The sequence below is a fragment of the Elgaria multicarinata genome, chromosome 4, assembly GCF_023053635.1.
Source record: "Elgaria multicarinata webbii isolate HBS135686 ecotype San Diego chromosome 4, rElgMul1.1.pri, whole genome shotgun sequence".
NCBI lineage: Eukaryota > Metazoa > Chordata > Lepidosauria > Squamata > Anguidae > Elgaria > Elgaria multicarinata.
The window spans coordinates 23,819,420-23,963,251 of record NC_086174.1 but is presented as its reverse complement, the minus strand read 5'-3'; the positions used below and the strand labels follow the sequence as shown (position 1 = coordinate 23,963,251).

At 45.1% G+C, this 143,832-nt stretch overlaps 4 protein-coding genes across 6 annotated transcripts; 2 read left to right on the top strand and 2 right to left on the bottom strand.

Annotated features, from left to right (window-relative positions):
* Positions 1–50,458: 50,458 nt before the first annotated feature.
* On the top strand, positions 50,459–86,224 carry RHOQ (ras homolog family member Q). Of its 2 annotated transcripts, none has more exons than XM_063123961.1 (5): positions 50,459–51,236; positions 52,579–52,637; positions 78,711–78,875; positions 81,905–82,000; positions 85,481–85,600. In XM_063123961.1, exons 1-5 carry the CDS (start codon positions 51,086–51,088, stop codon positions 85,511–85,513), a joined length of 504 nt encoding a protein of 167 aa, XP_062980031.1. In that variant the 5' UTR covers positions 50,459–51,085; the 3' UTR covers positions 85,514–85,600. The 2 variants fall into 2 exon arrangements, with proteins under 2 accessions (XP_062980031.1, XP_062980030.1); XM_063123960.1 differs by having other exon boundaries at positions 50,464–51,236; positions 85,477–86,224.
* On the bottom strand, positions 85,826–114,571 carry PIGF (phosphatidylinositol glycan anchor biosynthesis class F). 2 transcript variants are annotated; one of them, XM_063123958.1, is made up of 6 exons: positions 114,455–114,571; positions 111,944–112,194; positions 110,754–110,845; positions 108,043–108,159; positions 99,490–99,598; positions 85,826–86,183 (listed from the first exon to the last, which is right to left on the bottom strand). In XM_063123958.1, the coding sequence occupies exons 2-6, from the start codon at positions 112,169–112,171 to the stop codon at positions 86,070–86,072; spliced, it is 660 nt and encodes a 219-aa protein (XP_062980028.1). In that variant the 5' UTR covers positions 112,172–112,194; positions 114,455–114,571; the 3' UTR covers positions 85,826–86,069. The 2 variants fall into 2 exon arrangements, with proteins under 2 accessions (XP_062980028.1, XP_062980029.1); XM_063123959.1 differs by lacking the exon at positions 114,455–114,571 and adding an exon at positions 114,335–114,421.
* Positions 114,572–114,707: 136 nt separating this feature from the next.
* CRIPT (CXXC repeat containing interactor of PDZ3 domain) lies at positions 114,708–120,634 on the top strand. Its single transcript, XM_063123976.1, has 5 exons — positions 114,708–114,822; positions 117,305–117,370; positions 117,826–117,880; positions 119,089–119,192; positions 119,341–120,634. The coding sequence occupies exons 1-5, from the start codon at positions 114,807–114,809 to the stop codon at positions 119,403–119,405; spliced, it is 306 nt and encodes a 101-aa protein (XP_062980046.1). The 5' UTR covers positions 114,708–114,806; the 3' UTR covers positions 119,406–120,634.
* Positions 120,635–127,798: 7,164 nt separating this feature from the next.
* Positions 127,799–142,487, bottom strand: LOC134398291 (GTP cyclohydrolase 1-like). The gene is made up of 6 exons (XM_063125549.1): positions 142,143–142,487; positions 134,737–134,846; positions 132,389–132,444; positions 131,109–131,140; positions 129,086–129,170; positions 127,799–128,157 (listed from the first exon to the last, which is right to left on the bottom strand). Exons 1-6 carry the CDS (start codon positions 142,483–142,485, stop codon positions 128,031–128,033), a joined length of 753 nt encoding a protein of 250 aa, XP_062981619.1. The 5' UTR covers positions 142,486–142,487; the 3' UTR covers positions 127,799–128,030.
* Between the last annotated feature and the right edge of the window lie 1,345 nt (positions 142,488–143,832).

The window sequence follows — 143,832 nt, the reverse complement described above, 5'->3', positions numbered from 1 at the left end:
CTATGAGGTGCATAGTTCTCTTAATTATGGCTTGGATCTAGGGTTGACCCAAATCATTTTGCCGCCTAGAGCGAAGGGACAAGTTGGTGCCTCCTTCCATTCCATGTACAAAAAATGGACTTGAATGGAGGTGGATTCTTTCTTCAACAGTGGTAATGGGACAGCATCCTTCGCTACACCTGAAGGCATTAGGCTAGCTTCAGGAACACATGACAGGTCACATGGCTGACAGCTCTCTCCTCTACCATCTCGCTGCCACCTCCCAGCATCTGCTACCTTAGGCAACTGCCTCACTCTGCCCAATCGTAGGGCCAGCCCTGCTTGGATCCCACAACAGCAAATTCGCATAAGGAAAGTGACCTGTTTCCTCCTCTCCCCTGCAACAGTTGTAACTCACCAACCCTCTCCCAGGGATCAGGCTGCCCTCTTGCACAAGATGGGATGGGATATGGGGGGTGCTGGGGGAAGGGGGAATCATCCCAAACCAGGCTTGGATTCTAAGGTAAGGTGACGTAAGATAGCTTAGGTGCAATCCTATGCATGTTTAGACATAAAAAGTCCTACAATCTCCAGCATTCCCCAGGGGCTATCCAAGGTACTGAACCCTATCCCTAAAATGGGTTCAGCACCTTGGATGGCTCCTTTAGACTTCTGGCAGGTTCTGGCTGAAACCCAGAATGGAATCACAGCCCCACTGAAATCAGAGTCACCAACCCCTACTGTATTCTTCACCCCTGTCTTAAATTATCACATGTTAAAATTGTACTACTGGCCTGGAATTTAGGCAAATACAGCTTTCTACCACAGTGAGCAAAACTCAGGCTGCAATCCTACCCACAGTTACCTGGGAGTAAGTCCCATTGAACTTAACGAGAGGAATCTCTTAGTAGACACATGTAAGTTTCTGCTGTCAGGGTAAAACTAGACATAGCATAAACAGAATCTAAAACTGCAAGTCAGAACTATGCAAACTGAAACGGTAGCTTCCAGAGTACAGGTAAAACGTTTTGCTGTGGAAATGTAACATGGGAACAAATGACTGCTGTTTGCAGAGGAACCTGAGCTCATGTCTTTGTTCTGTGCACCTTTTTGTGATCTGCAGCGTATGAAACATGAGTATAATTTCACGCCGTTTCTCCCCCACCCACTTTCTCTCCCCACAGCCTACTCGAGGAGGCCATCACTTCCTCGTACCCCAGGACCAGTTTACTTTGTTCCTGTACTGTTTCATCTTCATACACGTCATCTACATAGCTAGGGAGTTGATGTTCTTTTTCATTAAGAAGCATGAGACGATTGCCATTGCTGCCATTCTCATATGTGCCTTTAAAATGTTCTGGAAGTAGAGTCTTTGGCAGGTGTAGCTCCCCTTGCACAACGGTGCTAGAATGGTTGAACCCAGCATCCGAGCACTTCCAAGGACTTTATTTAATGCAACCCTCCAATCTCCAGTATCCGCCACATAGAAATTGGGAGGCAGTCACCCAGAACTGTTCTGCCAATCTTTCCTCTCTGCCTCCCCAGGCACAATAACAACAAATTTGTGGAAGACAATAAAACACGCAAATTAAGCACATTTATGTACACTTAGTTGAGTTTGAATAAATTATTTCAATAAGGATTTTCCGACTGCTGAATTGGGTTAGCATCCCAGGGGCCTGACCCCCCACCCCTATACATTTTCCAAGGTAGCTCACTAACCTCATAAGACTCTCAAATGTGGTTGTCACCTTTTAAAAAATAAATAAAAAGTCTCTGTATCCTTTAATTGCTTGCAGTCTGGGTGTAATCCAGACCTAGTCAGAGTAAACAACATCCTGGAGATTCACAGGGGAGTGGTGGGCCTTCAATCCAGCTATGGCAGCCATTTGTGAATCGCCAAAAAATAAAAGCCTATTCAGTCCTGAGTAGGAAATGTGGAACTTAGAATTAGATCTCTTCTTTTAAAGCTATTAATTTCTAAGGATCTTTAGTAATGCTCTATTTAACATCAAGAAATGTATTAATGTCATTTTATGACCAACGTAGGTGCAGAAAAGGGCAACTAAAAGAGCATCTCCCTTATGAGGAAAGGTATGAAAAGGAGGACAGGGCTCCTATATCTTTAACGGTTGTATTGAAAAGGAAATTTCAGCAGGAGTCATTTGTTTATATGGGGAATCTGGGGAAATCTCCTCTTCATCACAGCAGTTAAAGCTGCAGGTGCCCTGCCCTCTTTTAAATCTAGTCACTCTAGTATAGCTCCTGCAGCTTTCACTGTGGTGATGAAGAGGAAATTTCCCCAGGTTCTCCATATATACAAATGACACTTGTTGAAATTTCCTTTTCCATACAACTGTTAAAGATACAGGAGCCCTGTCCTCCTTTTCATATGGTTACCCTAGGCTACAAGTGGAATTGCTTAGTTTGGGGTGGAGGGAAGGAGGCTAAGGGGAGATATGTTCAAGGTGTACAAAATTATGCATGGCGTGGAGAATGTGGATAGGGAGACATTTTTCTCCCTCTCTCAAAATACTAGAACCCGGGGTCATCCCATAAAGCTGATTGTAGGGAGATTCAGGACAGATAAAAAGAAATCTTTCTTTCTTAAATTTATATACCGCCCCATAGCCGAAGCTCTCTGGGCGGTTTACACAGTGCATAGTTACTATAGAATTCACTTTTCTGCCTAAGTTACAAGATAGTTTAGGTGGCCTTGGATAAGATGGAGCGGGGTGGGGTGGCGGGGGGCATTTGCTGAAAAGTACTTTTCTGCCTCAGACAAAACGCTTTGGGCCAGCCTTGCTGCGGCCTGAAGCTGCGCTGCAAATGTACTTTTTCGTCCCTGCTTCCTTTGATAACGCTTTAGAAACAAAAATAGCCATTGGCAGCAGACTGCGCCACGCGCCCCGGCTCTTGGCGAAGCGGAGTCTCTGCCGGCACAATGCCGCCCGGCCGGAGCCCCTTGTGGAGACGTGACACGTGCGGCGCTCGGGCCGGGGAGTCTCCTTCGGTACGTGCCGCCTCGGCCTTCCGCTTCCTTAGGCCGGGCTGGATCTACGTGAGTAGAGGCAGTCGCTCAGGCTGCGCCGCCGGCGAGGAGTTATTGACTGGCTTAATGGGTCCTGGCCACGAGGTGCGGGGACGCACACGCCGCCCAGACTCGGCTCCAGGACTTTTTCATAACCTCAAAATATTTCCGTCCGTCCCCCCCACACCCGCTAAACACGAAGGCTTCGCAAGGACACCCCCGTCCCCACCCCCTTGCTGCTAGAGAAGCAGCTCTCCAATGTAAACTAGCTTTCTCTTCCCCCCCCCTTTTTTTTAAAAGATTTTATTAGTTTTCCAAAACAAAATTAAACTAACAAATAGAAAGGAGAAAGAAAAATGAAAAGGTTGGATATAAATCTAATTATTGACGGAGGGTAGTAAACTTACCATATATGTATATTTTTTTCCCTTCACCTAAGCTAGCTTTCTTACCCCCACGCTCCCACACACACACACACACACACCAGCCTCCCTGCAAGCTAGGATGGCCACTTACCCGCGGTAGAAGTGAGGCAACGCATACACATGTAAAAATTTCACGTGCTTCTTTATGGCCTGTTTCAGACAACACGCTAAACCATGCTGCTTAACCACAAAATGCATAATACATTCCCTTAACCATTTTGTGGTTAAGCAGCATGGTTTAGTGTGTTGTCTGAACCAGACCTATATGTATAGATGCACATTTTTTAAAAAAGGTATTATTTAAATAGCAACGCAATACATTTCATGATGTAGGGGAAGACTGCTACAAATTAAATTCTTATTATTATGAACCTGTGGTTCAGAAAAAGGAACAACATGCTTGCCAGACTTGTGAGTCCCACGTAAGGTTGCCAACTGCTCAGCGGGGAAATAGCCTGGCCTGCTCCTGTTTTTTTAACACAGGCTTGATCTGCAAAAGGGGTGTTAACGATACAGATACAGCTCCCGCTGATAAAATGTTTATTGTACTATGAAAGCGGTATATAAAAGGCAGGAGACACACCAAGCAGGATATAGCACTATGAAAGCGGTAAATGGTATGTGCCCATGGGCCCCAACAGTTGTCAGTGGACGTCAATACTGCTATAAAGCAGTTGTGTGGCTCCTGCCTTTTATATACCACTTTCATAGTGCAATATCCTGCTTGGTGTAGATTAGGCCAAAGATGCACAAGGGGGATGTTACAGAGCGCAGGCAGCTGAGACAGCACAGAGAGTGGGGGAGGGTCTCGGATTTGTTGTTGTAAAACAGATTAACAGTTGAGAAGCCATTGGGGGGGGTGACTTGCCATTTGGCTACATCAGTATCTTCTATGGAGATCAGGGTGAAAGGTGTCTGGTTTTATTTTGGAAATTGATCCATGCAGTGAGAGGTGGCATAACTTAAGGTAGGCAACCTGGGGTAGTATTGAATGTTAGTCCCACATAGAGTAGACCCATTGATAGGATGAAATTTAAGGTAGTCATGACTAATGCAAGTCCTATTTATTCCAAGGGGTCTACTCTTCATAGGACTAAAACATTGGATACTATCCCTGGTGCTCTACAGATGTTTTAGCCTACAACCCCCATAAACTCCAATCAGTATGGCCAATGGTCAGGGATTATGGGAGTTGCAGTCTAAAACATCTGGAGGGTGCTAGGTTAGCTTCCTCTGGCTTGGAGTCTTTTAAGGTGAAGCCATCTTAGAACAGGGTGTTACAAAGCATGTATTATTGCTAAGAATCCATTGCTTTTCATGGGAGTGTAATTCATTATAATCTGTGTGTGTGCAAACTGTAAATGCAAAGTGATTCATTCCGTATATATTAAGTGCAAAAATGGGTTCTTGGAAGTAGGGGCTTGTCACAGTGGGTTAGTTAGTGGTAGTGAAAAGTTCATTACCGCATGGTGGGATAAACCTTCACAAGGCTTTTTCTTAAGCCTGGCTGCATTACGAAGAGGTCCTCCGGATGTTATGGGCAGGAGCTATGACTGTGTCTGAAGTTCCTGGTTAAGTCAAGCTGCATAGATTTATTTATTTATTACTTTTATATCCCACCTTTTTCCCCCTCCAAAGGAACTCAAGGCAGCATACATAATCCTCTTCTCCATTTTTATTCTCATAACAACAACCCTGTGAGGTAGCTTCAGCTGACAGTCTGTGACTGGCCCAAAGTCATCCAGTGAGCTTCCATAGCCAAGTGGAGACTAGAACCCAGACCTCCCAACTCCCAGTCCAACATTCTATGTACATTTAAAATAAGAAACTGGAGCTAATGTTAGGCAGAATGTTATAAATAGTAAGATTTTAGCTTAGTTGATCAGAGCAGTCCTGGGAGAAGCCCTAATAAACATTACTTAATCTCTGCCAACCATGCCTGCCAAATAGGTAAGTGTAAACTCTCAGTGATGCCTGTTTTTGGTTGAGAGGAATAAAAAAAACACTAAACTTTATTAAGAATATGCTAGTGTTTAAAAGTGTGTGGTAGTGAGCACTGATCATCTGCTATGGGCAGTAGACACATCTGTTTGGTAAGTGGGAATAAACCACAATGAGTATTTAACAGGAATGTTTGTAACAATGATGCAGCTGAGGACCACAACAGAAAAACAAGCACAGGTTAAGATAGATGTGATAACAGAAATCCGTGATTTTCCCAAATAGCTGGGTGGGGAGGGGTAGGGAACAGGAGAGTGATCTAGATTAGGACAGCAAGTGGTAAAAGGGGTAACCCTTACACTTACACGCGAACTACCACAGTGTTTCCCTTCCAGCTCTTATTTAAAGGAAAATGAATGGGCACACAGGCAACATAAACTGATTCTGAAGCAATTGAGAGGCTATTCATCACCAATTCCCTTGCTACAATAAGTAGGAAATAACAAAAGGGGCAGAGCCAGCAAACAGGAAACCTTTAATTAAAGGCACAGGAGCCTTAAAGGCTTAATAGTGCTGACTATTAAGTTTCTTCTGCAATTGCATTTTATTGCCATGCTACAAATCAGGTATAGGGTAGGGTGGGGGGAGAAGACATGGGAGGACAACACAGAACACAGGACTGCAATATCATCCAGATTCTCCATAATAACAATCGAAAGAGCAATTCCCAGGGCCAGCACCAGGTTTGGCAGGGCCTATGCACTCTCCCGGATGGGCCTCACAACAGTAGTGATTGGTAATGCTAGGAGCTATCCATTTGGAAGGACCCTAAATTAATTGAACTTAGTTTCCTATTGAAATCAATAGGACTTACGTCATGACTTAACTTAGCCTTCCCTGACCTGATGCTACATTGGGCGCCAGGTTGGGGAACACTGACTTAACTTGTAACATCGATTTCAATGAGACTTACATTCAGCTAACCTAAGGCTGCAATCCTGTGCCCAGTTACTTGGGAATAAGTTCCCATTGAATCCATCTGCACTTACTTCTGAGTTGACATATACAGAATTGCGCTGTTAGTCTGAATCCAACCTAATAAAGATTAATTTCGGTTTAGCTGTGTAGAGCTGCAGTACTGTGGTGTAACTGAGCAGTGAAGAGGTGACTTCCGTTATGAGGGAAATGGTTTGATACAAGCCTCTCTACACACTACAAGCTTCAATAGACTGAGATGCCATAGCTCTCATTCAGGAACCTTGTTAAAACTGTAGATCTGTCAGGCGGACACTAGGGGTCCCCAGTAGACAATTAGTGCAGTAGTCCCAAAACTACAATTCCCAGGGCTCTATAGTAATGGTTAAGAACATAAGGAGAGCCCTGCTGGACCAGACCAAGGGTCCATTTAGTCTAGCATTATGTTCACACAGTGGCCAAACAACTGTTAACCAGGGACCCACAAGCAGGACATGAGTGCAACAGCATCCTCCCACCCATGTTCCCCAGGGCCTGATGTACATAAGCATCCTGCCCCTAATACTGGAGGTAGCACATAGCCATCAGGAATAGTTGCCATTGAAAGCCTCCTCCTCCATGAATTTCTCCAGCTCCCTTTTAAAGCCATCCAAATTGTTGGCCATTAGTAAGTCCTGTGGAAGCGAATAGCATAGTTGAACTATGTGTTGTGTGACAAAGTACTTCCTTTTATCTGTCCTGTGTATCTCACCAATCCGCTTCATGGGATAACTCCGGAATGAGGGGTAGTGTTGTTGTTTTTCCTACAATAGATGAGGTTCTGCTTCACTTTTTCTTCCATGGGATAAAATGTTTCTTGAAGTGTATGCAGAGCTCCAGGTTTTAAGAAGGAAATTGACAATCTGGAAGGTGTCCAGAGGAAACTGGAGGAACATTTGAAAGAGATGGGTATGTTTAGTTGTGCGAAGAGAGGCTTAAGGGGAGATGTGATGGCAGTCTTTACATACCTGAAGGGCTGTCAGGTAGCTGTTTCTCTGTTACTTCAAAGTGCAGGACTAGAACCAGTGGGTGGAAATTACAGGGAAACAGATTTTGGCTAAACATTAGGAAGAACTCTATAAAATTAAGAGCAGTTCGACAGTCACATGGGCTGCCTCAGGAAGTGGTCGGCTTTTCTTTGCTGGAAATATTTTAAGCAGAGGCGGAACAGCTACTTACCAGGGATTTTGTAGTCGCATATTCCTCCATTCAGCAGGGGGTTCGACTAGATGACCTCCAAGGTCCCTTCCCATTCTAAAATTCTTTGTAAAGCATTTTAGGATTCCGTACAATGGGACTGTTCAGCAGTCATGGGATAACTGAATGTCCTTTTTCTTGGCTGCTGCCATTGTTCTAAATGATTTACAGTAGTAAAACTACTCTGCATGCCACAGCAGCCACACAGCTTTAAAACTAGGGATAAGGTTGCCACCTTTTTTTCTGGCAGGGTTCTTGTGCCTTTAACAGTTATATGAAATTCTACGGACATGGTTCCCCCTCCCCTAACTCAGCCTCCATCCCAGAAAATGGAAAGGTTTCACTGATTGTACTAATGCCTGTTCATGCAACTAAAACAGTCATAAGAATTTTCCCTTTTCCCCTCGAAGTGGCAGCCTGATCTGGTGTGGGCAGCTTTACTTTTAAATGCTTGCTAGAATGAAGGCCTTACATGTGTAACTCAATAGGTATGTCTTGAAAGGTGCTTATATACATCTTTCTAGGATTATAGAAGTGATATCTAACTAGTGTTTTCTGCCGATGGAACGAAGTCCATGAGTGGAAAGATTTCTACTCCCCCCTTCAGCTCCGTGCACCCCTAAAATCTGCTCCAGAGGGTTGGGAGATCCTCTGAAAAATAATTTGGGTGGCATGGGGGCGGGGCTGAAAAGAAAAGGAGAGGAAAAGAAAGTTCCCTTGCTGTCACCCAAAGTCAGAGAGCTTCGGCTATTGGGCAGTATAAAAATGTAATAAATAAATAAACAAAATTTCGAAAGAAACAGCTGTCTGCTTCAGTGAGATGATTCTCCTTGGAAAATCCTTGGTCCACTGTTGTTTTTATGTTAATCTTTTGCAAACTATGTTGCAGTTACGAGTGTTTTATAATACGGGACTCCAAATGATTTTAATATTCTCTTTTGGTGGTTTGCAAATCTTGCTCCTAATCTCCTTAGTTGTTAAGCAAATCCTTGCATCTTAAATTAAGCCTCTACATTTGGATGATACAGTTTGTTCTTGAGGCTACATCCAAAAAGTATTGCTTTCATATAATCCTCAGTTGCGTATCTCAGATTCACAGGATGATCTTATGGTCCGGTGATTGCTTTGGGACCTTTTGTAGGCTCAGAAGGATTTTCCAAACTGGAACGCTCAACTGTCAGAGGATGACAGGAATATGATGTATTTCCTGCCTGCTTAGATCCATCACACACATTACTGTGAAAGGCAGATCCCTGACTTTCCACTAGTCAACTGCTCATCTTTTGTAACATTTGAGGAGCAACTGTTAGGAGTGCATTTCCCATCTAGTCTTGCCAGCCACCTATTCCTTGATAAGAATTTTTAGTGCTTCATAAGAAATTGTTTCTTATAAGAAGTTGATATTTCAGATATGCAAATGTTCTTAACATTGGGAAATCTAGTGCGACTTACAGCAGTGTTGCTTTATACAGAGAAAATGTGGCAACACACCATTTAGTATTGCAGGCAGTAAACAAAGGCTCCTCTCGTGCAAACACTGAGTCATTACTGACTCTTGGAGGGACGCCAGCTTTCACTGACGTTTTCTTGGCAGGCCTTATAGCAGGGTGGTTTGCCGTTGCCTTCCCCGGCCGTTATTACCTTTCCCAAATGAAGGCTAGAGCCAGTTTAAAAGAAGTTCAGCTTACTCTGTTAGTGCTTTTATGCACATCATCAGAGAAGGCTATCTAACACTGTTTAACTACAAGTACCCCCTAACGCTGGGTGTGTGAGTAGTATAAGTGAACAAATGCATGAGATATGGTTACTTGATTCTTTCAGTGTTGCTCATTGCAGAGGCAGAAGAAGGAAGAGGAAAGTGAGGGAGCAGGAAATAGAAACTACAGGAAATACACGCTACATGACATTCTCTGTCACCCCCTAGTGTCTGGAAGTATGCGGAGTTGTCCCTATTTTCCAACACCTAAAACATGAAAGATAGGGTTGGCAAACTGCAACTCTAGGGCGGCATGCAACCCTTGGCCTAACTTCAAAAGCCCTCTGCAAGTGATCAGTCCAGAACTCAAGGTGGGGAAAAAGGCAGGGAGAGAATGAGAGAGAGCAGGGGATGGCAGAGAGAGGGAGGGAGGGAGGGAGGAAGTCAGAGGAAGAGAAACAGAGCAGAGTGTTAGAGAAAGGAGAAGTGCAGTAGTGAAACCAGGGCTCGCTAGGACACAACACTTTTTTATTTGCAGGAACACTGACGTCATCTGCCACCCCGCTCAGAATTCCCCCTTCCTTCTGAGCTTAGCCACAATCTTCACAGTAGTTGGGCTGGTAGGGTGGAATGAATTTTCCAGGAATAATATATTAATCTTCGTTGGAAAGTATTTTGTGGTAGCCTGGTCTTGAATGGGCAATGCAGACCCATTAGCTTTACAAAAGACCTGCTGCTCCCTAGAATTGGTTTGTTGACATGGAGCTGTCTGCCATTTTGACCAGTCCTTGGGGGGTGGGGCGTGACTATGGAGACTTGCATGATGAGTGGCTTCACTTCAAACTTTACTACTACCCCACCTGGTGGAGGGAGGGAGAGAAGGCAGTATCAGAAAAAGAGAAGGGGTGACCTCACTGACCGTGGGCCTGCAGCAGCCCCTGGCAGATTGACCCTGAAGGGGATGTGGACCTTGAGAGAAAGAAAGGGTTCCCCACCTCCATGGTAGAGACTTTCACCTTGCAATGGAAGCAGGAAATCCCTTTGTTGCTGTAATGTGTGAAACAGCCCCCTTGGGCTTCTCTACACGGATCTTTATGTTTCTTTAACAGTAGCAGCATCTAATGGCTGGACAACGGCTAGAGCGCAAATGGCGCAAGTCTTGAAGCGAAGAGGACCGAGCACGCTCTAGAGCGCATAATTGAACCTTCTGTGCAGCAGTGCAAGCAGCAAAGAAGGCCTACTTCGCTGCCTCCATCACGTGCTCAAGTAGCCGTCCAGTGGAGATCTTTCGAGTAGTCCAGGGGTTGTTAACACTCTCCACAGCGAATGGGGCCCTGGTTCCCTCAAGGACCCATTGTGACCTTTTTGCATCTCTTTTTGAGAACAAAATCGCTTGTCTCCGCAGCAAACTTGACACTGTTATTAGCGCAGTCCCGGTCGAGGAGTCTCATACCACCATCTGCCCAATTTTGTGGGATCGGTTTCAGCTGTTGCAGACTGATGTTGTTGACAAGGTACATGCAGCAATGCGACTGACCACATGCCCTCTAGTTCCTTGCCCCTCCTGACTAATGAAAGCTAGCTGAGGGGGTTTGACTGGGTGGGTCCAGGGTGTGGTGAATGCTTCTCTACAGGAAGGGGTGGTCCCTGCCGTCCTTAAAGAGGTGGTAGTATGACCACTCCTGAAGAAGCCCACTCTTGACCCAATGGTTTTAGATAACTATCACCCAGTTGCAAATACCCCTTTCTTGGGGAAGGTATTGGAGAAGGTCATGGCGGAACAACTGCAGGCGTTCTTGGAGGACACTGATTATCTAGACCCATTTCAATCTGGGTTTTGACCTGGTTACAAGACTGAATCAGCCTTGGTCACCCTGATGGATGACCTTTATTGAGAGACAGACCCTGTTAATTCTGCTCAATCTCTTGTCAGCTTTTGATACCATCAACCATGGTATCCTCGATCGAAACCATGGGATGAGTGTTGGAGGCACTATGTTACGCTGGTTCCAGTCCTACCTACAGGGTCGATTTCAGAGAGTAACACTGGGTGATCATTTCTTGGCCCCTTGGCAATTAAGCTATGGGGTACCACAGGGCACCATCTTGTCCCCAATGTTGTTTAACATCTATATGAAGCCTTTGTGGGCAGTCGTTTGGAGCAAAATGCCATCAGTATGGTGATAACACACATGGGGAGGCACTGGAAGTTGACAAAATCATGTAAAAGACCTGCAAATTACCATGAGTCACCAATCTGAATTGCAGGATAAATACTCCATGTGGAGAAGCCCTTACTCTACACCAGGGATGATTATCTTCTGACGGAATGGCCTATCCCTCCGAAAGTCCTCAGGGGCATTGATCTGGGATGAAAACTCCTGTCGTACAGAACAGTAACCAACAAAGAGAAATGTCTTGTTCGTATACTAGAATCAGCTGTGCGTTATACCACTATGAAGGAAAGGGCCTTTTCAGTGGTGGCACTCTAGAATGCCCTTCCTAAGGAGGCATGGCTGGCACCAACTTTACAATTTCTTGGTTTTTAGTCTGCCCAATAACAAATGTTCTCTGGGTGGAGATGCCAGGTTAAGGGCACAACCCTATGCACGTTTAGACAGGGGAGGGGGAAACCTCCTACAATTCCCAGCATTCCCCAGCCAACCATGGCTGGGGAATGATGGGAGTTGTAGGACTTCTTTGCTGACAAAACTTACATAGGATTGCACACTAAGACCCATTTTATTTACCCAACCATGTAAAAATCTGTATCTCCCCCCCACACACATGATTTTATTGCTGTCTGTTCTATGTTATCTCCACCTCTGTTCCATTGTATTGTAACCTGGGTGCGTTGTAAACCATCCTGGAATCTGTTACGAAGCAAGGGTGCTATAGAAACAATTTAAATACATAAATAGAAGATAAATAGGTCAGAGCTGTGTCAGGCTCTGCGATGAAAGCCAGGTGAGGATCAAACAGAAGAAATAATGCGGAACTGATTTTGGGGTGGGACAATGAGAGACAAGTGAGTTTTACACTGCAGCAAAAGGAAATGTTGGATCTTTCACCTTTTCTTCTTTAGCCTAGGGATGGGGGATCCAACCTGTGGCCTAAACACAGACAGACAGACAGACACAAACACACACACACACACACACACACAGAGGAGCATTCCCCATTTCTCCCTGCAAGCTTGTTTTGCTATACAATAGGGTATTAAAGGCATTTAACCTTTAAATGCCTTGCAAAGAATTGAGCTGTTGCTAAGATTTTGAGCTGTGCTCTTTGCAGGCAAGAGAGCTGCTGCTCATGACTTCATTCTTATGGAAGGAGGAGAGAATCGATGCAGATTTCTTAATACTACATCCATTCCCTTCGGCTCAGGCACTTTAATATGAAATTGCTCTTCTCCACCCCGATTTGATTGCAGTGTCCACTGTCCGCCCCAGAGCATCCCCAGGACTCTGAGATCCATGCAGCCACCCAGCTGGCAGCGGGAGGCTGCCCCCCCCCCCGCTATTTCGCGCTCCTTTACCCCTGGAGGCTTGCCAATGTCCAAACTTGGATATTTTCCAGTAGCACAGCGAGACACATTTATTTTGGCAGCTCTTAATAGCCGGAGTTAAGCAGGTCAGGGGCAATCCTAATTAGGACTGAGTCAAAACAGATCGTCCAGATTCAGTTTCATTTTTGCTGAGATAACAACACAGACGCATCACAGGTTTTTGGGCACACTTCTGAAAAATGTTTCTGTGAGTGGCACTAATTGGTTGAGCCAGAAGGGAGAAGGAAAAGGATATGGGCATGTTTTAAATCAGGGATGGGGAAATTATTATTATTATTATTATTATTATTATTATTATTATTATTATTATTATTATGCCCAAGGGCTGAATTTGCTCTGGGCAATCATGTAAGGAGCAGATAATATTTGACACTGGTTCAGCCTCATCTTGAGTACTGAGTCCAATTCTGGGCACCACACTTCAACAAGGATGCAGACAAGCTGGAGGGGGTTCAGAGGAGGGCAATGGCGATGATGATCAGATGTCTGGAAACAAACAAAGCCCTATGAGGAGAGACTGAAAGAACTGGGCATATTTAGCCTGGAGAAGAGAAGACTGAGGGGAGACATGATAGCACTGTAGATATTGAACAGCATTAGAGTTAGCAGTTGCCCCTTAAGCTTGCACAACTGATTGTTCAACCAAAAGGTTGCATAAGTAGAATGTGCAACCATTTGCATAACCCCGGTGGCACCAATGTAACTTTAGCTGGTTGCTGCTTGGTGTCATCGCTCAGAAGCTAGTTTCTGCTGGTGCAACATCATTTGGGCTAACGGAATGCTACAGTTGGATACTGCTCTAAGACTCCCATCCAGGCTGGCTGCATACACATTACTTATTTAATACATGTATGTATTAAATAACTTACCCTTCAAGAAGCTCAGGACAATAATCTCCATGCTCCCTGTTTTATCCTCACAACAACCCATGAGGTAGGTTGGAATTAGGGAGAGTGGCCAGCCTACAGTTACATAGGAAATTGCCTTATACTAGCTAAGCCACGGTTAGGGCTGCTAAGCCCTTTGCAGCAAGTGGTTAGTGAGCATGGTTAAACCGTGGTTATATATTTTTATAAACCGCCCAGAGAGCTTCAGCTATGGGGCAGTATATAAATTAAATAAATAAATAAATATAGCCACCATGGTTAGGAAAAATGCCATTCACACAACATGTTAAGCCATCATGGTTAGCCCCAAACACTTAACCATTATGGCTTAAGAGTGTTGTCTGAACAGGGCCACCAATTGGCAATGGCTCTCCAGGGTTTCAGGCATGGGTTCTTCAGGCAGGAGTTTTTTTCTGCCATAGTTAAGAAGACTAACCAGGTGACCTATGTGCCTGCTGAATCTGTGGGTGATGGGCAACCCCAGGTGCTCCTCCTCCTGATGGTTCTTCTGCTTTAAACAGCACCTGGATTGGACCTTCAAAAGAGGACTGTCCACTGTAAAGTAGGGCACTTGAGCACCCTAAATTGCAGGAGGTCCAGGTTCAATCCCTGCCATCACCATTTCAAAGGATCAGGAAGGAGATCATGGGAAGGAGCCCTGCTTGAAACCCTGGAGATCCACAGTTAGTTAGAGCAGGAGGGGGAACAGCGGAAGCCTTTGAAGTTGCCCATCACCCACAGTTAGCACCTGGACAACAGTCTCAGCAAGCACCGGTCAGTCTTCTTAAGTAGGCTGACCATGTGAAAAGGAGGACAGGGCTCCTGTATCTTTAACAGTTGTATTGAAAAGGGAATTTCTGCAGGTGTCATTTGTATACAGTATATGAAGAACTTGGTGAACTTTCCTCTTCATCACCACAGTTAAAGCTGCAGGTGCCCTGCCCTCTTTTAAATCTGGTCACTCTAATATAGCTCCTGCAGTTTTAACTGTTGTGATGAAGAGGGAATTTCACCAGGAGCCCTTCCACACGCCGTACTGAAGGCGCATGCATGTGCCCCAAGTACGACCCCAAAACGATAGTGTGTACTACAGCCAGAAGAGACGGAGGAGGAGGCGGCTGGGGAATCTGGGCGCGTCCTTGCCGCCGCCGCCTCCCCGCCGGCCTCCTGCTGCCGGGGTATGAGCGACCCTGGTCGGAGAGCTCGGCGGAGGAGCCGAGCTCTCCGACCCGGGTCGCTCTTACCCAGGCAGCAGGAGGCTGGCGGGGAGGCGGCAAGGACACGCCCGGATTCCCCAGCCGCCGCCTCCTCCGTCTCTTCTGGCTGTGTAGTACACACTATCGTTTTGGGGTCCTACTTGGGGCGCATGCATGCGCCTTCAGTACGGCGTGTGGAAGGGCCCCAGGTTTTCCATATATACAAATGACACCTGTTGAAATTCCCTTTTCTATGCAACTGTTAAAGATACAGGAGCCCTGCCCTCCTTTTCATACGGTCACCCTATCTTAAGTATGGCAGGGAAAACTCCTGCCTGAAACCACCCTGCCAGAAACCCCCTGCTGCTAGTCGAGATGGATAAATATTCTGACCCAGGGGTGGAATTCTAACTCAAGAAGGGCACAGATGATATAAAGCTCTTCCTTCGCTGTTAAATGACTTGTTTGGCTCTTTGTCCAAGCAAAACGATTGCCAATTCCGAAATTTAACCCCAATGCATTACATCAAATTGTGGCTCCTTGCAGGACATCATTCAGAGTTAAATACCCAGGCCAAGAAGTGAGCCAGCAAGCTTAAGACCCAAAACACTGGAGATATCCTGGGTCCTGCACAAATCTATTTAAGATGCCATCCTATGGCACACACATTCACATTTTAAAGGCAAAATCCTATGCATGTTGATAGAAAAAAAAAACCCTACAATTCCCAGCATGGCTGGCTGGGGCATGCTGGGAATTGTAGGCCTTTGTCCATCTCAACATCTTAATGTGTGTGTGTGAGAGTGAGTGAGAGAGAGAGAGAGATCTTTTGATTAAAATAAAAATGAAATTAAAATTTCTAACTATATTGATTTTATGTTAATGTAACATAAAATAATAACAACTAGGTGAGCTGGGCCCTTTCTGAATTCCACCCCTGCTGCTCTGACCTGGAATGAAGCACCTTTTGACATTAAAGAATTTGAGTTTTTTGCTGTTTTGGCTGCTTTGACTGGTGTTACTGCATTCTGTCTTTTATCACATATCGTTTTAAAATTATTTTATTGTAAGTGTCTTTCAGTATTTTATTGGAAACACTGGATATAAATATTTTTAAAATAAATGAATCAATACATTTTGGAATTCTGGATGGTTGGCAATTCTATACAAAACTGCAGTCATTTTGCCAGTTGTGATGGCTAGCAATTTTGGGTCTCTCATGTCTTTGGTTCCTAATTTATTTTTTGATTCCCTGACTTTTGACCATGACTTTAATTCACTGGTTTTCTTATTTGGGTTTGGATGAATTGAAGAGCGACCACTTTCTCTGCTCTTTCAAGGAGGGAAGACTACCATATTTACATTACATGAGTTACTATTCTCAGCTGTGCTAAAATTACAAGTGAAATCTACGAGGGAACAGTCCTATCAAGCCAAGAGTGAGATCTTTGGCTCTGATTAGGTTGATACTACTGCTGCTTAATTTAATTCGGAGCCCAACTCTGAAAAGTATAAAATGCAAAGCTCCTGACATACTGCCAACAATGTCGCCGGTTAATCCCCTCTAAGAATAACATCTTTCCAGCTGTGGAAATATGGTGTACGTGTGCAGAAAGGACCACATCATAAAACCCTGGCTTTATTTTATTAGTGTGAAGGAAGTCAAAACATACAGAATAAGCCTTCATTCCATGTATAAAGACTTTAGATGACAAAATCTAATGCTCTTCCTCACTCCTTAACTCCCCCCTTCCTTCAATCCTCTTTGTAGAACTATTACATACAACAACATATGACTCTTATAGGCAGCAGAGGGAGAAATTACAGTGAAGATCAAACAGATGGGATTCAGGATCTAAATTCGATTGTGGTGCCTTTCTGCTTTAAAAATAGGCAGGCCATTTCCCCCAAACTAGAAGACCCAAAGCAGCGTTTGAAACTACACATCTTCTATCGTAACACACGTTCCTCACTTCCGAACAGTGAGAAATTTCACGGGTTCCAGCGCTTACCCAGGGTTCAATTGGCGTAGAAGGCAGTCACCGGGGATTTATGGTGTTTCTGTGATATAAGGTTTATTTACAGGCTGAGTGTAAGATGAAGCTTCACAGTATGGACACTTCAACAGATTACTGATCCCCAGCATATTTCTACAGAGCTCATAGAGCTTTTCTACCTGAGTGATTTATTGCACGCTCATGATTGGCCACTTGCAGATGCTTGTGGGTCCTTTACACAACGCTGTCAACCTCCACGATGTCTCCCATGCTCCCCCCATCCCGCTTTCAAGAAGATCAAGATAATGTAGTAATTAAAATTATTGCAGAATATCCGCCCTATAAAGCCACTAGATGGAGCTGTTTCATTGAATATATAGAGCATTGCTGAGAGGGGAAGTTTTCAATTCCAAATCATGGGGTCGCCTTCTAAAGCAGCCCATCGTAAACCCGGAAAGTGTCTGGAAGAAGAAAGCCTGATAAGAGTGTGGATTGTTGTTTTTGTTTTAACGTAGAAACACCCATAGTGTTGTAGAATTTCCTGGAGAAAGTCAGCTCTCCACCTCCTTTCAGGCCCAGTTCCAGCATAGACATCCTGCTACATAAACAGACCTTACTGGTTCCCTCACCTCATCTTTGGGGGAACAAAGATGAGTCATCTACGCCCATCACTTATGCTTCCTTGAGCCACCATAGCTTGCAGCAAAACACATCACCAGAATGTTACCTGCTGTCGACTGTCCTTTGCACAACTGTCACTGACACTGATAACTCTCCTTACAGACCTCTTAGAGTCAAGAATTACAGGGTTGGAAAGGATCCTAAATCTCTTTGCAATCAGAGGTACTTGGCTGTAGGAACACCTGAAAGGTAATTCAGGTATTGTGGTTCCTTCACTCCATAAGTCAAATCACAGTGCAGTCCTATACATGTCTACTTAAAAGTCAGTCCCATTGAGTTCAATGGGGCTTACTTCCAGGTAAGTAGGATTGCAGCCTCAGAAACACAAAAATAGGAAAAGCAGCTGAACTCATTTTCTCACTAAGGACACAGCCACACATTCTATTTGAACCTTGTGTCTAGAATGCTCCATATTCGGGGCCACGGAATTAATACTAGTCTATAAACCAGGAGTTCCCAACTTTTTTGAGTCAGTGGGCACATTTAGAATTTTGAGAGAATGTCATGAGTATGATCACAAGATGGCTGCCATGGTGGGAGTTTGCCCACTCCTAAATGGCTGCCATGGTAGGGGATTGCCCATTCATAACATAGCTGCTGTGGTGGGCATGGCCAATCACAAAACACTCATTTCTAAGAAGATAAACAGATGAAACTAAGGGCTCCTCTAAAACAGTGATTTATTGAACACTTGTGATTGGCCACTCACGAATGTATGTGGGTGTTTTAAATGACATCATGAATGATCAGGACATCTCCCGCAGCATCTGTTGGAAATTCTGTCATGAAAAGAATTACTTTTAAAGTGGTAACATCTGGAAAAAAAAGGTGAGATCTTCTGCCACTAGATGGCAATGTCTCAATGGAACTAAGTGAAGGGGAAGTATTCAATTCAAACCATGTGGTCGCCCCTCACCGTCTGTGTAATTAAGCCCATAACAATCGTGCTAAAAAGCTGGAAGTACTGACGCCTCGGATAAGCAACGCAATTTCCCCTTAATGTAAAATCGCCCTAAAAGAAAGTTAACTTGCCAAACAATCTAAGTGTAAGGCATCTGAGCTCCAAAACACAAAACCACTCTTTTGAACCTGAATAAAGACGGCACGTGGGGTGGGCAGAATTTCACTCTGTAGCATGCCAGTCTCCTGGTAATAAATAAATAAATACTTTAAAAATCTTACGAAATTAATAATCAGGGAGCTTGGTGTGGGTGCCAAGGTGGTCTGTGGGTATCACATTGGAAACCACACTTATAGACTATTCTAGAAAGCATACTTTAGGGTAAAAAGGAGAAACCATACTTATGTATAAGTGCGCCAAAGTCCTCACCGTGTTCAGTGGCGTTTACTCCCAGGTACATTTACACTGCTTCAGGGGCATTGTGGGTCATTGAAATGGTGGTTGGCTTACATCAGCATGACTTGCTATTATAAGGTAAATCCATGGGCACGGGAATCAATGGTCTAGGGGAGCATTCCCTCAGAGGGCACTTTCCCTGGGGCATCCTGAGACCTGAGGGCCAGACCGGCATCATTTACTTCAACAGCAGTTTGCCAGTTCCCACTGGACAGGTTAATGCTGCAACTGCATTCAGAGTGACAAAATCACCACAAAGCAAGTCTTTTAAAAAGCAAGTGGACAACGGGGGGGACAGGGGGGGACTGGAATGCAATGGCTTGGCAGTGCCCGTTGTGCGTATATTCTCTGCTCTAACTCCATTAGAAGTGGATAATACCAGAGAAAATGAAAAGTGGGGAAGTGCTGAAACAGTGTTCGGAAACTGCAGCTGGTGCAGAAATGCAGCAGCAAAGGGTTCTAAATGGAACTGGCTCTTTTTCGCTAATGCAACTTTGCTGCTAAACCGGTTTCATTGGCTCCTGATGTGTTTTCCAAATCTAATCCAAAGTGCTTGTTATCACATTCAACCCCCTAAATGGCTTGGGGCTTTCTCCTGCACAATCCTAGCAAAAACTTACTCTCTGGCCAGGTTCGGATGACACGCTCGCTAATCATGGTCTATAAAAGTTGGTCTATAAAGGTTCAGAAAACGAGACTCCCTGAGAACCGACATGAGTGGAATCGTGAATATGAGCTCCATCACACCAGTGATTTATCGCACACTCGCCATTCCTGGTATGTGGATTTGCAGTGCAGTACTCACATGACATCATCCCTGACCTGCACTCATCTCCCCCCTTCCCCCCCTTTGTTGCATTTTATTTTGGTGCGGGGAAAGTCTGGATTATTTTCCCCTCTCATTTTTTCCTTTGTTGGGGGCATGTGCTAATGGAGTCTTGATGATGAAAGGGGAGGGCGGGGCGGTTCTCCTCCTTCAGCAGGTCATCGTAGGGACTTGTTACTTGGTTGAATGGACTTTTTAGTGCTCCCCCTCATTGCCCACAGAAACAAAGCCCAGCTGAACCTTTAATTGCTAGATAACAAAGCCAGAGGGAGAGTGGGGAAGTAGCCCATGCCCATCAGAGTACCACAACCAATGAACTGGATGAGGAAGGAGAAGGGGCGGGGTGGAGTGGAGTGGAAGAGCAAACAAGCAAAAGCCCACATGAATGGGACCGTCTGTGAGGGACCCTTTGCAGCGCTTATGAAACGGAGGTAAAACAAAAACAACATGGAGACAAACCAGAGGGGGGGAAATAGGTGTGATGGAGCCCTATAATTAATACAAGGTCACAATATGGAAAGGAGGACAGGGCTCCTGTATTTTTAACAGTTGCATTTGTTGTTTATTCATTCAGTCGTTTCCGACTCTTCGTGACTTCATGGACCAGCCCACGCCAGAGCTTTCTGTCGGCCGTTGCCACCCCCAGCTCCCCCAAGGTCAAGTCTGTCACCTCCAGAATATCATCCATCCATCTTGCCCTTGGTCGGCCCCTCTTCCTTTTGCCTTCCACTTTCCCTAGCATAGAAAAGGGGATTTCAGCAGGGGTCATCTGTATGCATGCAGCACCTGGTGAAATTCCCTCTTCATCACAACCGTTAAAACTGCAGGAGCCCTGCTTTCTTTTGTATCTGGTCAAGAGGGCAGGGCTCCTGCAGCTTTAACTGTTGTGGTGAAGAGGGAATTTCACCAAGTGCTGCATGCATACAAATGACACCTACTGAAATCCCCTTTTCTATGCAACTGTTAAAGATACAAGAGCCCTGTCCTCCTTTCCATATGGTCACTCTAATATATTTTCATGAGGCAATCACATGAAAAGTTTGATAGGAACTCTCCTGGATATCGCTCTCACCTCTACCCCCATGATCTAGAATTATTCTTATTATCATAGAATCATAGAATAGCTGAGTTTGAAGGGGACTACAAGGCCATCGAGTCCAACCCCCTGCTGGACTCTATATTGTATATTGTATACTCTATATTGTATATTGACTTTGTCAATATACAAAGGATCTAATGTAAGTTTGAAATGTAAAGATTTATTATTTTTTCTAACTGCCACTCGCCAGACAATTACACAGCAGTGGAAAAAACTGGACAATTTGAACTTAATGGCATGGTACCAAAATATACGGTCAGTGGCAATATCAGAAAAAAATAAATCATGATTTGCTTCTAATCCAAGGAAAACCAGAATCACTATCCTTTTATGCTATATGGTGGAGATTTATTCAACACAACACACGTCACAACTGGACTTACAACAATATATGCCCGCTTCAGCTTTGAACATTTGGACATTTTAATAACAAATGAAGATCACACAATATCGTTATTAATTAGTATATTTGTTTATTTAGTTATTTTTATATTATCTTTTCTTTTCTCCCCCTTTTTTCCCCTTTCCTTTTATTTTTTCTCCTTCTTGTATTGGTTTCCCCCCTAAAATTGTCTTGTTATTATTTTAATTCTTATATAACAGCTGTTTAGATATCAGTTGTTAGGGGACTGATCAATTTTTGGTTACAATAAAATTATTTTTTTAAAAAAAATCCTCTATCCCCAAATAATAGTCAGTATCTGTCTGTCTTTCTTTTATTTAATGCATGTAGGCAGTAGCCTTCAATAGGAGGGGGAAATGTGTTTGCTATTGATGAGCTTATCCCCACAATGGGCTGACTGAACCCTCTCTTTGCAGAACTGTGTTGGCAGTTCTCTGTGTACAATAACATTTACTGCTTGATTTATGACTGAAACCTTCTGCAAGTCCAGGCTGGAACATTTTCATTATATTTGTCTGTGCAGGCAGCAGTATTTAAGTACTGCTGCTGTTGTTTAATAGCTCCCCAAACTCCATCACTTCATGCCGTTTTGAGCAGGGCTGGGGAGAGAAGACCCTGGAATGACTGTGCGGGGAGGTGAAGTGTGTGTGTGTGTGTGTGTGTGTGTGTGTGTGTGTGTGTGTGTGTGTGGAGGAGTGTTAAGTTCCCCTCACATACATGTCCTTTTTGGTGTAAAAAATAGACACTTCCACCCCACATTCTGTATGTGAATGGCACAGTTATAACATCTATTTCTTTAAGAATTATACATTAGAGTAGGGAAGGGTGGAAGGTAGATCTCCAGATGTTTTGGTTTCCACCCCTGGACTAGAAGATATTTCTGCACCTGCTTATAGAGAACCAAAATGTGGACACCCACAGCTATGAGCAGGGAATGAATTAAAAGGAACGTAGACTAAATCCTCAATGCAGTTAGGGTAGCTGAAGGGGAAGATGGGCCTAGGTCATTCCTATCTCTAAGTCCCTGAACCACAATGGCCCCGCTTTTCATGTGTGTGCCCAAAACATATTCATATTGGCCGTGATCCAGCAATCCCTTGCATTGTGCAAAACTCTGCATATATACTGTTCCAGAGCAAACAAGTAAAGTGAACTGATAACCTCTGTATGAAAAAGGCGGCCCAGTATTAAAATAGAGTTGGGAGTTTGGGGAGAACAACATAAGGCAAAACACATGGCTATGTGCATCATATTCTTTCTTTGGGCTTCTTCAGATTAAAGGGAAATCATGTTTGCTTACCGGTGCTCTGCTTCCTGCTTCTCTTCCGCAATTGTATATAGCTGAATTACACGGGAGAAGAGGGGCGTCCACGGGTTCTGTAATTGAAAACTTCCACTTCTCATATACATGAATGGGTAGCACCCTCTAGTGGGTGTTTTGTAGTGCAACTTTGGCTGCACGCAGTAGGAAATCCCGAGATGTTTCAGAAAGATCAGGCTATCCAAGGGGCTTTTTTAAAATGGAACAACCAGGGGAAGGAGTGGGAGACATGCAGGTGGCGTCTCAAAATGATCCGTGAGCGGCAAGTCATGAGCGTGCTATAAATCGCTTGTTTAGAGAAGCAGTCGCTCGCTCTGATCTTTGGATTTTTGTCACTATCTTTATGTATATATTCTTCTACTATTAATATTTATGTAGATCTTTGGAAGAAGCTGTGTCTTGTAGCCGCTAACTAAGCAGAACCCTGTATTACATTTTCCCCACATTCATACATACTTATGTGAATTTATTCTGCTTAAAAGCTTGCTGATCACTCGGTCTCTCTCTCTCTCTCTCTCCCGCTCCCCCCTTTTTTAATCTCAAAAAATATATTGGCAGGTATTTTGCCATTTCAGCTTATCAGCTTCTTTAAAAAGGATTAAAATCTTCACATGATAAAATGACAGCGTTGGATGGGGGCAGGGGAGACCCTTTATTATCAGTAATGCCTGAGAGACCCATCCAAAACTCCTGCTCCTCCTGAGAAAACAACCCAGCACAAGTGTACAATAAGAGTGCTCTGTGTTAGACAGTTTCGCATAGGGCCAGCCCTACCGTTAGACAGCTTGTGTCAATACATTTGGAGGAACAGCTAAAGGGAAGTAAATTGTCAATCGTTTAGGTTTGCTATTAGGCTTTTGACGCCCTGTGGGGGAGAATGCCGCTTTGGGGTAGGCTCTCCAGATGTTTGCGAAAGCTGGACAGTGAAAAAAGTGGATAGGAGGAAGATCAACTCATTTGAAATGGCGGTGTTGGAGGACAGTTTTGCGAAAAAGACAAATATGTGGGTTTTAGAACAAATTAAGCCAGAACTCTCACTAGAAGTCAAAATGATGAAACTGAGACTATCATACTTTGGACATATAATGAGAAGAAGTGACTCATTAGAAAAGATAAAAATGCTAGAAGGTAGAAGGAAAAGAGGAAGATGAAACAAGAGATGGATTGACTCCTTAAAGGAAGATGGGGGGGGGGGGCGTCTTGATGGCAGCAGGCCTGCGCCGCAAGGCCCAAATTGGCACCTCTTCCCAGCATCTTCACGGGAAGGAGTGCCAATGCGGAGCTGCTGCTGTTGCCGCCACCAGACCAAACACCGAGGAGGGGGGAGGAATGGGGCAGTCAGCTCTCCTCCCTCTGACCTCCCTCTGGCTGCCCTGTTCCTCCCCCTCCCTCCCCGGTCCTCGGCCTGGCAGCGGCGGCGGCCTCCCAGCTGCCCCATTCCTCTCCTCCCACTCCCAGTTTTTATTTATTTATTTATAGTGCAGCCCAACTTAGAGCTCCTGGTCAGCTCCCTTCCCTGTCCAGCCCAGCCGATGCTGACCAATCAGGGGGCGCCATTGGCTCCGCAACCAAAAAAGTTGGGGTAAATGCCTGACTTTTTTTCAGCGGAGTTTCTGGGGTTTGCCCCCCCCCCCCGGATGGCTTTGCAATGGCAGCTGCATCATGTAGATGACCTGCCACCACTCCGAATCCACCCCGGGGCAAACCCTTCATCAAGACAAGCCCATGGACATGAAGTTACAAGATCTGAAGAGGGTGATTTACAACAGATGCAACTGGAGGCCGCTGATTCATAGGGGCACCATAAGTTGACGTTGACTTGAAGGCACATAACTAACTACTACAACTCCCATCAGCCCCCACAGTTGGCTATAATGGTTAAGACTGATGGACGTTGTAGGTCAAAACATCTGGAGGGCTGCCTCTGCACTAAAATGTCTTTGTCCCTAAATTAATGTGAGCCTCTTCTCTCACTGCCATTGTCATCAACTGCTATTGCTCCTCATCCTCTTTCTACTTGCTTGCTTGACAGGCAGAGCGCCAGTGAGCCAATAGGCCATGGCATCTATTGCAGACAAGCTGGAGCGTGTTCAGAGGAGGGCAACCAGGGTGATCAGGGGTCTAGAAACAAAGCCTTATGAAGAGAGACTGAAAGAACTGGGCATGTTTAGCCTGGAGAAGAGAAGATTGAGGGGAGACATGATAGCACTCTTCAAATACTTAAAAGGTTGTCCCACAGAGGAGGGCCAGGATCTCTTCTCGATCCTCCCAGAGTGCAGGACACGGAATAACAGGCTCAAGTTAAAGGAAGCCAGATTCCGGCTGGACATCAGGAAAAACTTCCTGACTGGTAGAGCAGTGCGACGGTGGAATCAGTTACCTAGGGAGATTGTGGGCTCTCCCACACTAGAGGCATTCAAGAGGCAGCTGGACAACCATCTGTCAGGGATGCTTTAGGGTGGATTCCTGCATTGAGCTGGGGGTTGGACTAGATGGTCTTGTAGACCCCTTCCAACTCTGCTATTCTATGATTCTATGATTCCTCCTCTTCAGCACCGCTGTCATCTGGGCCAGAGCGAGAGTCAGGTGAACAACCAGGTTGCAGTGGTGAAAAAGTGGGAGAACTCTGGGGGGCTCTTGCCAGTGGGCCCCTGCTGGGGGGGGCTCTCGGCAGCTGCCCAGCCACGCTGACCCTTGACACTAGCTCTGCTCCTGCTTAGGAGAGGACCAGCTTAGCGGAGGCTGTTGAGCCTTCTTCTTGTTCTTATTACAACTTTCAAGTTTGGAGGAGGCAGCTGAACAAGCAGCAACTGACAAGCCACAATACCTATGCAATTCAGAACAGAGACCTTCATAGAATCATAGAATCGTAGAGTTGGAAGGGTCCTATAAGGCCATCAAGTCCAACCCCCTGCTCAGTGCAAGAATCCACCTTAAAGCATCCCTGACAGATGGCTGTCCAGCTGCCTCTTGAAGGCCTCTGGTGTGGGAGAGCCCACCACCTCCCTAGGTCATTGGTTCCATAGTTGTACTGCTCGAACAGTCAGGAAGTTCTTCCTGATGTCCAGCCAGAATTGGGCTTCCTGTAACTTGATCCTGTTATTCCATGTCCTGCACTCTGGGATGATCAAGAAGAGATCCTGGCCCTCCTCTGTGTGACAACCTTTCAAGTACTTGAAGAGTGCTATCAGGTCTCCCCTCAATCTTCTCTTCTCCAGGCTAAACATGCCCAGCTCTTTCAGTCTCTCTTCATAGAGCTTTGTTTGCAAAAGTAAGTCTTGCTGAGTTAAATGGAGCTTTACCCTTAAGCAAGTATGCATAGGACCACAGCCTAAATTATCCATTAATGCATATTATGCCACTGCAGATCATCATAATACACCATCAGATTCAACCGAGAGGAGACAATCCTTGAGAGGTCCTATGATGAGAAGATCAGCTAGCTACTTGAAGGTCACCTTGTTGTAATTTCAAGATTCCTGCACTGAGCAGAGGGCTGGACTGGATGACCTCCATGGTTCCTCCCCACTCTAAAACTCTATAATTCCACTATTGTGGTCTGCCCCTTCAAAGTGCAGCCTGCAATGGGTAACAAAAACAAGCCAGGTTCTACTTTTTGGAGACCCTCTTTTTCTTGTGAATTTAGCTTCCAGGGAATAATAAACCCTGGAAGATATTCTGGATGATTATCCTCAGATAGTGAGCCTTTTCGAGTGGCCAGGGAGCTATTTTCAGCTGCTGCCAATGAGGAAATTGCCTTTATGGTCTGGTAATAAAATGGGCTACAATCTGGAGATCTTGGCATCTCTCGGTTCATACAAGGGAAGTTTTTTTTTTGGCTTACAGCATCTGTGTTTATAAGCATTTCATACACTATATTAAAATATAGCTATTACCATATTTCTTCGATTCTAAGACACTTCCCCCCCCCCATATAAACATCTCTAAAAATGGGGTGCGTCTTAGAATTGTGGGTGCGTTTATTATTTCTTAGAATCAAAGCTTTTTTTCTGTTGGTGGTACTGAAATTAGTGTGCGTCTTACAATCAATGGCGTCTTACAATCGAAGAAATACGATATATGTTTCTATCTAATGACTAAACAAAACCTGCCTGTTTAAGACCATAGTTAGGGCTACGTCATATTGGCTCGAGCTTCATAAAGCCAGGAAATTGGAAGCTAAGGCTGATGCCTTAACTGGCACGCCTCTGACCAATGACATTGTGCAATATCAGAAATTGTGCTTGCTTACAAGTTTCCCTCCATGCACCCCACACTTTTCCATGATCTTCCAGGGCCAAATCCAGCTGGGAAGGATGGAGTGCCTGGGATGAGCAAAGATGCCCCATGTTGTCCTGGTCCTGCCTTGTCTTATGTAGGCTGACCATATGAAAAGGAGGACAGGGCTCTTGTATCTTTAACAGTTGCATAGAAAAGGGAATTTCAGCAGGTGTCATTTGTATACAGTATATGAAGAACCTGGTGAAATTCCCTCTTCATCACCACAGTTCAAGCTGCAGGTGCCCTGCCCTCTTTTAAATCTGGTCACTCTAGTATAGCTCCTGCAGCTTTAACTGTTATGATGAAGAGGGAATTTCACCAGGTTCTCCATATATACAAATGACACCTGCTGAACTTCCCTTTTCTATGCAACTGTGAAAGATACAGGAGCCCTGTCCTCCTTTTCATATGGTCACCCTACCTTATGAAGCATTTAGGCCTTACTGTTTTTCTAGAGAAATCTGCCAGTGAATTGACCCATAGCTGTTTTTTGCTTATATCAATAGCTGGCAGGATGAGTAAAACAGTGAGAGAAAGCCCTCTTCAAGCAGTAAGACTGGATGCTTCAATAGCAACACAGAACTGGGATAATGTGGGGCATCTTTGCTGACCAAGAAAAAATATACGTGTATGGAGGGTACGTTGTATCTATTTAATAAGGGATCTGTTGGTACAGGACATACATTTCACATGTTTTTAATATATAATACAGATGTAGACTTTACTCACTTGTTACAGGTCCTTTTGACTTTGCCTACAGTTTCCAGGTGTACTTCGGGGGCCGTGCTCCCTGTTTATTATGCCCAATGGCTATATGCCCAGCAGGTCTTGCCAGCACCATTTGCAACTTGAGAATAGACCCTGAGTTGTGTTGGATTGTGCCATGAAGATTTGATTCTTCCAGATCTGTGTGGTTGTTGCTGTGGCTTGCATCAAAAGGATAGAATTGTTCTGCATTATGAACTAATGAATGCCAAACATTCTGTCCAATGTTTCTTTAATGGCACTTCTAAGAATTCAAAAGTGCAGTTGTGCAGCAAATTGACAGAAGCAGGCACACCAGTGGCTGACAAACGTCCCTCTTCTGTGTAACACCTTCAGTCACGCTTCCTAACGAAGTGCAAATTAATTCAAAACAGGAAATCCCAAAGCTGCAAGGAACACTACAGGAGGATACGAAAACCAATGGCAGCCTTGTATCAGACTGGGGCCGTAGCTAGACCTAAGGTTTATCCCTGGATCGTCCAGGGGTCAAACCTGTTCACTTAGGTTCCACACAGGGGATCCAGTGCTCAGGCAGGGGCGAACCCTGGATGATCCCAGGATAAACCTTAGGTCTAGCTGTGGCCTGGGGTATTTGGGGAAAGGTAGGGTGACTATATGGAAAGGCGTACAGGGGTCCTGTATCTTTAACAGTTGCAGAGAAAAGGGGATTTCAGCAGGTGTCATTTGCATGCAGGCAGCACCTGGTGAAATTCCCTCTTCATCACAACAGTTAAAGTTGCAGGAGATATTCTAGAGTGACTACATACAAAAGAGGGCAGGGCTCCTGCAGCTTAAACGGTTGTGATGAAGAGGGAATTTCACCAGGTGCTGCATGCATACAAAGGACACCTGCTGAAATTCCCTTTTCTCTACAACTGTTAAAGATACAGGAGCCCTGCCCTCCTCCTTTCCATATGGTCACCCTAGGGAAAAGGGATATATATTATGCAGGATTAGGTAGCTAACAGTGCAACCCACACAGCTCTCTGTTGCACTAGCCCAACCACGAGGATCCAAGCTCTTGCTGCTGCCTTATGTGTTCACTCCACCTTACCAGCCCTTGCTCTTCGGCCCTTACAACAGCAGCCCAAAATCTGGAAGCATGCAGGGGATACTGCATATCTCCAGGCTGTTGGAAGCTTCACCTGCTCATTTCTAAGGACAAAACTATTTTCTTATAGCGCAGCCTTCCCCGACGTGGTGCCCTCCAGATCTCTTCGACCACGATTCCCACTGTGCCCAGCCAGCACAGCACAGCCAATGACTGGGGTTGATGGAAGCTGTAACCCAATACATCTGGTGGGTATGAGGTTGGGGAAGGCCAGCAGCAGGAGCAGGAATGTTTGCTGTTTTTCCTGATTTGTTACCAACCCTAATGGACAAGCAAATGAGTCTCTTGGGCTTTCAGCCCATTTAAAAAAAAAATTCTGTTATCTACCTGTCTTTAAAATACAGAGCTTGGCAGGTTCTACACTGCTGCTTTAAAATGGTTTATAACAGTAGTGACAACTGTTGGGGCCCAGGACACCCTCCATAGACAGTTTTCAAACTGTTTTCAAAGTGTCATATCTTGCTTGGTGTAGATAGCTGTTTATAGCAGGTTCGTGACTGGCCACTCACAAAAGTTTCCCGGTCAGTTTCACGAAGCAGCAATCCCCCAGTGCCTGTCTGGTGATTTCTGCGCAGTAATTCAAAACGGGGGAAAGTGGTAACAAACAGATCCCCTTTCCATTTCAGCATGTAAAGAGGAAATCCGTCATGAGAAGAAGCATAAGAACAAGGCAGACCAGCACCATCTTGTGGCTGTATAAATGAAACATATATAACTCCTGATTAAAGGGGGAGAAAGGGGAGGGGAGTGGGATGAAAACGGAAGCCAGAAAGCTGCAATACAGTTGCAGGATTTCCTCCTGGTGTAGAAATGCTCAAAGTCTCCACCTTGAGCAGCCTTGCACAACCTGGTGCCTCTCAGATGTTTTGGACTTCAGCTCCCATCAGCCCTAGCCAGCATGACTAATGGTCAGGAATTCTGGGAGTTGTAGTCCCAAACATTTGGAGGGTACCAAGTTGGAGAAAGCTAATACAGAAGCTTCAGGATATGATATAATTAGGGTGACCATATAAAAAGGAGGACAGGACTCATGTATCTTTAACAGTTGTATTCAAAAGGGAATTTCAGCAGGTGTCATTTGTATATATGGAGAACCTGGTGAAACTATGTACCTGCCCGGACCCTAAGGTCATCCTCAGGGGTCCTTCTCCGTGAGCCCCTGCCAAAGAAAGTGAGGCAGGTGGCTACTAGGAGGAGGGCCTTCTCTGCTGTGGCACCCCAGCTGTGGAATGAGCTCCCTAAGGAGGTTCGCTTGGCACCTACATTATATGCTTTTAGATGCCAGGTAAAGACCTTTTTATTCTCCCAACATTTTAACAGTCTATAAATAAATTTTAACTTGGTGTTTTAAATTTGTAATTTTGCATTGCTGCTGTTTTTATCTGGTTGAGCTTTTATATTGTATTTTATATTATGGTTTTATACTGTTTTATACTTTGAATGTTTTTAATTTTTGTGAACCGCCCAGAGAGCTCCAGCTATTGGGCGGTATAGAAATGTAATAAATAAATAAATAAATAAATTTCCTCTTCATCACACCAGTTAAAGCTGCAGGTGCCCTGCCCTGTTTTAAATCTGGTCACTCTGGTATAGCTCCTGCAGCTTTAACTGTGGTGATGAAGACGGAATTTCAGCAGTTTCTCTATGTCAGCCTTCCCCAACCTGGGGCGCTCCAGATGTGTTGGACTGCATCTGCTGGCTGGGGCATTCTGGGAGTTGTAGTCCAACACATCTGGAGCGCCCCAGGTTGAGGAAGGCTGCTCTATATATACAAATGACACCTGCTGAAATTCCGTTTTCAATACAGCTGTTAAAGATACAGGAGCCCTGTCCTCCTTTTCATATGGTCACCCTAATATAATATAAAAATTTCAATAAATAATGAGATGCTGCCTTATATCAAGTCATACTATATGCCTATTTCGTCCAGTATTGTCTGCTTTGAGTAGCAGCGGCTCATCAGGGACTCCAGCAGTAGTGTTTCCCATCCCCTGCCACCTTGTCCTTTTAACTGGAGATGCCAGGGACGGAATTCAAAGAATGCGCTCCACCGCAGACCCACAGGGCCTCACCTGAGAATCACAACTTGCGAGTGGAGGTCGGTGGCTCCGAGTTCAGTGAGGCAGTGAATCCATTCTGGGTTTAAGTCAGAACCAGCCAGAACTCTAAAGGAGCTATCCAAAGTGCTGAACCTTATCTCCAAATGGGTTCTGCACCTTGGACCTTGACTGTCCTGGCTGGTTCTGACTGAAACACGGAATGAATTCACCACCCCACTGAAATCAGAGCCACCAGCCTCCACTGGTCTCTGCTGAGAATCACAAATGGTACCACTGGAAACTTGGAACAGTGCTACTAGGCGTTCTGCATAATTTTCTCAATCTTCTGCCTCATTCGCGCTCCCCCTCCTTTCCTCCTTTTGTGCTGCGATTTCTGTGTTCTTTCTTTGCCCTCCTTTTTTTTTTGACGTCCTTGATCAGTTTCTGGAATCACGCCCCCTCCTGCCCTTGTTACCCTCCGGGATTTCCCTTCTCATCTCTTGATTCAGTTTATTAGTAGACTGCATCCACAAAGGATGAAGCAGTTTTATTCGTGCGGCTGAAGCTGAACGAATGGCAAAGGATCTCATTTCTGGGGTGCTCAAACAAGGAACTCTCTTTAAAACACAGAGCTGTTACACGAATGCCCTTGTATCAGCCAGTGGGCTAGTGGAGCCAGAGTTCACAGGGTCGAAGAGCCAAGACTGTTTGATTAGCAGGGATGATGGTGATATAATCTGCCAACACACACACACACACACACCACCCCGAGACTTCCCACTTCTATTTGAGTTACCTAGGGGTAAAATGGCTCAATGTGTTTTACAAGTTGAACCAATGCAGTCAGAAGTAAGCACCACTTAGTTTGTTGAAACTTATCTCAAGAATTGCATAGGATTGCAATCATTACTGCGTAGGATTGTAGTCTTTACTACATGGGACTGCAATCATGCTGATCCAAATAAACTTGGTATTATGTTATGTACTGTTGCTCTTTCATATGTGTGTGTGTGTGTGTGTGTGTGCCCGTGTGTGTGCCCTCATCATGAGAACGTAAGAAGTGCAATTCTGGATCAGACCAAGGGTCCATCTAGTCTAGCATTCTGTTCACACAAGGGCTAACCAGCTTCCTGAGGAATTGTTAAATAAAGAGACCCTAGTTTATCCCCAAGCTCTGGTGTCTGTGACTTTATTCTATGCTTCCTCCTCCACTCGCAATGGCTAACCAGCTTCCTGAAGAAACCGACAAACAGAAATGTGAGAAAGTGCTATCTTAAACCAAAACCAAAACTGAAAACAAAGTAAGTTTAAGAAAACTGATACAAACAATATATCAAATTTAGGTATAACTATACTTATTACAATAAAATCATATTAGTAGAAAATATTTTAATCCTAAAGCAAATACATACATTTAAAATTTAAACAGAATAGTCTGTTCCCAAGCAACCAGTGTACATAGGCTTACTGCCTCTGATACTGGAAGTAGCATTATAGCCATCAGGACTAGTAGCCATTGAAAGCTTTTTCCTCTGTGAATTTGTCTAACTCCCTTTTAAAGCTATTCAAATTGTTGGCCATCACTACGTCTTGTGGAAGCGAATTCCCTCCAAGTGCTTCCTTTTATCTGTCCTGAATCTCCCACCAATCGGCTTTATGACATGAAACCCAGTTCTAGTATTATGAGAGAGGGAGAAAAATGTCTCTCTTTCTGTTTTCTCCCTATCCACAGGCGCTTCAAAATATACCACTACACCACTGGATGTGATCCATGGTGTTTATTTAATACTTTCAGGATCCTTTTGCATCCTATGGAACTTTTCCTTTCCAATTGCCCAGAGTATTGCAGGGTAAAATCTGAAGAAATCTCACCCCACCCCACCCCACCCCACCGCACCCACCATCCCCAACAAATAGAATAATTGAGTTAACTCTTTCCCCATCATGCCCAGTTTCTCTTTGGCGTGCAGGAACAGCTGTGAGAAACAGCTGGAAGCTAAGCCTCCCGTGGGAAGCTAAAAATCACACGAGATGTAAGAAGAAGCAGGAGCTCCTATAATCTGTGTCTGGGGGGATCCAGGAAAGGAAAGGAACCTCTCGTGCAAGCAGTGAGTCATTGCTGACTCTTGGAGGGACGCCAGCTTTCGCTGACGTTTTCTTGGCAGGCCTTATAGCGGGGTGGTTTGCCGTTGTCCTATAATCTGTGTCTGGGGAATCCAGGAAAGGAAAGGAACCTCTCGTGCAAGCACTGAATCATTGCTGACTCTTGGAGGGACGCCAGCTTTCGCTGACGTTTTCTTGGCAGGCCTTATAGCGGGGTGGTTTGCTGTTGCCTTCCCCGGCCGTTATTACCTTTCCCCCAGCTAACTGGGTACTCATTTTACCAACCTCGGGAGGATGGAAAGCTGAGTCGACCCAAGCCGGCTGCCTGAAACCAACTTCCGCTGGGATCGAACTCAGGCTGTGGGGAGAGTTTCAGCTGCAGAAACTGCTGCTTTACCGCTCTGCGCCACACAAGGCTCATATCTGTGTTGGATCCTGGAATGGATCTTGGTTATGTTTTCCATTGCTTTGCTAATTGCCGAGGATCTGGAGGAACAGAGGACTCAGCAGAAACTTAAAGGTCAACTCTACACCTGGACATTGAGTGTCATAATTGAATAATTGTCTAACTGATTGTCTTCAATTAAGGGTTGCAAGGAGTTGCATCATTGTACAGGTTGTCTATAAAAGTAAATGTGTTTTCATCTCTGCTAGTCTCTGGAAGGCCCAGACAGAGACTTAACACAAAAGGTCATGTGCCAGGAACCCAGTCTGTGCCATAACTAATCAGCTTCTAAAGCCATAACTCAACAATCTGGGGGGGATCCAAGTGGCACCCAAAACAAAACCCTTCATCCTGAATGGGAGGGGGCTTAAGCACCTTTCAGGATGCAACCCCTAATAAGATTAGCTTCCTTCAGACATACACATTCAAGAGTTTATGGACACACATGGTTAGAGCACGAGAGTTTATGGACACCCTTTCTTTACTGTTCTTCCTGCAGCCAAAAAATGCACACCCCTGGAGCCTCTTTGCTTTTGCCTGCTCCAGAAAGGGAGCAAGCCTAAGGAGGCACGTAGACTAGGGACTGAAATGTATTCCTGCCTCCGCAACCCAGATTAGAGAGATCAAAGCAATGATAGAGACTCACACAGTGTAAGGTGACCATATGGAAGGGAGGACAGGGCTCCTGCATCTTTAACAGTTGTCTAGAAAAGGGAATTTCAGCAGGTGTCCTTTGTATGCATGCAGCACCTGGTGAAATTCCCTTTTCATCCCAACAGTTAAAGCTGCAAGAGCCCTGCCCTCTTTTGTTTCTGGTCCAGAGGGCAGGGCTCTTGCAGCTTTAACTCTTGGGATGAAGAGGGAATTTCATCAGGTGCTGCATGCCTACAGATGGCACCTGCTAAAACTCCCTTTTCTATACAACTGTTAAAGGTACAGGAGCCCTGTCCTCCTTTTCATATGGTCACGCTAGCCATGTCCAAGTCCAGTTTTAAAATAAATAACCCTAAGAAGAAGAGAGAGCAGCAAGGACTGGAAGTTGTCCATCAAATATTAGTACCAAGACAGCAGACTGAGCAGGCACTCAGGTCACAGTCTTCAGCCCTTTCTACACCTAAGGATTATCCCAGGAAAATGGAGGGATTGTCCCTGCCTGCTCCCGCGATCCCCTGTGTGTCATTTGGATGCACAGGGATGATCCTGGGATGATCCCTGGAAAAAACACAGATGTAGAAACGGCCTTCATTGCATTGCAGTTTAAATCATAGTCATTCTTTCTAAATATGCATCTATGCATATAAATTGGTATGTGCAAATTTTATGCAAATCTCCATCCTCTTTTTTTCTCTAGCATTGCATTTCCTCTTTTTTGGCTATGTAGAAGCCAATATGTCTGCGGAACATTCCAACTGCCTCCTAGCAGACTCAGGCTCCCAGCACAGAACCATCTCACCCTGAACTGCAACATCTTTTTGGGACTGGGAGCTTAAGAGGCAGGCTCCTTTGGGAGCGGGGTCGCCGCCAAAGGGGGTGACACCAAGGTGAGGGCCTGTCCCCTTGTTCATTTTCTCCCCCTACTGACATAATTTTGTTGTGTGTTTTATTTTATTTTTACATTTCTTTTCCTATGTTTTAAAATGTATCTTTTAAAACTTGGTTTTGTTCTGACTTTTATACTGCCTGTTTGGTGCATTCTCTTCCCCTCCTTATTGTTTTATTATGATTTTATTAGAATGTAAGCCTATGCGGCAGGGTCTTGCTATTTATTGTTTTACTCTGTACAGCACCATGTACATTGATGGTGCTATATAAATAAATAAATAAATAATAATAATAATAATAATAATAATAATCTTTGTAATACTGCCTTGAGGCCCAGTATTTGGCAAAAGGCGGGATACTGATGATGATGATGATGATGATGACGACGACGATGACGATGATGATAATAACCCATTCAGAATTCCAGAGGGTAGCTGGGTTAGTCTGAAAGAGCAAAAACAAAAAATAGAGTCTTGTGGTGCCTTAAAGACTAACAGGGATAGCTTGGCCACAGTGGGACAGGCATTAGTAACCTCAAGATTGGATTACTGCAACATGCTTTATGTGGGGCTGCCCTTAAAGCTTCCCCAGAAGCTGGAGCTAGTGCAGAACGCAGCAGCTCAGCTGCTGTCTGGAGCTGCCCCTTTCCTAACTCCTCTGCTGAAGGAACTGCACTGGCTGCCTATTCACTACCGGGCCAGGTTTAAGGTTCTTGCTCTAGTGTACAAAGCCAAAAACAAAGGAGGAAAGCATCCAATTCAGATTCAAAAAAGAGAGAGAAAAAGTCCTCAGGATGAAAAAAGATTTATGGTACAAAGCTCTAAACAACTTGGGACCAGGACACCTGAGAGAGTGCCTTCTCCCTTATCAACCTCCCAGTCACTGAGGTCACTACAGGACATGCTCCTGGCGGTTCCACATAGACCTATCGTCTATTTGGAATCCACCAGGGGAAGAGCCTTCAGTGTGTTGGCTCCCATCCTATGGAATTTCCTGCCTCTGTTGGTCAGGCAGACACCAACTTTGTATTCCTTCCGGCACCTCCTGAAAATGTCATTCCAGGAAGCCTTCCCTTAATGACCAGCCCCAGTTTTATTGCACTTTGTTTCTTTTGACAAATGTATTTTAATGTGTTTTTATTCTGTTTTATTCTTATATTCGATTTGTCCACCACTCTGAAATTCTTGAATGGGGAGCAGTATATAAATATTGTACATGATAAATAAATAATTTATTGGGACATAAAATGATGTGGGCTCCTCTCCCTGAACGCTTGTTCCACAGTAAATCTGTCAGTCTTTAAGTTGAAAAATATTCCAAATATATGTGGGGCTGCCTTTGAAGATGGTTTGGAAGCTGCAGCTTGTGCAAAATGCAGCAGCCAGATAGATAACAGGGACCAGAAGATTTGAGCATATAATATCCACTCTAGCTCGCTTGCATTGGCTGCCTGTATGTTTCTGAGCTCAATTCACGGTGCAGGTTTCCACCTATAAAGCCTTACGTGGCTTGGGGCCACAATACCTGACGGAACGCTTTTCCCGACATGAACCTACCTGAACACTACATTCAACATCTAAGGCCCTCCTCTGGCTGCCTACTCCGAGGGAAGCTCAGAGGGTGGCAACAAGAGAGAGGGCCTTCTCTGTGGTGGCCCCCCAACTGCGGAACGATCTCCCTGATGAGGCCCGCCTGGCGCCGACATTGTCATCGTTTCAGCGCTGGGTCAATACTTTTCTCTTCTCCCAGGCATTATGTAATGAGCCTGGGTCTGGTTTTTAGGCTCATCATTTTTAATGTTGTTATAGTGGTTTTAAATGTATGTGCATTTTGCATGTTTTTGTGGGTTTTAATTTTTGTATATTGTTTTTAAGTGTTTTTATCTTATGTGAAGATAAGTGTTTTTATCTTATACAAATGCAATTAATAATAATGATAATAATAATAATAATGACAATAATGTCTAAGGTCCTCTAATTTGCAGTTTATGATGATCACAGGACCAAGATTGGCTCCACAATTGTGGGAGCTGTGGGCAAAGTGACCTCTGGGCCCCCAGTGGCCTTACCTAGCTGTAGTGGCAGTGCTCCAAGTAAGGCTGGGCAGCTGGGTGTAACCATCCTTTCATTTCCCACAATGCCCCAGAGTCACACCTCTAGGTCAGGGCATGGTGGGAAATCAAAATGGCAGCTAGATCCTGCAGCCAGGCACTGCTTGAAATGCTGGTTTTGATTGTTTTATGAATCCTCCAAAAAGAGAAAACGCACCACCAAAACAGGACAAATGTGGACCAGGACAGCCCTCCAAACACAAGACACCTTCAAACAGAGGACTGTCCTCTGCAAAAGAGGACACATGGCCACCCTCAGTGCTGGGTCAGATGTTATTTGGGGGGGGCATGGGAAGGCATCAGTAGTAGGCCATGGATGCGATGGCGACAGTGACCCTGCCAGTCCACTGGGATTCTTAGATAGGGTGACCAACTGTCAGGATTTCCCTGGATTTGTCCTGGTTTTTGTTCTTTACATGGTGTCAGGGGGGATTTTCAATAATTTTCAATAATGTCCTGGAATGACACACCTTCCCCTTTAAGGCTGCCATTAGCATGGCAGGAGGGAATGACATGCTTTCTTGAGGCACATCATTCCCCCACCCTGAGCTCCAATTGAGGTCTTAAAGGGGAAAGTGGGTCATTCGTGGACATTATAGAAAAGGCCCCAATTGGAGTGGATGGTGGTGGTGCAGAATGAAATCCTTTCCCCTCCTCCACTCCAATCGGGTTCTTTAAGGTGGCGGGGGAATAACGTACTTTCTGCAGGACTCAGAAAGCTGCTTCCCCACACACACACACTAGGTGTCCTCTTTTTTGGTTTCCCAAATATGGTCACCCTATCTTAGAGGCAGCATGTATTTCCATCTGCTTCTCTTTGGGAAATGGAAGATGACCGTGGAAAGATCAGGAAAATATAAAGGATGAGAAACCAGGCTTTCTGGCAAGCGTGTGTTGATTACTATACATGAGCTAATGGATCTCGTCATCTCGATCTTGGATTGTTTTAATGTGGTTTATCACATGGTTTCGCAGAGAGTCCTGCACAATGATATTGAAATACATTCTGAGGTCATACTTGGTGTGAGAAGCAACCTCACAGCTCAAGGCATTCCGCTGCTGCAAGAAGAGAACAGTTGTAAAACTACGAGGAAGACTTGCCAGGCCCTTAACTGATGGAATACATATTTGAGATAAAGCAGGGCTTAGTAGCGAGAGAAACCTCACTTCTTTTAATGTCTGATGCATTGTTTCTTTTTTGTTATGTAGCTCTTAAGTTACAGTCATATTCTGTACAACACAGTCCTGCACAGAAGGTAGCAATTGTTCCTATGTCTGGTTTCTAAATGGTCTGTAAGGGCAAGGCTTGTTCCCGTACGGACTTTCAGACATGTATCTGAATAAAGTGTTTTTATTAAAAATAGGAGTCTAAGATCAATATTTGCTTGTGACATCTTTTCCCAAAGACGACGCCTATTTATGGAATCAAAAGCTCCACTTAGGTCAATGAAAGCAGTAAAAAGCTGACCCCCTGTTGCAGAAGACTTAGTTATCAGATGATGCAGTATGTAACAGTTATCCATAGTACATTGCTCTTTCCTGAAGCCAGCCTGTTCTTCCACAAAAATGAGGTTTTCTTCCGCCCAGTCCTCAAGTTTGTGCAAGAGATACTTGGCATAACTTTTTTCTGGGGTATCAATCAGGATTATAGGTCTGTAGTTATTTGGATCCTGTCTATTTCCTTTCTTATATATTGGCACAATTATACTCATATTCCAACCTTTTGGGATGGCAAGAAAACAATGTTCTGCTCACTCCATTTTTCCAAGAGGTGAGACATTCCAGGGGTGCAGCACTTACCAGGATTAGTTTCACTGGAGGCTTATTGCCATTTTGTAATATATACATTTATTTAGAAACATATAGGTTGAACATAGGCGGAGGTGTGTCTTAAACACTCCAACAGACAGCCAAAGTTCAGAGCTCCAGCATCACAGGGCAGGACAGGAAGATCAGAATCTACCGGTAGATCACTTGGGGCTTTTCTGCACAAGTGATTTGTTGTACATTCATGATTGGTCACTCATGGACATTAGTGGGTCCTTTATATGACATCATCAACCTCCAGGATGTCTGCCCCACTTTCCCACTTTCATCCCGCTTTCAAAAAGATCAGAGATAATGTGAAAAGGGATGTTATTCTAATCTATCAGTTGTGTGAAATGCCAGCATAGTGCTATAGTGACACCACCATCTAGTGGCTATAAAATGAAATATAGAACTTGCCAAGGAAAGACTTTCCTCAGTTCAAGCCATGTGTCCCCTGTATAAAGGAGTCCATCATAACCCTGCAAAGAAACTGAACACAGAAAGCCCTGGTAAGTCTGTGGGGTTTTTGTTTAATGTAGAGAACCTCTGGATGTGGTTTTCCATAAGTCACCAAAGGTTTTTCTGCCTCCCAATGATTTAACAAAAGTGACAACAAAAAGCCTTTAATTCCACCTATAGCCCTGCTGAAATCCAGAAAGCTTGGGGGGAAACAGGAGTAGATGTGTATAGAATTGATTTGTGTACAAGCTCCTGTTCTGGTATTGAAAACAAATTCCTGGGCTGAGCATCTGCTTAGGAGCATTCCTCAATTTTCTGAGCACGTTCCTGAGCCATTATTTCGAATTTGGCTTCAACTGCTGAACCTCAGGATTCTAGTGGAAAACAAAGTAGATCCTCCTGGGACCTTCTGAAAGCAAAGCGGGTGCTCTACCACTGAGCCACGCCACCATGCCCCCTCTAGCTTTCTCGCTGGCTCTTATGCCTTTAGAAAGACTATTTATCCCAGCAGCTAAATGGGATTGCATGTTCAGAGGCAATAGACCTCTGAGTAACTGAATACTAAGAACAAACAACAGTAGCTGGTGATTAGCTCCAAGCCTTCCCTACAAACTTCTAGAACAGTGGTGGGGAACCGTTGGCCCTCCAGAAGTTGTTGGGACTCCAACTCTTATAATACCCAACCATTGGCCAAGCTGGCTGAGGCTAATCAGAGTTGGAGTCCAACAACATCTGGAGGGCCTGTTCTAAAGGCCCCTGGCTTGAAGGTGGCTAGACTAGATGGAGATGGATCTATTCCAACAGACCACTCTTATGTTCTTCCCTGTGTAACCGGCCAAAGTAATGTGCCACCAGCTTTACCCAACACTGTACCTCCCTGCCAGGAAGAGATTCAAGCAATTATGCAAGCGTTAAAGGCATAAGAGCCCTGTGAGGGGAAGATGACAGCAACTCTATATCAGACACATCGTTCCCATTTCTTGATTCAAAGCTAAAACTCCTTTTATAGCCATGATATGCCTTGATGCAGATTAGGGCCAGTTCAGCCCTTACTTTTTGCTGATTCACATATATTTGTAATAAGACTGATAGGAGAGATAGAGAGAGGACAAAGATATACTGCCCTGTCTCTCTTTCTCTGCTCATACACAAGTAATGCAAACACGTTCCAATAATTCAGCTGCCCATTAACTCTTCTTCTTCTTCTTCTTCTTCTTCTTCTTCCTCCTCCTCCTCCTCCTCCTCCTCCTCCTCCTCCTCCTCCTGCTCAATTCCCCAAAAAGAAATCGAGAGACAATGCGACAGAGTTTGATTTCCTATGGATGAGAAAGCACTGGAGATACTTCATACTGTCCTTGTTTTATTTACAAATATATGAGTGGAGCATAATGGAAATAAATAGGCTCCTATGGTAGGTAGAAAAACCACAGATCTTGCAATGAATTCCCAAAGCAACAGTATGGACCGAACCACAAACATCCCAGGCCCCAGCTGTTTCTATAGCTCAGGAAATTCCCAAGTCTCAATCTGATTCTCCTTAGGCTAAGCTAGATTTATTTATTTTTCAAAGTAAAAGCAGTCATTTTTTTTTGTTATTTGTTGTTTATGGTAGGGTGACCATATGAAAAGGAGGACCTGTATCTTTAACAGTTGCATAGAAAAGAGAATTTCAGTAGGTGTCATTTGTATATATGGAGAACCTGGTGAAATTCCCTTTCATCACAACAGTTAAAGCTGCAGGAGCTATACTAGAGTGACTAGATTAAAAAGAGGGCAGGGCACCTGCAGCTTTAACTGTTGTGATGAAGAGGAAATTTCACCAGGTTCTCCATATATACAAATGACACCTGCTGAAATTCCCTTTTCAATACAACTGTTAAAGATACAGGAGACCTGTCCTCCTTTTCATATGGTCACCCTAGTTTATGGCTATTATAATAGCATGATGATATTATGGCTGATTCTTATTTTTGCACTCCTTTGATTTATAGGGAAGCAACATTTTAAGTAAATAAATATATAACAAATGAATGCTGAATGGCTCAATCATATATGGGTCTGCTCAGAAGTAAGTCCCATTAATTCAACTGCACTTACTCAAAAGTAAATGTGCAATGGATTGTAGCCTTAAAATGAGAGTTTTACCCTTGGTTGGGGAGTTTCTGTCACATGACGAAAGTTGAGTTTAAAAATAGGTTTATAATCCGCTATGCAATCATCTCTTCTTATCTTTAGCTCATGCAGGCTAATAGGAGGCTCTGCCCAGTGCAGATACTGTTCTTAAAATGAATTTTAAATACATGTCACTTTCCTCCTTACCTAGGGTTACAGTACGGAAAGGAGGACAGGGCTCCTGTATCTTTAACAGTTGTCCAGAAAAGGGAATTTCTGCAGATGTCACTTAAAGCTGCAGGAGCCCTGCCCACTAGACCAGATACAAAAGAGGGCAGGGCTCCTGCAGCTTTAACTGTTGTGATGAAGAGGGAATTTCACCAGGTGCTGCATGCCTATGAAGGACACATGCTGAAATTCCCTTTTCTAGACAACTGTTAAAGATACAGGAGCCCTGACCTCCTTTCCATATGGTCACCCTACACCATCCCTGATCTAAGGTGCAAAGCCAGGTGAGCATCCAAGATGAAGCCAAGAAGAGAGAGTTCTCCCCGGATGCTGTACAAGGTTATATTTATTTATTCATTCATTGCATTTTTATACCACCTAATAGCCAAAGCTCTCTGGGCAGTTCACAATTTTTTGTATTAGTAACAAGCCCAAAACCTTCTATAGCACCCTGAGATGACTCTTTCTTTTTGTCTCCATCCCTGATCTAAGCCTAATACCCATTCATTAGGATCATCATCTGGGTGAGGCTCCTTATTACATGACTAACCCCTCTTTTGGAATCAATCAATTAAACACGCACTAATCAGTTCAAATCCGGCCTCTGCTCCCCTGCACCTCACAACCCTCCCTGCCCTGTCTCCATTCAACTTCTGCTGCTAGCAGTAGGCAGTAGCTGCCCCTTGAGTAAAAAGACGGGCATTTTGCGAGTTAATAAAGAGAACTGAAAACGCTGATTAATTCATTGGTACAATTTCATGGTTTGCAATCATGGATATTAAAATGATTTGCGAACAGATTTTAATCAGGGCTGCCAGCTTTGAAAAAGGTATTCACTACTGATGAGTTTTCTGCCAACTCTTGATTCAGGCTTTTCATTCTATGCTCTTCTTCATTGGTTCTCCTCAAAGAATGATCTAAGTTCTGTTTTTCTTTGACGGATTACTCTGGGCGGCATCGCTGCTGCTTCCATTTCTTTGGGAAGCTCAGAAAATCCTGTTTGGGGTCTGTGGGGGGAGAGTGGAATTGTAGAACCATCACCTTAGCACATGTTTTCCAACTTTTTGAAGAGGTGCGGCCTGTGTCAACTCTAAGTTTTGGAGGGTCCTTGGGCAAGACAGCCTCAACAGGCTGCTTCCTTCAGTGCATCTACCTTTTTACCACCATTGTTACCTGCTGTTATATGCTCCTCATTCTTTCTCGTCATTCTCATCACTTGCTTGCTTCACAGGCCGAGAGCCAGTGAGCAAGTAGGCCGAGGCATCTCCTCCTCCTCCTCCTCCTCACCACCTCCGCCATTGTTTGGGCCAGAGTGAGAGGCAGGTGAACAAGCAGGTCGCAAAAATGGAGAGCCAGAATAAGGAGGCTCATGCCAGTGGGCAACCATCACTGGGGTTGGGCCCTCAGCATATGCCAGACCATGCCTACCCTTGACTAGGGTGACCAACTGTCAGGATTTCCCCTGATTTGTCCTGGTTTTTGTTCTTTCCATGGTGTCAGGGGGGATTTTCTATAATTTTCAATAATGTCCTGGAATGACACACCTTCCCCTTTAAGGCTGCCATTAGCATGGCAGGAGGGAATGACATGCTTTCTTGAGGCACATCATTCCCCCACCTCGAGTTCCAATTGAGGTCTTAAAGGGGAAAGTGGGTCATTCGTGGACATTATAGACAAGGCCCCAATTGGAGTGGATGGTGGTGGTGCAGAATGAAATCCTTTCCCTTCCTCCACTCCAATCGGGTTCTTTAAGGTGGCGGGGGAATAACATACTTTCTGCAGGACTCAGAAAGCTGCTTCCCCACACACATACTAGGTGTCCTCTTTTTTGGTTTCCCAAATATGGTCACCCTACCCTTGACACCAGCCTTGGGGGTGGCTTTGAGGTATGCGATGATACCTCTGCACTGTCACATCTTCACTACCGCGTTTTCAGTCAGTGTCACTGTTGCCACATGAGTATTGCATCCAGTTCGGGGCAGCACACTTCAAGAAGGATGCAGACAAGCTGGAGGGGAATTCAGAGGGGGGCATGTATAGCACCCTTCAAGTACTCGAAAGGTTGTCACACAGAGGAGGGCCAGGATCTCTTTTTGATCATTCCAGAGTGCAGGACACGGAATAATGGGCTCAAGTTACAGGAGGCCAGATTCCAGCTGGACATCAGAAAGAATTTCCTGACTGTTAGAGCAGTACTACCATAGAACCAATGACCTAGGGAGGTTGTGGGCTCTCCCACCCTAGAGGCCTTCAAGAGGCAGCTGGACAGCCATCTATCTGTCAGGGATGCTTTAAGGTGGATTCCTGCATTGAGCAGGAGGTTGGACTCGATGGCCTCATAGGGCCCTTCCAACACTACTATTCTATGATTCTGTGTTTATTTTTAAAAATCCATTTAAAAACAAGCAAACCACGGGCCCAGTTTCTCCATTGATCCTTTCCTGGGTATGGTTCTGGTTTGTTCCATCTCTCTGAATGTATACTGGAATGAGAGAATAGCTCCATATGCTGCTCTCATGTTTTCACTTGTTGCTCATAATAACAACAACAACAACAAGCTTGACTTGGTCAGACCATCTGTGCACTAGTACTTTATTGCTCAGTAACATACGTTTCCATGGGCACGCAGAGAAGCCAGGCACAAGGCTGACCGAGCGTCCAGTGGACTCCCCCCCCCAGCCACTCCCCTCACTCCGTTTGCTGGCTGGCCGGCCAACCTACAAGACTTACCTGAGGCCTCCGCAATGCTGGCGAGCTGCCCAGCCTCCTCTCTGAGCTCCCCCACCTCCCAGCCACCTTCCCTGCTCTCAGCTGTTTATATACCCTGTTTCTTAGTAACACAAATTTCTTCTCATAGCTCAGAAACCCTGTGCCATGCATTGCCACGATATTGTTTGTCAGCCTACCTGTCTCTGCTGAGTGCTGATCTGAGAGCAGGACCTACTGGGGCATGGACATTTGAGGAAGTCCTCCACCATTGGGACCCACAGACAATGAGGAAATAACAGTACCAAGGAGGCTGACGGGGGTGCGGGACACAACTTTATCAGCCAACTCACTCTCCAAAGTCAGCAACAGAGGCCTTTCTCACTGGCCTGCCTTGAGGGCTGTTAGGCAGGCAAGTACAAGGGACGGGTCCCCATGCCTCAGGAATGGGTTGCCATCTACAGTCCCTCAGGCCCCATCATTACAAGCTTTTAGGAAAGCTCTGAAAACCCATCACTTTTCTCTGGCCTTTTCTTGATTGTGTGTTATTGGACTGTCCTTGGTTTTTAGCTTCAATTGCATGTTAGATTTTAATATCATCTGGACTGGATGTTTGCCACTATTGCTGATATTAATTGATTATATTAATCTTTGCTGTTTTATTATTGTATGGAAGATTATTCTCTAAGCTGCCTTGGGAGGACTTTTGCCCTTACCCAAGGTGGCCAAGAAATATTTTAAATAAATAAACAAATAAATAATCCCCATTTGCCAAAGGCCATGCAAAGGGAAAAGCCATTCCTGACTATACCAAAAAATAGTAGTAGGAGGAGCTTGTTTCCAAAATAAAAACGCGTTGGTAGCAGGGTGACCATATGAAAAGGAGGACAGGGCTCCTGTATCTTTTAACAGTTGTATTGAAAAAGGGATTTCTGCAGGTGTTATTTGTATGCATGCAGCACCTGGTGAAATTCCCTCTTCATCACAACATTTAAAGCTGCAGGAGCCCTGCCTAACATGACCAGATACAAAAGAAGGCAGTTAAGTTTAAACTAAACTGTTTCCTTTCCTGCCCATGGAGTGGGAGTTGCCAGGTCAGAGACCATTATCAATCACCCTGCTAATTGTGAGTTTGACTAGCCCTTGGAACTTTTCTCCCTTACTCTGCAAGTTCCTTTCACTATGGATCGCAAGAAAACAAAATAATCAGTCACCGCTTTGGAGAAAAACACAACACTTTGCTGCTTTTAAAAAGGAGCTGGAAAACATTTGTGAAGAGCTTTAATTGGATGCAGCATCACGGGAGGCCTTTTCAGCACCCAGACATTAGGGTTGTTTGCACTTTTCTCTGTGATGAAATACCGTGTGGATGATACGGGGATTTCAGCACTAAAGCGTTGTACTGGATTGACAGCAGTGTCTTGCGCTTGCCTGCCTAGGCTTCAAGGTCCACCTTGCGTCTTGCTTCACTTCCCAACCCCAGGGTGACCATATGGAAAGGAGGACAGGACTCCTGTATCTTTAACAGTTGCATAGAAAAGGGGATTTCAGCAGGTGTCTTCTGTTTGCATGCAGCACCTGGTGAAATTTCCACTTAATCACAACAGTTAAAGTTGTGGGAGCCCTGCCTTCTTTTGTATCTGGTCAAGAGGGCAGGGCTTCTGCAGCTTTAACTATTGTGATGAAGAGGGAATTTCACCAGGTGCTGCATGCATACAAATGACACATACTGAAATCCCCTTTTGCATGCAACTGTTAAAGTTACAGGAGATTTGTCCTCCTTTTCATATGGTCACCCTTGATGTGCTTGCTGGTCATTCTGAAACAAATGGAATGTTGCAGACATCGGGGCCTTCTCTGTAGCGTCACCCACCCTTTGAAAAACCTTCCCTCATGTAGTTTGGGAGGCAGGAAATGTGGCATCTTTGAAATGCCTCCAGAAGACACACTTGTTCACCCAGGCTTTCCCTGAGCCATAAGTAAACCAAGGCCATAGCTAGACCTAAGGTTTATCCCTGGATCGTCCAGGGGTCAAACCTGTTCATCTAGGTGACACAGAGGGGATCCAGTGCTCAGGAAGGGGCGAACCCTGGATGATCCCAGGATAAACCTTAGGTCTAGCTGTGGCCCAATTGTGGCACTCCATTTTACTGCTCCTTTATTGTAGTGGAAGTGATTTCTATTGTGTTTTAGTATTGTGTTTTTTAATTTTGTATTTTAATGCTATGTGCCACTGAGAGATCCTATTACATTCTGCAGTATACAAATGTTACAAATAAATAAATAAGGCAATTTGTGCAGGGGCTACATGTTTTCCAGCTAGCACTGAATCAGGCTACTATTGGCCATGTTGGCTGGGGATGGTGGGAGTTGTAGTGTAATGCATCTGGATTGCACCAGGATTGGAGAAGGCTGAACTGGTGGGGGGGGGCAGAGAAAGAGGTTGTTCTAGGGAGTTTGGATGTGGACAGAGACAGAACAGGGAGTTTTAAGCTGGAACTGGCTAGATGGGAAGCATTTGAGGGCCCTCCTGTTCACTCTGCTGAGCGGGAGCCCAGTCTTCAGCCCCAAAGTCCTGCCCTGATAGCACCACTGCACACATTCACACTTCTTCCTTCTACCACAAGGGGGCCTCTGTCAAGAATCTTTAGCCACTCTACTCATTCGGGACCAGCTCCAGGTTTGGGGGAGGGGCTTGGGAAAGATGCCTTCAAGCCCCCCCCCCAGTGGTCCCACCCCTTTCTTGATGCTGTCACCCTGCCCATTTGCTTGCCCTCTCCTTTCAGGCCCAATCTGCACAGCCACTCAGAGGACAATGAGCGGAAGCTCCTCCTCCTCCTCTTTATTACTGCCACTGCTTACTTTCTTAGCAGGGAGCACGGAGTGACATGAAGGAGGAGTAAAAGCACGATGACTGGGTTACAAGGACCCCCTTGCTGGGGTGGGGGCCTGGGCAAGCCCCCGACAATGCCGACCTCTGCTGCTGGCCCCAGGCTCATATGACAGTGTGCAGGGCCATCGCAAGCTATTTTGGTGCCATAGGCAAGGTACAATTTTGGGGATACCAGGTCCACCGAGTCTAGGGTGACCATGTGAAAAGGAGGACAAGGCTCTTTAACAGTTGTATAGGGAAGGGAATTTCAGCAGGGGTCATTTGTATGTACGCAACACCTGGTGCAATTCGCCCTGCCCCCTTTGTATCTGGTCAAGAGGGCAGGGATCCTGCAACTTTAACTGTTGTGATGAACAGGGAATTTCATCAGGTGCTGCATGCATACAAATGACACCCGTTGAAATTCCCTTTTCTATACAACTGTTAAAGATACAAGAGCCCTGTCTTCCTTTGCATATGGTCACCCTACTACCAAGGTTATTTCCTGAACAGCATGATATGGGTTCATGGGCTTGGCAGGGGAGGGCATGACTTTCCTGGAATATTGATATCTTCCATTTTCTTTCTTTAATAGGGCAACATTTATCACTGTCACTGTACTGATGATCCTGGGTTCTAGTATTAAGGGAGAAGGAGAAAAATGTTTTCTTATCCACATTCTCCACACCATGCATAATCCCCTCAGCCTCCTTTTTTCCAAGCTGAACAATCCCAGCTGTTGTAACCTTCCCCCACAGGGGAGATGCTCCAGCCCCTTGATCATTTTAGGCCACAGCTAGACTTAAGGTTTATCCTGGGATCATCCAGGGTTCGCCCCTGCCTGAGCACTGGATCCCCTGTATGTCACCTAGATGAACAGGTTTGACCCCTGGACAATCCAGGGATAAACCTTAGGTCTAGCTATGGCCTCCATTGCTCTTTTCTGCACTTTTTCCAGCTCTATAATATCCTTTTTTGGGTGTGGTGACCAGAACTGTACACAGTATTCTAAGTGTGGTCACACCATAGATTTGTATAAAGGCAGTATGATACTGGCCGTTTTTATTCTGAATTCTTTTTCTAATAATGCCTAACATGGAGTTTGTCTTCTTTACAGCAGCCACACCCTGGGGCCAGAAGATTATGACACTTGGAAAACTATTTTTTGTGAACTGACCAGAGAGCTCCGGCTATTGGGTGGTATAGAAATGTAATAAATAAATAAATAATATTTGAAAACTGCATATATAGTGTGTCCTGGGCCCTAACACTACTGTTATAAACCATTTTAAAGCAATAGTGTAAATCCTGCCTGGGTTGACATTGTCTACCACAACCCCAAGATCTTTTTCTTGGACGCTCAGATCCCATCAGGTTATACTTGAAGTTGGGGGGGGGGGGTTTGACCCAACGTGCATCACCTTACACCTGCTCACATTAAACCACATCTGCCATTTGGATGCCCACTCTCCCAGCTTGGAGAGATCCCTTTGGAGCTCTTCACAACCCCTTTGTGTTGTAACAACCTTAAATAATTTGGTGTCATTGGCAAACTTGGCCACTTCACTCCTCACTCCTAATTCCAGATCATTTATGAACAAAAGAATTGGTACCAGTACTGATCTCTATGGCACCCCACTACTTACTTCCCTCCATTGGGAGAATTGACCATTTATTCCTACTCTCTGATTTGTGTTCTTTAACCAGTTGCTGATCCATAAGAGGACCTCTCCCCTCATTCCATGACTCCTAAGATAGTGGAAGTAGCACATAGCCATCAGGACTAGTAGCCATTGATAACCTTCTCCTCCATGAATTTGTGTAACCCCCTTTTAAAGCCATGCAAATTGGTGGCCATCAAGCAAATTCCATAGTTTAACTCTGCACTGTTTTAAGAACTCCCTTCTTTTATCTGTCCTGAATCTCCCACCAATCAGCTTCATGGGATGACCCCATTGGGTTCTATTATTATGAGAGAGGCTGAAAAAAGTCTCCCTACCAGTCTATAGTTGATCTGAACTGTGTTTTACAGTGTGTGTGTGTGTGTGTGTGTGTGTAGAGCAGCTTGCTCTCCTCACAGCACAGAACTTGAAAACTGGAGAGCAACTAATTTTACATGTGAGGAACACTGAGCTGAGGAGTGATTAATATGTCAGGAGCACCATTTTATGTTATTTTTAATAGCAGTTTTTAAACTATTGGGACTCAGAAATCCTTGGAGATCTACTAAAAAATTAACCAGACAGATAACATCCTGATCTACTTTCTGCCTGCCCTTAGCGTAGTGGGCAGAATTGTGGAATTATCATGGAATCTTAGATTTGAATCTGTTTTGCCATAAAGGTATCTCACCTACTTTACAGAGGCCTTAGCTAGACCTAAGGTTTATCCTGGGATCGTCCTGGGGTCATCCCTGCCTGCTCCCGGGATCCCCTGTGTGTCATTTACATAAACAGGGATGACCCCGGGACTATCCCGGGATAAACCTTCGGTCTAGCTAAGGCCATAGTTATTATGAACATTAAAACTGGGGTGGGAAGGCGGTTACAATATGCACCAACCTGAGCCGCTTAAACGAAGGGTGAATAACTACAAAAAATGCTAAAAAAGCAGAAAAGTGCCACTTCGCTGATTCCATCGCCATTTATCATCATGAATTGATTTTTTATATCTACATGTTAAATGTGATCCCCTACCCCCCTACCCCGCCGCACGCTCCGAATCGTACAGTTCACAACCTTCTCCTTTTCGGTTTTAGGAAGACTTTCCAAATTGCATCCCTTTTCATACGAAAGTTCCCAAGGCAGTTTGCCCAAAGGGGATCCCCCCCTTAAAAACACACACACACACACACACACACGGGGGGGGGGAGAATATCATCACTCGCAGGCAAGAAGGCTCTTTCAAATGCTTCCCCCACGACGAGTGTAAAACAAGAAAAACCCGAACCCAACCCCCAAAAACATATTCGGTTCGTATTTTTTTTTAATTATTTATTTTATTACATCATCGTCATCCGAGGCAGGGGGTGGAGGGGGGGGAAGGCGCTTTTGGCAGAGCCGCGTGAGCGTTTCTCGGCGCAGTCGGCTCTTTGGCGAGGAGCCCTGAGCGGCTGCTCTTTAGCTGCTTGGCCTCGCTCCTCCTTTCCTCCTCTCGAGCCCGTCTGAGGTGGCAGCAGCGGGGCCGGCTCGTGATTGGGGTAATTGGCCCGCGGGGCGGGGGCGGGGGCGGAGGACGCGGCTCGGACCCCGGAGGGAAAAGTAAAGTGGAGTCGCGCACTTGCTCGCTCCACGGGAAGTCGGGCCTTTCCCTGCTGCCCCCTGAAGTCCGGGCGGGGTGAGTTCAACACGGCACATGGGAAGCCGCTTGGAATCCGGCGGCGGCGGCAGCAGCAGCAGCAGCAAGAGGAGCAACGGAGGCGGGCGAGAGTGGTGCCCGTCGCCTCGGTGCGGATTTTTGTGAAGCCCCAAGTTCCTCTTTTCGCCAGCCGGGCTGCTGCTGCCGCTCCTGCTGCTGCTTTGGGAAGACGCACTCTGTGTCATCGCGCCCAGCTGGGGCGAGAGCAGGGGAGGAAAACCCCTCCGAGCCAAATTTGGCGCTGGAGCAGCGGCCGGACGGGGAGAAGGAGAGGCGCCGTCTCCGGGGGTAGTTCGTGGCGCCCGCTGAACCGAGCGCCCGCTGAGCAGCAAAAGGAGCCGCCGAGAGAAAGACAGAGAGAGAGAGACGCTATACAACAACTCCCGGTTGCCCGGGCTTGCAATGCATCAGCGGGATCGTCGCCCTTCCGCGGTCGGCGGCTGGTGAACCGGCCGCCTCCGCCTCCCCCCCCCCTTTCTCTTTCTCCCACTCTCTTTTTAAAATGACGGTCGGCTTGGCACCCTCATCATGGCCAATGGGACGGGGGCGGCGGCCACGGTCATGCTGAAATGCGTGGTGGTGGGCGACGGCGCGGTGGGCAAAACTTGCCTGCTCATGAGCTATGCCAACGACGCCTTCCCGGAGGAGTACGTGCCCACAGTCTTCGACCATTACGCAGGTAAGGGCGCGCGGCGGGAGCGGAGCCGGGGCGCACGAGGAAACGTGGCTCGCCCGCCCGCTCGCCAGTGCTGAGTAAGGGTTGTCCCCGCTTTCCCCCGCCGCCTCCAGCGCTCCCGCCCGCGGTGGGAACTTCAGCAAAAACTTTGCTTTCCCCCCGTCTTTTTACATCCCGACCACTCCCCACCACCAAACCCTCTCCTGTCTCCCGCTTTGACCTTCCTGGACGGGCGTCCCGAGTCTTGTTCCATTTATTTTATTTTCTTGCAGCCGTTGCTTGTTGCCCCGACGGTCCCTAGCTCGGCTCGCCACCCCCACCCCAAGCCTTTACGTTTGAGGTGTCTGGTGATGGCGGGCAGCGAAAGTAGTGCGGGGGAAGTCGCTTTGGGCTGACCACTACATATATGTACCCGGAATTTTGCGGCTTTGGGAGCGGCTCTGGCTCAGTGGTAGAGCATATGTTTTACATGGAGAAGGTCCCAGGTTCGATCCCTGCCAGGTAAGGCTGGGACAATTATTGCCTGAAACCTGAAGTGCTGCTGCCAGTCAGTGTTGACAGTGCTGGGCTAGATGGAATCAATGATCTGACTCAGTATATGGCAGCTTCCTGTGTCCCACCCACCCACAGAGGGGAGAATACTATTTTGGATGAGTTCTCAAAGGCATCGCCTGGTGTGGGCACAGGCATGTTTGTGGGGTTGAGAGATCCTATAACGGGTGAGGAACCTCCCAGATAGCCCTGCCCCCTATCCCTCACTCCCCTCCCCATTGTTTGGTGGTTTCCTGGTGTTTGTACCACTGTTCTCCCCCCCCCCCCCCAAGGCTGAAATGCCTCCCCTAAGGCATTGTTTCTGGTAGTCAAGAGTCTTAAGCTACAATGCACTGGTATGTTTTTTGTGTTTGGCTCCACCCCTTTTCCCTTAGCCCCTCCCACCACTGTAATGTGCCCCACCCCCGAGCTTTTCTGAAATTGAATTCGGCCCTCCATCTGAAAGCGGTTCAACGCCTCTGTCGCGTAAGGGGGACACCTTTTTCTAGCACTCAGTGCCTTAAATAAATACTTTTGTTCCGTGGCAAAAGTCCTTCGGAAGTCAATCTTGGGGAGAGGCGAGGGCCATTTTTCAAATGTATTTTCATTTTTTATGGTTGCTCTGCCCATTTTAGATCTCTGCTTCTTTACACACACACACACACACATGATTACTGTTGAGTCTGGGTGAGTAATTGAAACCACTCACTGGCTGCTTGGCCTTCCAGAGAAAAGGGAGGGCGTGTGTGTATGTGTGTGTGTGTGTGTTTTCCTCTGGTGCCCTGCTTCATTCTCTCTCTCTCTCTCTTTGCAGTCAGTGTGACAGTTGCTGGCAAACAGTATCTCCTTGGGCTATATGATACTGCAGGACAGGTAAGTCATTGACTGATCCAGCGGCTCTGCACAGCAGATTTTATTGCTTTAAAAAAAGAAAAAGAAAGGAAGTGATCATCATATGGTGTTTTCTAAAGCTTTAGCTCTTTTCATGCTTACTTGCACACACTGAATTATTCAGAGACGTCTGTTTATGTCAAGGTGTCTCTCTACAGCAGCTTGTAATAATCGCCTCATTTACTGCCTTGTCACAGGTCTTTTGAGAAAGAGGCTGCTTCCCCTCGTCCTGTCTCCTCCTCCCCAAATTACAAACGGCTCTGTTAATGTCAGGATCCAACTCCTGTCGCGCCGTGAAAACAACCAGCCGTGTGGGATACTTTTATTTTTAGTTCCAAATGGCTGAGTCTTCTTTGGAGTTGTGCCTTGCTTCTCATTGGTGAATGGACAACGTGAGCCTCTGGCTCTGATTGGTGAATAATGGCATCATCTAATGTTATGGGAAGGCATTTTGTCTGGTTGTGTTTATTACAGCCCAGGGACGCATTGCTTTCCGTCCTGGAATCATTCCGTTGAGTCGAAGCGCTTGCAAGGAATGACTGAATAGTTTTCGAGCACAACAGACAGGGTGCCTCTCCCTCTCTTTCGAGCGCATCTGCCAAGAAGGGGGGGGGGGGAAGCAATCAGGAAATCCCAAACTACAGCTTTTACATCCAGATCAGTTGTGATGAATAGCAAGCTGCCACAGACTGATGCTTCCCAGTTTGCATTCTTATAGACCTAGCAGTATGTGCTTTTTGTGATACCTTAACAGTAAATTAACTTGGTATTGGCCCAGAATGCTTTAAAATGCAGGCATCTTTAACAAAGATGCTACCTGCCTCTGAAGTGGTCCGTCCAAAATATACTTGGGAACCAGTTATGCTGTCCATGGCATGCTTCCTTAATATCCGCATATCACATATAGCTGGCCACTATATGAACAGAATTCTGGACTAGATGGACCCTTGCTCTGATCCAGCAGGGCTCTTCTTATGTTTTTATTACTGGGTGGCACCAAATCCAGTTCAAAAGAACACATGAAGGGATCTACCAGATCCATCTAAACCTGCTTCCCACAACGTGGTGCCCTCCAGATGTTTTGGACTTCCGTTCCCATCAACCTCAGCTAACATGGCTAGTTGTAGGCCAAAACATCTGGAGGACACAAGGTCCTCTTTCCCACTGTGGCCAAACAGATGCTTCTGGGAATCCCACAAGCAGGACATGAGGCAATAGCCCTCTTCCACTTGTGTTCCCCAACAACGGATACTCAAAGGTCTACTTCCTCCAATCCTGAAGGTAATATGTAGTAGCCATTGTGACTAGCAACCATTGATAAATATATCCTCCATGAACTTGTCTAATCCCCCTTTAAAGCCATCTAAGCCAGTTATCACCACATCTTGTAACAAATCCCTCAAATTAATTATGTGCTGTGTGAAAATTAGATTTGAAAAGTTTGGGGATGTTGAGGGGAAACAGTGTTACCCAAAAATGTGTGGATAACCAAAATTTCAGATAAGTAGAATTGCTGTGTGTGAGCAATAGAAAGTGAAATTGCCAGAGGATTGGATAATAAGATTTTATAGAAAGAAAGAAAGAAAGAAAGAAAGAAAGAAAGAAAGAAAGAAACAAAGGATTAAGGCTCACCGTCTTACGGAGCTGGGCATTTGGCTAGAGACCCATAGGCAATAAAAGTAATAATGAAGTAGTTTTAATTTGTTGTCTGTGCTTTAATGGCATGCACTGCAGTTGTAGCATCAAACTTTTCTCTAGAGCCATGCCTGCTGTAAACTTTCACAGTTTCACCAGCTGGAGCCTTAAGTAAACCTCTAAAAAAGAACAGCAGGACCTTTGGTAAAATTGCAAGAGTCTGTAATCCTTAATTAGGAACTCCAGAGGAGCAGACCCTTCCAAACACATTTTTTAAAAATAGGGTAGCTGTGGCTTGAAATCCTACACGGTGGTATTGGATGCAAGACTTGTTTTCTTGCTCAAGAAAACAACAATTCAATAGCACCACACCCATATGAGATGCTTATGGCTGCAGTAGCTAATGGTTTAGGGTCCCATATTGGGTGGGTAGGAGATGAGCTGTACTCAGTTGTAGGACACAGCTTTAGATGCATGAGGTTCCAGGTTCATAATCTCCAGTTTAAAAGGAACTCCTGTAGTAGAGGTAGGAAAGTATGAGGCCATTTATTTCTTCAAGTTACGAATTGCTGTATAGCCAAGGCTCCCCGGCCAACGTACATAAAAATTGATAAACCATAAACCATAATAAAGTCGATAAAACACAACAAAAAGGAGCAATAATACAAAAGTTACAAAGCATAGAGTAAGTTTTAATGGCAACCAATACGTCAAAAGAGATTTTCTAAAAAAGAAAAGAAAACTGTTCTAAAGCTCAGCTTTAATATACATTTTTGCAGTAAAACAATATAGCATGTTAAAAGGACTGAGGGAATCAAAAGGCCTTTGTGTTGCACTGAAAAGTCAACCAAGTAGGCAGCAGGTGGACCTTTCTAGGAGGGCTACCATTGAGAAGATCTACTCGTGAGGAACTACCTGTTGAAACGCTATGTGGGACCACTTGGAGCATGGCCTCCAGTGATGATCCAGTGTGGTGTAGTGACTAGTGTTGGACTGGGACTCAGGAGATCCAGGTTCTAGTCCCCACTTGGCCATGAAGCTCACTGGATGACTGTGGACCAGTCATTGACTCTCAGGGCCTTGCTAGACAAGGCCTTAGCGCGCTGTGAGGCCCGGTTTCCCTGCTGTGCGTCCAGATGACGCACAGGGGAATCCGGGGTCAGACCGCGCTGAAGCCTCCCCTAATGCGCCATAAGCGAAGTCGCTTATGGTGCGCCTTTTCCGCAGCCCCGGCCTGAGGCACGTCTAGCAAGGTCCATGGCTTTTTGTGGCTACTCGCTTACTCGCTAGTAGCCGGGGAAAGCCACGGACTGGGCTGAGCGCTCATACGAGCACTGTGCCCATCGGGCTGGGGGGATCCTGGGGGGGGGGGGCGGGGGGGAGATAGGGGGGGAAGGCCGGACCGGCAGGAGAGGGGGATGGTGGAGGGCGACACGGGACAGCGAGGGATGGTGGAGGGCGACACAGGGGACGGCGAGGGATGGCGGAGGGCGACACGGGACGGCGAGGGATGGCGGAGGGCGACACGGGACGGTGAAGGATGGCAGAAGGTGACACGGGACGGCGAGGGATGGCGGAGGGCGACACAGGGGACGGCGAGGGATGGCGGAGGGTGACACGGGACGGGGATGGGGAGGGAGGGCAGGGAAAGAGTGGGCAGGAGGCATGGGAGGGGATCAGGAGAGGATGAGGGGGCTTAATTTTAAAAAAACCACTTACCTTCTCCGGAGTCTTCGGGGCGCACGTGGCCCCTTTAACAAAAAAAATGGCCGATGCTGCAGGGCTTCCGTAGTCCCTGTGCGTCGTGCGTCTAGGAGCCAAGGCGGTACGCACTAAAGTTAGCGCGCCGTCACCCCGCCTCCATGCCGGCTTATCCGGCTGGGTATAGCAAGGCCCACAGTTTAACCTACCTCACAGGGTTGTTGTGAGGATCATATAGAGAGGAGGAGGATTATGTTTGCTACCTTGGGTTCCTTGCAAGAGGAAAAAAGAGTGGGATATAAATATAATTATGGTTATGATGATCTCAGAGCTCAGGTAGGAACATAATGGAAAGAAATATTTCTTCAGAGGCTGTGGTCCCAAGTTGTGGAGGAGTTTAAAACTAGCAGTTTGGTTCACTAGCAAGCATCTCTTCACTTCAATCTTCTGAATCAATATGAGATAAGCATCATCTGTTCATCAATAAAGGTGGTTTTTGTTTTTTTGTTAGCATTTATAGAGCAGGGACGGGCAAAAAGTAGATCAGGATCTACTGACAAATCTCTGTCTGACTTGCAGTCTGACTCCTCTTAACTATTTCATAGTAGTATCAACTAAAACTCTCTTTCCCTCCCTCCTGAAACAAAGAAATGCTGAAGGGAAACTAGGAGTGGATTTTTGTGTGAAAAGTCTAAGAGCTCAGTACTTGCATTGAAAATAAATTCTTGGGCTGAGCATATACTCAGAGGTTATCTTTTATCATTTTTTTTTAATCCGATGCTTCATTTAACAAAGTCCCTCACCAAAGACTCCTGAGCAAACTTCACCGTCATGAATAAGAGGAGAGGTCCTCTTATGGATCAATAACTGATTAAAGAACAAAAGACAGAGAGCAGGAATAAATAAGTAAATTCTCCCAATGGAGGGAAGTAAATAGCGGGGCGGGGGGGGGTCTCACAGGGATCGGTATTTGGACCAATTCTTTTCAACTTGTTCATAAATGATCTGGAATTAGGAGTGAGCAGTGAAGTGGCCAAGTTTGCTGATGACACCAAATTATTTAAGGTAGCTAAAACAAAAAGGGATTGTGAGGCTCTCCAAAGGGATCTCCCCAAGCTGGGAGAGTGGGCATCCAAATGGCCAATGCGCTTCAGTGTAAGCAAGTGTAAAGTGATGCACGTTGGGGCAAAAAATCTCAAATTCAAGTATAAACTGATCGGAGCTGAGCTAGCAGTAACCAACCAAGAAAGAGATCTTGGGGTTGTGGTGGACAGCTTGGTGAAAGTGTCAATGCAGTGTGCGGCTGCTGTTAAAAAGGCAAACTGTGTTAGGCATAACTAGAAAAGGAATTGAGAACAAACCTGCCTGAATCATAATGCCTTTATACAAATCTATGGTGCGACCACACTTGGAATATTGTGAACAGTTCTGGTCACCATACTTAAAGGAAGATAATTGAAGAGCTGCAGAAGGTGCAGAAAAAGGCAACTCTAATGATCAAGGGTCTGGAGCATCTCCCAAATGAGGGAAAGTTACAACAGCTGGGATTGTTCATCTTGGAAAAAAGGAAACTGAGGGAAGGTATGATTATGCATGGTGTGGAGAATGTGGATAGGGAGACATTTTTCTCCCTCTCAAAATAAGAACCCAGAATTATCCCTTGAAGCTGATTGGTGGGAGATTCAGGACAGACAAAAGTTAGTCACCTGTGCCTCATGGCCACTGTCCCTTATGACGAATGGCAACTTAATAGCTGGGAGAACTAGGGACCTGATGGTGAAGGAGCATGGAAGGTGCTTAGTGGGCTGGATGGAGAGATTTTACCAAGCTACAAGTAGTTCATAGGATATCTGCCGAGGCTTGCAGGCAGTCTGAGTGTTTCTGAGGAAAGAACTGAGGGAGGGTCTTTAGCTTTATCTCTTTTAAATGCTGGATTTTTGTTGCTGCTTTTAAAATACTACTTTTAATGTGTTTTATTAAAAAAAATTAATTATTGATTGTATTTCTTTATTGCTTTTATTATGCATGTTGCCCTGAGAGCTTTGGCTGTAGAGTGACTCATAAATTGAATTGATGATGATGATGATAATGATGATGATACATGGTAAATAGAGAAAAGGTGTTCAGTCCTCTTAGCTAATGGTGTTGCACTGACTGAAACAGGTGGAGAATTAACAGAAAAAACACAACTGAGCGGGGGCAAGTCAAAAGGCAAGCTTTTTGCCTTCCCCCAGTATATATCTGTCCGCTACCATTGTGATGTTGGGCATCATTGCTCAAGGGTAAACTGGAAGTTGTGCACTCTGCTTCTCTATTCTCCAGAGTCCCATAGTCCTATGCCCGCAGTACTTCCTCCTGTGCCTTTTCAGAAGAAAACAAAAAATCACCAAAAGAGAAACCAGGCAAGACTTTATGAAAACATAATCAGTAGTAAGAGTGCCACATCAGCCTAAGCATCTAGGAGAATAAACAGGGATGATGATAAACCTCCTCCATCACTGCTGTTTAAAGCTGAAACAAAATGTTGCAATGTCTTCTTAGTGCTGAACAGGAAGCCAGCCATGCTCTTCTCCCAGATGCTCCATTCCACCCACCCACCCATCCAGGATTTCCATTTTTTCTTTTCCAACTCACAGTCAACATTCTATGGTTACTGAGCATGCTCAGTCCTGATTGACCAGTTTTCAGTTTCACTATTAGAGGGAGTGTGTTATAGCACATAGAACTTTTTCTGAATCCTGAAAGCATTACAACAATCTGATGAAGTAGACCAGAATTATAATCCCCCTATTACAGATGTGGAGGGGCTAAGGCCAAGAGATTATAGCTTGCCTAATGCACCCTCAACAAATTCATGGCAAAAAGATGAACCAGAGATTTCCAAATCATTTCAGCAGTGTTGGGCTAAGCCTGAACTTGAAATTTCCATCTTATGTTTTTTTAGTACAAGAGTAGCAGAGAATAAAAAGATATTTTCTTTTAAAGCTATGGGCATTTGTGTACTCTTAAAATTGAAATACATATTAAGTTGTTCGGAGCCCCATGCTATGATAACAAATAATTAGACATGATGATTTACTTAATTTGAACAACCTGGGTATAAAGGCTGGGTTCACACAACATACTAACCCTCCCAGTGTGGGTTGTTGAACCATGGGGTTATTGTGTTGTCTGAACGCGAAGTGTTTTCTGCAGGGTGGGCTATCTTGTCTGAGAACACAGTGCTTTTTTCTACAGAGTGGGTTACCGTGTTGTCTGAATGCAGTGCATTTTTTGCAGGGTTGCTCATTAACCCTACAGTGTGGCTTGTTATCCACCCTGGACAACTCAACAATAAGCCATGGATTCTCAAGGTTGCTTGTCTGAGAAAAATAAAGCACAGTTCATGGTTAAGACACCATGTGGAAAATGTACTGCGTTCAGACAACACAGTAACCCAGCCAAAGAAAGCATGTTTATTTATTGAATGAATAAATAAATGAATTTCATTCTGAATCCCCCCCTCCACTCAATGGGTGCTCAAAGCAATTTACAATAAAACCATAAACAGTAATATACAACAATCTCCACAGCTAAAACTAAACCAAAAATGCATCCATTGCAATAAAGTGGGGGAGCTTTATTGCAAGTTAAAGGCCTTTGCCTTAGTTGTTTGGATTTGGAAATCCAAATCGCTGAGGTCAAATGATCTGATCTGTAAGGTCACAAGACAAGTTGAAAGCCAGTCTTTTGATAATCAAAGCTGGCTTCCCAGTACTGATTTAGACTGCAGCTAAACTCAATGCAGAGTTCCCAACTACTGATTTGTCATAAGGTGTTACTGGCTTGAAGCCAAGCAAGCTGGGACAGGGGCCCTTTTCCGACCCTTATTCTGGGCATGTGTTACTGGGTCTGGTTACCATGCTCCCTTTCATGTCAAAACCAGGGGTTTCTCACTCCTAACTCGTGGGGGTTGGAATAAAGTCTATATTTTTGCAGTTAAGTCACATGCCTTGGGGAAGTAACTGTTCCCTTACGGGAAGTAGCTCACCAGGCCTGCTGCTTAAGCTGCCTTGTGACATATGAGTATGTGCAGGCAGATGGGTTAGTAACACTTCATGCAAGAGGGTTCAGCTATTGTATTTTATCTGCAAGGCAGATTAAGGCAAAGGAATTCTGTAGCACCGCCTCTCCCCATGTGTTGGACTGCTGCTTCCACTGGTTCGGGGTGGCTGTGTTACATACTTAGGCTAAAAGACTGTATCTGGGCTTGCATATTGTGAATGGAGTTCATGCAGAATGTCTGCTTGTTTTAATTATCAAGTCAAAAATAGTGCTTTCAAGGGGTTAACAATATTTTCTCTGTACCTTCTTAAATACACAAATTTTCACCTTTTTCGAGGAAGCCGGTTTTGCCATTGTTTCCCTGTCTGCTCCTCCTCCTGTGCCCCTTCTCTCCGCCCCTACCCTGCCTCAGAAACCTTCTTTCTCTTTCCTAGAGAGAGCCCATTTTCAGTGGTGGCCCCCCAATTATGGAACGATCTCCCCGATGAGGCTCGCCTGGCGCCAACATTGTTATCTTTTCCGCGCCAGGTCAAACTTTTCTCTTCCCCCAGGCATTTAACAGCATTTAACAACATATGCTAAGTTGTTTTTTTAAATAGACCCCCGAACTGTTGTTGTTTAAATGGATACTGTTGTTTTATACTGTTGTTTTTTATATTTTTGATGGTTTTAAATTTTGTATACTTTTTAATGTTCACTGTTTTTAACTTTTGTAAACCACCCAGAGAGCTTCGGCTATGGGGCGGTGTATAAATTTGATAAATAAATAAATAAAATCAGGTACCATGAAGTGAATTTAATGCAAGAGTAACATTGTGCAGCCAATCAGATATGGCTATGTGATGATCTCACCGATGGCAAACAAAACCCATTTAGATTGAGGGTAGCGTTTCCTGGGCTGAACATAAGAAGAGCCAAATACCCATCTAGTCCAGCATTCTGTTAGTACAAAGGCCGACCGGATGCCTATGGGAAGCCCACATGCAGCACATGACTGATCACATGGGTGAACATAACCAATTAGATTAGCCGTCCCCAATATATGCCCAGTCGACCCCTGAGACCATCCAAAGAGGTCTTGTTAGTTGTTCCATGGCCAATAGAGCGTTGCCAGGTAACAGCATGTAAATGGGCCTTCTTAGTAATGACGCCCACCCTCTGAAACACTTTCCAGTGCATTGTTCGAGAGGCTGAAAGTATGGCAAGTTTTAAATGCCACTTGAAGGCATGTTTGCTTAGGCAGGCTTTCCCCGACTTGTCATGGATTATGGCAGTGCTTCATTTTAAGCTTGTCATGTAATATTTTTAATTTATTGGTTTTATTGGTGTTAGGCTGTTTTTACATTAATTTTATATTGTGTTTTTATATTGGAAACCTCTTAGAGATTTTAGGATAGTAAGGGGTATAAAAGTAGTAAAAATAATAAGAGTAATAATATTAGTAGTAGTAGTAATAAATGTAATAATAAGGGATCATGTAGTGAACATGAGTGATGCCAATGAATGTCATCTATTCAGGACGATTCTTGAATAGGTGAATAAAAACACGAAAAGTAGGGCACCTTTTGATGATGACAACTATCCCCTGGTTTTCCATTTTTTCTTTCTTTCTTTTTTTTTTTTTTTTTTTTTGCAGTCAGACACCTTATCATGGCCACTGATGTTACTCCGTTCTCACAGGGCTGTTTTTGGTTGTTCCCACCCCCTTCCTTAGTTTTTTTCTCCCCTAAAGCTTTTTTTGGCTACATCAGGATCCATATTCTGAGAATGAGTAGATAAGGGTGCAATCCTATGGTTGTTTAGACAGAAAAAACGCCAACAACTCCCAGCATACCCCAGACAGCCATGATGGCTGGGGCATGCTGGGAGTTGTAACCCCCCTTTTTTTGTCTAAACATGCATAAGATTGCAACTTAAGATTATCATACTTATTTTCTTAGCATTTTAAAACTTACTCTCTACTCTAAGAACATAAAGTGCATTATGTATAGCTTTGTTGGCACACAAACTTGTACTGTGTGCTAGATTTATTACAGTGAAAATATGCATGCCTTAGTTTTATTCAAGGGATAATTACAGATATGCCCAGTGTTGGGAATGGATCAGCAAGCTGTTGCACCCTAAGGTATTAATCATATCTTGGGTTTTGTTTACCAGTTGGAAAAACGGGGTGGGGGTTAAAACAAACAGTCAACAATGTAGTAAACAAAAGGAAGTGTTTATTATTTGGACTTCGAAACAAACTTTACAATCGGCATTACCCAGAAGATGCAAGACAACAAAAATCCACCTCTGTAACTCTATAAGGCAAGGTCAGGCAACCAGGAGCCTTCCAGAGTTTTGGACTAAAACTCGAATAATCCCTGACCATTGGCCATGTTAACTGGTATTTATGGGAGCTGTAGTCCAGAACATCTGCAGGGCACCAGGTTACCTACCCCTGCCAGAAGGTGACAATGCGATGATGGTACACACTGTAAACAACTAACCCGCTTTTAAACATTTTCCAGCTCTCTTTGACTATTGTAACATGCTCTACATGGTGTCATCCTTGAAAACTGTTCGGAAACTTGAGTTAGTGCAAAACGAAGTAACCACACTATTGTCTAGCTTGTGCTTTAGAGACACAGGGTTGGATCCAGCGGTGCCCTTGCGCAGGCAGCCCAGGCATGCTAGTGGTGGCATGTGCGTGGCCCCTGCTGCTGGGGGCCGCATGTAGTGCTAACAGGGGCAAGTGGAAACACTCGTTTCTGGAAGGGGCACAACATCATGACTGCTAGAAACACTACATTGAGCCGCCCACTCAAGGGCAACATTGGATCCAACCCTGTATAACCCTGATTTTGAACCTACTACAATGCTTTCCAATTTGTTTCCAACCCCTATACAAGGTGTTGGTTTTAACCTATAAAATCCTTAAGTAGCTTAAGGCCAGGGTACACAAAAGTCCTTCTACTCCCATATGAGGTTTAGACCTACTGTAAAAACTGTATTGTTCTGTTGGGCCATTGATGGATTTTAATATTGCTAGCCTTCTAAAAACGATAATGTCAATTTTGCCTTCATTTTTTTTGAAGGTATTGCATTATTATTCTTTTTAATTGCACATCACTTTTTTATGCCTATTTTTTATGCCTATTGGGCAGAAAAATGATTATTAAATACAGTTAATATATAAGTAAGCAGTATCAAGTACCAAGAAGGCAAGATGGCTGTCTGCTGAGACACTGGAAGTAGCCCAAGAAAGAAGGAAAGCAAAAGGCAACAGTGATAAGGGGAGATATGCCCAATTAAATGCAAAATTCCAGAGGCTAGCCAGAAGAGATAAGAAATTATTTTTAAACAGCAATGCACGGAAGTGGAAGAAGACAATAGAATAGGAAGGACAAGAGACCTCTTCCAGAAAATTAGAAACATCGGAGGTAAATTCCAGGCAAAAATGGGTATGATCAAAAACAAAGTTGGCAAGGACCTAACAGAAACAGAAGAGATCAAGAAAAGGTGGCAAGAATATATGGAAGATCTGTATAGGAAGAATAATAATATTGGGGATAGGTCAGTGAGTTAGAGCCAGATATCCTGAAGAGTGAGGTTGAATGGGCCTTAAGAAGCATTGCTAATAACAAGGCAGCAGGAGATGACGGTATCCCAGCTGAACTGTTTAAAATCTTGCAAGATGATGCTGTCAAGGTGATGCATGCCATATGCCAGCAAATTTGGAAAACACAAGAATGGCCATCAGATTGGAAAAAATCAACTTATATCCCCATACCAAAAAAGGGAAACACTAAAGAATGTTCAAACTATCGGACAGTGGCACTTATTTCACATGCCAGTAAGGTAATGCTCAAGATCCTGCAAGGTAGACTCCAGCAATTAATGGAGCGAGAATTGCCAGATGTACAAGCTGGGTTTAGAAAAGGCAGAGGAACTAGAGACCAAATTGCCAATATCCGCTGGATAATGGAGAAAGCCAGGGAGTTCCAGAAAAACATCTATTGATATTGATGTTGAATATCATCATCTATGGGTTGTCGTTACATGTGACTCAGGCCTGTCTATACTCTAGCCTAACAGATTTAGTTTTGAACCGTATATGTCTACAGTATATAAGATTTTAATGTCCTAATACTGTAGATTTTCTTACATAGTTATTAGAATAAAGTCCAGCTAAAACAACTTTTCATTCTTTATGCAAGCATTTCTCTCCTTAAAGCATTTCACTCCTTATTGCAAAAGAAAAAAAAGTTAATAAGAGGAGTTCCCACCCTTTTCCCAGTGGAATGAAAAAAAGGGCCTTCCCCCTATTTTTCTTACTTTCATTTTTACAAAATCTAATGAAGGATTGGTTTAGGTCTCCATTGTCATATTGGTGATGCTGTTTTTATCATCGTTATTACTATTATTTATTTATTTATTATATTTCTATACTGCCCCATAGCCAAAGCTCTCTGGGCACTTTATGTAAGATTAATACAATTAAAAACAATATACAAAATTTTAAACCACAAAAGCATGCAACATATATAGAAACATATAAACAACTTTATAAACTACTATAAAAACAGATCCAGGATCAATGAAGCTCATCACATATTGCTAAATGCCTGGGAAAAGAGAAAAGTTTTAACGTGGCGCTGAAAAGATAGCAATGTTGGCTCCAAGGGGGCCTCGTTGGAGAGATCATTCCATAATTGGGGGGCCAGCACAGAGAAGGCCCTCTCCCTTGTTGATGTCTTCCGGGCCTCCCTCAGAGTAGGCACCTGGAGAAGGACCTTAGATGCTTTTTGTCTTTATGGCTTAAGTATATTTGTCTGATATTTGTAGACTGATTCAGGAGTTACGTGCAGAAAGGTGGCATGTAGTTTTTTTAAGCCAACAAATGAGAGAATGTATTTCGGGTGCTTTCTCAGGAAAGCTAGGTGTTTATTGTAGCGTGAACTGTGGAAGTGCTGTAAAAAGTTATAAGAAAATAGTCTGTGTCTCGTAAACTATCTCTCCCCACCCCACCCCCTGCCTTTCTGCTGCGCCATTCAGTATCTTGCAAACACATTCTTGCAAGCAGTGGCTTCTGGCTGTGGACGAAATGTGGGTGGGTAGTTCTGTGCACGCACATTTAAGTTTCATTGGTTTATATTGTGGCCTCCTTCTGAGTGGAAATATTCAAAGCTCCATGGAGCAGAAAATAGCCAGGACACTTGATGATCAAAGGAAGCTTATTTAATGCCGCAGTTCCTATTTCTAGGAAGTGGATGGGAAACACCACTCTTCAGTGGACATGGCATTCCACAGTTAATTCCTCCCAGAGGTGGAGTCCGTTTTGTCTCTCTGTTGCCAAAACAGAGCAAAATTCAGGGCGGTTTCTAACATTCCACAGTTGTGGGGTGCGGGTGGGAACCTGTATCTCGGGGTGGGGGGGCGGGCAGGCAGGCAGGCAGGCCCAACTAGCATGGCCAGGAATTGTGGGAGTTGTCATTGAAAACATCTGGAGTGCACCAGGTTGAGGAAGAATGGGCTAGATGGAACAAAAAGCACAAGATGGGGAAGAGGAAATAAAAAAAACTACAAAGATTAGACCAGATGTTGAAGCCCTAAGGCTGAATTTTAGACCCAGTCTCAAAATAGAGATTGAGGACTGAATGAATTTGGGCACAATCCTATGCATGTTTAGATGGGGGGGGGAGTCCTACATGGCTGACTAGGGAATGCTGGGAGTTGTAGGCCTTTTTTCTATCTAAATAAGGATAGGATTGTGGCCTTGGTCACTGCTAAGTGCAGCTGAGATCAGGTTAGACCTAGGATTATGTGTTCACCCTCCTGATCACTCTGTGTGAGAGGTCTCTATTATTCCCATTTTAAAGATCAGGAACTGAGGCTCAAACAGTCCTGTGACTAGCCAAGCAAAATTGCCTGTAGGTGACCAGAAAGAAGCTTTTGCAGAATTAAAGAGTTTCCTTTCCTTTTCTGATTGTGAGTCTTACCAGATTTAATTAAGACCAGCCACTGAAGGCTTGTTCCAGGGATTTTGGAGGAGGTCGCGGATGCTATTGTTCCAGAACGTTATAGAGTACCTCCAAAATATTAGATCCATGTTGTTCACTGAGGGTAACATCTGTTGTCACGTGCGTGGAAGTCCAGGCGTGCAACGGGGCATCCTATTTCTTTCCTCACCCTTTGAATGCAAATTTACATGTAGCACTTGGTGATATTCCCTCTTCATCACAACAGTTATAGCTGCAGGAGCTATACTGACCAGATACAAAAGAGGGCAGAGTTCCTGCAACTTGAACTGTTGTGATGAAGAAGGAATTTCACCAGGTGCTGCATGCATAACAGTGACAACTGTTGAAATTCCCTTTTCTATGCAACTGTTAAAGACACAGGAGCCCTGTCCTCCTTTCCAGATGGTCACCCTACCCTCAGTCCTTGCACAATTGGTTGCTCTAGCAAGTCCTCCCTGCCATATCTCACCGTCCTGCAATCAGTTGCTTTGGCAGTGTTTCTACATTCCTGCATCATTTCTGGTATCGGTAGCTTCCATAGGAACTAGAACCTTGTCCATCCTTTTTTGAACCTACATCTTGACATTGTTTCCCCTATTGGATGCTTTTTTCCCCTGTCTAGTTTCTATTGTCTTCCAAGAGTGATCCCATCCAATCAAGGACTATGTGGCAGATGTGATGATGTAATAGTGTTGTGTAGCCAATCAGATATGGCACTGAAGGCCCCCTGTTTACCTAGGTTTGCATCTTCCTCGGAATCCAGCATGCAAAGAGGTCTACGTGTGTAGGTTTCTCTGGCTTAGATGCCTACGCTCAATGCATAGACATCAGACGATGGGGCCAGACTGCCTCACGACTTTGGGGCAGACCCACTGCCCTTTTCCAACATGTGGATCCCCTTTCTGTGAGTAATGCTTGAAGGAGTCTTCTTTGGAAGCTCAAATTGTAGTTCAAGATCTCAATTATGGCTAGCACAAACATTGTTATCATGAGGTGTCTGAATACATTTTTTTACCAGATGGTTGGAGGCTGGTGCTTTAGTGTTCTGCTTACTCTATGCCACTCAAAAGCAGAATAAATTATGCAAAATATTTTTTAAAAATGCAGAACACATTTGTGGTGATTGGCATAACTGAGAACAGTGGCAGAATGCAGTTTTCCTTGTCACAGAATTTGTTTAACATTGGCACCAACTTTTATTGTGTTTGTGTTTGTTTTTAAAGCTCACAGAACCCTGTATCTCTTCTAGAGGTGTACAAGAATTTTGTTACAATTTCCAAAAGATCTGAATTTGCCTGTTCGCCAACCCAAAAACAAATGGGAGTGCGTTTTTTTAAAAAAATGTTTTGAAATTCACAAAGTTCTGATCATGTTCAGAAACTGCATAGTTCTTCCCATCCCGCCCCCAAAATACACATTTCCATACTTTTGTCGATGGTGGGAAAGTGCGCATTTTTGAGAAATGCACTTGTCCCATTCAAAATGCACACTTTTCCCTTGAGAAAGAACCAAAAATCAAGTTGCAAACAAAAATGGGAGCAAGTGAAACAAGGTTCTCAGTAGGGCTGTGCACCATTTCAATTTTGAACCTGAATCCTGAACCCCAAAGTAGGATCATTTGGACTAAATCAGTACGAATCTGGATTGGTACGAAGTGGTCTGGAGTGGGTCAGCTCGGTCCGAAGCACTTTGCATCGCTTTGAACCAATCCAGACAATGGCGAATGGCTGCCCTCACCTGTTGAGCTGCATGGGCAGAAATGGTCCTTTCCAGCCGCCATTGTGTGCAACAATAGATCTAGGAAAATGGTGGCTCACATGGAGGTCAGGTGGTGGCCAGGTGTGAGTGGATGAGTCCAATAAGTCCTGGCCACTTTTGCGGGTCTTCAGGAGGAGGCAGCAGCTCACTGGGTTTGGAGGGGGAGTCTAATGGGCTCCTGGTCAGGCATACACGATTGTTGGCCCTGCACCTGGCTTTCCTAGATGCCCACCAAGCACTTGCTTGGTGTGCGCCTGGAAAACCGCAATATTCAACCCACTTCAGATGTCTGAATCTTGCTTTGGATCCAGTGCGAGTCAATTCAGAAGCTCCGAATCAGCCTCCCAGGTGGGTTGGTGGGTCTGTGCACAGCCCTGCTTCTAAGTGAAGTTCAGAGAATTTTGTCAAGTCTTCCACTCGGTATCTCTTCTTTCCCCACTCCATTTTCAAAAGGCTTTCCATGACCTCTGGTTATACCTGTGTTTCAAATGTCGAAGATTATAGACCCTTCTCTAAATGAGAAGGAAACAATCCCCGGTGCGGCTTGTCCTTCGCACCTTCAAAAGATCACTTGGGAACTCTCAAGCCCCAAAAAGGATCGAAAAGAGAAAAAGGCCGTGATTCATCCTGAATTGAGCATTTTTGGAGGCTCTCATTAGTGAGTGCTGCTGCGGAAAGAGATTATAATGTGGATCTGTAACTGGGACTCTACCCTTCCCAAGCAGCCAGCCTTGAGTATATAGGAGCTCTTCCCAGATCCCCTTTTAGCCGTGCTAATGGCTACCCTTCAGCACATGAAGGTTGGCTCTCTTCGGCAGCTCTGACCAATATCTATTTTTGGTTCCCCTTCTAACAGCAGATGGTTCTGATTGAGAGCCTTCGCTCTTACGATTCTTCTCCCCAAGCTGCTGCGAGAGCAACAGATGGTTGGCAATGGAGCGATGACAAAACCGGAGCGCGCTGTTTCTCCAGGAGCAAGCAACCGTTTTGTGATCTTTAACTAGATTTCCCCGCCCCAGCTGGTGGAGCCTTTGTCTTTTTGAAGCCATCCTCGTGTCATGAAAAGATGCATTCAGAATAGGGTGTTGAAGGGAACTGGAACGGGGTGGGTGAGGGGCCGAGCATTACCCCTGTCTGGTGCGGGTTGGAGCGTGTAGAGGGTGCGGGGAGAGCAGCGCCTTCACGAGTCATTTCTAGTTCCAGGGAAGCTCCCAGTCTTTTAGGAGGGCAGTTAGGTCATTTTAAAGTTGGGATTTATCAGTCTTAGGGAGCTGCCTTATACTGAGTCATCTTGGTCCATCCAGCCCAGTATTGCCGACACTGACTGGCAGTGGCTCTCCTGGCATTCAGGCAGGATTCTTTCCTTGCCCTGCCTGGAGAAGCCGGGAATCGAACCTGGGACCTTCCTTGTGCAAAGCAGGTGCCCCGTCACACTGAGTCTTATACGGCACCCCTTTTTAAAATTTATTTATTTATTACATTTTTATACCGCCCCCATAGCTGAAGCTCTCTGGGCGACTCACAAAAATTAAAACCATGAAGAGCATAAAAACAACCAACGAATTTAAAACACACATACAAAATGGTAATAATTTTTGGTAGACCATCTCTGCTGCATCCAGGGCCCCTGCTCCAAATTCCTTCTTTGATGGCATCACTGCGATTTTATCTCTCATGCAGACACTGCAATTTTATCTCCCACACTGACTACTCTGGATTGGTTCCTAGCCTGACGCTTCTGGGGATAATTTGGGACAATTGGTTCCTAGCCTGACACTTCTGATATAATCTGGGAGTAGAGGATGGGGTGGGGTAGGGTGGAGAGGCAGAGGCAGCAGAGGCTGGTGGCTCTGGTGTCACTGGGGCAGTGAATCCACTCCAGGTTTCAGTCAGAACTCTAGTTTTACAGTTCTGACTGAAACCCAGAGTGGATTTACCGCCCCACTGGCATCAGAGCCACCAGCTTCCACTACGGGAAGGATTTCCCCTGTTCTGTTCTGTTCTGTTCTGTTCTGTTCTGTTCTGTTCTGCCATCTGACCTCACTCTGGCATCGCGACAGGCTCATTCCCGGGCCGAAGGCAACCCCTTATTGGTCGCCAAAAGCCAGGCGAGGGGCAGGCCCAGTGAGGCGAATGGCTGCCAGAAAGCCCCACGGTGCCTCCTCCAGTGAAGGTTTGGTGGCAGTGTGGTGCCATGAAGGCAGGACTTGGTAAGGCCCAGGGGCCCTGATGTTTGCTTTCTAGCAGGTGTTGAAACTGAAGAGCCTTTGGAACACCAAGCATTATTTGGAATCGTGCGATGGCGTTGGGAATCAAATTCAAGGTTCTAGTCCTTACAGTCTTATAGAAAGACATTGATGTGCAAGGTGGGTGTAGGTTTTGCAGTGACCCCCCCTCATCTGAGCAGTTGTGGAAGCATAGAGATTAGAAACACCTCCAAATGGAATGAGTCATTCATTCAGTTACTGGACGAAGTTTATTTCCCAGCGCTTGGCAGGAGATGTTGCCCTTTTCTGATATGTACAGTCAGAGGGAATATTGGATTTCTTTTTCTTTTTTTTAACCGTCTTCGCTCAGCGTGTCTGGTGGCCGTAAGGTTGCCTGAACTCCCGTGGCGTCATGTGTGTTTTGCCCAAGCTGACATTTGGAGTTGCAAGGCAGCCTTTTAAAGTACACACATTAAACACTGCTTGACACATCCCGCGTAATTGGAAGGCAAATGTAGACAGAATAAAACAATCTATATACGAATGAGACTGCCCGCCATCCTAGTCCGGATGCTGTTAATTATTATTATATTTATTTATATCCCACCTTTTCCCCAGTACTGGGACTGTTATGGCGCTTCTCTGACGTTCCCGTTTGTGTGGTTTTGTTTGGAAGTTCAACACTTGCACAACACCATTGCATCAGCTCTACACAGCTCCTGAGTTCCACGCCCCCTTCTGGCTCATGTTCCCAGCCTCCAGTGCTTCTCAGGTTGCCAGTGCAGATGTGAAGAACTTCCTTTCTTTCCTGTGTGTGTGTGTGTGTTGTTGTTGTTTTGCTGGTGGCATGTTCCACTTGACTTCACTGGCAGTGGCCCATGATACAAAATGAAGTGAAAGGGGGTCATTGCTTCTTCTGTTCTGCTTACCAAGATGGGTGTAGGGCAGTGAAGCCCCTCGCTACCTTTTATATGCCTGAAGCCTCGGGGGGGGGGGGGGAGAACTACAGAATAGAGTTGGAAGGGGCCTATAAGGCCATCTAGTCCAACCCCCTGCTCCATGCAGGAATCCACCCTAAAGCATCCCTGACAGATGGTTGTCCAGCTGCCTCTTGAAGGCCCTTAGTGTGGGAGAGCCCACCACCTCCCTAGGTTCCTTTGTTGTACTGCTCTTAACAGTCAGGAAGTTTTTCCTGATGTCCAGCTGAAATCTGGCTTCCTATAACTTGAGCCCATTAGTCCGTGTCCTGCACTCTGTGGATGATCAAGTAGAGATCCTGACCCTCCTCCGTGTGACAGCCTTTCAAGTACTTGAAGAGTGTTATCATGTCTCCCCTCAGGCTAAACATGCCCAGTTCTTTCAGTCTCTCCTCATAGGGCTTTGTTTCCAGAAAGGATGAAATGTCATGGAGCTGCCACAGGTCAGGAGCATTTTGTCATATCTAGGCCAGCTTTGTCGACTCCAGGCATGCACAACCTCAGGCCTTGGGTCCCAATCCGGCCTTTCTGGGATCCCCATATGGGCTTTCTGGGGTCCTCAAATGGCCCCACCCCATTTCCCTGGTAGCTGATAGGTGGTTTTCTTGTTTTTGTAGTCCCCCCACCCCCAGTGTGGTGTAGTGGCTAGCATGTTAGACTGGGAGTCAGGAGTTCCAGGTTCTAGTCCCCACTTGGCTATGGAAACCCACTGCGTGACTGGGCCAGTCAGACTCTCAGCCCAACCTACCTCACAAGGTTGTTGTTATGAGGATAAAAATGGAGAGGAGGAGGGTTATGTATGCTGCCCTGAGTTCCTTGGAGGTAAAAAGGTGGGATATAAATATAATAAATAAATAAATGGTTGAAATGCCCCTCCTAAAACATAAGGAAAGTCCTACTAGGGCCATTGAAATGAATGGAGCATCATTCAGGCATGACTAACCTAAACCCCATTCATTTCAATGGGTTTACTTTAAGTAGGACTTCCGTGGGATTTTGCCCTTAGCTTTCATATGCTGGTATTTTTGTGCCCCTTCCCCTTTGCAGTTCCCCCTCCCCACCCCCTAACTGGAATGCGGCCCTCAAGAGCTTCTCCGAAATGGAACCCGGCTCTTGAGCTGAAAGAGGTTCTGCACCTCTGGTCTCCTGTAACTGGCAGCAGCTCTCTGGCAGAGAAGGCCTCTCACACCATCTGCCTCATGAGCCTCTTAGCTGGAGATGTTGTGGGTTGAACAGGGGGCAGTCTGCATGCAAGACATGTGCTTCTGCCACTGAGTCATACTCCCTCTGCATTTGAGGGGAGGAGCACGCTGCTCCATGCCTCCACAGCGCTCTGTTTGTAGGTACACAGAGGGGAGGGGGAAATGATGTGAACCACTTCGTACTCACGCGGATCTGGCAATAACTTTGCGACTGCTGCAACAAGTGTTTCACTCATTTGTCAAAAGCAGCCTCCGTACATCAGAGTGCAATTGAATTTTCCCCTGAGGATGAGCTGGGATGCAGCTTGAATCTCTCTCTCTCTCTCTCTCTGAGAGCTTTTTAGCACCACTTCTCTAGCATCTGCTTTACTCTCAGCTGTTGACATCCTGCTTTGCCTTGCTTGAGCGCAACCCTCTCGTCGGATCGCGCCTGGAGAAACATGCCGCCACGGAGATGGAAATGGCTGCCAGTTCACCCCCATGTGAAGGCAGGCTCCCCCAGACCTCTCTCCACGTGGTTGTGTACACGACAGTGGGAGGAATTTAGCAGCGTGGACAGCTGGCAGGACTGACAGAGCGAAGCTGGGGAACCTTTGGCCTTCTGGATGGTTTTTGGACTCCAACTCCCATCAGCCCCAGACAGCAGGGGTTGGGTGATGGGAATTGTAGTCCAAAACCATCAGGAGGGCCATATCCTTGGACTAGAGAGCAATCTGTAGTCTCCAACAATACCGCCAGCACTGTTACCACACTTTGCTGCTGGTTGGTGGCAGCGGCACCAAACAGCACGTGGCTGGAACCTACAAACAAGCGGGTCCCCATGCAGTCACAGGCTAGTCATTAAAATTGTAGGTGGCTACCTGTTGGCTCCTGGTTGTCTGGATCTAACATGTGCTTCAACATAACACCTGTGACCACGCCATAACATTTTAATGTGGGGCAGGATTTATTACGTTTCGATCCCACCTTTCTTCCAACTTGGAACTCCAAGTGGTCTCCTTCCAAGCTCTGACCAGACTTAGACCCGCTTAGCTTCAGCAAGGTAGCGGCCTCTGTGTTTTCCGACCATGCCTTTGGGACCATGCCCTGGATTGTGCACCAGAAAGACATTGGTGTGCTGTAGCTGCTGTTTGCTACATTTTGTGCATCCTGACTGCAGGATCCCGCCCCCTCCGGTGGTGTAGTGGAACCGGGGCCTGCAGGGATGCAGCACTAGCACTTTTGATTAGCAGGGACGCTGACGTCATCTGCCACCCTCCTCAGAATACCCTGTTCCTTCTGAGCTTAGCTGCAATTCTCACCATAGCTGGGCAGAGAGGAGGGGGAATGAATTTTCCCAACAACAGTACATCACTCCTGTTGCCATGAAAAGTTCTTTTGGGTGGCTTGGCCTTGAATGGGCATTTAAGACCCATGACTTTTACAAAAGTCTTGCTGCCGGGCAAGATGAAAACTGCTAGTACCAGTTTCTTGATATGGATTAGGGCGACATACAGCCCTCCAGACTCACCTCACAGGCTGGTTCGAGCCTCTGAAAAAGCCCTGATTTGACGTGGGGTGCTTTGGGGGGGGGCGGGTCCGCCTCGGCACCAAAGTGAGATTGCCCCCCCCCCCCAAAGCGGGTCAGATTTGCAGGTTCCTGGATGCCACGAAGGCCATAGATCTAGTAAAAACAGAGAGCCCCATGATCTTAACTAAATTGTGGCTCAGCTTTCTGGGAGGAGGATGCAATTTAAAGGTAAGTCTTGATGGTGACAGCGGCAGGAGGTGAACGGGGAGGTTGAGGTGGGTGGAGAGGGAGTAAAGTTGAATGAGTCCAATGGACTCACCTGGACTTGCAGCCGGTCTTGCACCGACTTTCCTGGGTGGCCAGGCGGGTGGCAGGGAGCAAACCAGCACCACCCCAAATCAGCCTGAGATGCCCTAAGGCTTTGGTGCCAATCTGTTTTGGCCTCGGGCTGACCTGGTGCTGCCTCAGATTCGGGCTATGACAAGCCAAATCGGTCCGACTCCGATTTGGGGATTCGACCCAAGAAGGTGCACAGTCCTAATATGGATTAGCACAGCTGCCTGCCTTTCAAGCCTCTCCTTAGGGTTGTGGCTATGGGGACTGTCATATTGGGCACCTGCGCTTCAAAAACTAACTGCGCATGTTTAGCCTGGAGAAGAGAAGATTGAGGGGAGACATGATAGCACTCTTCAAATACTTAAAAGGTTGTCACACAGAGGAGGGCCAGGATCTCGTCCTGATCCTCCCACAGTGCAGGACACGGAATAATGGACTCAAGTTAAAGGAAGCCAGATTCCGGCTGGGCATCAGGAAAAACTTCCTGACTGTTAGAGCAGTGCGACAATGGAATCAGTTACCTAGGGAGGTTGTGGGCTCTCCCACACTAGAGGCCTTCAAGAGGCAGCTGGACAAGCATCTGTCGGGGATGCTTTAAGGTGGATTCCTGCATTGAGCAGGGCGTTGGACTCGTTGGCCTTGTAGGCCTCTTCCAACTCTGCTATTCTATGATTCTATGATACTATGTGCGGGTGCCAGTGCTCATTCCTCTTCCTTCTCCACTTCCGTTTGCAGCTGTTTTTGGAAATCAAACCCAGCACCTAGTTTCCCTGGAGAAGACCCTGGCTCCGTTGCTGCCTTGTGACCTCGCTTGCCCCTCTGGATCCTAATGCCAGGGCTGGTATAGAATTCCCAGCTGCCCTGCATTTATCCCCATTCAGGAGCTAACGCTAGCTTGAATCTTCATTTCCAAAGCCATACTTATGGGGAAGGCTCTGTAAATGTCCATAGAAAGCAACACCGAAAGATGAGATCTATAGACTGTGTAGGCTACAGTCTGATGCAGTTTGAATGAATGATAAATAACTCTTAAAAATAAAAGTAAGACCAAATCATAGAGAATAGGGCCGTTTCTACACCTTCCTTTTTCCCCGGGATCATCCCTGCGCATCCAAATGACACACAGGGGATCCCGGGAGCAGGCAGGGACGATCTCCCAATTTGCCTGGGATAATCCTTAGGTATAGAAAGGGCCTAGGTCTATCAACAGCTGTTGACCGCAAAATCGAGCCTTTGTGCGCAGAAGCAGTATATCTTTGACTACCAGGTGCTGGGGACAAATGACAGTGGAGGTTTTTGTCTTGCTTACAACTTCATTGGCTGCCAGTCCAGGTCCGGGCCCGATTCAAAGTGCTGGTATTGACATTCAAAGCCCTAAACGGTTTGGGACCAGGTTATTTGAAGGAACGCCTCGTCCCGTATGTACCTGCCCGGACCTTAAGATCATCCACAGGGGCCCTTCTCCGTGAGTCCCTGCCAAAGGAAGTGAAGCAGGTGGCTACTAGGAGGAGGGCTTTCTCTGCTGTGGCACCCCGGCTGTGGAATGAGCTCCCCAGAGAGGTCCGCCTGGCACCTACACTGTACTCCTTTCGTCGCCAGCTGAAGACCTTTTTAATTCTCTCAGTATTTTAACACTTAATTTTTACTTAAATTTAAATTTTATTGTTCTAATTCTGTATTTTACTCTTATATCAATTTCTGCTGCGTGGTTTTATCCTGGTTGTGCTTTTTATACTGTATTTTGCATTTGTGTTTTTATACTGTTGGTTGTTTTATTATGGTTTTAATTTTTGTGATCCACCCAGAGAGCTTCAGCTATCGGGCGGTATAAAAATGTAATAAATAAATAAATAAAAGCTCCTAGAAGCAATGATGGAAACAGGTTACTAGATTTGGTGTTTCTTTGGTTTGATTCAGCATAGCTCTGACTGACTGACTGACCCTACCATCAGCAATTAAAACTAGCAATTAAATACCAAATGTGAATGTCAATTAAAAATAGTTTGAAATAAATAACATCTTCAACGGTGATTTAAAACATATCAATCTTGGGGCCATGTGTAGCTGACTAGTGAGGGAATTCCAAAGGCATCTGGCCACCACTGAAAAGGCCCTGTCTCTAGCGCTTGCCAATGTGTATCATTCCAGTTTTCAGTATATATGCAGCCAAACTGAGCAGTGTGCCTGCCAATCGAATACTACTTGATGGCAGTTCTGAGAGCCAGGGTCTCAGATATGATCTTAGGGTCCAGGTAGGTGTAGGCAGTACTCTTTTTATAGTGTTTTATAAAATAAGAGGGTTGTGTTGTTTCAAAAACCTGCAGGCCCTGCTTGATCAGAGGCAAGAGAGGGACAAAAATACTGTGTGTATACATCATAGGAAGCAGTGCTTCTCAAATCACTTCTAGATCTCTTAAAAACAATTGTCATGTCATCAGCCTTACAACAGCCTGAAGACTTTATACTTGGGGAAACAAATCTAATTTGTAATGGCAGCATACTTTCAGATTTTCCTATGCTCTCCATCCAGAAAAGAGCATTCTTTCCTGGAATATAATAAGTGGGGAAGAAAGACCTAAGCATACAAACATAGGAATTGCTGTGTCCCCCATGGCTTGTTTGTCACAAGTCAGAGGTTAACTGTCTCTTGTACGTGAAGGTTGCATTTTTGGCTGTTAATGGCTAGTAGCCTCCATGAATTGATCTAATTAATTTTTAAAGTCATTAGCGGCTGCCACAAAATCCAGTAGCAGTAAAGTTTGTAGGTTCGTTGTGTCCTGCGAATATCCATCTGTCTGAAACCTACCCCTTTTCTCATCTATTTCACCGGATGATTGCGAAAATGTTGTATTTTGGGAGAACTTGTGGTTTTTATATATTTCTGCCTCCTCTTTTAACTGGGTTAAAAAGCCCCAAGGGCTTCTGCCTTTCTTGAGAAGATGACTCAATTCTTGTTCTGTTTAATTGCATGATTCTGTATTTTCTGTTACATCTTACTGCTGACACTGAAAGCAGGGACTTTTCATCTCATCTTCTCTCATGAACGTTTATTAAGGCAAAACACAAGGTATGACGTCAGCAGCTTGCAAATGTCCATTCCATGGCAGTGCTTCATCGGCCGTCGTTTGCTGGGAGGGGAACGCTCAAGAGAGTAGGAATAAATGGACAATACTGTCCATGGAGGGATGGAAACAGTGAGATTCTCAGGGATCTGTATTGCACCCAGTGATTTTTAGCTTGTTCATAAATTATCTGGAATTAGGAATGAGCACTGAGGTGGGCAAATTTGCTGACGACACCCAATTATTTAGGGTGTTGTTGTTGTGGCGCAGAGCGGTAAAGCAGCAGTTTCTGCAGCCGAAACTCTCCCCACGGCCTGAGTTTGATCCCAGCGGAAGCTGGTTTCAGGCAGCCAACTCAGGTCGACTCAGCCTTGCATCCTCCTGAGGTCGGTAAAATGAGTACCCAGTTAGCTGGGGGAAAGGTAATAACAGCCAGGGAAGGCAACGGCAAACCACCCCGCTATAAGGCCTGCTGCCAAGAAAACATCAGCGAAAGCTGGCATCCCTCCAAGAGTCAGCAATGACTCAGTGCTTGCACGAGAGGTTCCTTTCCCTTTCCCTGTTGTTTTTTACACACACAAAAAAAGGACTGTGAAGAGGTTCCAAATTATATATCCAAACTGGCAGAATGGGCATCAAAATATGAAATGTAGTTCAGTATAAGCAAGGGTAAAGTGATGCAGGTTGGGACAAAAATTCCAAACTTCGCTGATGGGGACTGATCTGGCAGTAATTGATCAGGAAAGAGATCTGGAGGTTGTGGTGGGTAGCTCAATGAAAACAGTGACCCAATGTGTGGCTGCTGTGAAAAAGGCAAATTCCATATTCGGAAAGGAATAAAAAATGAAACTGCCCATATAAAAATCCATGGTGTAACCACTCTGTGGAGTGACCTCACTCGGAATACTGTATATAGCTTTGGTTAGCTCACCTCAGAAAGGATATTGTAGAGCTGGAGAAGGTGCAGGAAGGGAGGGGCAACCAAAATGGTGAAGGGGGATAGAGCAACTCCCTTATTATTATTATTTATTTATATAGCACCATCAATGTACATGGTGCTGTACAGAGTAAGACAGTAAATAGCAAGACCCTGCCGCATAGGCTTACATTCTAATAAAATCATAATAAAACAATAAGGAGGGGAAGAGAATGCAAACAGGCACAGAGTAGGGTAAGCAGGCACTGGGTAGGGTAAAACTAACAGTATAAAGTCAGAACAGAATCAAGTTTTAAAAGCTTTAGGAAAAAGAAAAGTTTTTAGCTGAGCTTTAAAAGCTGTGGTTGAACTTGTAGTTCTCAAATGTTCTGGAAGAGCGTTCCAGGCGTAAGGGGCAGCAGAAGGAAAGATTACAACGTTTGGGGCTTTTCAGCTTAGAGGGGGGAAGCAAGTAATGGGGACACAACAGAGGCGTATAAAATTATGCATTGTGTGGAGAAAGTAATGGGAGGGGGGAGAACCGTGCACGCCACCTGGCGTTCCTTGGAGGAGGGATTGGACACACATTAACGTTGGTGCCGTCACTGCTCCTGATCCCCAAAATGAGTATCAAAAAAGTTACCATGGCAAAACATGAGCTGTGAGTGGAGGGGAATATATATGTATTTCTGTTTCTGTCCACAGGAAGACTATGATCGCCTGAGACCTTTGTCATACCCCATGACCGATGTCTTCCTCATCTGCTTCTCTGTGGTAAATCCAGCTTCCTTTCAGAATGTGAAGGAGGAATGGGTACCGGAACTAAAGGAACACGCGCCAAATGTACCCTACTTGTTAGTTGGAACGCAGGTAGGCCTGAAGGTCATGTGTTTTATGGAAAGGAATGAGGAAAATACCCACAATGTTTTAATGTTTTCTGTTTTCCAGTTGTAACGTGGTTATATAAATGTTAATAAGAAATTATAAATCAATAATCCTTTCCTATATCCAGGCCAAACTCCCTGTGGCCTCTCTGCTTTTCATCCTTGTGATTTCCCTCGCCATGACCTTTGCTCCTCCCAATTGGACCACCCTTGGTTACCAAAACACACCCTACCTTCTTAACCGGCTCAGCTCATCCTCCCTTGCTGTCTTTTATGCCTGGAAATCCCTCCCAGAACACTTGCGTGGTGCCATTTCTGTCTCTGCCTCCTCAAAACTCACCTTTTCCCATGAGGGCTTTGGCCTCTAACCCTTTACCCGCCATCCACAAACACAATGAAGCCAAAGTACATTTGGTTACATCCACTTATTATCAGTTCCTCTCTTCCTTCCTGCGCAGTTTTCGAACACTGCTGGTAGCATATTTTGTTTGTCTTGAATCGCATTGCAATCTCCTACAGATTGCGCCCGAGTTTGGTTCGGAAGGTGCGAACTGGGTAAATCCTAATCAAAAGCAAACTGAAACGAATGTCTCATACATCCCTGGCCCTGAACCTTCTCCTTCTTCATTGCTACTCTGTCAGCCTTGCCCCCACACACACCTCTCCTCCTTCCCATCACTCCAGTCTGGCTTCTTCCACCTCCTGAATCCAGCAGCCCCCCCACCCCCGACACAACCACCTCCTGCTTTGCTCTCTCAAAGCACATGGGGCCTCCTTTGCTGTATAGCAAACAGGGAATGTGTCAAGGAACATCCAAGTTTTAGAGCCAGAGAGGGACCCTTGGAGGCCTCTCGTCCCCGTGTGGCCCAGCTTCCTTAGACGTAAACCATCCCTGAAAGATTAAACCACAGTATGGACCTTGCTAGACAAGGCCTTAGCGCGCCTTGAGAGCCGGTTTCCCTGCTGTGCGTCCACATGACACACAGGGAAATCCGGCCCCAGGCCGCACTGAAGCCTCCTCTAACGCGACATAAGCGAAGTCGCTTATGGCGCACCTTTTCCGCAGCTCCAGCCTGAGGCCGGGGCTGCGGAACGTCTAGAGACTTCCGTGGCTTTTTGCGGCTACTCGCTTACTCGCGAGTAGCCACAAAAAGCCACGGACGGCACAGCGCTCATACGAGCGCTGTGCCCATCGCGCCAGGGGGAGTTGATCCCGGGGGGGGGGGGAGATGGGGGAGGGAAGGCCGGACCGGCAGGAGAGGGGGATGGCGGAGGGCGACGACGGGGACAGCGAGGGGGGGCGGAGGGCAACAACGGGGACAGCGAGGGGATGGCGGAGGACGACACACGGGAGACGGCGAGGGGATGGCAGAGGGTGACACACGGGGGACGGCGAGGGGATGGCGGATGGGGGGGGCTTAAGTAAAAAAAAACCTTACCTTGTCCACAGTCTTCGGGGCGCACGTGGCCCCTTTAAAACAAAAAAAAATGGCCGACGCTGCAGGGCTTCCGTAGTCCCTGCGCGTCAGCCGTCTAGGAGGCTGGGCGGTGCGCACTAAAGTTAGCGCGCCATCGCCCCGCCTCCCTGCCGGCTTATCCCGGCAGGTCTAGCAACGCCCTATGGAGAAACTGTGCCAGTGAGGAAACCCAAGTGGCATCGCAAGCCACCTTTCCTGGGGAGCCCCATCCTTTGTGTGCGCCCTGTTCCTGTGTCCAGGATGGATCTTAAGACGCCTTTTGAAATGTGGAACGAAAGCTCCGTATTTTGATGTGCTCTGCTTACGAACCCTGGTGGCGTCGCCCGTGAATGATAAAGCAGCGGTTGTCGGATCCAAGCAGTGGAATGGAAAGAAGGTGCTAATGCTCATCAACCACTTTCCTGATTCAAAGAAATGAGTCGTTCCCCATCACCGCTTGGGTGGGCAGAATAGTTTTTTTTTTAGCTATTTCCAAGCCCCTATTCCATGTATGGTGTTTTCCTCCATCCCCGTCTGCGAGACGGATGGAGATTTTTGGAAGCGGTAAAGGGCTGCAGTGTTCACCGCTGGCTTCTCAGACTGAATGTGAGGTTGCCTCAGGAAAGGTACCTGCCTCCTCCTGAGACGGTGCGAGTGTATATATACCCTCAGATGTATGCCAGGGCAGTGTCAGGCCCAGCTCTTCTTAATCAAACGTTTGTGGGCTGATTGCTTTAAATGGTTTTATTATTGCGAGTCTAGACTACTTTTCTTTTCTTTTCTTCCATGTTGAAAAGGTAATTATGAAACTGTTTTGGGATTCAGGGCAGATCGGCACGCGATGATGGGGAAAGGCGGGTTTCCAAAATGCAATTTTGCCACAGTTTTGTCATTCAGGGAAATTTTGCAGGGGGGGAGTTGCTGACGGAAGGAGGGGTGCTTAACCCTTCTTCCACCTGCCTCATCACCCCTGCAAACCCTTCCTCCAGGCCTTTTCCTGCCCCCAAAACAGGAATCTGGATCCCTTTGGGGTAAAAGAAAAGGGGGGAACTAGAGAGAAAGGGTTGAGCACTCCCAGTCTACCCCATCAATTCTTCCCTGCAAATGCATAGGGTTCCCAGGTAGTTGCCCATCCAGGCACTGATGACACCTGGACCTGCTTAGCTTCAGACCATGCCCTGGGAACATGTCATGGAATTAGAAATCACATATTTGCCTTGTAACTTCTAGTTTCACCCACAGAAATGAACAGATTATGGCCTGGTTCGCACGATTGCAACAGCCCATCACGGCTTATTTAAGCCACGGTGGGCTGCGGTGATCATGCAAACTGGCCCATTGAGTTGAATCTATCCGACATTAGTTGCACTTTAGTCCCACTAAAGTCAGTGTGAAACATTAGGAATGGCGAACGCAAGTCCCATTGATTGCAAGGGGACCTCAGTATGACTGACTTGGGTTGGATGGATCCAACTGTGTCTTTTACAAATCTGCAGTGGGCACTTTGATTTGAAGTGTGCATAAGAATGTTTTCACCTTCTTGTGACTTTCCTAACAGATTGATCTTCGTGATGACCCTAAAACCTTAGCAAGGCTGAATGACATGAAAGAGAAACCGATATCTATGGAGCAGGGACAAAAGTTAGCAAAAGAGGTAAGCTCTGCTGTTGTGTACCGTAATCTCCCTCTCCCAACGCCTTCACTCTTCTTCTCCTCTCTTTAACATTTTTATACCAGCCATCATATTTTATTTCTTTTTATTTAATAGTAATTACCTTAACCATGCATCCAAAATGATCTGCAAAGTGGCTTAACATCAATATAAAAACAAAACAAATAAAAGCAGAATCAAGCGGCAGCACAATCACAGCACCAAGAGCAATAAAACAGAGCTGAATAAAGATGTGAAAAGAACTGGTTGCCTTCTACCCCAAATGCCACCCAAAGTAGCAGAGCCTAAGGCCTTAGCTCAGCCTTCCTCAACCTGGGGCGCTCCAGATGTGTTGGACTACAACTCCCAGAATGCCCCAGCCAGCTCTGCTGGCTGGGGCATTCTGGGAGATGCAGTCCAACACATCTGGAGCGCCCCAGGTTGAGGAAAGCTGCCTTAGCTAGACCTACCTGTTAGCACGCGACGGAGGGAAGATCTCGCGATGTGTTTATCGCAAGATCCCTCCTCCGTTTACACGCGATGCGCGATGACCACAGAAAGAGAGGCGTCGCGCCCGCCGTTTTTTTTTAGTCAACGGCCAGCAGCGCACAAACGCTCATGCGCAAACGGGAAGTAGTTTTATAAATTTAAATTATTTTCCCCGCTCCCCCCACCCTACCCCCGATGGGCACGAGGAGCCGGGTCAATCCACGGTGCCCTGCCACACGATCCGCGGTCTCGGGCTGAGCCCGAGGCCGCAGAAAAACAGGGGCTAAAGGGCAGGGCGAGATCCCGGGGCAAGGGAGGGATCATCCCTTCCTGATCCCGGGATCCCCTGTGCATCATGTGGACGCACAGGGATGATCCCGGGGATCACACTGGGATTTTGCCCCGTCTAGCTATGGCCTTAATTCCATTAGTGAGGGAGCCAGGCGAGCCTCCAGTGGGAAGAAGTTCCTGTAATTGCACAAATGCATTAGCCCAGATATTTGCATTCCCAGAAGAAACTTCCCTATATAATTGCATGGAAGAGTTCGTATCAGACACATTTTGTTCTTTTTCCTAGAACCCAGAGATCCACTAGTGCAAAAGACATGCACTTAGAATTAAAGAATTCTGAGCCAGGGAAATGTTTTGATTACCAAAACTGAACATGGCTCACAGCCCATCCACCCAAAAATCTATTCCCGTTTAGCATCCCACATCCTACAGCTTTTTTCATTTCAAAAATATATTTTAGGGTAGGGAAGATTGGGTTGTTGCCATTGTTAAACAAGTCAGGAATCCTTACTGATCGACTGCAGTTCACCAAGAGATCTACCAGTAAATCCTGGTCTATCTTCTGCCCCATCCCTGTTCTACTCATATACCGAGTTCTTGCAGGTGGTTGCACTGTATCAGTGAACCGACAAGTGTCCCATCACCCAGGTTAATGTCATTTGACATGTGGAGCCGATGGAAACCTGTAAAATGTTCAGGCCTTTTTCAGAAGTGAGCCAACGATGAGCTAGGCATGTGCTACTTTGTAATACCTGAACTGTGCATTTTTTCAGTTCCACCTTTATTCTCCGTAAGTGTTCCATGCACACAGCGGTCCCATCTCATGCACACCTCATGAACATCTTAACACTGCCCTTCTCTTCCATTTCCACCTAAAACACACAGTTCTCACCTCCAGGGACCTGCACCTTCTCAGGTGCTCAGCTGCCATCTTTTCATTTGACCAATCTCATAGAGGTATCCTTTGCTCTTTGGAAGAAGGGTGGGCTACAAATGTAATACAGAACTGCTTTTTAAAACCTCTAAACTTCACATCTGTACTGGTTTTCAAGTGTTGCACATCTGCAACAAATTTTAGGAGTTACAGCACTAGAGACTGTGAGGGAGACTTGGGGTACAGGCTGCTAGGAGGGAAGAAAAATCACGAACAGGGTACAGAATGAACCCAAACAATGTTAGGAGCATACATTTAAACAGGATTTTTGGAGCATTTTAATCCTTCAGGGCAAACACAGCCTCCATGGTATAAATCAATCTTCCCCAACCTGGAGCCCTTCAGCTGTGTAAATCCCATAATTCCCAGCCTGCATGGGCAACGAAGGCTGGGAATTATGGGAGTTGTAGTCAAAAACATCCAGATGGCGCCAAGTAGGGGGAGATTGATATAAATGATCAATCTACATGCCAACGCTGAATCTTGGGTCAGATGTCACTTTCTCTTCCCCAACTATTTTTTAAGATGCTGCATGCATATATGTTTAATTTCAACATTAATTCATAATATTTTTTTTATTTAAAAAAAGATTATCAGCTTTAAAGACTTGCACCTGAGGATTGGAGGGGGGTTTGTTGCATCCACAGGCACTAGCCACTCAGTGTTGTATTCTGCCAGGTTCCGACGTAAGCAAGCAGAACTTGACTAGGGAGAGCAAATTGTTTGTTTGCTTAATTGGATCACAGAGATTCAAGGCTTGACCTACTGCTCAAATAATGCTATGCACGTACTTTGTTCTGAATAGAACAAAATGTCCAAAGGGCAGCGCCTCTTAGATTTCTTCAGAGGACAGCAAGAGTGTCCTCTTATGTGGAGGTTGCTGCGTTCAGTAGTATCTTTTGAAGATTGCTATATTACTGTTAAGCACAGCATAGCCTTAGTAGTTAATGAAACTGCTTGGCTCATGAATAAAACATAGTATTAAATACCACTAATTAAGACGGTCCATTTAATACTTTTTTAATAATTAGAAAATAACTCATTGGAATGGAAGATGATAAAACAGAGTGAGTCGTAGATAATTAAAATGTTTGGCTGTACCTTTAGGGCATTCCACAATTAATTCTACTTTAAACTATCAAGGGGGGTGATGCTAGGTGCTTTTATTCATACTAAGGATGGGCAACTTGTAGACCAAAATATCTAAAGGACTACAACTCCCATCATCCCTTAACATTAGCTAGGCTGATGGGAGCTGCTAGCCAAAACATCTGGAGGGCCACAAGTTGCCCATCCTTGGTTCATAAATTTGGGACTTTAATCCAGCCATTCTAACCCTGACGCCCTCCAGAGGTGCCCAAAACTCTTGCTGGTTGGAGATAATGGGAATTGTAGTAGGACACATCTGGAAGGCACCAAATTGGGGGTCAACCAAATTGCCCACCTAATTTCTTTGGCCCATTCTTCAACCACACTACCAGAAGTAAAACAAAAACTCCACTGCATTGAATGTGTTTCCTTCAAAAACTGAGCCCAATGGAAAAGAATCCTAAACCTCTCACAAAAAGATGAAAGCGTAGGAGTTAATTCTTTTCCTGGAGGGTCGGATGCTAGAATGTTTTTTTCCCACAGCGCAAAGACAAAATACAAGCAAACCTTGATGTTTGCTATAAAAACGGCGGCCCCACGTGGGAGCTCACAAAAAGAGTTTGGGGACGGCAGTCTATGCAAGCCTGGCTATTAAACACATTTGTTTTCTTGACAGATAGGAGCCTACTGCTACGTGGAGTGCTCGGCTTTAACGCAGAAAGGACTAAAGACTGTTTTTGATGAAGCTATTATAGCCATTTTAACTCCAAAGAAACACACGGTGAAAAAAAGAATAGGCTCAAGATGCATTAATTGCTGCTTGATCACGTGAGACCCGCCCAGGACAATGGCCACGCATACTGTGAAACTCCAGATACCGTGCAAACCATACACTTCAAAACAACATCACCTTATTAATAGCGCATAGATCAATTCAGAAGCCGATTTTAGGGATTGCCATTTGGTGAAATCTGGCGGTGGGGGGGAGAGGAAGAAATCCCAAACATGTGACGGAGCAGGCGCCATCTGTTACAAATACTTTATTCAGACTGGAAGGAAAGAACCATCTCTCAGGGGTAACACAATTTAGGACAAGCGACAGATGCATCATCACGTTGCCACAACCCTCAAGCCATGCTGTGAGGAGGAGCGAAGGCTGACACTGCTTTGAAGCTGTCTGGACCGCCCTTCCGCTTTGACCATCGTCTCTGCTGCGCAGTCTTTACAGGAGCGGCACAACGACACAACCGCCTTTTCCCCTTGCGCCAGTTATCTGCTTTTGTACGTCAGCTGCTTCCTGTTCCGGTAGATCCACAAAGGTGCCAGGAGGAGGCCAGCGACGTAGCCAAAGGTGGCTCCGAGTGAACAAGAAATAGGCCACACCTGAAAGAAAAGAACGCTGCGTCAGGAGTAGAAGGGAAGGCCGCCGCCCGCCCCCCCAATGTACGTTTACAAACACGTTTCAGCGTAATCAAAAGGAGGAAACAAAACATGGCACAGGATCCATTGCAGGGTTTGACGTGCTTTCTCGGAGAATGGCAAAAGCGCTAACGGCCATCGTGCATTTCTTACGAACACTAAACGTTGTACAGTTTTTAAACTCGCGCGCATTCAAGTGTAACTACGCTTCTGGCTATCGCTCGAGAATGCCCAGAGTCAGGTGAGAGGCTTGCAGAGTACTTAACATGCCAGTTTTGTGGCCAGCGCAGTTGAGGCGCCCCTGCTTTGCCATTAATTTTTTTGCTTTTTGAATCATGGGTGGTTAAAACGGTCTGTAGGACTTCCTCCCTCCTCCTCCACCATGGGGTTCTTTCGCTGCTGAATAGCTGCGGCCAAACGCTTGACAGTGAAGCACAATTGCATGAAGCAAAGGAAAGGAGTCTATAGACCGCAAGGGAAGACAAGGCTTGGCTGGTGGCACGTTGCAAACAGCTGGGAGAGGCATCACGTAACCTCCCTTCTCGGCTGGCAACAGCGCGGACGTCTGTCTGGAAGCCTGGGCTCTGCCATCCTAGTAAAGGCGCCTATTGGGTCAGATCCAGAGTCTGCTTCCCGTGGACAGAAGGGCTCCTTTTGTCCTTGGGAGACTTCTGATCCAGGAAGGATCAATGGAGAAGATGTCCGTCTTTGTCAGTTCCCCCCTCTCCCTACAGTCCCCTTTGAGCCTCCCCATCTGCTCTGGAACAGCAAGGGAGCCCGCGCAGGAGGCTGCAGAGGGGACGGGAATTAACGAAGATCGCCTCCCCCCTCCCCTGCCCTTTCCCACTGGCGGAAGTGTTCGGAGCAGGACTCCGCTCAGGGAATGCTCCAGCAGGAAGGAAAGAATTTGGATCCAAGCCCTGGTACGCCTGATTAACTCTGCTCATCCCCACCCCCAAGTGCTGTTCTCCCATGAAAAGTCTAGCAGTGCCTGAAAAAGGAGCCCTGCCTGGGCAGTCAACCTAAACAGGGAATTCTAACTCAGCTAGGGAGCGTGGGGCTGTACTCACTATCCCCAGCTCCTCCGATCAGTCTGAAGGGGGCTTTGATGTGCGTTCAGCTCAACACGTTTAGAAGTATCGCTGCCGTCAGCAACCCTGATAGGGCAGGGTTCCTGATCACGGGGAGGCCTCTCAGTGCAGGAAGTTTGAGGTGGGGCAGCACATGAGCCCCCCATGCGCTCTACTCACAAGTTAATTCCCTGTTTAGCCATGATGCACAAACAGGCCTACGATGAATGTTTGCCCAGCAACCAAAGTGAAGCAGGTGGCGAAAAGGGAAAACAGGTTCAAGGAGACCCAAAGCACAAAGCCCACCTGCTCACACCCATGGGCTGAATCCCAGTCTTGAAAATCGAACCCAAGACCTGTCTTTTCCAATCCCAGCATTCTGCCTCCAACTGTATCCAGCCGGATGCTACTGGGGAGCTCACAAGCAGAGCAAGGTAACGATAGCCCAGACTTTTTACTCAGGTGCCTACTGCCTGATTCAAGAAATTTTCATTGATGGATCAGTTACATCTGCAAACATTTACATCTGAATAAAAGCCAGGGTTTCCTTTGTTTTAAGGTGATGCAGCAGGCAAACCGTCTTAGAAGAGGTATTCCCCTCTGGAGTGACAGACCAGGAGGAATGCTGCTTCTACTATGTTGTCCACTGCTTGAAGCCTTTATAACAGCCTTCCCCAACCTGGTGCCCTCCAGATGTGTTGGACTGCAATTCCCATAATTCCCAGCCAGTGCAGCCACTGGCCATCTGGAGAGCACCAGTTTGGAGAGGGCTGCTTTATAATACATTTAAAATACGATTAAAGCAGGTGCAAATTAAGCAGAGGGATCTTTTGAGTCCAGCAAAGGTGGGGGTTTTTTAAAAAAAAATGGTTTGATCGATGGGATTCTCCCCCTGCAGCCATCAGTGCCTTGAGGGCACATGGGGGGGTACAGGGAGAGGGGGAACTGCCTGCCCCCCCATTCTGATGGCAGAAGCTGTTCTGTCAGCGGGAGGGTTTTAATTGGGTACCACCCATAGTAATTTTATGTAGCTCCAGGGGGGGAGCCCCTGCCCACCTTCACTACAAGCACTCCCTCCTTCCCTTTTGTTGCACAGCACAGTGACGTCAGACCCTTCCCGGGGGGTGGGGGGGTGCTGTTTCTGGCACAGAGCAGCTCCCCACAAATAAGGAGCAAGCCAAGCCCAATGTTCAACTGGGAAAAGGCTGGCTCTTGACGAATATCAGTGATTTCTTGCAAGTTCCTATTTGCTACCATTTTAATAAAAAAGTGTTTCAGTTTGAGAAGGGGATTTCAGATTTCAATTTTACAGTCATCCCGAAAGTAAATGATTAATCTAAAATCTGGATGAACGTTTTAAAGATCACTCGGGTTGTTGCCGTGAACAAACCAGGCTCCGAGAAAAGGATTTTGACTTTCCTTACGTTTTAAAGGTTTCTATGAATTTAGATAAGCAAAACTGAAGAAACATTAGCGGACATTGACTTCGTTCAAGGCCCTCATTTATTTCAGCTGTTTGGTTTGTATCTCGAAGTTCTTGCTGCTTAAAACGGAAGATTAGTGGGATGTTGAGTTCTGTGGCATAAACCATTTTGCGCTCTTGCAGATGCACGGGATGCAAGATAGCCCTGGGGTGTGTGTGTGTGTGTGGCATGCCGTAGCCTTGCAATCATTACGGCGATCATCACTGTGTGTTACAACACAACGGCTTCGTGGTGTGCATGTTTGATGAACGGAAGTCAAATGCTGATAACTACAGTGGCTCACCAGCAGCCCCATGGTGTTAAGGCCATTTTCAGACACGTTCAAGGACCACGTCCTCTTGCCCCACCTGACATTTCCTGAATTGGAGTCACGTTTGAACAGGGACCTTTGTATGGAGAACCCAACCTGCTCTGTGCCACTGTTCCTTGTCATCACACAGATAAGACCTACAGGTATTGGGTCCTATGCACACAGGTCTCTCTTAGAATGTAAACTGTCATGCAGATATGGAAGGCGGTGCCCAGTTAGGCACCCCAGGAATGTGAGGCAGGGTGATGCAATCCCAATCAATGCAGAGGGTTTATATTATCTAAGAGCCGCTATTCTAAGTAAAAGGATAGGGGACTTCTCCAATGCCAATCATACCATTCCAATCCGGGCTTGGATACTTGAGCAAAACTTACAAAACCGTTTTCACTATTTGAATGTAAGGGGGGGGGGGGGGAAAGGCTCACTCCCAGTTCACTGGCCAACTTTGAACTTAAAAGCCGCAACCTTTCTAGGGGGTAAGGGAGCGAAATAACTGGGTTGTGTTGTAGCTCTGCTCTTTCGTGCACTATGGTCCTAGGCCATCCTCACTGTGCCTTCTGCTATTCTAAGACAAATATACACTATATTTCCTTAACCTTTATAATAGGCACAATTTACACCATCCCCTCCTGCTGCTTTTTTCCATCTCCTGGACAACAAGTGAAATGTATCCTAGGCACGTGAGAAAAGAATGAAGCCAAATGTCCCTCCGTCTCCATTTTAGCTCCTCTCCTATGTGAGCAACACACAAACTCCAGAACCACGTCTTTGAAGTGAGAGGGCAGGAAAGACAGCCGGGCATAGCCTTCTACAACTTCTCCTCCTAGGTACTTCCCTTCTCATCCCGCTGCTGGTTGACATGTTAAGCCAACTTTTCTTTTGCTTTTTGGAACTGCCTATGATTTGACTTCCCCACTCGTAAGCGCCACATTCCTACCCGCGGGCGTTCAGTTAATCTCTAGCATTATTTGGAGGTCTTTTAGGAGTGTAGCAAAGATGACGAGCGTCATCTTTTCATGAGGTGCCTTAGGTGCTCTTTATGGACCTTGCTTCAGTCTTTCACGGTTGCTTTCTAAACCAAAGATTTGCTTGCTCCCTGTTCATTAACCCGGCACTGCGTAACTTTTGCAAAATGTCGAGAGACTTGTATGTAAGACCATGTATATTCAATGCTCGCATAGCGTGTGCTGTGGCTGATGAAGGCTGTACTTCCACTGGACACTGTCATTCAAAATAAACTCTTATTTCATCAGGAACTGACCGATCATTAGAAGATAATAATAATAACAACAACAACATAACCTGGACAAAGACATACCCATGTTTGTCTGAAAAGCAATGCTGTACTTCCAGTCCTGTTTATGTCCAGCTGACAAGGGAGGCCTCTGAACCGAATTGTGAATCCTTTTAACAGGGCCAATGGTTTGCTGGGTTCCCAGCTATCCTCACAGGTGGGTTAAAGCCTCTCCCATTTATCCATCGCAAAGGCCCGATACAAATATAAATGTCCAGATCTCATAAGCAAAATTTAGAGAGAGCAGCCAGGGGCTACTGCCTCACACCTTCTCCACTCTCTCCAACAAGGGGAGAGGCAACCTCAGGCCAGGGAGACAAATCTCACCCACCCCCAGGGTCCCCATCCATCACTCTGAAGTTCTCCATATGGCCTCACCCACTTTCCCCAACTACCAATCATTTGAGGTCTCCCTGGCTTTTGTGCAATTTTTTTTAAAATTTGACGCACCTCTCCTAAGGCATAGGTTTACTGGCAGTAAGACCTCTAAGCTACAACATGCTGGTATGTTTTCGTTTTTTGCATTTTTGGTAGGGCTGTGCATGGGACCCCCAAACTGCTTCAGAGGCTGATTCGGAGCTTCCGAATCAACCTCAACCCTATTCAGACCTGATCCAACCCACTCCACACCTGAGGTGAGATTCAGACATCCAAATTCCCCCAATCCTCTCTCTTTGGCCCATTTACACCTGTGGCGATGATAGCTTTACAGCCACCATTACCACAATGTTTCATTTCTAGAGGGAAAATGACTGCAGGTGCTCCCAACAGGTCCACGTAAGGAGCAGGGGCTCATGTGTCTGGGCAGGATTGGGCCAAAGTGCTTTGGGACGATCTCAACCTGCATCAGGACCAGACCACTCCAAAGCAAATGGTCTGACTTTGGCTCAGAATTCAGATCTGAAGCCAAAGTGGTGCACAGCCCTAATTTTTGTCCTGGGCCTTTTGCTTTTGGTTCCACAGCCCCCCAGGCCTCCAAAATTGAATTCAGCCCTCTGGCTGAAAGAGATTCATAGGTTGACAGTGACATGAACACTGGCTAAGGCCAACCCTAGTAACTGCTTAATCAGAAGTCTTAACTAGCTTCAAAGGCTAGTTAACCAGCCTTAGGCATGACAAGTATCTGAGTTGGGCAGGAAAGGGAATTTGCTCCACAGGGATGCTGGGACTGACTCTCCATCTCTTAAGCGGTCAAGAAATAGGTCCCTTTACATGTGCGTTGGTCTAAAGAGTTTGGCATCACAGTGGACGGCAAACAATGCATGGGGAAATCTTCAGGGTTTATAATTTCCTCCTTTATGAATCAATATCTTGGATCTCTTGCTATTCCATCTCTATGCACATATTTGTAACTGGAACTTGCCAACAGCTACTGTGCTGATTTCTAGCAGTGTAGCCTTCCCCCCGCCCCTCACTGAAAAAAGTGCTCTCTAAACCAGAAAAATAAAAATAACTCCCCCTCAATAAGCATTCTTCAGCTGTTCAGACCTTCTAGTCACCGTTTTTCCATTATCCCACCTCTCTCTCTCTCTCTCTCTCTCTCTCTCTCTCTCATAAATGCTAGAAGCTTTGTAAGCGGCGCAGAGCCTGGACTTTCTCTTAGGGGATAGCTTCAGAATGTTTTTAAATACTGCAGTTGAAGCCAAGACTGTTGTGTGGTCTGTTCGGTAAATAAAACCTTGACATGAGCTATGGCTTGCTTTGATTTTGCAGTATTTTAAAAAGATCTAAGGCCAAGAGCTGCAGAACTGCACAACTAGGTGTGTGCACCCTGAACATGGTTTCCAGGCAGGATTTTGCAAACACGAGCTGCCCAGCAAACCAAGGGAGACTTTGAAAAGCAGCTTGAGACGTGTATAATCAGAAGAAGAAACATCCCAGTGGGCACGTGTAAACCCTTGGGCTCTTGTAAAGTGGATCCTTGGATCCTGGCCACTAGCTGAGTGATATCACTAAGGACATTTTATAAGAATTCTGTTCACACTGACTGATCGCTTATGCAGAACAATTCTGTTTCAACCATCACAAACTGCCTAGAATGCTGACTTATGAAACCCAACCTTTAGATCCATTCTTATCTCCCTCCTCGCTTTCTCATAAACGTACACTCAGTCACATGGGAGCATATCACAAGTTAGATGACTATGGCAGCTACATGAGAACATCCCACCCAGATGTTAGGCTGCTATGAAGAAAGATGTGCATGGGGTGGGGAAACGCCACCTGACTGGTCCCACCCATGTGGTTGCAAGGTACACACTTTCCAGCAGTGTGGGATAACACAAGCAGAGGCTCCGTTCCCACAGCCCTGGGTGTGTTCAAGGGAGGCCATTTACAAAGCGCTTGTAAGCATTCAAAGCCTTTTGCGTGCATTTACCATGATCCTTACAGAAAGCTTGCAAGGTAGAACAGTATTATTAAACCCAGACTACAGATGGTGGCTGGGGGGGGGGGGAGGTGGAGGACAGAAAGAGAACAGCTCGGTTGAGGGGTCCCCATGGTGTGCCCGATAGTCATAGAATCATAGAATAGCAGAGTTGGAAGGGGCCTACAAGGCCATCAAGTCCAACCCCCTGCTCAATGCAGGAATCCACCCTAAAGCATCCCTGGCAGATGCTTGTCCAGCTGCCTCTTGAATGCCTCTAGTGTGGGAGAGCCCACAACCTCTCTAGGTAACTGATTCCATTGTCATACTGCTCTAACAGTCAGGAAGTTTTTCCTGATGTCGATTCGGCTTACCGTGGATTGCTCTTCCCCTCGGTCCTCCACCCGGAATCCCGGGGACCTGCATGGCAGGACCCATCTTGTCTGCCCGTCACATTCTGTCCCAACCAACCACTCCAATTGCAATCCCATTTTCATTCCCCAACTTTAAAAAAAAAAATACAAAAAACAGCCCCCGAGATTTGTGCAAATGGGGCCTATATATATTGGCTTCAAGAATTTGTGCAAATATGTTCACAATTTTTAAACTATTATTATTGTCAGTCTTTTGCAGTTGCGCAAATGCACACATATGGCTGTTAAATATATATAGCCCTGCCTTGCCAATTCCCTTGTACATAACAGCTGTCAAAGGGTATGAAAAGTACAAGGAAATTGACATGTCAAAGGGTATGAAAAGTACAAGGAAATTGACATGTCAAAGGGTATGAAAAGTACAAGGAAATTGACATGTCAAAGGGTATGAAAAGTACAAGGAAATTGACACGTTGAGACTGCAGATGGGCTAATTTGACAATGACAGGTCAAGGAACGGAGTCAAAATCACCCCCTTATTAAAGTGATTGCCCACTTATCAACTTCATGACAAAGGGAGGATCTAAACCAACCTTCCCCAACCTGGCACCTTCAGGTGCTGTGGGATTGCAAGTCCCATAATCCCCAGTCAGGAAAGATGGGACTTGGGGAAGGCTGATCTAAACTGTGGCCGTTCTCAGTCTCCTGGCCATTATGCTGCACAACTCACAAACTGCCTAAATTCATTCAACGGCTGCTTCAGCTGCTACCATCTGCCACCCACCCAACAAATCCCCACTTATAAAATAGACGCTGCACACTCTAAATGCATGCATAACAGCCTTAACTAATGGCCATGATGGCTGAGGATGATGGGTGTTGTAGTCCAACACAACAGGAAGGAGAAAGGCTGGTGCAGATTGTATTATTTTATCTGCAAGATACACATCCATGGGCACCGCTCTTAATATGCACATGCACAAGACATTCTGCACTTGCGCTTTGTACATGGCAAGTGATCTGAGGACTAGGAGTAGTGCCTGATGGGAAAAAATCACAGCTTTGATTTCTGAATTCATGCCAATAAGAACCTGGAAGCAGGGCAACCTGATGCCCTCTGGATGCTTGAGACTACAACTCCCAGCATTCCTGACCACTGGCCAGGCTGGCTGGGGCTGATGGGAATTGCAATCCAAAATACCTGGAGGGCACCAGATTATTGATCCCTAAATATTTCCCCTGGCAGCAAGCAAAATCCAACCAGACTACGACATTTCAATAGTTAACAGTTCTACTTTTAGATGCAGTTGAAGAAGAATCCATAAACCTTTTAAAGGATCACAAAATTGCTGTCCTCAGAGGAATGTATCCAAAGGGGAGAAAATAACGTAAAAGGGGGGGAGGCCATTGGTTCTGTAGATAAGTTTCACTTTTCAGCTAACAGCGTGCCTTACAGAAATTAAATACATAAATGTATATTAAAAAGAGATTTGAATTACCAGCCTCTTTATGAAAAATAGATTAACAGTGCACACTTATGCATATCTATTCAGATATAAGCCCGATGGAGTTCACTGGGGTTACTCCTGGGAAGGTGTGCACAGGATTGCAGCCTAAGTGATATTTTGTATGATATATATTTGGGGAGGGGGGCAACTATGTATTTTCAGCCAATTGTAATTTTATTTCCACTTTAATTTCCCAGGTCATACTGAATTATAAATAGGGATTTCTGCAGGAACTAATTTCTGCTGAAGGGTGCAGGTTTTTCCCCCAGATTTGTGGATATAGAAAATCACCTGACTTGCATACCAAAAAATAAAGATCACTTACTTAATGAAAAGAAAAAAAGGAGGGGGTGAAGAATAGGAAGCCAGAAACAAATCATGTTTCAATGTGAGAAATCTGGCCATGCTGGCTGGGGAGGGTGGGAGCTGTAGTCCTGACACATCTGAAAGGCACCAACTTGACGACGCCAGCTTTAGAAGAGATAGGATTTGCTGTCACATGACACCGAGCGAAATTCTATGGCCCTGTTCAAACAGCATGCTAAACCATGATTGTTAAGTGTTTTGAACTAAACATTATGGCATAGCGTGTCGTGTGAACCATTCCTAACCATGGTAGCTACATAACCACAGTTTAAACACGCTCACTAATCACCTGCTACAAAAAGGTTAGTGGACTAACCATGGCTTAGTGTGTTGTCTGAACAGGCCCATTAACGTCCTTTCACTGGAATAAGGAACGATAAGGGGGTGGGGGAAGGGTCCACGAGGAAGCAGATGAGAGATTGCCATGGCACAGCATGGCTGGGACCAAGCCGCAATTGACTGAAGAAACACTTTTTGACTTACTTATATCTGATGGAGTAATGGTAAATTTTGAAGTGCAGGTGCTCATCATGACAGTCAGCCATGGCCACAACCCCAAGGAGAGCCCCAAATTGCAGGCAGCCGGGTTGATCCACATCAACAAACCAGTCCTAGCCATTTTCATCTCCACCGGGAGCAGGTCTTTTGTAAAGCTAACCGGCCTTAATTGCCCATTCAACAGCAAGCCATCCCAAAACACAACAGGGGAAAATATATTGTTGCTGGGAAAATTCATTTCCACACACCCCAAATACTGCAAGGTCTGAAGTTAAGCTCAGAGGGAACAAGGAATGCTGAGGGGGGTGGCAGATGACCTCAGTGTCCCTGCCAATCGAAAAGTGTCAGTGCTGCGTCCCTGCACATCCTGGTTCTCTTATACCAGAGCTGACATCTCAGTTCAGTGGCAGCTTGATCAGGTTAGGGACACCTCCCCATCCCTTCTCAAAGGCAGACTGGCATCAGCATTTCTCCTCCCATGGTTCAAGGACCACACTTTTTGCAGGTGGGAGGTCCCTCGCTTCTTAAAAGAATACAAGCTTCCCTAATCAATACTTCCTGAATTCTGAAAGGCAGACCCTGATAGAAACTTCTACATTTTCCAATAAAAGCAGTTTTTATGGCTTCCAACCCAGTGACTCATCATCTATTGTACTGCCTTTGCCTCGACCGTACTGAGATAAATGCCCATTTACAAGCTGCTTTTACAGCATTAAAAAATGTTCATTCATGGTGACGATGATAATAATAATAACAACAACAGCATAAACCTGATAAGTGCTGGTGGGGAAAAGGAGGATCAGAATGTTTTTGGTGGTGGTAAAGTTGAAGGTGCGGCTAATTTGCAGGCGGCCAAAGCCCTATCGATGTTGCTGGAGTCTGCCCAGCTCCTTGCAATGGCTTTGGAGCAGGGAGGTGGTCAAATAGGAAAATATCAGTGATAGGCAGTTTCCTAAAATATCAAAGTGTCTGGTGTCTTGCAGGAGTGGGCAGAATGTAAAGCTGGATGTACTGGTAGATCTCCGGGCGATTTGCAGGATTCCTGACTCGCAATTGTTTCAGAATAGCAGAAGCAACGCCCTCAGTTATACTGCAGGAATGTAGAAGGTTGAGGGTAGCAAGTAGTGGGTTTTTGAGTGGAAAGACGTTGAGCTCCATTCAGTTCTGGTGCTCAAAGCAAAGTCCTGGGCTCAGAATTCTTTCAGGCTCAGTGTATGGCTCTTCAGTATCGGGTTAGATCTGGCTAATGGATCTCAGGGTTCTGGTTTACCCTTGCCTTAAAGACCAACAGATTTATTGTGGTCACAGCTTGTGGACTTTGTCAGATGCAAGAGTGGACTGTGGTCTCTGAACAGTTCTGCCACCAATAAACCTGTTCGACTTGAAGATGTCACAAGACTCTTTGCTGTTTTCGTAGCAACCCACAGACACAGTTATCCTCTGGAAACAGTGTCCTGGATTGCTAAACAAGCCTCCCTTCTGGTCCTCTTTGAAGATGGGGAGGCTGCTCACAGTTAGGCCCCAATGATGTGCTAAAGGGCAGGTTTTGTCATCCTTAACTTTTTATATATATAAAAAAGCCTGGTCTGCTTGGTCTGCTTACAGGCCAAGCTTGTGCCTAGATGAGGTTATGGCTTCTTGCCCTTCCTAATTCCATCAGCTGATTCTCTATTTATTTTGTTTTGGATGCTTATGCCATAGTATACATAGCCTGTCAAGGGCCAAGACTATGTGGATGTAGAATTAGACATGTGCCTCTTAAAAAAAAAATAAGGAAAATCAGGGACCCAATCCTTCTGTGCCCATGCCCTTTACACGTGTGTGTGTGTGTGTGTGTGTGTGTGTGAGAGAGAGAGAGAGAGAGAGAGAGAGAGAGAGAGAGAGAGACTAGGTTCACACATAATGGCAGCAAACCATGGAGTAATTAACCCACAATTTGCCAGGGTCATTTGCCACCACCACTCTGAACACGCAACCTCCAATTGGCCCAATCCAAGGTTGCTCTGTGACATGCAAACTGTGGGTTAAACAACTCAAACTTAACCTACAATTCGTTGTTAGGTCAGAGGTTGCATATTCAAACAGGAGTGGCAAGGGCCATTATGTGTAAATGGGGAAAGAGGGGGAAATTCACAGAAAAGTAAAAGTTAGAGGATTCATTTAAATCTAAAATAAAATCTGTGTGACACCAGTAAAAACCAAATTCAAACCCGGCTAAAAAACAGTTCATGGCAAAGATTCCTTCCCTTAGGTTGGGCAGCACCTTCTGGGAGAATATTTTAGTCCACTTCCCATGGTCAACAGAATCAGTTTATGCCCCCTCTCCCTCACCTCACTCCATTTAAGAGAGGGCTTCTAAATTGGTTTTAAAATCAAGGAAGGCAGAGGCTATGCAAACCCTGAAATGGCATCATCTGCCAAGAACGGCTCAGGCAAGCTGAACGCGCAGCTTTCCTGCAAACTTCACATTTTCTCCGTAAGCAGCAAAAAAGCTGATGCCTGACAGGGCTCCATTTGGAAATTGCATAGTATTTTTGTTGTGCAGGTCTGAGCCACGTCACTCCTGCAGATCAATTTGCAGCCAATAGCCAATTCAAGTGCATGTTGCTAAGTGCTTTTAATGGAAGGCAGCTACAACACCACAGGCCACATTCTCAGATGGCACACGGCCCCCATGACATCAATGGCGCTACATCAATGGCTGCGGACTGGACTTTAAGAATGACATTTCTGCACCATTAATGAATACCACGGTAGCCTGTTTGCACCAAGTGAACTGGGAAATACTCCTCAACAGCTACGTAAAATACTCACCTCCACGTAATCCATACTGTTCCCTCTCTGACTTGGTTTACACAATCTCTGCAGCCCGTGGTGTGTGACAGCAGCCATTTGATTATTCAATCCTTGCCATGCCATCTGAACTCGGGCAGCAGGGGTTGTTGGAGGGGGAAACAGATAACCCACGGTCTGTTATAGGGTTATTTGAGGGCTGTTTCGCTCCCCAGGGGTTTGGATGACACAGCAAACTGCAAGGGGTTAAATATTTAAAATGGCTGCCGGCACACGCTGCAACCCACCATGACTTACATTTATTTATTATTTCATTTACGTATATCCCGCCTTTTTTCCTCCAACAAACCCAAGGCAGCATACATAATCCTCCTCCTCTCCATTTTATCTTTAAATAAGCCACAGTGGGCTGCAGTGATTATGAGAACCGGCTCTCTCTCCCCCAGGGGTGTTGCTGGGCCTGGGCCCACAGGGTCAAAGCCCTGAATCTGAGAATGATGGGAACTGCAGTCCAACAGATCTGGAGGGCACCAGCTTGGGGAAGACTGAGTTAGCACATGTACCATTTTATGCATGTTTGGGTCCTATGAGCCTGAGCCCTGAATCTTTAAAGATCCTAGCAATGGCCTTGCTCTGTCCTTTGTGAAAGTAGCTCCATTATCTTCCAATTAACAAAATAAACGTTTCAGTCATATTGTTCTTGTGAAGAAACTGAGGTAAACGTTTAACTGTTCTGTTCTGTTTCAGTGTCTAAAGAACTGAGGACACAATCCTACGCATGTTTAGAGTGAAAAAGAATCCTACAATTTCCAGCATCCTCCAGTCAGCCATGCTCCCAGCATCCTCTATGTTGTCTGGAGCATGCTGGGAGCTGTAGGTTTTTTCCTGTCTAAGCATTAATAGGCTTGCACCTGGAAAGGTTTGACGTTGGGACCCCAAGAGAACCAGGCTGGATCCCTGGGCCTGAGATTCCCACTCTGGATTAGGTGAATTCCAAGAGAAAAGGTTGAGTGGTGGCCATTTTCCAGGATACCAAGGCCTACATGTTCGGTGAAGGTATATTTCTGAATGCCAGGTGCTGGAGGACAACATCCCTGTTTGTCAGCATCTCAAAGGGATCCAGCCAGCTGCTCTTGGAAACTATGCTGGACAAGGTGGATCGTGGTCTGATCCAGCTATGTTAATTTATATAACAGAAAGAAACAAACCTGCCACGGGCGATCCCAGTCCAGGGGAATGGGAAATGCTCCAAACCATGCTCCCACCACGCTGCACATGGTTGTAATCTGCAGACTGTTATCCCAGATGGACATAGCCCTGGAAGAAATGAAAGCAACGTTCAGCAACACTGAAAAATGCATGCATGCATTTACAGAATTTGACTTCTCTAGCCAAAGGCTGACATCCTAAGCATGTTTATTAGGATGTAGGGCCCACAGAAGAATTATTATTATTAATTATTATTATTTATTTATTTATATAGCACCATCAATGTACATGGTGCTGTACAGAGTAATTACTTCTAAATCAAGGGTGAGCAACTCATAGAATCATAGAGTTGGAAGGGGCCTATAAGGCCATCAAATCCAACCCCTTGCTTAATGCAGGAATCCACCCTAAAGCATACCTGACAGATGGTTGTCCAGCTGCCTCTTGAATGCCTCTAAGTTGGGAGAAACCAAGGTCATTGGTTCCATTGTCATACTGCTCTAACAGTCAGGAAGTTTTTCCTAATGTCCAGCCAGAATCTGGCTTCCTGTCACTTGAGCCCATTATTCCGTGTCCTGCACTCTGGGATGATCGAGAAGAGATCCTGTCCCTCCTCTGTGTGACGACTCTGTGAACTGCCCAGAGTGTTTCAGCTAAAGGGTGATGTAATAAAGATGTAATAAAGAAAATAAAAGTAAAAGTAAAATAAACTTGTGACCTTCTAGATGTTTTGGCCTACAACGCCCATCAACCCTAGCCAGCACAGCCACTGGTGAGGGCTGATGGGAGTTGTAGGCCAAAACATGCACTAGGGCAGGGGAGAAAGCTGGAAATGCCAAGGATCCAGACTGCACTGACAAAAACAACCCCTCCCACTCTTAAGCGGCCAGCCCAGGGCCAGTCCCTGCTTTATAAAATGCACATCTCCAACACGTAATGGGATTTCCCATCCTTGTCTGTGCCAAGAGCCAAGATCTGTATCGGAATGAAGCTGGACCATCTGCACATTACAAAGCCGGCCCATCTATTTCCAAGAAGGCCCTGCCTAGCCAATTGGGTCAGCTTGGAGAGGCTCTTTTGCACGTCCCACTGGCGTGGAACTCTCCGCCCCAAGAAACCCGTCTGGACCACTATTCACATTCTGAACGCCAGCCAAAAGCCTTTTGTTGTTGTTCCAGCAAACATATGGTCTCCCACCCTCCTGACTATTATTATTTCTAGCTCTTTGCATTGAATTGGTTTTATTTGCTGCCTGTTTTTGTTTAGCTTGGTCTTACATGTCATCTGTTTTTACATTTTGTGGTTGTTTACCACTTTGGGCACTTTGCAAGAAATGGAAAGGTGGGATATAAATTACGAACATAAGAAGAGCCCTGCTGGATCAAAGCAAGGGTGCATCTAGTCCAGCATGCTCTTCACACAGTGGCCAACCAGCTGCCTGTGGAAAACCCAGAAGCAGGATAAGAGCACTATCACAGTATTGCACCATTCTGCCCATGTTCTCCAGCAACTGGTGTACATAGGCATGCTGCCTCTGATACTGGAGGTGGCACATAGTCATCAGGATTAGTAGCCATTGATAACCTTCTCCTCCAGGAATTCATCCAACCCCCATTTAAAACCATCCAAATTGGTGGCCATCACTACATCATGTGGCAGTGAATTCCAGAGTTTAACTACGTGCTGTGTGAAGAAGTCCTTCATAGAATCATAGAATAGCAGAGTTGGAAGGGGCCTATAAGGCCATTGAGTCCAACCCCTTGCTCAATGCAGGAATCCACCCTAAAGCATCCCTGACAGATGCTTGTCCAGCTGCCTCTTGAAGGCCTCTAGTGTGGGAGAGCCCACAACCTCCCTAGGTAACTGGTTTTATTGTCGTACTGCTCTAACAGTCAGGAAGTTTTTCCTGATGTCCAGCCGGAATCTGGCTTCCTGTAACTTGAGCCCATTATTCTGTGTCCTGCACTCTGGGAGGATCAAGAAGAGATCCTGGCCCTCCTCTGAGTGACAACCTTTCAAGCACCATGTACATTGATGGTGCTATATAAATAAATAATAATAATAATAAGTATTTGAAGAGTGCTATCATGTCTCCCCTCAATCTTCTCTTCTCCAGGCTAAACATGCCCAGTTTCTGTCTCTCTCCATAGGGCTTTGTTTCTAGAGCCCTGATCATCCTCATTGCCCTCCTCTGAACATGCTCTAGCTTGTCTGCGTCCTTCATTTTATCTGTCCTGAATCTCCCACCAATCAGCTTCATGGGATGACCCCGGGTTCTAGTATTATGAGAGAGGGAGAAAAATGTCTCCTTAAAAACAGAGCAACCCCCAAAACAAACTAAAATGTCCTCATACAGGCGAGTATGCAAAAATGTAATATAGGGACCGCATCACACTATGCACAGCCAACATTTTTGCCACATTTCTCTTGCGTAACACTGTTTGTAAACTCAGGGGAATACCCTTTGTGGGTCCTTTGCTTCAGCTTGTATCAATTTAAAACCGTGGTAAATAAAGTAACCGCAATGATCCTTAGTTGTCACAGCAGAGGCATCCTTTGTTTCTTTAGTGCTTGGAGTTTGCAAACACTTTGCCATCTGGTTGCAACATTATTACAGCGACTGTATATGCAGAGAGAGAACACAGCGACTTTTCCGCTACTTCAGACGTGTTCACAACAGACACAAAATAAACCAAAATCACAAGGCGGAAGCAACATTTCAAACTCGTAAGCACATTGGCGCCTACAAAATCAGGTTCAGCATAAACAAATAGTTGTGTGCAGACTGCAAGGGTGTAGCTCTCGCTTACTCTCCACTGTTTTTATGTTAGACATACTTCGCAAAAAAAACAATAACCATGGGGTTTATTGCTCCAGTCTTCATAAAGTCACTGCTTGTTAGGGGTGATGTACTTTTGCATGATTTTTTAAAATATAATTTTTATTTAAATTTTAACATTATATAACAGACATCAAATTAATCTTACACATAAACACAAAACAATAATAACAGTAAATATTACCAATAATGATAATAATAAGTGCACTCCACCCCCAGGACCATTATTCTACTTTCCAAAATTGTAATGACTCTTGTGAAGGTGTTCATCCCTTCCCCTTTATTAAAACAAACTCTACAAATAATCTCCATATCTCTTCAAAATCATTTCGATTCAATAATCCTCTTTTAACTTTAATACAACACGTTAACTTATCCTTAATAGCAATATCCCATACTTCCTCATACCATTCTTCTATTTGATAATCACTTTTGCATGATTAAGGGTGCAATCCTGTGCATGTTTAGAGAGAGAAAAGTCCTACAACTCCCAGCATGCCTCAGCCAACATAAGAGACCTACTGAGGTTTGGAGTTGGGGATTACGTAGGGTCATTTTTTTTTAAGAGAATGAAAAGGGATTAGCAGCCACATTCTAGGATCTGAGCTATAAAAAAAAAAGCAAGTTACTGACATTTACAGATGATACAAAAATAAATCAAAACAGTGCAATCCTGCAGCAGGTTGTGAGGAGTTGCAGAAGGGTTTCGTAAGAGAAAATGGGCAAAGGAACAGCAGATGATACTACAGGTAGTAGGTATAAAACAGATGCACAACTGGGCTGTGTGTGTTAATCCTTCTTGCATATTTTTTGTGAACCGCCCAGAGAGCTTTTTGTGAATCGCCCAGAGAGCTTCGGCTATTGGGCGGTATAGAAATGTAATAAATAAATAAATAAATAAATAAAATATTTTGCAATTTTAGCCTCTAATTGTGCAATCCTACACATGTCTATGTATGAGGAAGCCCCACTGAGTTCAATGGTATTTATTCCAAGGTAAAAGTAGACAGCAGTGGTGAGAGAACCTGGAGCCTGTGGGTCCCTCATGCTATGGGGTGTAAAGGACTCTCTGGGCTTACTGGGCAGAGAGAGGCCCAATCTTTTTTCTCAGACGTCAGATTAGAGCATTAAGAACATAAGAAGAGCCCGTCTGAATCAGACCAAGGGTCCATCTAGTTCAGCACTCTGTACACACAGTGGACAACCACAGTGGACCAGGGACCAACAAAGCAGGACATGGTACAACAGCACCCTCCCACCCATGTTCCATTTTTTCTTCATTTTTTTCAATTTTTCCCATTTTTTTGGGGGGGGGGGGAAGCAAAAAAGTCTTTGGAAAAAACCAGAAAAATACTGGGGCGGGGGGTGGTTCCGAATTTTTCCAATTTTTTTCTAGGCCTTCACATCTCTACAACCACCATTGGCTGTGAATCAAAAGACCTTCGTTTAAAAAAGCCCAGTTCCACATCCCTGGAATGCCGGATTTTAACCCCAAGGAGTTCCTGCCAGATGGGAAAGAAATTCTGAAGCCACTATGGATTACCTGTACACTAACAAAGTAAACACATTTATTTATTTAATAAATTATATTTTTAATCCACCTAATAACCAATCTTCTCTGGGCAGATTACAATTAAAAGACTAAAATACAAACGGTTAAAAATAAAAAACACACAAAAACACAGTATTTAAAAGAATAAAATTATGAGTGTGTGTGGAATTAACCGAGGGAGTGGAGAGGACACATGAAAATACGACTCCATAAAAAGATATGGTGCACCCAAATCCTGACACGAACAATTATGGCCGACCCAAATAAAACTAGATACAGCAGAAAAAATAGAGAAGGGTGACATAGGTCGGGAGGAACAATAAATAACATCCACAGATGAGAAGCTAAAATTATGAAAAGCTGGTTTAAGAGATGCGGCAGAGGGTTCAAGCAGGATGTACTATAACATAGTGGTATGCAGAAATGTGTGTGTGTGTTAGAAGATGAGGATTTTATTATTATTTCTTACCAACTGACATTGCAATCCTATACATGTTTACCTGGAGTAAGCCCCACTGAATTCAGTAAGGGTTCACACTTTGACTGAACAGTAGTGAACACGGAATAAGTTAAAGGAAGCCAGATTCCAGCTGGACATCAGGAAAAACTTCCTGACTGGTAGAGTAGTGCGACAATGGAATCAGTTACCTAGGGAGGTTGTGGGCTCTCCCACCCTAGAAGCCTTCAAGAGGCAGCTGGACAGCCATCTGTCAGGGATGCCTTAAGGTGGATTCCTGCATTGAGCAGGGGGTTGGACTCGATGGCCTTGTAGGCCCCTTCCAACTCTGCTAGTCTATGATTCTATGATTTCAGTCTCCAGGTGGGGGTTAACATGACTGAATATTCTTCAATTTTATTTAAAAAAAAAACTAATCCCAGCATTGAAAGCAAGCCTGTCAGGGAGATAGGTGACATCCTGACATCAACTTTTCTGCAAGGAGGGCGGACTTTTGTTTGTATCAAAGAACAGTTGACATGATTCCCCCCTCTCCACCTTCAAACTGAAGTAGTAAAGCCCAGACAGCAATTTGCCATCTCACAGGGAGAGAGAGGGGGGGGGGAAAGGGGGGGTACTTCCAAAAGACCTGAAGGACAAAAAGAAAAGAACACAGCAGAAAAGAAAAGAACTCTTAAGAACTGACTCTCACAGAGAAGCAGAGACATTACCGTTTTCACAGGGATAGCCAGTGTCAAGGATGGAACTGGCGTCCCCCGAGGCTAAAGAATACAGTAGGGTGAGGAGAGGAGAAAGATGAACAAACACTCAAATAACAACCGTAACAGAATCACCACTTGTCTGTGGACAAGCCAGGGCTTTTCATTTCGGTTGCTATTTTAGCCAGTAATGACTGAACAGGCTTTCAAAGAGCATTTTTCTGGCTCCATTAGCACTGACAATCTCTTCACAGCCATTCCTTCCCACTCTGGGCTTGTGACAGCCGGCCATTAGCTTAGCGACACTGATTACAACACCGAGATGCCAGAACACACGGACAAAAAAAGGACTGGGGGTGGGGGGGCGGCTAGAACACGCATCTCGTTCCCCGTGGGCGGAATCAGAGAAGAGAAGAGCCCTTGCTGAGCCCAGGAGGCAACTAATTCATATAATTCTCTGTGTTTGGTGCAATATTTCTACAGTGCAGGCACTGAAAGATGCTTCCACTCCTCCCCCCCCCAAAAAAAAGGAAGGAGGGGGACAATTCAGGTTTATTTTTTAGAAACTGCAAATTCCCAGGGACAGCTGGTGACTCTAAAGAAAGAGGGTGCTACGTATCCTCCCCACAAAGCCGGTGCTTTCAAGATGTTTAAGACTACAATTCCCATCATCCCTGACCCATTGGAAGTTGTATTCCAAAACATCTGGAGGGACCCAGGTTGGGGAAGGTTGCCATAACTTTACAGTGTGGTGCAGTGGTTAGACTGGGGAGATCTGGCCACGAAGCTCACTGGCTGACACTGGCCGACAGTCTCTGACACTCAGCCTAACCTACCGCACAAGGTTGTTGTGAGGAAAAAATGGAGAGGAAGAGAATCATGTACATCGCCTTGGGTGAAATGTGGGATATGAACATCACACACACAAAATTAACAACAACAACAACAACACCCTCCATGAGCCCCAGCCTTGCAAAGCACCTCCTGCCTCTCGACCCATGGCAGCCCCTGCTATCAACCATGGTACATAAGAACATAAGCAGAGCCCTGCTGGATCAGACCAAGGGTCCATCTAGTCCAGCACTCTGTTCACACAGCGGCCAAGCAGCTGTTGACCAGGAACCCACAACCAGGACACGGGTGCAACAGCACCCTCTTGCCCATGTTCCCCAGCAACTGGTGTACATGGTAGCTAAACAGAACCGCCATATTTATTTATTTTATTGCATTTTTATACTGCCCAGTAGCTGGGGCTCTCTGGGCAGTTTAGAATTAAAACCATGACATACAGCAAGTCAAAATGTAAAACTTTTTTTTAAAAAAAACCATATAAAACCAAATTAAGTTATAGTCCAGGGAAAGCCTGTCTGTAAAGATATATTTTCAAGAGGCATTTAAAGGATGTGACATTTTCCGCCTCCCAAACCAGCAGTATCCTGCTCCAGAAAAGATGCTACTGGACAAAGCATAGGGAAGACTGTCAGAACGCTGGACTAGATGAAGGTACGAGATTTACTGGAGGTCGCAGTGGGGTCTGAGTCCCAAAGCATTTCTACCCAACTCTTCCAGCTGCCACAACTGTCTATGAAGAAAGAGGGAGGGAGGAAGGAGCAGGCAAAGGGAACTTCAAGGCTTTCTCCAGTTGGACCCCCACCCCGTCTACCCTACCCAGGCTAGGTGACATCAACTGACCTGTGGGAAAGGAGCAAGGGAGATAGGGACAGGCAGAAGGAAAACCAGGGCCTTCTCCGGCTGACTATCCTATGCCCTAAGGCCATTCCACCAATAGTGCTGAAAATCTCTATATATTTTTCCTCTGCCCTCCCCATCTGTTTTTCCTTGTATGCATGTCTTTTTAGATTATAAGCCTGCAAGCAGGGGCTGTCTTTTTGCTTATTGGTTGCAAGCCACTCTGAGACCCTTATTTGGCTGACGAGCAGGATAAAAATACTTTAAATTTAAAAAAAATTACAGGAAGCTAACTGCTAAGGTTGATGAACAACTGACTTCATCAAGACCATAAATGGAGTAGAAGACACAGATAGGGCATACGAAGTGCCCTGCTGGATCAGACCAAGGGTCCATCTAGTCCAGCACTCTGTTCACACTGTGGCCAACCAGCTGTTGACCAGGGACCAACAAAGCAGGACACGGTACAACAGCAGCCTTTAAAACGTATCCTGTTCAAACTACTTTTTCAAAACATATTCTATTCACACTACTTTTTTTTTAAGAAACACCTACAACATTCAAATCCACATTTCTCTGCTTTCTCAAAAAGGAAATCTATGAGGAAGCGTACCAAAAGCATTAACAAATTTAGAGCGCAATCCTATGCATGTATAGACAGTAAAAAAAAAAAAATCCTACAACTCTCAGCATTCCCCAGCCAGTATGGCTGGCTGACAAATACTAGGGGTTGTAGGATCCTTTTCTGTCTAAACATGCATAGGATTGCACCCTTAGACTTGGTAGCAGAGAAAAATGAGACATCAGTCATTCCTTTTTCCCTCCTTCTCACATAACCCATTTCTACCGCTGCCTTCTCACCAGGGATCATCCCAGGATCATCCCTGTGCATGCAAATGACACACAGGGGATCCCGGGAGCAGGCAGGGAATATCCCTCCATTTGCCTGGGATAATCCTTAGGTGTAGAAAGGGCCATGGTATCCTTTTATCAGAAGGTTACCGTATTACAGCGTCCCCCAACATGGTGCCTTGCAGATGTTTTAGACAACAACGCCAATCATCGCTGCCCATTGGTCATGCTGGCTAGGGGTGACGGGAGTTGCCTTCCATACGTTTCGAACCACATCAGGCCGAGGAAGGCTGTACTAGATTGCATAACAGCCAGCCTTTTTCCTGGAGGCAAATGTTCATTACACTCATCCTCATTTTAATTTTTGTATGAAGTTGGATTCGAGCGAGTTTCCTAAACCAGACGTGACTCATTTCAATTGCATTCATGGCACAGCCAAGTGAGAAAACCTGCACACCTACTTACCCATTTTTACTGAACACCCTGAGCCACATTTGGATGTTTGGCCCCAACAAGCACAAACAATGCAGAGTAGTAAATGTGGAGAGCAGAACGGCAAATAAGAAGGTCTCCAGGACGGACCTGGAAAGAAAGGATGCGGCGACAAAAATCAGCGAAGCTATTTTAAAACACTGTTTGGCAAAGCCGACAGAAAGGACACAATAAAGAGTTTCATTTGTTTTGACTTCCACAAGGAGACAAACAGCATAACATGCAATACTACAGCGTCAGGATCAGAAAGATTTCAAACAGCAGCCGTGTTCACAATAAACTATAGTAATAGGAATGAGGTTAGCCTCTTCCTGAGCGTGCACCTTTCCTCCTCAAGCACAGCCACCACGAGGGACTCAGAAGTCCTTGCTTCCCATTTCAATGAACCACAGTTTACCATTACATCCAACCCTAAACTGTGGTTAATTTAAATTATGCCCTGTTGAAAGAAGCCAGCTTCAAACAGCATGGTTTCAAGTTGGCTCATTTCAAACAAATCTATTAAGGTATGCTTTAGGGTGGATTCCTGCATTGAGCAGGGGGTTGGACTCAATGGCCTAATAGGCCCCTTCTAACTCTACTATTCTAAGATTCTATGATTAACCAGAGTTTGTCAGGTTCAGACAACACGACAAACCATGGTCAATCAAATCCAAAAGTGAACGTTTCCAAACTCCACTTTATTATGTCCACCATGGACAGGGGTGGAGAGCACATAAGTTTGGGGGAAAGCTAGGCTCATTTTTGTCATGATAAACCATTGTCTACTGTGATATCCAAATGCAGCCAGTGCCACAAATATAACTAGTTCACGTAAGAAGTCTTTTGTTTTTTCACTCAAAGGTCCCACTCATGTTTACCCCTCCCAAAGACTATTTTCCAGTTTAAATAACTTGCCCTTGGAGAGTAATGAGCAGTGGCAATTGTAGGGATAGTTTCTGGAGCACACTGTCAAGAATTCACTACAAATTTATTTTATTTAGTTATTTATTTATCACATTTCTATACCGCCCAATAGCCGGAGCTCTCTGGGCGGTTCACAAAAATTACTGCTTTATCACACCCTCACTCAAGCATACTCCAATTTGTGTAATGCAAGTTTACTCTCTCGTTCATGCTTTCAAAATAAACTATTGCTTTAGGATATTTCCAAGCCTTAAATTCTTCCTTGTTATAGCACATTGTTTTCAAATGATACACACTCAGATTCTATAAGAGTTCAGGTGTGCTGGAAAGCCAGCCTCTAGCTCTGACTGAAGCAGCCAGTGCACGCCTAGGCTAGGGGGCAGCAACCTGGCATCCTCCAGACGTTTTGGACTACAACTGCCATCAACCTCAGCCAACATGGCCAATGGTCACTGATTATGGAAGTTATGGAGGACACCAGGTTGCCTACTCCTGGTCTAGGTTGTACCACTTCAGACTTCAGGTTGGCGGATGGGATGGAAAGTGAAATTTCCATCCAGCTGAAGACCTTTTTATTCTCTCAGTATTTTAATACTTAATTTTAACTTAAATTTGAATTTTACTGTTCTAACTCTGTAATTTAATCTTATATCAATTTTGCTGAGTGGTTTTATCCTGGTTGTGCTTTTTATACTGTATTTTGTATTTGTGTTTTTAACCTGTTGGTTGTTTTATTATGGTTTTAATTTTTGTGAACCCCCCCAGAGAGCTTCGGCTATTGGGCAGTATAAAAATGTAATAAATAAATAAATAAAGTTTAGAATGTTTTTAGGATGCTTTAAGGATGTTTTAATCATGTATGCTATGTTTTTAATCTGTTTTTAATGTGTTTTATATTCACTGATGTTCCCTGCCTGGATCCAAGTGGAGAGGCGGGTAAGAAATAAATTATTATTATTAATGAATGCTCTTCCATAAAACCAATGTTTTGTTCATTTCAGAGGAACATGCTATCCATGCAGTTTCAGTAGTTACCCCTTTACTTGTGTGAAGTTGACAGCAAAACAATAGAAATGTTTAGGAAATTAAGTTTCACTAATGCACTCCATCTGTAAAAGGGGAAGGGTTTTTTTAAGCTTGTTTTCTTAATTTACCCATTTTACACTGTATGCACATGTTGTATGTTTGGTGATCTGGTGTGTCGTCAGCAGACCAGATCATGTGCTTGTGTTCTTGATTCTGCACATAGTTCTACTTCTTGTTTTGTGCTGTTAGCACATATTAGTAGGGTGCATTGATGGCTGTGGTCTCCTCTGTGGGAGCCTACTTTCTTCTCAAATTAGGATTCCATTCCTGATTCAATCCTGTAAATGCACACCTGCAATCTGAAGTGGTTTACCTAGGGTGACCATATGGAAAGGAGGACAGGGGTTTTGTATCTTGTCAAGAGAGCAGGGCTCCTGCAGCTTTAACTGTTGTGACGAAGAGGGAATTTCACCAGGTGCTGCATGCATAACAATGACACCTGCTGAATTCCCTTTTCTATGCAACTGTTAAAAGATACAGGGGCCCTGTCCTCCCTTTCATATGGTTACCCTAGGTTCACCCCCCAATGAGAACTAGGCTACAGCTCATTGTGACTTATTTCCAAGTCACCGAGGATAAGATTGCAGTCTTAAAGGGTCCACTGTGGGGCATGGAAACCTGGGTCCAAATGACTAAACACAGAACATTCAGCTTTATGATTTACCATAAAGGCAGGATTTTCAGGGACTTACTCTATTAGCGGTGCTCCATAAAGGACGATGATTCCGTGGAATAGGATGCAAGACATGAAGAAGTACACACAGCATCTTAGGAACCTCGCAACCTTTTAAATAAAAGAAAGACACTTCATTATGTGTGTCATTGCATTAAGAGAGCATGATGCTTCACAGAGTACAACTCCGTGCTCCAAGGACCATACAACCTAAAGTTCAACACAGACAGGGGAAACAATGGATGTGGTGTGACAGGGCTAACCGGGCAAGGAATATGCATTATTAAGTGTTTTCTGGGTGTGCCTACAGGCCGTTGTCATATCGTGAGACTAATGGACTATGTAGTGATCCCTAATTGGCTATCCTCAACGGCTGCAGCTCTCTGGAAGATTAAACAGAAGTCTGCCCCAGTTCAATACCTAAGGACCTCTTTAAATCTGGAAATGCAAAGAACTGAACACCAGGCCTTATAAAATAAAGCTTTATGAGGTTATATCACTGCTACCCCAATTCTGCTTCACAGAGCAGAGAACCTGACTACTATTTAATGGTTTGACTGAATTGCACATGTCAATTAGAGAAAGGAAAATCTTACTCTCTGTAATAGAAATATGAGAACTTTTACAGTGCAATCCTACATGCATGTCTAGTTAGAAGTATGCCCCCACTGAGCCCAATGGGACTTATTTGCAGGCATCTATAGTATAAATATAGCCCCACCTGTATATAGGATTCATGGAGCACAAGAAGTGATGATAGCCATCAATTTGGATGGTTTTCAAAGGGGGCTAGAGAAATTCCTGGAAGATAAGGCTATCAATGGCTACTAGTACTGATGGCTAATATGCTACCTCCAGTATCAGAAGCAGTAGGGCCATGTACACCTTGGTGTGTTCCATCATAGCTCTACTTATGTTCTTAGGCTTGTACCCTTAGTTATTTACAGGGTATGATGGTAAGATATATTCTACTTTTTTGAGACAGAGCTGGCGTACAGTAACGCTTGAGACACTGAGCTTCAAGCTCAAGCGTCCTGAGTTCAAAACTGTTCTCAGCCATGAACTTATTAGACATCTGAAGACAAACCACTATTCTCTCAGCCTTACCTTCTCATCTGGCCTGCCTTACAGGACTCTTGTAAGGATTACAACAATAATGTATGTGATACATTTTAAAGACAATTACATTTTTACAGGATTAAGACTTACTTTGTGGGCAAGGGAACTTCTTCTAGTCGATGGATTTGGTTTAAGAACGATATGCAAAATGATGTTTACAGTCCCAACACTCGCTGCACAGATGCACAACCATGTCAGATGTGTTCCCAAGATTGAAAAGTTCTCCAAAAACAAAGCAGGAATGACAGTTGTGAGAATAATGAAAAATATAGTGATGACATTGGCAAAAAGCAGCCTCTTTATTTCTTTATCTTTCATGGTGTTCTCTCTTCAGTCACCACCTGTTGAGAAGCAAATTAAGACATTTGCGATTAAACATACTGAATGCAACGCTCCTTACAAAATGAAGAGATTTTGGAAGAATGGTAGCATGGAAATCTAAACTGATCCACAGTTTAACTTAAAACCACAGCAACTTCAAATTTAACTACAGTCATCAGTGCAACCTTAAAGAACAAGCTGCAACCTGATACATATGGACTTGGGAGTTAGTCCTGTTAAATAAAGTAAGATTCACATTTGAGCAAACAAAACACAGGATGAGGCTAGAGGGTACCTAGAAAGGTGACCAAAAGTAGAGGGATTGGGATGTAACAGGAACGCTTTAGCTGCAGAACTTCGTATCATAGTTTCAGAAGTTTAAATTAGATGATTCACTACGTTCCCACAAACTTTATGGGTTGGATCCAGATTTAAGCTGGTTCAACTGCACTGGCAGCCTACTTTGCACGTCAGCCTCTTAATGCTAACCAGAGTGTCAGGAGACCCTGCCAAATGGGAAGAGCTGTGTACGGGGAGGGGGGAATCAGCTATTGGGCGGTATAAAAATGCAATAAATAAATAAATCCCCCCAAAAATGGGTAGAGGGAACTTCCATAAACAGACCCCAGGCTCTCACGGAAGGTAGATCCTGGATCTAACCCTATAAATACATCCTGTCTGTGCTAAACGCTTCAACAACTTATTTATTTGTTCAATTTATACCCAAGGATATATTTTCTAATATGCTAAAATAAAACAACAAAACCTGCTCTTATACAAATATAGTACCCATGTGTTATTTAAACGGTTCATCTTATTAAGAATGTCTTTAAAGTCTACATTTGCAAGAAACTATAAATGAACCGCAGGGAAATAAATCCTCCACCAGACTTTCTATCATTATATCCTTTCTCTAGATCAGAGGTGGGTCGAAAGTAGACCTTCAGATGTTTTGGATTTCAACTCCCAGCATTCCTGCTCATTGGTCATGCTGGCAGTGGGGGCAAGCCAAAAAGATTTGAAGCCTGGCCTTCTTTCCACCCCTACTCTACAGAAGTTGGTGCCTTCAAAATTACTCGACAAGTTTTCCCACTAGATCAGATCCAGGCTCATACAGGTAGAGGAAAATGAGGATCACACAAGGTGGTGAAACAGATAAATTCTAAACAAATGGATAGAGTGTGTAAGGCAGACTTCCCCAATCTGCTGCCCTCCATATGGTTTTGACTACAAATCCCAGCTTTCCTGACCACTAGCCATCCTGGTCGGTGCAGATGGAAACTGTAGTCTAAAACATCAAGAGTACAGCACCATGTACATTGATGGTGCTATATAAATAAATAATAATAATAATAATAATACACCACGCTGTGGCAGATGGGAAAGGCTGGTGTAAGGATGGCAGAGGTTTACAGGGAAGAGAAACTGCACAGAGGCTGAGGGGGAAGCTGTGACGGCACAAAGGAGCAGCAGTTTTAAAGCCAGAATTAAATTGGTTCATGTGAAAGGAAACAGTTGGCAACCATTGCTTAGGAGTCCCTCAACATCGAGCCATAGAAATTCTTGCCAGTCCAGAGCAGAGATCTGCTCTCAACCACCCTGTGCTCTAGGGCACGTTAATTCCAAAGCACCTCTACCTCAGTTGTGTTGGAGTAGCTGCGTCAGGTGCAGACCCCCCCCCCCCCCGGCAAATGGATGCACCTCTGCATGAGTCACTGTTCAGAAGTCACCCCCTTCCAACCAACCTGCACTAGTGTGCGCGCAAGTGTAATTTCTTGTCTTTACAGTGGATATTTAATCAGGCTAGGGCACCAAGTATGCATGTTCAGGCAGGAAAAAAAGTCCTACAACTCCCAGTGTTCCCCAGCCAGCCATGCTGGTAGGGAGCATACTGGGAGTGGTAAGACTTTTTTTCTGCCTAAACATGCATAGGATTGCACCCCTAATTATTCTAACTATAGCATTACGGAAGTTGTATAGGGAGTTGTAGGGCTTTTTCTGCCTAAACATGCACAGGATTGCACCCCTAATTAAACCCCTACCGAGGGGGCTCTTTGTGAACGAATGGTGGGTTTCCCCCAACAAGTATAAGGAGCAGTAATGAGCCCAGCTTCCTTGGAAAGCAGTCCTGCCCGACCCCATGCCTTCCCTGTAACGTACAGCCAAAGGAGGGCGGGTTCTAGGATGCGGGCTGTTTTAGGAGAGGAGAGAGGCTGAACATCCAGACGGTTGGAGGCAGGAAACAGGGTTTCAGAGGGGACGGGGGCACCTCCACCATACCTGTCCGTCTTCCTGAAGCCAGTGGGCGGGGCTCCGCAAGAGCCGTCATAGGTCACAGGAGACAGACGCCATTCTGCCTCCAGCCACCGCCGTCTCCTACGAGACGCAACAAGCCGGTAGCGTCAGCTCGTCTTGGAGACGTCACGCAAGCGGCCGCCCCCTTCGGCGATCTCAGCCAATAGGCGCGGGAAAGGGCGTGGCGGAGGTGGGGAAAGGAGTGAGCCCGGAAGAGGAAACTCAGGCGGCCGCCGGAAGTTGAGAGGAGTTTGTTGTGTTTCTGTGGGGGTTGCATAACTGAATTTTGGCCATACGGCGCCGGTTCGGCTGTTTTGTTTTCGCAGGCTTCGTCGCGATGGTGTGCGAGAAGTGTGAGTTGATGGGATGGGAATGAGGGGGGGGGGGGTTTAGCATGTAACGTGATGAGAGGAGGGGAGGTTTAGGGTGTGACGTGATGGGAGACGTTTAAAAATGCTCTTGGTGGGAGGTTTCATGAGGCCTCAGGGTGGTTGTTCGCCCCCGACTTTGAGCGAGCGGCTCTTGAGCCGTAAGAAAACCATTCAAGGCTCTTATGTGCCCCTAAGCACTCGTCCATAGAAGAGATTGGCTGCTATGTCTCTGTATGAGCCCCTGCTAGTAGCCCCTGGGGAGGTGGATATCCATTACCCTCGTTGCATGAGCCACTGTTCTAGGCATGCCTCCTTCTTCCTAGCATTCGCCACTCGCCTGTCCCCATGGGAGGTTGTGTCTCTGAGTGAGTCAGTGCATGGGGCTCTCAGATCAGTGAGTCCTGCAGGAACCCAAGAGGATGAGCTTCGCTTCTGGGGAGTAAGGCATGCCTCCAGTCTGATTCAGCAAAAGCATGCCTCGCATCTCAGAAGGTTGGGAAACACTGCCTTGGAGCAGTTTGGAGGAGCAGCAGGATTTACTGTGAAATTTTAGTGAGTGTGTGTTGGGGGGCATTGATGCCTAGCATGGAGGATAAAGCTATCAATGGCTGATAATAATAATACCTGTTTGTTGCCCACCCACCCCCGAATCAGAGTTAACAGACTCCTGATTGCCAGTAGCTGGGATGCAAGAGAGGGTGAGGCATATTGCCTCCCACTTTGGGAAGGGAGGAGTTCTCATAGGGCACCTTGTGGAAAACAAGATACTGGACTAGATAACCCTTTGGTATGATCCAGTAGGGTTGTTTGTGTTCACGGCTGGAGACTGCTCAGCCTGGCAGACTTTGGAGTTCTAATAATAACACTTAATGAGTGCTTTAGGGTTTTCAAAGCATTTCATCTAGTGATCCTTTGTTAGATAGGTCAATATTATCCCCTTATTGTAGATGCAGCAGTGGGAGGTTGAGGCCGGAGCTGAAGGAGCGTGGCCAACTAGTGAATTTATTCCAGAGGCAAGATTGAAACTGGGGACATTTTGATGCATATTGACCATAGTAGTCTGTGGACTTCCTTATTCACAGGTACCATAGTAGAGACTGCTATTTGGTATTCTCTTAGCCCAGTGTTAGGCAAGCTGGTGCCCTCCAGATATTTTGGACTCCATAATCATTGGCCATTCTGCCAGGGGTTTATGGAGTTGTAGTTCAAAACATCTGGTTGGCATCAGGTTGCCAACTCCTGCCTTTCTGCTACATCAGAAGTTATGATGACCAATACACTGTGCCGCTGCACCTAGTTTACCTCTCCTCTTCTGAAGTGCCTCCCTGATTCTATTCAACTATTTATTTTATTGCCTTTTGCATAGGCAAACTTGTATACCAACCTATCTATCCACTTCAGTATTGTTTAAATTTTCATAAAATTTCAGTTGGATGTATACTGGTTGTAAACTTCTGAAAACAGAAACATAAGAAGATCCCTGCTGGATCAGATCAAGGTTCCAGCTAGTCCACAATTCTGTTCACACAGTGGCCATCCAGCTGTCACCCTGGGTATTGGGAACAAAAGTTATAGTTACAGCACAATCCAGTAGATGTCTACTCAGAAGTCAATCCCATTGAAATCCCATTCTTTGATTACCCATGTGAAAAATGCTATTTTCACAACATAACTATATATTCTTGATCTAATTCCTAAGTTGACTATGTGACTTGCTTTACAGTTCAATTGTAGTTGCACAGCAAAAAGGTTACTTTGTTTCATTCTAAGAACCTTCCTTTGTTCTCAGGATAACTAGGTGGGAAATTGTCAAAACCTAGATATCTAGGACTGGACCCCCATAATATGTGTTTCATCCATGAAAGCAATTCTGATCTTTCCTGGGCTTGCAGAGTGAATAAGGTGTCTTTATACACAGGAGGAATTCCTATGATTGCAACAACTGGGGGGAAATGCAGGTGTGATTACAGGAATTGCTGCTGACTATATCCATGCTTCATTTATGTAGACCTGCATGGGCCCACCTTACATCCATCATAATAACCTGCAAGTCCCAATTTGTCCAAATTCCCAACTGTTGTTTTCATAACTATATCCTGTTTTCTTAGACAATAAGTAACATACTGCACAAAACTGTTTATATTTATAGATAAGGAAGCCATACTGTGTTCAATGGGACCTATTCCTAGATAAGGTGCAGCCTTATTCATGTTTTATTGGTAGTAGGGTTCACTGAATTCAAGGGGACTTCTTTCCTTTCTTCACCCATAGCATCAGACTCCATGCATTGTTAATAGAGACCCACTTTTCATATGATGACTGTTTTCATATGGTGTCAATATGACTGTAGAATTCATAGAATGAAGTACTTTGCGTTACTGGTATTTTCTGGTGTGACCTCAGCATGTTATGCCCCTAAAGACTGATTGAAGCATCACAAACTTTATTCTGTATTTCTCCATAGGTGAGAGAAAACTTGGGACTGTAATTACACCTGATACATGGAAAGATGGTGCAAGAAACACTACAGGTACCTCGAAATTATATCTATCACTACAATGTATATCTATGTCTAATATTTTAAGATGTTTTCATACTTGCTCTTGAAGTAAATAAGTATGGAAATGGCAGTAGATAAAGTTCACAAATCTTTCCTTCAAGCTGCATTGTCTGTATCATTATCATCTCAATTGTCAGGTGCTTATATGTGATTGATTGTCTCATTGTATGTGCCTGTTCAGAAAAGAAGCAGCACTTTCTAATGAAGATGTAATCATTCCAAATAGAACCTCCTGTTCTGATGTTTAGCATTGATCATTAGACAATCAGTCCACAGCGTTACCATGTATATGGTAATTCTGATATTTGTACCTGTCGGGATACCACTGGAACACTGCAGATTAGCCCTCCTTGAGAATAGTCTTTGGCCTTAATTTATAATATTTAGCAAATTATTTAGACTAAACAAACTATTTTTGATTTTAGAAAGTGGTGGGAGAAAACTAAATGAAAATAAGGCATTGACGTCAAAGAAGGCAAGGTAATTGATATCTTAATATATTAAGCAAGACATTTCGACTACTGGAAAAAATGCTTTACCTATCTCCAGTTCTTGCATTCCCCCAGATTTCCCCTCTTTCTATATCCCCTTTTGTTCTCCCCACCCCATCCCCACGCATGCGCATGCAAATGTGTTCCTGTCCTTTATTCTCACTCACTCCACCAACAACTTTCTCTAGTCTAGAGTGGTTCTAGTGCTTCCTCCCCACTTCTCCCTCACTCCATGTGTCCCTCGTTGCGCTATTGACACTTGGCTGTTACTATTATAGGGTGCCTTTTGACTTTGCTGCTTTTTGTTTCTTGTGCCCTCCTATGCTCTCCTTAGCTCTCCCCACCTTGCCTCTTGGCCTGTTGCTACCAGTGTTGCCTTTGGTAACTCTGTGGTGAGAAAAAATAACCGTGGAGATGAGGCTGTATGGCTAGAGTACCTGACAAAGCAGAGAGGAATCGGTAGCTGCAATGGCTGAATGGTGATGGTGTTGTGAGGCCCTGGGACTGGGAAGGAGGCAGTATCACTGCAACCCTTTCCCCATGATTTGTGAAGCTTTTCATTTTTATCTCATGGTCCTCCAAGCAGGAGGATGGCAGAAGTAAATGCAGCTAGAGCAGCTGGTTTTTATCCCTCACTTGGTTTTCAAACCATTTTACAACATCTATCATGCATACATTTTCTGGGAGGGTTTACCCATTTGTAGTAGAGGAGTGAGAAGAAATTTTTGGAAAACACATGATGAATGCATAGTTGTTTGGAAGATGTTGATGTACAAAGTAATGTACACTTGTAGATCAAAAGTGAATAACTGCATTTGTTCTGTTTTTATGCAACTGAAACTGGGAAGTGTCTTTTTTGGGGTGTCCTTATTAGTTGTATCCATCTTTTGTCCAGCCCACTTTCCCTTGTTCCCATATATTTCGAACTATTTTACAGTCTTTTCCTGGTCACCCAACTGAATTCCTAATGTCCCTATTACTTCAGAACTCAGACAAGTCAATCACTGAGCAAGTGACCAAGTTTTTGAACTTGGCCATTTCTATCAGATCCTCTATGATTACTTGTCCTTTTAGTAGTTAAATATATGCTCAGTCCTTTTCTATGTATCTTGCTGGAATGGTCTATTGACTGAAATAAAATTGTTGTTATATGAACATTTCTGAAAATAGGTAATTCAGCTATTTTTGTCTTTCTAGGTTTGATCCTTATGGCAAAAACAAATTTGCAATATGCCGAATTTGTAAAAGTTCAGTTCATCAGCCAGGCTCTCACTACTGCCAGGGATGTGCATACAAAAAGGGTGAGACATTTGTAATAAAATCTTTGGTTATTAATTTGTTCTTGTTTACCCTTAAGTATTTTATACAGTGACAAACAATAGTAGATATGCATTGAATCGGCTGGGCTGGAAAAAGAGGTTTCACTTTGCTTGTGCTTCTCATTAATAGGTATCTGCGCTATGTGTGGGAAGAAAGTCTTGGATACGAAAAACTACAAGCAAACATCCGTTTAATTATATACCGTGCCATTTTTAATGAACAGCTTTGCGTTTAAGAACAGTTGTTGAACGTTATCAACATTGGAATTATTACTAAGTTTAAAGACTTCTTCAGAATTGCATGGGGATTTAGTTGCATTGTGTTAGTTCTGATTTTAAACCTGGATAAACAGTCTAACTCATGCTTCTGTGAATTTGCAGTAAGAGAGCCCTGGTGTATTCTGGTAATTTGATATGATCACAGTCATTTAGATTTTTGGTACATGAAAGAGTGATCTGCACTTAATGGTGTATATTGGAGAAATATTTAATGTCTAGTTTATCTAGATATATAATTAATTTAAGTAGCACATTTGTGTTATCGGTTTCAAATCTCAACTTGGAGAAAATTTTAAAAGGCAGCAAATATATTCCAGCTTTTACAGTTACTCTGCAGTATCAGGAATTAGAAGTTGCATTGTGAGTTGCTGCATCCATCAGCAGTAGAAGAGCTACTGATGAAATAAAACTAGCATTAAATGATTCATTATGCAAGTTTACATGTGAATGTATTAAAAAAAAATGCATAACTTGTGACCCACCAAGCCAACCACAGCTCACTTGAAGTTCTGTAAGGTTTCTGTGATCTGCGTAGAACGGCAAAAACAAAAGCTTGTTGAGCATCTGGCAGATTGCAATACATGGCTACTGCGCTTTATTCAGCTTGATGGGTCTCACATTCCAAGGACCTAATGTGTAATAAATGTGCTGTCACTTATTACTGCCACTATTATTACTTTCCATCTGTTTATTTTATTTTTTTGGACTGAAACGTAAGATTGAATTAAATCTTTTAGCAAAAACGATCCTTTGCCCTCATGTGAAAGTGCTGTGGCATTACTTGAATATAGAGGAGAAACTGTACATAAAATATTTCCATTTGTTGCATTAAAACAAAGAGTGACTGCCCATGTTATTTGGGGTTTTTTAGTGTGTTTTTCTTATGTATGCTGTTCTTGCTTCCAATGTTACAGCAAGCTAACCTTGACCCTTTTGGTGCTCCGTAGCAGCTCCAGGTGCCGTTTGATTTGCCCCGCTAAAATTATTTTTTTTACACTGATTATTTTAGTATTGTTTTAATTTTTGTGAACTGCCCAAAGAGCTTTGGCTATTGGGCGGTATAAAAATGTAATAAACAAATAAAATAAATTTGGGGGGAGTCCCCCTGAATTTTGAAGGACTTCCCACCCCTGCTTTAGATAATATATGGAGATCTTGTTTGTTTGTTTAGATGTGATGTTAACCCTTTCATCATTTTGTATAAATTCTGTTTCAAACAGTTGGAATTCTATAACAGTATGACTATAGAGAATCATAGAACAGCAGAGTTGTAAGGGGCCTACAAGGCCATCGAGTCCAACCCCCTGCTCAATGCAGAATGAATGGATAGCTAGAAAGAGTCACTGTGCCACTGGAATATAAACATTGTGCTGGATGCTTCGACGCACAGCTTGCAGAACTTATGAAAAGAAATCGGCCGCAAGAGACTTGGAAAGCAGCCAAGCCAGATCGCAGTTTCCCTGGGTTAACGGGAACCAATGTATGATAAGAAACTAGGATGAAGAACAGCTGTGCGTTTCCAAAGCAAAGATGCCTTATCTTCTCCAGACTGCGAAGAGCACCGAGCCAGATGACACAAGCCTGTGCAAGAAAAGAAGCCTCTGGAAGAAAACCCCAAGTTTGTAACATATAGAGACCTCCAATACAAAATTGCTGAAACCTCTCTGACCATCTGCTGACAGCCTGTGGTTGAGAACAAAGGGTGTGAAAAGAGGGGGGTTGAGCAGCTGATCTCATGATAGCTGCGGGGGGGGGGGGGTAGTATAAGAACTAAAGGCTGGAAACGGCATCTTCGGAGCAACTTTGAGGCAAGAACCCTGCAAGTACATGGAACAGTGAGATGTTTGCTACAGCCCCACTCCACATCCTTCCTCCAGGGTCCCAGACTGGCCGTCTGGCTCAGCCAAGCAACAACATGGCTAACTGTCACCCTTCCTGACGGAGTGTACAAGAGAGAGAGAGAGAGCACACGCAAAAGAATGATTTGGCCTTTGTATTTAAATAAATAGGCCGTTCTTGCTTTTATAGGAGTCTGACTAATTTTTGTTAGTCAGGCTTTATGCACGCACAAAAAGGTAGTCACCAAGTTCATCACTTGACCCTGCTCATCTGGGCTACTATAAACTAGAATTAGTTTGCCATTTTTAGAGGCCAGAGATTCCTACGCCCCCCCCTCTTTATACCCTTTCAAAGGCAATAAGTTTTAGTTTCCTTATGCTTTTGATTGATTTTTGGTTCTGCTCTGCTAGCTACTGTTGTTTTTAGCTGCTTTTCCATTTTTATTTTTAAATGCTTTTGAATACTGCGTTGCTGTCGTACTCCGCTTTGAACCTTTTTGTTGATGAAGCAAGATCTACTTTTTCCTAAATAAATATAACTGCAGACCTAAACACTGGATTGTGGTGTCCTGGATTTTAAAAGAAACCTCCATCCAATGGACCAGCACTAGTGCCTGAAGCACTACTTTTAGTGGAAAAGCAGGATATAAGTACATTAAACTAAAATGGACTCCTATACTCTGATGTGCATAGTTGCTTGCCACCCTCTTTTTCTCTAGCCATAGTTTATTTATTTATTACATTTTTATACCGCCCAATAGCCGAAGCTATAGTTCCTTTAGACCAGTACTGGGATTTATGTTATATCCCACTTTTTCCTCCAAAAAGACCAAGGCAGTGTACATGATCCTTCTCTTAGTTTATCCTCACAATAACCTTGTAAGGTAGGTTAGGCTGAGAGTAAGTGACTGGCTCAAAGCCACCTAGTGATACGGATCTCCTAAGTCCCAGTCCAAAACTCTAACGCCGGCTTCAGGTTTTTGAGGGCTCTTGGGCAAGACACCCTCAGTCGCCCGCTCCCGCAGTGAATCTTCTTCCTGCTGTCGACACCACTTGCTATTGCTCCTGCTCTTCCTTATCGTTGCTACCGCTTGCTTGGTGGGTAGGGAGCAAGTAGGCAATGCCTTCTACTGCTCCTCCACCCACTGGTGTCTGGGCCAAGGAACAAGCAGGCTGCAATGGAGAAGTGGGGGAGCAACTCCAGGGAGGTCTTGCTAGTGGCCCCCTGCTGGGGTGTGTTTCCTTGGCCAGTGCCGAACCATGCCTAGCTTTGAGGCCGGCCTTGCAAGCTGCTAACTAGTACACTGCACTGGCTCTCACAAAGTACAGGCTTTGCCTGGAGGGCCCTTGGGTTATCTCGTATATCAGTGAGGATATTTATGTGTGCATTTTGTCCTAGAGTGCTGTGCACTAATGTTGGTCTTGGGGTTTGAGACAGTATTACCACTGTAGTGTAGCTGCACAACTTCTTCACCCGCTTGGAATTCGCAAAAGGCTTTGCGTGACACAATTGTACTTGTGCAGTTTACATTCTTTGAGTCATCTCTTTAGAGAGTTCAGGGGTTACTTTATGCAACAGAAACCACTGTGGATCAATTTGCCAAAGGAATAATAACCAAAATATTAAGACTGCTTCCACCTAGTCCATGATTGACTACGGAATTATGGGATTGTTGCCCTGCCTCATACACGCGCTGGTGCTGCCCTTGCGTGTTGTAGGAGCAGACTGGATACACGCACACATTCACAGCACAGGTAAGAAAGTGAGCTGGGTTCATGTGATTTTTTCTCCATGCGACGTTGGCCTTGCCCCAAAGGGCATTTGTACAGGGCGTCTGATTCATACAATATTTAGGGAGAAGAGTACCACTGGAGGCTGGAGTCTCCCATGTCAGTGGGGCAGTGAATGCACTCCGGGTATCAGAACTCTAAAGGAGCTCTCCAAGGTGCAAAGACTGGTCTTGACTGAAACCCGGAGTGGATTCACCACCCTACTGACATGGGAGCCTCCACTAGTGAAGGGGCTACCTCATTCCCCCACTCTGCAAGGAGAGGGGGGGGGCAGCTCATGTATGAACTCAGTCTGAACCATAGATCTTGCAACATCCATTTGGGACTAATCAGTAGAGCTATGTCACCACCTCAAGTGCAGAGACGCTTCGCTGAGGGCAGGAAACAGGTCCAAAGCGCTGCCTTCTAGATCCATTCAGGATTAAACTGACAGCAGTTCTAAAAACATGGTGCTAATTTTGCCAGCGGTTGATTTTATTCTGTCTGTGAGACATTAGCATTGCCGTGCTTTTCCAAACATAGGACTCTTTGTTGTCAGCGTTAATTATCGAGACCTTAAATTTTTTTTGATCAGCAGGCAGTGGCTCCACCGTGACTGCATGCTGTCATTTTGGACAAGACGCTCCGCTCTGGCATTCGCCAGGTCGCGCAGTAACGCTGCGGAATTTTGCATCGAAAGGGGAAATCCCTTGCAGGGAACAGAGAGAAAGATCTGGGCAGGAAACCAAAAGGCTTGTTTTTTGCAGCCTTCACGTTGAAGGCTTATTAAGAATCTTTTGCTAGCGCCCAATGCATTATTCAAAAGCTTATGTAACAGAAAACCGAGAGCAACAGTAGAATTTTCCCCATCCGTTTCCAAAAGACGGCCAGCCCATCATGTGGTTGATCAGTTATGTAACAGCGATCGGCTGCCAAGTGTAAAGAGATTTATGTTTTCCCAGTCTGGTGTTTCCCTTGCCTAGGTACTGCTTGTTCCTCGGAGAAGGCTAAACCTGTTGCGCTTGGCACTTTAATTGAAAAAAGATTAATCCGTATGCCGAAGTGGAGTTTAATTCTTCAGAGTCACATTTAAACCAAGCTATGGTCTTCACACAATGCAGAGCATATTATGCCCCAATGGGATAAGCGCCTAGAGGTGTCTTGCCAACACAACAGCCATCGCTAGTGGATCAAATTCTCCTTCCTACTTACTCAACACACACACACACACACACACGAAAATCTGTTCCAGAGCAGAATTTGGAGTGTTTGAGGGGCTGCAGTGGTGAAGGGAAACTTCCGAGTGGAATTCCAGTCGCACAACATCAGATCTAGCCTTTTTTATATTTTTCCCTTTGCATCATAGAGCATATTTGGCTGCATCTCCTCCTCCATCTCCCCCCTCTAGTTCTTCCTCAGAACCATTTTGCCATTTGGAGAAGGTAGGCTAAAATAAGTATACCCAAACTGTTCTTCATACATGGACGGAGGAGTTTAAAATAATCACTTCAATACATATCTCTAAACAATGTATTTACTTACTGCATTTCTATACCACCCAATAGCTGAAGCTGATTAAGTACCAAGAGCAAGGAAGACGAACACGTAATTTATACGAACCTATACTTACTCCTATGCTGCTGGACTTAGATCATGGGCATGCCGTGGAAGCTGGTGCACCCATTTCAGTGAGGCAGTGAATCCACTCTGGGTTTTAGTCGGAGCCACTCAGAATGCGAAAGGAGCTATCCAAAGTGCTGGACTCTCTCCCCAAAATGGGTAGTTTGAGGTATTTGTCTTAGACAAGACATGGTACTAGTATCTAATAAACACCAGCGCTAGCTTTGAGAAGCAATTTTCGAGTAAGTGAGACAGGAACAGTATCGTAAAAACTTGTAGGAGGGCCTAATAAAAGTCATCAAGAAGTGTCAGCTTGAGATTTTGTTTTGGGGGAGAGGAGTTAAACCAGAGGTGAGGAAAAGATGTTGCTGGGAAAGGACAGTGTAGAAGCTCATTCTGCAATACGTTATAGAGTCCGGAGCCTCCAAATGTTTTGGACTACGTTACCCATCGTCCCCAACCTTTAGCCCTCCCGGCTTGGGGTGGTAGGTGTTCTAGTCTCCACCACATTGGGGAAGCCGTTGTAGTCTTGTGGTGATGATCCAGGGGGCTCTTTGCAGGCTATTTACATCGGTTTAGGCCCAGTGCAAAAGATGACAGATTGCACCAAAGCGTACTGCCACAACAAGTGTGCCGCTACTGATTCAAGTTTAATTTGTTTTAGGTCGTCGTGTTATAACGCAAATCAAAGAAAGAACAAGGGCACCAGCAGCAGCAATGCATAGTCATTTTTAATCTTTTGGTTACAATACAACTCTATAGTGAATGATTGAGCACGAAACATTGACAAAGTTGGAAGCCAAGCCTTTTGCTCTGTACTGCAAGCATTTCATAACTCCAATAGTACAGTTTGTGTGTGTGTGTGTATAATCATATGCATTGTAGCACCACATTTAAGCAGTTATTTTCTTACTATTTTAAAAAAACCTTTTGGGGAGAGGAGGCCTCCCATGTCATTGAGAACAATAGGAGTTTCTGCTGGTGGAGTGTGTGTGCACAATTCACAGTATGCAATACCTGATGGAGCCCTTCTCCCAGCCCTCCTCCGGGTGTCTCCTCCAAGAGAGACTCTGTGGTCCCGTCCCCACTCCCACCCCCATTTATGGAATGAACTCCCCAGCGAGGCCCACCTGGCACCAACATTGTAATCTTTTCTGCGCCAGGTTAAGACCTTCTACTCCCAGGTATTTGGCAGCATATGATAATTTTCTAATCAGGTCATGGAATATAGTTGTATATGTTTTGTGTGTTTGTGCTCTGTTTATTCATTTATAGCTAAATCATTTCTATATCATGCATAATCCTGTATTTTTAAGGTTTTTAACCTTTGTAAACTGCCCAGAATGCTTTGGCTATTGGGCGGCATAGAAATAAACGAAACAAAATTACATGATTGTACAAAGAGCCACTTGGTAGACATCAGTTGCAGTCCTGTTTCTCCCCACTCCCTTCCCCCAACCTATTACATTAGCCTGTCCCCCAACATGGCACCTGCCAGGTGTGCTGGGACTACAGCTCCCACCATCCCCAGCCAGCACAGCCAAAGGTCCTGTTGGCTGTGGGTGATGGGAGTTGTAGTCCGACCCGTCTAGCTGGTGTAGGGGCGGCTGTATTAAGCACACTATAAAAAAAGCGTATCTATGAGACAGAAGCTTTCCATTTAACAAAGGAATATTCTGAAGGAAATGCCAACCCATTCGGTATTATGTCAAGTCACTAGATTTCTATAAGGCACATTTCAAGTTGTGCTCTACAGTTCTTCGAGCATAATGCAGCAGCATTTACAGTACTTACATTGCATAAAGACATATAGCCCAAAAAGTTTTGCAAAGGGAGTGGGGAGACATTTAGCAAGGATTCTAGCTAAACATCTGAATTAAAGAAGAATTTCCAATTAAAAACAAGTTTCGCTCAAACACCACAATAAGCATAATGTTGCAAAAATGCACAGAAAAAAAGTTGTACTGTGTGCAATGCAGCTTAATCCGCGGTAAATGTGCAGATGATTACAGACCTAGGGATCCTGCCGCCCCTTACGTTAAGGCTACATACATTAAGGCTACATACAGGCACTGCAACTCAGCTAGCACCCACCAGGTAGAAAAGGGTTCCATGCACCCATCCTGAGGTAGACGAGGAACCATGCATCCAAATGCATAGTGCGTGAGTGGTTCCTCCCCTCCATGCAGTTGTAGGGCTGTGGGCACATATCCCAGCCTGAAAATTGGCAGTCGAGCCTGGATTTTCTGTAGGCCCTTTCTCTACTTGGGTCTCCAGAGGCAGAGCTCCAGCAGTTGTGAGGGCAGAGTTGCATTGGGGCTACTACTGTGCAGACGTTGGACTTCAAGCTCTATTGTCCCTGACGATTGGCCCTACTGATCTGGAGACCGAAAGTTGCAAGCCACTTGGGCAAGAGGGGGTGGCGGGGAGGGGAGCAGAAATCGTGTAATGCGGCGGCGATCTTCCTTGGTGCCCTCCAGATGTGTTGGGACTCCAACTCCCTAAGCCTGGCTGGGGGATGCTGGGAGTTGAAGTCCAACCCATCTGGCTGGCATCAAGTTGGGGAAGGCTGTCTGATGGGCAAATCGACATCACAGACATGCAGCACAATCCAATATATTTTACCTGGAAGTCCAAGTGAGTTCAAAGGGGTTTACTCCTGAGTAAGTGTGCAAAGCAGAACAGTCATTCATTTCCCCCAGACTCCCAGGGAATTGTAGCATGATTGTAACATAGATATATATTCTAATGACATCCATGAGAAGGACTAGCATTTGTAGTCTTTTAAAAATAGTGCTTAGGGGAAGGGGGCGTGGCAAATTGGGGAAGGCCAGATTTGGCCCATAGGCCGGAAGTTTTGCACCCCTGATCTAGCCCCAAAATGCGCATTTAAAAAAAATGTGCATTTCAAAGTGCACTGTAAAAAACAAAATAGACATTTTTGAATGTGATCGCAAATTTGGGGATTTGCGAACATTTCACGAAAAGCAGCACTCCTGCTCACATTCTGTGAACAGAACATGTCCGCACGATTTGTGAACAGAAACTAAATTCTCGTACACCCCTAAGCTAGAGTGCCTGGTTTCTTTTCTATAAAATGGAGCCAGGTGCTTGCATTGCCAAGTGAATGTTTAACAACATTCTAAGGTGTTACCCGGAAGTGAGAACAAAGCTGTGATGCAGTTCTTGCTTTCTTTTTCCCCCCTTTACTACACAGGCTCTGGAAAAACTGGCTCACATAAGGCAATTACATTTTAGCAATTGGTTTTTAGTGTGGCATCCAAACCCACACAGAGCCACAAGCTGCTGCCGTTTAATTCTTGATCAAGGTGAGAAATTCCTCCCTGGTTTTTGGATCTTCCCGCAAGACTCCCAGCATGGCACTGGTGACGGTTCTGCTGCTCATTTTCTGAACTCCCCTCATGACCATGCACATGTGCCTGGCAAGAACATTCAAAGAGGTATTTTCAGTCTCAGAAGGTCAGCGGAATAAGCTAGTAATATGTATGCCAAAATAGCAGCCACATTGCAAACAGCAATGGAGAACCCAAATATGTCTACGTAAAAGTAAGACCATCCAAAGTTGGGGTGTCCTCATCCTGGTTGGCACCGCTCCCACACACACATTAGGATTCTTCTGCCCAAGACATGCTCAAAACCACAACACAGTTGGTGTATCCCAATCTCAGTTGTCTTAAAGTTGTCTTAGAATCGTAGAATAGTAGAGTTGGAAGGGGCCAATAAGGCCATCGAGTTCAACCCCCTGCTCAGTGCAGGAATCTACCTTAAAGCGTACCTGTCCAGCTGCCTCTTGAATGCCTCTAGTGTGGGAGAGCCCATGACCTCTATACATAATTGGTTCCATTGCCGTTCTGCTCTAACAGTCAGGAAGTTTTTCCTGATGTCCAGCCGGAATCTGGCTCCCTGTAACTTGAGCCCATTATTCCGTGTCCTGCACTCTGGGAGGATCGAGAAGAGATCCTGGCCCTCCTCTGTGTGACAACCTTTCAAGTCTTTGAAGAGTGCTATCATGTCTCCCCTCAGTCTTGTCTTCTCCAGAATAAACATGCCCAGTTCTTTCAGCCTCTCCTCTTCCTTTATACTTTTTGGGTGTCCTTCCTCCCCATGGAATGGAGCTGTGGAGGCATCCATTTTGAGGTGGGCGACAGGAGGAGGGTGAGGAGAGAACGGAGCTCCTTATATCTTCCCCACTGACAATCCCACCCATCTATTTCCACCAACCCCAGGGAAAACTAGGAGGAATTTTCATCCAATGCTGGCTGGGGAATGCTGGGAGCTGTGGGGCTTTTTTCTGTCTAAACATGAGCAGGATTGCACCCTAAATTGAATAAAGAATAGCGAACTTACGACGCTTCGATGACGACAGCTACACCAACAGGTTTCAGAACTTCAGTAATTGCCAAGGCAATCTGCTTGGTAAGGCGCTCCTGGACTAGAAAAAGAAGTGGGGGAAGGCATGGTCTTGAATCAGCGGCTCACTGCATTTTAAGGAGAAGGAGTACTATTTTCAGACTTGAGTAAGTTAAGTCTGGGCTGAAAGTTCTCAGCTGAATTTGGAGGACCTTTCACAGGCAAAGGGGAGGGGAAAAACTGCCTCCCCCTGGTGAATCTGGGGCAACCTTTTGTGTTGGACTGCAGCTCCCATCATTCCCAGCCAGCATGAATGATAGGACTTGTAGTCCAAAACATCTGGAGGGCGCCAGCTGTGAACGGATGATTTGGGGCATGGGAAGCAATGGCCACTAGTTGCTCCCCTAAGGCTCTTCCCAGCTGACAGCCACCATCTTAGTTTTCCCTGAATGCCCTGGAAGGACATGATGACATGGCATGGTAACATCCCAAGGGGCATTCTGTGGATTAAAAAAGGGACACTCTACTGGCTGCTGCCATTTGCCCCACTTGAATTTCCCGGGGAACAACAGGACGTAGCATCATTTTGGGATATTCAAGGGAAACTAAAATGGTGGTTGTCAGGCAGGAGTAGAACTATTGAGTTTTACTTAGGGTGACCATATGAAAAGGAGGGCAGGGCTCCTATATCTTTAACAGTTGTCTTGAAAAGGGAATTTCAGCAGGCATCATATGGAGAACCTGGTGAAATTCCCTCTTCATCACAACAGTTAAAGCTGCAGGAGCTATACTAGAGTGACCAGATTTAAAAGAAAGCAGGGCACCTGCAGCTTTAACTGTTGCAATGAAGAGGAAATTTACCCAGGTTCTTTATATACAAATGACAGCTGCTGAAATTCCCTTTTCAATACAACTTAAAGATACAGGAGCCCTGCCCTCCTTTTCATATGGTCACCCTATTTTACTATTCCACCCCCACCCCACACAATAGCCCTCCAAATAATTTTCCCTCTGAGGAGCCCAGCTCCTGTTTTCTGGATGTCCATGGTCTCCTTCCTAATTAGGAAGCAAGCTAAGAAGAGGGACAAGCACCAAGACACAACAGGAAAGCCAATTCAGAGGGAGGGCAAATCAGAAGTGATTGAAACAATGATCCCACAACAGAGATTCAGCAAGTGCAATGAATCAGGCTGAGACCCATAGGAGCATTAAACCAGGTGTAGGCAGCCTTCACTTTTTGGGGATCTACCCTGACTCTTACTAGAATAGCAAGGCCCACTGACCAGAGCCAGAAGCAAAATAGTGGCTCTGGGTTGTGTGGGGTGGGGGGATACATACACTTCATTTTACATGAGAATCCTGAGGTCCAACAGCCAGAACCAAGTGCAAAATAATGACTCAGAATGGTGAACATAGAATCGAGGAACAATGCTCCCTTACAGCACATGCTGAGCCTATGAATTGGTTTTCAGTACTAGAACTGAGCTCACAATCCTTTCATATACAAACACACTCCAGGATTTCCCTTTTCTTCCTTTCAACAACCTAATGGGAGGTTGTTCTCTGCTATCTTTTTTTTTAAAGTGTATCTAATACCCTGCAAATCATCCAGAGAAGGTTCCCCAACCTGATGCCTTCCAGATGTGTTGGGACTGCAACTGCCATCATTCCCAGCCAGCGTGGCCAATAATAACCAAGAGAATTACCAGCGCATCCCAATTTGTCCTCTACCCGATCCAGCTTTAAAACATTTAAGTAATTTATTTCTCACAGCAGGGCACACTGTTCAGGAATTCACATCTTAGAGCAGCTGGACCCCATCTGATGCCCCCACCCCAGATTATAACTCCCAGAATTCCTGACCATATTGCCCTGCTGCCTGGGGTTAATGGGAGTTGAAGTCCAAAACATCTGGAAGGCAGCAAGTTGAGGGGGGCTGTGGTAGAGTGACTCTTAGAGGAGACATCGGAGTGAACCATAGGAGGTAACAAGCAAGCCGAGTAGCAGAAAGGGTACAAACCTTGAAGCCTTCGGCTAAACATTTCAACAATTCTGGATGGAGAAAAGAGGGACACAGTAAGAAGGAGATAAACAGCAGGGCCTTAAAACGAAGTCAGCCACCTTGCACAGCAGAATAGCAATTGTTAACATAACTGCAGGATGGGAAGAGGTGAGCTTGTTTATTGGCAATCCCAAACTGCAGCTGAGAAGCCTGTACCTCAGGCTGGGGAATGTATGGCCCTACGGATGTTCTTGGACTGCAACTCCCATTATCCTTCACCATCGGCCATGCTGGCTATGGAAGATGGGATTTGTAGTTCAACAACATTTGGAGAACTGCACATTTGCCACCCCTGCCTCACATATGCCTCATTGGCATCCTACTTCGAAAGAAGTGATATAACTTCTTTTGAGTGTTGAGGCTCCAATTCCACTGGCATCCCCTCAAGCTCCTCCCAGCTGGTGGCTGCCATTTTAGTTCCCCCAGAATTCCCTGAAACAGCACTATGTCATCACCATGCCACCTGACATAACAAAATGTGGACCTGGGCAAGGCACAGCAAACAAAAATACACTTCCCTTTACTTCATCAACTTGTTGCAAAACATAGAATGAGGATACTCCCCTGTATACTGTCCTTTCATAGGAACATAAGAAGAGCCCTGGTGGATCAGACCAAGGGTCTATCTAGTCCAGCACTCTGTTCACACAGTGGCCAGCCAGCTGTTGACCCTGGACCCAGAGGATGCTCAGGAGACAAATGTGATCAAAGCAGAAATAATCCCACCATCCACAGTAACATCCCACAGGATGTACAAGGTTGTTCCCAACAGGAAATCTAACCTCTGATTTTACAAATAAGTAAATGACCAGTGATGTACATAAATGGATTTAAAAACATAAGAGCTTTGTCGGATCAGACCAAAGTTCAATCTAGTCCAACAACCTGTTTCACAATGCAGCCAACCAGATGCCTGCAGGAAACTCACAAGCTGGACATGAGTACAGCGACACACACACACCCATGTTCCCCAGCAGTTGTTGTACATAAGCATATTGTCTCTGATACTGGAGATAACATATAGCCATCGTGACTAATAGCCATTGATCGCTGTATTCTCCAGGAATTTGTCTAATCCCCTTTAAAATCATCCAAGTTGGTGGCTGTTGCTATAGTTTATGCCATAGTTTAGCTATGTAATACATCATCAAGTACTTCCTTTTATCTGGCCACCACTACACCTTGTGGCAGTGAGTTCCATGAGTTAATTATAAGAATGTAAAATGAATAATACGAACCTTGCAAGTTTGCTTAAGCCAACCACTTTCTTCCTTGGTAAGTATCCAATGTGCACCTGCATATATGTTCAAGAGACAAAGGACGATTAAAATACATGTTCAAAATTGTGATTCACATGATGGCCTTTATGTCATTTTATTTATGTATTTATTTATTTATTACATTTCTATACCGCCCAATAGCCGGAGCTCTCTGGGCGGTTCATCTCGCCATGATTTCCCCTGAGTCGTGCTGCACAAATGTGGGACGTAGTAGGACTTTTTTACTGTCTAAACATTGCACGGGATTGCTCCCTTCATGAATTATCTTTCCTCAACATGGTGTCCTCCAGATGTATTGAACTGCAAACTCCCATTGTTCCCAGACAGGACAAACCGAGAGTGGCTGGCTGGGGATGCTGGGAGTTGTAGTCCATCCCATCTGGAGGATACCAAGTTGGAGAGGGATGTCCTAGCCACTAAAACTGCAGTTCTGAATCCTGGATAACATCCCACTTACTTCAAAGGGAATTAGGGATTTGCGTTGGTTTCAGCACCACAGTCTGCCTGTCTCATTGGACTCTAAGGGCAAGTACAATCGAAAGAACCTTCTTCCCAAAGCACTTGGGAATCCTTCCTTGAATCCCAAAACAATTCAACCTCTATTGCTTTTATTAAGATGAGCTTCTCTGGGGATTCTTGGTGGCCTTAGAGGCAAAATTTGTCACCTCAGAAAGAAACCAACAAGGTATTAAATCTAACCAAACAAAAAACAGTTCCTCGCTTTTGTTGGGATGCCTGCAGCTCACTACAATCCAGTGAGTAGAGCGGACTAGAAGTCATCCAAAGAACTCTGAACTACAGAGAATTTGTAGCTTCCTAGACAAGGGCCTTATCCCAAGTCAGACTTCTGGTCCATCTGGCTCAGGGCCAAAACAGGCATTGGGCCTATTCACATGATCACGGTGGGGATAGGGAGGTAGGGGGACTACACTGAAGGGAGCGCTAAGAAAACCACAATGTGCATGATGCTCACACAACCACGCAGAGCAGCATGGTTTCCTCACCCATCCCTGCACCGTGGTTCCTTCATTGTGCTTCCACGGCTGTGGATCCCTGCGGCCACCGCTGCAGGAATCAGGACATTAGGGTGACCATATGAAAAGGAGGACAGGGCTCCCGTATAGGAAAGAGTGGCCAGATACAAGAGAGGGCAGGGCTCCTGCAGCTTTAACTGCATACAAAGGACACCTGCTGAAATTCCCTTTTTTAAACAACTGTTAATGATACAGGAGCCCCATCCTCCTTTCCCTATGGTCACCCCACAGGTCACGGCAGCCAGCTGGAGCCATGCGATGGTGACCACAGGATTTGGCCATGCGTGCTAGAGAGTCACTGGAAGTTCCCATGGTCACCACTTTTCTTTTTTTTCAACAGAATGCTGGGATTTATCCAAGGAACACCCCTCACACAACACAGTACGCCACTCTGTGGGCCCTTACCCCCACTGCAGAGGGTGGGTACTTGAGTGGGTACTTTATTGATCATGGGGTGGAGGATGCCTGTCACTCCTGAACGTGAGCCATTAGCGTTAAGTGTGGATCCAGCCAGTACTTTAAATATGTGTCTGGCAACTATGTCTTCTACATTTTTTCATTTTTACCCTGAAGTTACTCTAAAGAAGGCCTGATTCAGATGTTAAAAGACCCCTTACCACTACTCCCACACATGCATGCTAGGTTTGCAATCCAGATTGGGTCCCCTGTATCTACACTAGAGTAAAAATGAAAAAAAGACAAAGATGTAAAGGTCTGTTTTGATGCCCCGTATTGGACTACAGTTCTCATCACCACCAACCAGAATGGTCATGGTTGCTGGGGATGACCTGAGTTACTGTCAAACACATCTGGAGGGCACCAGGCTGGGGGAAGGCTGGTCTATGCTGACAAACTGCAGCCTCCCCAGGGTTTTAGACAGAAGACTTTCATAGCCCTACCTGTAAATGATTGAAGCTGGAGCTTTCTGCATCCACGGCAAAAACATGGGCTCTACCACTGAATGATGGTTCTTTCCACTAATTCTTAGAATTCCCCAGGGTGCCCTTCTCCTTGGAGGATGCAGCACAAGGAGTATTGAGGCCCATTTCCCAATGAGAGGGACGTTTTATAGTCTATGGGGTACTTCAGGACAGCCAACTGGATTCTGCCCAGCCAAACTTCTGGGCCTGCTTGTGATGAAGCCATGGCTGGTGGTGGTGGTAGTGGTGGTGGTGAGGTTTTCCCCAGTCTCAAACATCCCAAATCCTGACCCCCATCCATTTGGGCCGAGGACACTGGCTCAGACCATCAAATATGTCAGGCGGTCAATACCTTGCCAAAGAAAGGTACCAAGTGATGTTCACAAAGGGAGAACATATCAATGTCCTTCACAATCACCATCTCATCATGGTCCTCGTCAAAAACCGCATCATTGAGTATATCTGAAAATAATAATAATAATAATAATAATAATAATAACAACAACAACAACAACGTTATTTCTTACCCGCCTCACCGTTTGGATACAACAATAAGTATAAATACATAAAATTGATTAAAAACATAATACACATTATTAAAATATCCTAAAATCCCACTGGGTAGGCCTTCCAGAAGAGAAAATAATACTATTATTTTAATAATAATAAAATAAAAGACAACATGGAAGCTATTCATAGAAGATGGAATGGGGAAGGAAAGTTTTTTTTCCATCCAGCTCAATTCTTGAATATTATAGGGTGACTTTGGCATTACACCCCACAAGTCAGTTCCCAAATGTATATCTGCAGTTTGTAAGTCTGTGGTTTTTAGAATGTTGGCCTGAGTGGGTGGAGTTAGAATGTCTGGGGAGGGGGAGGAGTGATATATAAGGGAATGATTGAGGGGATTGGGGGAGATTTTTTAGGTACTCTTAGAGTCTTTAGCGCTCTCTGTGTTTAGAGTACTTGGGTCTGGAGAATTTGAGGTTGGGTGTAGAGAGTGGTGTCTTTGGAGTGTGGTGTGCACATAGTTAATGTATATTAAACAATACTGATAATAAAGAAAGCTCAAGAGTGATTGTATGAGTGAAAGGAAAGCGCGTATGTGAATGGGTGAAAGGATTGGATGAAAGGTTTCAAAAAGGTTTTTAAAGGTTTTATTTTAAACAATAATTCACCTCAGCACATATAACTCACAGTGTATTATTTTATTATTGAAATCCTTCTCCATTTAACCCCTTTCTCCACATAGTTTGGAGGAAGGTGGTTTTTATCCCTCGCCTCAGGCATGTCAAGCGGTGGTGCTTGGCTTGAGCAGGGAGTAGTGTTCTGGTGTTCAGAGCCTGTGTCGTGGCAGTGACCATATGGAAAGGAGTATCTTTAACAGCTGTGTAGAAAAGGGAATTTTAGCAGGTGCTGCATGCATACAAATTACACTTTTGTATCTGGCCAAGAAGGTAGGGCTCCTGCAACTTTGTGGTGAAGAGGAAATTTCACCAGGTGCTGCATGCAAAAGAAATGACACCTGCTGGAATTTCTTTTCTATACAACTGTTAAAGATCCAGGAGCCCTGTCCTCCTTTCTATATGGTCACCCTAGATAAACTATTACTCCCATTATCCCTCATCACTGGCCAGATTGATTGAGGCTGATGGGAAGTGAAGTCCAACAACATCTGGTTCAAATACCCTTATAACAAGGACTGTATTTCTATGTTAAAAGGTGGACATGGAGGTCCAGCATGCCATATGTAAGTAAACATTCAGCTTCCACTGAGCTATAAACCTTGTTCATTCATACAACAGCTCCCCCATCCCCAAATCCCAGCTGGTGCTGAATGAAAGCATTATAGAAATAATCTGGTAGCCCTGGAACAAGGCAATGGTTTAAAAGGATTTCTAATCAACCTGCTCCAATCTGGGCAGCAATTAAAGAAAGGAAATGAGAAGCTGATTACTATAATCAGAGATTAATGTCGTACTGAAATGAAATGGCCAGAAGAATTTATGTTTACTGTGTCCCAAGAGGGTCAATGGTAAAGGATTGAGATATAAAGTAGCTAAAGTGATATTACTTGCTGGGTCAATTGTATTGGAAAGAATGCACACCTTTTTTTTTTAGTTTTATCATTAAGGGAAATTCTATGGAATTGATGTACCTGATGAGTTGTATTACTATTGTATTATCTACACTATCAGGTAGTAACCATCAGAATACAACAATGAGGGGGGAAAGCAGATTTTGTATTTTGCTATCTACTGAAAGAAATATGACGTTTCTGCTTGCTTGTTTGTTTAGGTACCCATGTCTATCTATGAAGCCTATTCTCATCTTAATTTACCCTTCTCCAACCTAGTGCCCTCCAGATGTGTCGGACTATAATTCCCAACATCCACAGCCAGCCACACCAAAAGCGGGGCACAAAAAATCACCCCATTTTGTGAATTTTTGAGGGAGGGGGCTTCAATCAAGTGACATCACCATGCAGCCAATTCCGATCAAGCTACATAAACATTGCCATCACATCCCCTGTTGACTAGAATCAGTCCTTTCACAATTCCCAGGAAGAAATATCATTGAAGCAGCAGCTAAGCGGGGGGTGGGGGGGGAATGGCAGTGAACAAGAACACACACAAAGGAAAACAACTGTGTAATTTAGGGCTTTCTCAGGAACTATTTCTGCCTATCCAAACCAGTATTTTTATTTCCCAAAATAAAACAATACAACATTTGGCACAGTCCTATTTGCTTCAATTAGGAAAGAAATGTCCATGGCTGAAAAAGGTTGTACACCAAGACCCAAGTCCAATCTGTTTTCTCTTGTCCAAAAGTACCCAATTTAAGAAGGGAGAGATGGAGATCTGACTCTTCTTGCAGCTGACATGGAGAGAACCATCACAGCTGCCTCTCCAAAGTTGGAGAATTGACTTTGGAGATGGGATAAAGGGGGCATTCCAGTGGGTGGGGAGGGGAGGAGGCTAGGCTACAATTTATCCTGAGCTTCCTTCCCTCCTCCTCCTCCAAAGTGTCTTCACTAGATGGGCTAAAAAGCCCCTCAGGTGAAAATACAGACCCTGCCGAATGCAGTCTGGCAGGGCACAGGAATCTCAGTGGCCACCGGTTTTGGGGCTTCTGAGCAACGAGGGTGCAGTCCGTAGGATTGCATCCTTAAGTGAGGGACTGCAGCTCAGTGGTAGGAAATCTGCTTTCCCTACAGATGATTTCAAGTGACACTGGCTTCTCCAGTTAAAAAGGATCAGGTAGCAGGTGATGGGGAAAGACCTCCTCCACCCTGAAACCCTGGAGAGCTTCTGTCCATCAGAGGAGGAAAAACTGAGCTACATGGACCAGCAGTCTGAGCTTTTATAAGGCATGTTCCTAAGTGTAAACCCACATAAAGATTCAAATACTAAATTTAGAGGAAGGGCATAAAATTGATTCCCAGCATAATATCACTTGATTTCTGGTTGGACAGGATACAAAATCATACCCTTATTCCATTCATTCATTACAAATCATTTCACACTTCCTTGCTTCTGTAATCATGAACACCAACATGACTCTCATGTGGCTTTCAGTCTGGGCTAAAAAGCACGTTGTGAGCCAGGGTCAGACAGAAGGAGAACATAAGAAGAGCCATGCTGGAACAGACCAAAGATCTAGCATTCTGTTCCCAAACTCGCCAACCAGTTACCTAAGGGAAGCCCACAAGAGGACATGAGTGCAATATAGTTGAGAACATGACACACTTGCAGTCTCCTGAATTACAACTACTAAGCTCTAAACAGTTTGAGACCAAAATATTTGAAGGACCGCCTTAATAATAATAAGACTATCTTACTTTGGACATGTAATGAGAAAAATGACTCATTAGGAAAAAACAATAATGCTAGGAAAAGCAGAGTGTAGAAAGAAGAGAGGAAGACCAAACAAGAGATGGATTGACTCCATGAAGGAAGATGTGGACAAGAAGTTACAAGATCTGAAGAGCATGGTTTACAACAGATGCAACTGGAGGTCGCTGAATCGTAGGTCCATTTGAAGGCACATAACTAACTAACTAACTAACTTACTTGCAGTTGTACAGATATGCATAGTGGTTTATTGGAAAACCCAACATAAGAACATAAGAAGAACCATGCTGGATGAGACCAAGGTCCATCTAGCCCAGCATTCTGTTCAGAGTGGCCAACCGGATACCTACAGGAAGCCAACAAGTAGGACTTGGAGACGATGACACCATCCCACTTGTGTTCCCTAGCAACTGGTATTCAGACACATGCTCCATCCGATCCTGGAGGTATATGCAGCCATCAACTGGTAGCCATTGATAGCCTTATCATCATCATCATCATTATTATTATTATTATTATTATTATTATTATTTATATAGCACCATCAATGTACATGGTGCTGTACAGAGTAAAACAATACAATAGCAAAACCCTGCCACATAGGCTTACATTCTAATAAAATCATAATAAAACAATAAGAAGGGGAAAACTAACAGTATAAAAGTCAGATCAAAATCAAGTTTTAAAAGCTTTAGAAAAAAGAAAAGTTTTTAGCTGAGCTTTAAAAGCTGCGATTGAACTTGTAGTTCGCAAATGTTCTGGAAGAGCGTTCCAGGCATGCTGGAACGCTCTTGTACAAATGTACAAATCCTCTGTACATTTGTCTATTTCCCTTTTCAAGTTGTCCATGTTGGCAGCCACCGCAATTACATCTTGTGGTAGTGAATTCCATAGTTCAGCCTTCCCTGTCCTGGTGCCCTCCAGATGTTTTGGACTGCATTTCCCATTAGCCCCAGCTACCACATCCAATGGTCAGGGATTATGGGAGTTGTGGTCCAAAAGGATACCAGTTTGGGAAAGACAGACTTTGCTTAACTAGGCACTGTGTGAAGAAGTATTTCCTTTTAACTCTCTGGAATTTTCAGCATCATTGGACAATCCTGTGTTCTAGTATTAGAGAGAGGAAGAAAAACTTCCCTCTGTCCACTTTCTCCACACCATGCATAATTTGATCCATCTCGATCATGTCCCTCCGCCCTTTTCTTCGCTTTTTCTTAAATTTAAAGGCCTAAAATGTTAAGTCTCTTCTTCACTGATCATTTTGGTTGCCCTTCTTTGTAGCTTTTCCAGCTCTACAATACCAGTTTTGAGTTGCAGCAAGCAGAAGTGTACACAGTGTGGTCAGAAGAAATACAATATTGGCAGTTTTGTTTTCAATTCCTGTTTGTAATGATACCTAAATCACCTTTTTCACAACCGACATGGTTTATTTATCCCATGGTTTGATGGTCTACCCAGGGTTTGCTTGGTAGATGATTGAACAAACCATGGTTTGTTTGTCTGTTTTCAATTCCTAGGTTGTTTGTTTCTTTCCTCCTTCACCCCTCCCTCCCTGTATCCCAAAATGTTTTTGCAGCACTGTAGTACTGGCATGTAGAGAAGCTGGGTTTTTCTTTTACCACAAAGTAACAACCCATGAACAAACCCAGGTTCTGGTTTCACACATAACAGCAACCCACAGTTTAAATAATCCAGAATTTACAACCCAACAACAAGCCATGGGTTCTCTTTCTGGGTTGCTTTCTTAAAGAACTTAATTTATTTTTTGATAAGTTATTTTAGAAATCAGTTCATAGCTGTTTATTACTTTTGGAACAATTTTGAAGATAAGGTACAACCATACAGGTTCCCCCCCCCATGTTGTGATTATGAGGAGGGGTGGTTTTTTGTTTGTTTTTAAATGTCGTTTTAGATGTCATTTTTCTTTCTCCAGTATCCCAAGTATGTTATCTTTTTTCTTATGTATATTTTTTGCAATATTGCACATTATTGGGAAAAAAATCTTGCTTGCCTAAAACCCAGGAATAGTTCCTGAAGTTTCCGATTTGGTAGAAATGGACAAACGGATGGGTGCTATTCACAGATGTATTAGATCTCATCATTTGACAAATAAAGTTGCAATCCTATACACATGTACCTAGGAGTAAATTCCACTGAACTCAACAGGACATAGGATTTTGTTGTAAATAGACATGTTATTTTTTTTTATTGGAATCAGCACTTTGTAAATATAAACTTAGATGGGAACATTTTTTTTTCTTATTGTATTTGCTCTTTAAGTGGGGGAAATGTTCCACTTTAGCTGGATCATCCCTTTCCCTCTTAAAAAAAGTAAGTCCATCAAATATTGGCAAAGGGAGAGGGGGTGCAAAGAAAAAAACCTGAACTGTGCTCAATTTAAGCTCCAATGCCAGGGTGGTGGTGAATCCACTCCGGTTTCAATCAGAATGCTAAAGGAGCTATGCAAGGTTCAGAAAGCACCTTGGATAGCTCCTTTAGTGTTTTGATTGGTCCTAGCCAAAACCCGGAGTGGATTTGTTGCCACACTGGCTTTGGAGCCAGCAGCCTCCACTGAGTGTGCTATATAAATGCTAGATAGTAGTAGTAGACGTTTTGAATTGATTTCCATAAGTAAAATAAAATGCAAGACTTTAGTTTCTTGCAAGGCTCTTCTTGAGGAACAAATGAAAGCCAGAAGGTGAACTGGGGGAAAAGGTTTAAAATTAAGTTTACACATCAGTGTGTGCCCAGTCCTCTTTACCTGGATTTAAGGAAGTTCCATTGAGTTCAACTGGAGCTTCTATCCCCTAAATGTAAATCTTTCAGTTAGTTCTGGCAAATTCTGTCTTAAGAAACAACCTTGAGAACACCAAAGATCCTTCAAGGTAGCTTGAACAACAGGTGATATTTCATACGCAAATAATAGGCTCAAGAAATCTTCCATATTTTTTTTAATCCAGTATGACTGGATATTTTAGTTAAAAACAGTTATGCCTTACAAATTCCAAAATCCACATTAGTGTGTAATACCTTTGTTAAGCCAGTTCACCCAAAATTTGCAAGCTTTTGATATTTCCAGGTCTCTTGATCAGGCAAGATGTTACAAAAAGCAGGTGTGGTGTGGAGTGGTAGGGATGGCTTGATGCTGAAGTCATGATGCCTGCATAGTCAGAGTTGTAAGACACACAACCCCCAACCTCTTTTTTCTAAAATCTTGCCTGATGAAGAGATCTGGGGGCTGTCTTCATGGTGATGGCGCTGAGTTGGCACCGTGTTCCCCCTAAACCCCGTGGTTTCGCTTACGCGGGGTGGCGTCAGGTAATCCCCAAGCCAAGAAAGAAGTGCGGGATTTCCAGTAGACATCTGACCCCCCCCCTCTTCGTGGCTTCCAGCGACCAATCACTGCTCGCCATCCACTAGGACCACCCCCCCATATCAGCCATGGAGCGAGGTCAAAGAGTGGAAGTGCAGGGGTGACCTCAGTCCAACTGAAAAAGCCGGGGTAAGCACCCGACTTTTCTACAGCCCAGCTTCATGGAAAAGCCCCGCAGTGACTGCAAATCTGTGGCTGCCTCATATAACTGACGCAGCCACAGATCCGCAGCCATCATCAGGCTTTGAGCGCGTACAGACAGCCCCCTGGAAAGTTTGCACATTGCCATGGCCTAATAAAGGTTTTGTACTAATATGGATTGTGGAATACTTCATATGGCCAACAGAGCGGCCTTTATTTTTGGATTTATATATTTACAGTATATAAATACTGTAAATAAAAAAATAAATAAAGGCAGTAGTTGGGCGGATGCACTTTTTGATGATGGAGTGAGGTGATTTGTTTGTTTGTTTTATTTATTTTAAGTTCATGGATTGGAGGCCTGGGAAAGGGGGAACGGGGAAGACTCACCTTCAACGGTTTCTTGGTAGCCTTTGGTGAGAAACTGCATGGCTCTGGCCGCCCTACGAGGTGTGAGCAGAAGCCCTTGCCTGCCCGGGTCCTCGCCCAGCCCTTGCAGGATGGTGGCGTAGGCGGTCTCCAAAGCGGGCAACCCGTCCCTCTCTTCCTCGCCGGGTTCCCCATCCCGGCTGCCCCTCTCCTCCAGCGGGGGATGGCGGTGGCGCTTGCTCAGTGCCTGCCGCCGCGTCTCGCCGCCGCCGCCGCTTTGCAGCTCGCCCAAGCCCTTGAGGAGGTGGCCGGGAAGCAAGTCGCCGTTCTGGTAGCAGGGCAAATCCCGCTCCGGGGGCTCCATCGCCAAGCACGTGCGACGGGGGCCGCGCGCAAAGAGGACGCAAAGGCTGGGGTGAAGGTGCGCGGCCGGCGAGAGGGGGGCTCCGGCGCGACTGCAGCTGGCCGGAGAGGTCTAGCCGAGCGACCGGGCAATTTGGGCCTGGGGCGCCCGCCGCTGACGGCGCGTGGTCCGGAGCGGCTCCTCTTGCGGGCACGTGGCCGAGAGTCCCGAGGGCGCTGGCTTGCTGCCGGGGAGGCTGCGCCACCTTCTGCCGGCGTGCAACGGATTGCTGACCTGGGGAGGGGGCGGCAAAGCCAGGAAGGGGGAAGCGAGGGACACTGGCGGCTTCTCCGTCTCCTGCAGCTTGCAAGTGGCGCGCCACCGGCCGCCCCGCCCCGTCGAGCCCGAGGATGCAGGAGGCGGCCTGGCCGGGCCATGTGCTATTTATCAGGGCGCTCGGCCTCCCCCACCCCCGTCGGGAGGCGACGTCTTGGGACTGTCAGCTGGGCGAGCTTCACTGAGGCGCCCTTTGTCACCTGGAGGGACCCCCCCTCCCCGCTCCGGCTCGCCGTAATCGGAGGAGATAAGCCTGGGACGCGAGCGTTAGTCACGGCGCCCGCGGGCAAGGCGCGCAAGGCTGTGCCGTCCAGGCCCAGCGTCGCAATATCCCCGGGTCTGGGGGGAAAGCACGGTGGAGGCTGGTGGCTCCGATTTTAGTGGGGCTGTGATTGGATTCTGGGTATTACTCAGAACCAGCACTACGGTTCTAAAAGACCGTAGTGCTGAACCCGATTTGGGTCTAGGGTCCAGCACCTTGGATAGCTCCTTTAGAGTTTGGACTGTTTCTGACCAAAACCCGAATTCAGTCACAGCCCCACTAAAATCGAAGGCACCAGCCTCCACTATGAAAGCCTGAACGGCCCCAGTGCCAAAGCAGTGGGCTGTGGTGGAGACACCTGTGAACAATATTTTAGAACTGAAACCTTTCAATAAATATGTTACGGTGGTATCCGATGTTAATCCTATGTAGAGTAGACTTATTGAAATGAATGAGACTTAAGTTAGTTACAAATAAATTTCCATTCATTTCAATGGGTCTACTCTACAAAGGACTAATGGATAGTACTGTATATACTAGCAGTGCAGGATGACCCACCATCCCCCCAAGCCTTCCACAGGCTAGATGACGTGAAGTGGGCATGGTCACACCTGCCTAGGGTGACCGTATGAAAAGGAGGCTGGTGCCTTCGATTTTAGTGGGGCTGTGACTGAATTCGGGTTTTCGTCAGAACCAGTCCAAACTCTAAAGGAGCTATACAAGGTGCTGAACCCTAGACCCACATCAAGTTCAGCACTCCTTTATCTTTA

Coding starts and splice junctions, on each gene's coding strand:
- RHOQ (XM_063123960.1), top strand. CDS start 51,086: ATGGCCAATGGGACGGGGGCGGCGGCCACGGTCATGCTGAAATGCGTG. Junction 51,237..52,578: donor AGTCTTCGACCATTACGCAG/GTAAGGGCGCGC, acceptor CTCTCTTTGCAG/TCAGTGTGACAGTTGCTGGC. Junction 52,638..78,710: donor TATATGATACTGCAGGACAG/GTAAGTCATTGA, acceptor TTCTGTCCACAG/GAAGACTATGATCGCCTGAG.
- PIGF (XM_063123958.1), bottom strand. CDS start 112,171: ATGAAAGATAAAGAAATAAAGAGGCTGCTTTTTGCCAATGTCATCACT. Junction 108,160..110,753: donor TATGGAGCACCGCTAATAGA/GTAAGTCCCTGA, acceptor CTTTCTTTCCAG/GTCCGTCCTGGAGACCTTCT. Junction 86,184..99,489: donor ACTGGGATCGCCCGTGGCAG/GTTTGTTTCTTT, acceptor CTTTTCTTTCAG/GTGTGGCCTATTTCTTGTTC.
- CRIPT (XM_063123976.1), top strand. Junction 117,371..117,825: donor TGGTGCAAGAAACACTACAG/GTACCTCGAAAT, acceptor TTTTGATTTTAG/AAAGTGGTGGGAGAAAACTA. Junction 117,881..119,088: donor TTGACGTCAAAGAAGGCAAG/GTAATTGATATC, acceptor TTGTCTTTCTAG/GTTTGATCCTTATGGCAAAA.
- LOC134398291 (XM_063125549.1), bottom strand. CDS start 142,485: ATGGAGCCCCCGGAGCGGGATTTGCCCTGCTACCAGAACGGCGACTTG. Junction 132,445..134,736: donor TGGTACCTTTCTTTGGCAAG/GTATTGACCGCC, acceptor ACATATATGCAG/GTGCACATTGGATACTTACC. Junction 128,158..129,085: donor GCTGTCGTCATCGAAGCGTC/GTAAGTTCGCTA, acceptor TGTTCTTGCCAG/GCACATGTGCATGGTCATGA.